At 38.1% G+C, this 110,204-nt stretch overlaps 7 protein-coding genes, 1 long non-coding RNA gene and 1 other non-coding gene across 10 annotated transcripts; 8 read left to right on the plus strand and 1 right to left on the minus strand.

Moving 5' to 3' along the window:
- Window positions 1-278: 278 nt before the first annotated feature.
- Window positions 279-9,118, plus strand: LOC127941493 (interleukin-6 receptor subunit beta). The gene is made up of 15 exons (XM_052536574.1): window positions 279-666; window positions 1,028-1,309; window positions 2,274-2,409; window positions 2,526-2,677; window positions 2,912-3,054; window positions 3,483-3,627; window positions 4,029-4,105; window positions 4,210-4,444; window positions 4,743-4,931; window positions 5,025-5,126; window positions 5,567-5,698; window positions 6,986-7,129; window positions 7,286-7,364; window positions 8,025-8,100; window positions 8,181-9,118. Exons 1-15 carry the CDS (start codon window positions 603-605, stop codon window positions 8,550-8,552), a joined length of 2,328 nt encoding a protein of 775 aa, XP_052392534.1. The 5' UTR covers window positions 279-602; the 3' UTR covers window positions 8,553-9,118.
- An 11,680-nt stretch (window positions 9,119-20,798) lies between these two features.
- On the plus strand, window positions 20,799-41,372 carry LOC127941499 (transcription activator BRG1). Of its 2 annotated transcripts, XM_052536591.1 has the most exons (35): window positions 21,104-21,233; window positions 21,367-21,441; window positions 23,432-23,718; window positions 24,388-24,520; window positions 25,734-26,192; window positions 26,451-26,549; window positions 26,688-26,940; window positions 27,057-27,183; window positions 27,476-27,649; window positions 27,779-27,952; window positions 28,036-28,203; window positions 28,317-28,367; window positions 29,508-29,638; window positions 29,722-29,776; window positions 30,469-30,581; window positions 30,712-30,859; window positions 30,978-31,141; window positions 31,894-31,960; window positions 32,146-32,256; window positions 33,733-33,975; window positions 34,097-34,210; window positions 34,789-34,896; window positions 34,990-35,076; window positions 35,159-35,205; window positions 35,285-35,451; window positions 35,586-35,749; window positions 37,759-37,986; window positions 38,088-38,165; window positions 38,239-38,457; window positions 38,545-38,807; window positions 39,170-39,275; window positions 39,489-39,590; window positions 39,838-39,970; window positions 40,117-40,253; window positions 40,727-41,372. In XM_052536591.1, the coding sequence occupies exons 3-35, from the start codon at window positions 23,497-23,499 to the stop codon at window positions 40,757-40,759; spliced, it is 4,878 nt and encodes a 1,625-aa protein (XP_052392551.1). In that variant the 5' UTR covers window positions 21,104-21,233; window positions 21,367-21,441; window positions 23,432-23,496; the 3' UTR covers window positions 40,760-41,372. The 2 variants fall into 2 exon arrangements, with proteins under 2 accessions (XP_052392544.1, XP_052392551.1); XM_052536584.1 differs by lacking the exons at window positions 21,104-21,233; window positions 21,367-21,441 and adding an exon at window positions 20,799-20,965.
- Window positions 41,373-48,723: 7,351 nt separating this feature from the next.
- Window positions 48,724-57,472, plus strand: LOC127945080 (low-density lipoprotein receptor). The gene is made up of 18 exons (XM_052541645.1): window positions 48,724-48,927; window positions 50,745-50,867; window positions 51,361-51,483; window positions 51,567-51,944; window positions 52,557-52,679; window positions 52,786-52,908; window positions 52,999-53,118; window positions 53,373-53,498; window positions 53,579-53,750; window positions 53,859-54,086; window positions 54,176-54,294; window positions 54,377-54,516; window positions 54,607-54,748; window positions 54,868-55,011; window positions 55,106-55,321; window positions 55,509-55,589; window positions 55,935-56,095; window positions 56,274-57,472. Exons 1-18 carry the CDS (start codon window positions 48,870-48,872, stop codon window positions 56,304-56,306), a joined length of 2,610 nt encoding a protein of 869 aa, XP_052397605.1. The 5' UTR covers window positions 48,724-48,869; the 3' UTR covers window positions 56,307-57,472.
- Window positions 57,473-60,271: 2,799 nt separating this feature from the next.
- kri1 (KRI1 homolog) lies at window positions 60,272-67,334 on the plus strand. The gene is made up of 19 exons (XM_052541657.1): window positions 60,272-60,461; window positions 61,014-61,090; window positions 61,179-61,284; window positions 61,372-61,474; window positions 61,558-61,618; window positions 62,137-62,186; window positions 62,453-62,543; window positions 62,669-62,746; window positions 62,837-62,943; window positions 63,105-63,237; window positions 63,334-63,429; window positions 64,101-64,271; window positions 64,409-64,484; window positions 64,681-64,799; window positions 64,881-65,052; window positions 65,184-65,314; window positions 66,221-66,285; window positions 66,406-66,501; window positions 66,645-67,334. The coding sequence occupies exons 1-19, from the start codon at window positions 60,386-60,388 to the stop codon at window positions 67,132-67,134; spliced, it is 2,298 nt and encodes a 765-aa protein (XP_052397617.1). The 5' UTR covers window positions 60,272-60,385; the 3' UTR covers window positions 67,135-67,334.
- On the plus strand, window positions 65,368-65,463 carry LOC127966363 (Z30 small nucleolar RNA). The gene has a single exon (XR_008155602.1). It is a non-coding gene; the product is annotated as a Z30 small nucleolar RNA (small nucleolar RNA).
- Window positions 67,335-68,214: 880 nt separating the features above from the next.
- On the plus strand, window positions 68,215-72,040 carry LOC127945100 (kinetochore protein Spc24). The gene is made up of 6 exons (XM_052541678.1): window positions 68,215-68,363; window positions 69,818-70,011; window positions 70,106-70,250; window positions 70,555-70,659; window positions 71,645-71,721; window positions 71,818-72,040. The coding sequence occupies exons 1-6, from the start codon at window positions 68,239-68,241 to the stop codon at window positions 71,922-71,924; spliced, it is 753 nt and encodes a 250-aa protein (XP_052397638.1). The 5' UTR covers window positions 68,215-68,238; the 3' UTR covers window positions 71,925-72,040.
- Window positions 72,041-73,429: 1,389 nt separating this feature from the next.
- Window positions 73,430-77,321, minus strand: LOC127945092 (sphingosine 1-phosphate receptor 1-like). Its single transcript, XM_052541670.1, has 2 exons — window positions 77,154-77,321; window positions 73,430-75,829 (listed from the first exon to the last, which is right to left on the minus strand). Exon 2 carries the CDS (start codon window positions 75,626-75,628, stop codon window positions 74,429-74,431), a length of 1,200 nt encoding a protein of 399 aa, XP_052397630.1. The 5' UTR covers window positions 75,629-75,829; window positions 77,154-77,321; the 3' UTR covers window positions 73,430-74,428.
- A 4,351-nt stretch (window positions 77,322-81,672) lies between these two features.
- On the plus strand, window positions 81,673-103,761 carry LOC127945111 (uncharacterized). The gene is made up of 3 exons (XR_008150527.1): window positions 81,673-81,949; window positions 86,358-86,477; window positions 100,352-103,761. It is a non-coding gene; the product is annotated as an uncharacterized LOC127945111 (long non-coding RNA).
- Window positions 103,762-107,768: 4,007 nt separating this feature from the next.
- On the plus strand, window positions 107,769-109,410 carry LOC127945115 (forkhead box protein D1-like). The gene has a single exon (XM_052541693.1). The coding sequence runs from the start codon at window positions 108,179-108,181 to the stop codon at window positions 109,100-109,102; it is 924 nt and encodes a 307-aa protein (XP_052397653.1). The 5' UTR covers window positions 107,769-108,178; the 3' UTR covers window positions 109,103-109,410.
- Window positions 109,411-110,204: the final 794 nt, after the last annotated feature.

The raw sequence follows: 110,204 nt of genomic DNA on the forward strand, positions 1-110,204 counted from the left end.
GTAGTCTCTATAACAGATGACACAATTTGAGTGGTGCTTAAATAGTTAATTCTTGTTGCGTGCACGCGCTCTCAGGAGACCAAGACCTCAACTTGTGGGTATTTGACAAGCTCTAAATAATCAGTTTCCCCTAAAGGTCATTGCATTTACAGAATGCATTTATAGTTTTTTTTTTTTTTTTTTTTTGATGGTTGGTTGGTTAAGCGCAGGCGGGGTATGGGCGGAGTCTTGTGATGCGCTTTCTGTGAAACAGGCGTGACTCGAGCTACTGTATGTTTACACGTGAAGAGAGATGAACTGTGTGTCATTTGAAGAGGTTTGTGCACGCTGACTGCAACTTAATCTACGAAAATTAAACAAAAAAGGAACAAGATCACAGCAAATGGAAAATGCTCGTTCCAGGATGTAAAGACGAATAGTAGCCTACTGTTTTTCATTGATTCGTGAAAATAAGTTTGACGACAGAGAAAAACGCGGATGTGGGTCAACGATGTGACTCTGGAGCGAAACAATCAAGTCTCTGAGCGAGGACTTTCCGTGACTCTGTAATTCGGACGTTGCGTCACACTGGACTTTTTTTGCTTGCCCGAGTGCCATGAGCGATGGCATGGAGGAAGGTCAAAGTGCATTTTATTATAATACTTTACCTGTGGATATGCTCTCAAGGTGAGCAAAAGTATTTCGTTTTCAATATTTCATTCTATCATATACATGTAAGTGACAATATATTGTTATTTATGCAATAAAGTGGTTGTTTCATACTTTAAACCTACTTTTTGTAAAACTATGTTGTTTCAATTATATATATATATATATATATATATATATATATATATATATATATATATATATATATATATATATATATATATATATATATATTATGAAAGAATGTCACAATCCATTGAGACTCATTATGAGCCCCAAAACTCTTTTGGTCACTTTTCTCTGCATTTTTGTATGTATCTGAGTTCATCATAGCTCTGTTGCCTCAACTTGCTATTCTTGTCTTTTTTTATTTGTTCAGCCTCTTGTGAAGTGGTTTTAAACTGTTGGTGGAATCAAGCTCTTCCTGTGGCACGTAATGTGTCTGTCGTGTGCCACACGAGTTCACTGGCAAGAGCAAACAGTTGTGATGTCTGCCAGCTTAATGTTATCACCCAGGACCACAGACATCAGTTTCCCAGCACATGTGCCAGTACCAATGAAACTATCAGCTTATCTATAGCAACAGAAGACATAGAGAATATTCGCTGCACGTGCAATGGAAATACAGCAGAGACCTGCAACGTTACAGTGAGAGGAGGCTGTGAGTATGACAGAATTGACCATTCATCTGGAATGACCTCATTACTAGCTCTGGAAATGTTTCGTTCACTAGATGAACACAATGAAGGGATTTGTTTGATCCCAATCACTACAGCATTTGGGTGTTCATAAACAATTAAGATGAATGAACAAGTTAGGGGGAAAAGTACCCAAAAAGTAGTCGGATTATGTTACATAAAATGTATAATGTAGCAGATTATGTTACTACAGTTTCATAATGTAATTATAATCCGTGTTCAGAAATGGACTACAGCAAACTCAGGTTAGACACTATATTGAAATGAACTCGGATGAAAACGAGGCTGTGAAGGATAGACTTGCAGTCAATGGCACGCAATGTGGAAAGGTCCCACAGCATGCAATTTTCACAACTTTCGAAACTCTTTTATGACGTTTTCGACTACCAAAGGCTTTTATCCGAGAGACATTTCGTCAGCTAAACAATTGGTTTGTTGTTAAACAACAGTATATTTCACTGAATGCACTGTACTTCTATCCCTCACATCCGAGTCACGCTGACTAAGGTCTATTTATAAGTAATCCACTTAGCACTGTAAGCGCAAGACTGAAAGTTGTGTTGCTGTAGCTCAAACAGTAGAGCATGGGTTGATTGCAAGGAAATGCACGAATTGATAAAATGCATACTTTAATGCAATGTGAATCATTTTGATGAAAGGCAACTGCTGAATAGGGAACTCTTATTTGGTAACAGAGCTTAATTTGTTTTGTCTTTGAGAAATGCTTTTGTGATGAGATGGTGTCCCAAAATAGCCAAGGATGTAATGTGTGCGACACTCTGGTGGCTTTCTTTTGCAGATTTCCCCACATGACTTCTGTTTTCTCAGTTTAAACAGTAATGGGGCTCTTGCAGCACACTGTCTTGGTTTTTGTTTCTTTTGGATGGCTTCCCTCAACAAAGTTTGACAATCTTGCATCTTTTAAAGATCCACCTTCTCCCCCGTCCCGCCCCGTTTGTGCTGTTGAAGACTTGGAAGTAGAAGACATTTCCTGCTCTTGGACCAAATCCAATGAGCCAATGATTCCTACTGTTTACACCCTTCACTGGAAAGATTATGATGGGTGTGTGTTTTCTTATTAACACCACCATTGCATTATACATGGACTTTGTGTTTGAGCATCTGACAATGTTTTTTGTTGTTGTTGTTGTTGTTGTTGTTGTCTGTGTTTATATAAAGGAAAATTAAATCCCGGGAAAGCAGTAGTGAGAGTGCAGTCATAAAGCGGACTGAGTATATGAAAAGCACTTCCACCACAGCATGGGTCACTGCCAAAAACGTGCTGGGTTCTGCACAGTCCGAAAAGTCTGACTTCAACACGGGTCATATCAGTAAGTCATGTTTAATATATTATAAACCATCACTTGCTTTCTTGAAGCACTGTAAATTAGCCAGTGTACACATTGTTCTGATGATTATTATTAATAAATGTAAAGAAAGAGTGTGTGCGACACCTCCAGAGTCTCTGATATTCTACTCCATAGATATATACAAGAGTTCAGAGGTTTGGTAACTTTGTGCCAGCTTATATATTAAAAAAAATGTTCTTTCCAATTTTTTCTTAGAACGGCCAGACCCCCCATACAATATTAAGCTCACCTCTGTGCCGCTGGAGTTGATCTGGGACATGTACTGTGATGGATTGGGGCCCTTAGACAAGAGCTGTCAAGTGCAGTACCATGAGAACAGTCACATGGACTGGATAGAGGTGAGAGGAGATCGATCTGACTCTATTCTGATTTGGAAGAATATTTCTTCATTTTCCTTTAAGCTTTGAAGTCACTGGCTTCAGGGGTGCAGTTCACGTGTTCAAAAGTGCTTTTGTAAACTGAGTTTCTATAGTGAAGAAAATCCATCTGCAATTTAATGGCATCCATCAAAATGTTGGGGATTCAAGAATCAAAATCGGATTGTTTTCAAACATGGAAGTCTCAATAAGATACAGATTATAAACTAGTTCCAGGAGAAGAAGCACAACAGCGTTTTGTATTTACTACTAACTTTTTTAACAATGTTTGCTTCTTTAATGTAAATGTGTTCTTGTTCAAGACTACCATCAAAGATGACTCATTCATTTTACAGTGTCAGAGGTTAGTTCCAAGCAAATTGTGTCTCTGTTGAATTCTCATTGTGCAGGTGGGTGATCGCCAGGTCACGTATGTGTTGGACGACCCCCAGCCATTCACAGAGTACAGTTTTCGTGTTCGATGCCACTGTGGACATGAAGAGAAAGTCATGAGTTCCTGGAGTTCAGTGTATTCAGTCAGGACGCCTCCTGCAGGTCAGAGAACGACCCCTCATTATGGAAGACGCTGATGCACTCATTAATCGTTTTATTGAAGATGTTCTTGATGCACATTCACACAGCAGGAGAATATGGATGTGTCTCCTGTTTTCGAGTTCTATATACAAAAGCAGTTTGGATTAAAACAAGAGCCACCACCATGTTGTGTATCCAGAATGACTCCCTCTAATGTTTTGGATCATTTGGCTCTCTCCAAGGCTACATTTATTAGATCAAAAATACAGTAACAACAGTGAAATGTTACTACAGTTTATAATAACTGAATATATATTTAAAATGACATTTATTCAGTACATTTAGTCTGCACGTTTCAGTCATTTATATAACAAAATCAGTGATAATGACTCTGATGTGTCTGTAATATTGTCTCTTTTCAGCACCAGTTGGACAGCTGGATGTTTGGAGTGACTGTGCCCCTAATTCTGACAAATCTTCCTGTAACGTCTATTGGAAGGTAGACTGTACTCCCATAATGCATCAGTACGTTTAGTGGTACAGTAGATCATGCATGAGCAGTCAACATTTGACTGTGTCTCGCTGTCGTTTTCTGTCGCTCAGGAGATGCCTCTGTCTCAGGCTAGAGGGGACGTTATCAGCTATATTGTCACGCTGCAGCTTGAAAATGGCACGCAGTTCACCAGGCAGCGGAGAGACACTGAAAGTCAACATCCTGCTGAACAGAGCTGCCTGCGGTTGAGTGTCCCACTCAAGCCGGGTGTTATGGGAGTTTTTGTGTCAGCCAACACCTCAATGGGCACATCAGACCCCACATTCATGCCGTTTGCTGTGAGGGGTATGTCAATGCCAAATTCTGATCGAAAGCAGCACATCAGTATCTTAATATGATTTCTGAAGGATCATGTGACACTGAAGACTGGAGTAATGATGCTGGAAATTCAGCTTTGATATCACATGAATTTTTTAAAAATACAATAAAATACTGAATTTGGAATTGTCTCACAGTAGTACTGTTTTTACACTATTTGTGATCAAATGAATGCAGCCTTAACATTCAAATCTTACCGACCACAAACATTTTGAAAGGTAGTGTAGAATTATATCTTCTGTTATATGATGTTTATGCCCTGTAGGACAGACGACGCCTGAGGTGAATCTGAGTGTAATAGGTGAGAACCAGATGCTGCTGGTCTCATGGGCCGTACACCCACAGTTCTCTGAGAGCGTCCTGGAGTATGTGGTACAGCACGTGTCTGTGGTACCTCCCTCGTGCCTGAACTGGGTCAGAGTAAACCGAACCCAGAGATCTGTCACACTCAAAGGTGTGTGTGTGTGTGCCGGTGTGTGAGAGAGAGAGTGAAAGCTGTAGTGCGGCCTGATGCTGACAGTGATTTTGTGTTTGCCTCCATCCACAGGTGACCTCAGGAACTACACAGCGTATAATGTGTCACTGTTCGCTGTCTTCAACAACCACAGCACCTTCCTCAGTTCAGAGATTGCATACACACTTGAAGGAGGTATGCCATTTCTTAAATCACTGAATGCACTTTTATTTAATTGACAATAGTCCACAAGATAGCACATAAAATGGGGCTTTTCCAGTTTTATTTGCAAATGGTACAATACAGCACAAGGTCAAAATTCTTTCAATTATCATTACCAGGAATTAATACTGGCATCCTTTTACAACCGCTCTGACAAAAGGTTACATCAGCTATCTTATTTGTTAAAAGATGCATTCATTTTAAAAGTGTATTGCATTGTAAATAATTAGCTTGTGAATTGCGACAGTACCATTCACTTGGATTTAGAAAAATTGTAATGCATTCCATTCATAAGACATTTTCTCACACTGAGCATGTTTTAGGGCTCAAAGAACTTGGCTAGTAAATGTGAGATCCCATAATCAGGTTTTCTAGCCTTCATGTTTGTGTCATCTCTTCATCTCCCCCGCCAGTTCCTCCTGAAGTCCCAGAGATCAGTGTGAATAACATCTCTCACTCCTCTGCCACTTTGACATGGAGCCCCATCCCTGTAAATGAGAGCAAAGGTGTCATCCTGCATTACTTAGTGGGCATCAAAGAAACAGGTAACCCATGGTCACTCCTTTAAAGGGGAGATCTAATGCAATTTCATGCATTCTGACTTATGTACACTGTTAAAAAGTTTGATTCTCATGCTAAACATGGCACAGGTATTTCTGTGCCAAATACACTCCTTTGGGGTAGGGGTGTGTGATATGACGATTTTTGATCGTGGACGATAAAAATGTTTCCACAATCTATTTTTGAAAAAATATTGTGCTACACTGTAGTTCTGGAGCCTCCGTCATATACTGTACAACACCACATGCATTCACAGCAGTGTTAACTCAGTGGTAGAGTTACTCTCTCATTATTTGCATGTGCTTTTAATTGTTTCATTTGCGCATTGATCTGTCTCTGCACCCGAAGCACGCACGCTAAAGCCTGTCAGACAGCGCCTGACTATTGAACTAAGTTATCTTTTGTGCTAATACTGTAAAAACACACAAGTTTTACATGTAGACCCAGTTGGTTATGTCTAAAATGAAAGTAAACAGTTGAGAGAAAAACATATAAGTGCCTGTATATTAGATGTGTGCAGGTCTTAAAGGGACAGTAGGACTATTTTAACATGTAGCTTACTGTCATTACTGTCAAGGGATTGATCATCCTAAAATGTCATTTCTGTCATTATTTACTCCCAAACCTGTATTAATTTATTTTTTGTACTGAACACAAAGTAAGATATTTTAAAGAATGTGTGTAATCACATTTGAATTTAATAGTAGCAAAAAAAATACTATGTAAGTCATTGTAGACCAGCAACTGTTTGATTTTCCACATAGCATTTATGTTTAGAAGAAGAAAGAAACTCATTCATGTTTAAAACCACTTTTGAGTGAGTAAATGGTGGTATAAATATAAAACACTATAACAGAATTGACGGACAGCTGACAGAATTTTTATTTTTGGGTGAACTATTTAACGTTAATAAAACAACAAAACACAAAGAGAAAAATCACTGACCCTGTATGATCACATAAAGGCCGGAATTCCTTGTATGGGCACTTCTCCCAGAAGATCGCGGGCATTAAGTCAGCATATCAGAATGATTTCTGAAGGATCATGTGACACTGAAGACTAGAGTGATGGATAATGCTGAAAATACAGCTTTGCATCACAGGAATAAATGACATTTGAAAACATATTCAAATAGAAAAGGATTTAAAAAAAAATTATAATTTTGCACAATATTGATGTTTTTACTATATTTTTGGTGAGCATAAGAAGATTGTACTGACTATAAACTTTGAATAGTAGTGTATATCTGTGTCCTATGGCCTGTGTAACAGGGTCTAAGATTAGCAGTGACAGAACCAGTGTGCTGTTGTCAGAACTGCAGCCGGCCCAACAGTACCAGGTCTGGGTGAGCGCTGTGAGCGCTGCTGGGGAAGGCAACAGGAGATACACCACTTTCTCCACCAATGAGAAAGACCGTAAGTATGAGGAAGACTGGCCGTTTCTCTCTTCCTTTGGGATTTACATTGCATGCATTATCCAGAATACTAGTAGGTCCTTGTTTTGCATAAATTATGTAGATTAATTTAGCTTTAGGTAGTAAACCAATCATTTCTATCCATCTCATCTCCTAGGTGATGTTAACACAATACTGTTTGCTGTATTCATACCATTATTGATGTTCCTGGTATTAGTTTGGGTTTTTACATTGGTGTAAGTATTGCCTTTCATCATAATTCCATCTATATGGTCGAAAGTTCATGGACACCCCCTTCTAAAAGCTGGTTCACACAGAATGCGTTTTTTTTCCATTACGCTGTGCTCTATAGTTTTTCTACATAAATACGTGTTAGATGTACACATTCCACCATCCACGTCTCACTTTTTTCAAAGGCATTCTGTGTGAGTGTCCCAGAAACAATGAGCTTGGCTAGTCCAGTGAAGATAAATCCTAATTCTACCACAGTGGTTCCCAACCTGGGGAACTAGAATGCTTTGAGGTCAAATATGGATGCAAAAACTTTAGTTTCTATGAATGCTTCAAAAGATCAGCCACTGATTTGGATCCAGCTGATGTTCAATTCCATTAATTCCATACGTGGTCATCATGCCGTCACACCACATTGTTATGACACAGAAGATGTGAGTGTGTGTGTGGCGAATATAAATAGCTCAATGGCAGCTGTCAGATTTTACAAAAAGTCCACCTATTTTAAGATATGCAGATCCATTATTAGTTATTATGAGTAGGTGATAGTATTCTGAAAACAAGCATTGTATGCATAGGATTATCATCTTGCATACGGTGTACAAAATTAGTGGAACTGATGAACTCAACATTTTGTGATAAATGAATTAATATCTGCTCTCTAGGTGCAAAGCAACTCTGTGTTTTGTGAAGATCCCAGATCCAATAAACAGTAAAACGTTTAAACATATGAACATTCAGGTGAGAATCTAAAGTCTTTTGAGTGTTCCTTATGAAAGAGAGATCACGTATATTTGTTCACGTCTTGGCTTTTCTTCCAGCATGTGTGGCCACGGCTCTGTTCTCCTTCTGAGTTGACCCTAAAGATCTCGGAGCTGGAGATTGTGGAGAACCTGGATCCTAACACACCTACTCCTCCATCAGAGACTGAATCAGAGAATATTTTAATTGATGTGGAACCCCAAAATTTTCAGGTGCCAGATGAACTGGGCAAAACAAGTGAAGGTGGAGATCAGCCTGAGGAATCTAACAGAGGAAACATTTCAAAGCCTGACACTTGGGCAAAGGAGTATAGCGAGATGGTCGACACTGATGAAGAGAAGGATGATGATGGTGATGATGATGAGTGGTGGCACCAGCAATGTGTCTCGGACTACGAAAGACATTTTTTGCCTTCTGTTAAAGCAAATTAACTTTTCACACCTCAGGATGTTTAATCTGTACTGTAGTGCCTTCAATGTAACCATCAGAAAAGGACAGTTTTACTGAAGAACCATGTGTACTTTTTAATAACATGGAAAAGAGTTATAAGACAAGTGTAATTCATGAAATGACACAAATGTATCCATGAGAGGTCTTGCAGAACTACGCACAGATTTTAACATTTACAGTCCTTCACACTAGCTGCAACTTTTAAAGTTGACACATATTTTTTGTGTCACTAGCCTCATCAAAGGACTATACAGGTCTCCAGAATACTTTCCTCTTTTGCCATTGGTCGGCAAAATGAATGTTCCTGCCACAAACTCCAGCCATTGGTTGAGCTAATGCTAGGCAGGTCAGAATGCTCAGATAAACGAGAGCACAGTTTTGATAGATCCTCAGTGACACGTGGCTTACACTTTTCAGGGATTTCAGCCTACAAATGTATTATAGGCATCTCTGCACATTAAACCTTATAATTTAACATGGAAAACCTTGCACATGTTGACACAAATGAGATAGTATTACTAATAAATACACAACTGAATGTACATAATTTTATATAAGAATATGCTTCTTATTTGTGTCCATTATATCTGTAAGATTAAATTCAATTTAAGTTTATTTATATTGCCCTTTTTACAATGTAATCTGGTAGGAACGCTGTATTTTGGACTACCTGTAGCTTGTTTATTGAAGATGCAGGACAACCACCTACTGTAGCAGTGCATTACAATAGTCCAGTCTAGAGGTCATGAATGCATGAACTAGCTTTTCTGCATCAGAAACAGGTAAGGTTTCGTATATTGGCAACGTTTCTAAGATAGAAGAATGCTGTTTTTTTAACATGGGACATATGGTTTACAAAAGACAAGTTGCTGTCTAATATAACACCCAGATTTTTGACAGTAGAGGAAGTAACAGTACATCTGTCACAGTGTCTGGGTTGTGTTCCCTGGGGTTCCACTAGATGTCCCCCTTTCTCACGGTGTCTGTCACCTTATCACTTCCTGTTCCCTTATTTGGTCACCTTCCTCCTTGTTGTGTAATTGATTGTTCCCCACCTGTCTCCTGTTCCCTCATTATCCTTCTGTGTATTTATACCCAGTCTGTCTGAGTCTGTGTTACGGAGTCCTTGTTTAATGTCTGAGTATTATTCACGTCCGCCTTGCCTTGCCTTGCCTTGCCTTGCCTTGCCTTGCCTTGCCTTGCCTTGCCTTGCCTTGCCTTGCCTTGCCTTGCCTTGCCTTGCCTTGCCTTTCTGGTTTTGACCCTGCCTGGACTGTTTACCCCTTTGGATTATCCCTTAATAAATGACTTACCTGCAATTGGTTCCCTCTCTGTGTTTCCTGTACACCGATCGTGACAGAAAACACAGAGTGGGAACCAATTGCAGGTAAGTCATTTTTTTTAAATGGTAAATGGACTGCATTTATATAGCGCTTTCAACAGACCACATGGCCATCCAAAGCGCTTTACAATTTGCCTCACATTCACCCATCCACCCACTCATTCACACACCAACTGCGGTGTCTGCCATTCAAGGCACCATCCAGCTCGTCAGGAGCAGCTGGGGTTAGGTGTCTTGCTCAAGGACACCTCGACATTTGGTCAGGTGGAGCCAGGGATCGAACCACCAACCTTCCGGTTTGTAGACAACCTACATGAACCACTGAGCCAGTGCCGCCTTTAAGTCATTTTACATATAATTTTTACACATTTTATATATAACTGAGTATCATTTGCATAACAGGAACTAATCCCGTATTTTCTAATAATATTACCAAGGGGCAACATGTATATTGAAAATAGAAGGGGAACTAGTACAGATCCTTGTGGCACTCCATATTTACTGGTGATAAATGAGATGACTCCCCATTTAAATAAACAAAATGGTAGCGATCGGACAGGTAGGATCTAAACCATCTTAGAGCCTGTCCTTGAATACCTGTATAGTTTTGTAATCGATCTATGAGTATGTCATGATCTATAGTGACGAATGCAGCACTAAGATCTAGTAAAACTAGCAATGAGATGCAGCCTTTATCTGATGCAAGTAATTTGTCATTTTAAAAAAGTGCAGTTTCTGTGCTATGTTGGGGCCTGAAACCTGACTGAAATTCATCAAGAGATCTTTTTTTTTGCAGGAAGGAGCACAATTGATCAGATTTAGTTGATCTAGTAGTTGTGGTTTAGTAAGAGGCTTAATAACTGCCAACTTGAATGGCTTTGCGACGTGACCTAAAGATAACAGCGAGTAAACAATATTGAGAAGCGTTTTTTCTGCTACAACTGTTTCAGTAATTTAGTGGGTACAGGATCTAATAAACATGTTGTTGGTGTAGACTATTTATGGGGTAGACAATTTTCTCATACATTTTTTACATTTTAAATAAAGATTTCAAGTCAAATTTATTTGTTTTGCTCATTGTACTGCTGCATTATAAGTTAGAGTGCTCTGTTACCAGAAGTGAATGTGTCCAAGTAATGTTCATTTCACAAATGAACAGTTTAAGATAATATAATTTTTTAGAAGGTTTTTTTTTATGTTTTTGAAAGAAGCTTGCCATGGCTGCGTATTTGGTCAAAAATACAGTAATATTGTGATTGTTTTATATGCCGCAAAAATGTGGTTTGATGGTAAAGCTGAATTTTTAGCATCAGTGTCACATGATCTTTCAGACATTATTCTAATATACTGATTTGCTGCTCAAGAAACTGTGTACAGTGGAGAACAAAATTAGAAAACAATCTAAAAATTCTTGATATTTTTCCGAAAAATGTATAATCTTCATTGCTCAGAATTTGAAGGAATATTAGCTGTGAATAAACCACTAACATGTTAGATGAAATGAAATTAGAAAATAAGAGAACAGTAACCACTGAAAGGAAGATTACAACTAAAATCCGGGAAGGTTACGGCTGTCAGAAATGTGTAGAGGCCCTCACTTTGAGTGACTTCAGCACATCTGCGGCCGTAGGACAGCATTCGTTTCTCACACTGCACTGCTGTGATCTTGCTCCATTCTTCTTCCACTCTCTTCCATAGTTCAGTAACTATGGTGGGTTTCTTAGCCATCTGTCACCAAAATTTCCCAGAGATTTTCAATCAGGTTTTGATCAGGATTCTGGGTTTTCAACTGAAAGGAACTGCTTTTCCTGTTTTGCAGTGTGACTTGAACATTGGTTTGCATGAAAATTGCACACTGATTGTGAGAAGCTTGAACTGCATGTTACTGTCTGATAAACATTTGCATTCATCTGCCATGCATCTGTACCAGAGGCCCAACTCCTGCTCCTCCAAACCATCACACTTCCTCTTCCGCATTTTACTGACTTCTTTACACACTTGGGCTTCAGTCTTTCCTCTGTGTGATGGCGAAAAAAACGTTTCCCATCAGACCCAAGTAAATTAAACTTTCTCTCATCATTAAAGTGAACTTTGGACCAGATCTCCTCTCTCCACACAACATAAACCTCAGCAAACTGAGGTGACTCTAGCCTTTTGATTCTTTCTGCTGATGAGAGGCTTGGTCACTTTCAGTCCGACTTCTCTTAAGCTTGTCGAGACAGATCCTAAGCTTGATCAATGCTGAACTGGTGAGCAGTTCCAGCTGCAGTGTTGAACCGATTCCCCATTGAGAGTCTCATTATTATCCTGTCCTCTCATGCATTTGTCTTACGTTGAAGACCAGCCGTTTTGGGGGACTTGAATGAATTAAGATGCAATACTTGAGAAGTCACAGATTTGGAATGACAAACCTCTTGTAAAGTATGTTACTTGAACTGGTTTGGTTTAGATTGGATCGTCAAAGGGCATCAGTAAGAATCCACATAAGTCCATGAGTCCAATCACTCCTTTTAATAAAGTTTCAAGCCAGCTGACATACTGTATTTATGATTGTGTATGGGTTTACAAACGTGTGTGTGGTTTTTCTATAATTAAAACAGAAATATAATAATCAATTCACAGCACTGTGAGACACCATTGTGTCCCTTAGCAAGACATTCAACCCCTAGTTGCTCTAGAGGCGTGCGACCTCTGAAATTGAGAATGAGAAGTTGTCGTCATAGCACAAAGCCCCTCCCTCAATATCACAGTCTCCGCCATGTTGGCAGGATACCGGCGGCAAAACAGGATTGTTTACATGTGTTGTTAACTCTGTAGTAGAGGAGGTTCTCGCAATTCTCCACTGTTTTACCATGCCTGGAAGTTACTGCTGCGTTAAAAACTGCTCCAGTACCTCTCACGATACATATGGAAAACATAGGAACAATGGAATACAGTTTTTTTTTTTAGGTTACACCAAGCGCAAAACAGTGGTATTTGGAGAAGCGCTCTAGCATCCAAAATATCGACCCATACGAGCTCCCTGCAGCAGCACAGAGACCTGGACCATTTACCTCCATGCACACATATGGACATTGGGAATTATATTATTTTTGGTTTAAGTTACTACACTATGCAGGAGTTTAAAAGCCACAAGTCTTTGGAAAGTTACAAGGCTTTCTGCTGTGGCTGGGTCCATCTACAGCAGGTGATGAAAACAGTGTTGTACTGGCCAAAGTAAGTTTGTTCACATGCGTTTTAGTGTATTGTAATTACATTGCATTTAGAATGCACTTCTTGACCAAAATGACAAAGTTATTAACTGCGACTGTTTCATAAACACTAGATTGTAACGAGATGTTCAATGTATACGTACGTTTCCAACATGATTTGATGTAGGCTAAAGCTGTCTATGTTTAGTTGACATATGACCCGATGACATATACTGTACCAGGTTTTTGTGTTGGGGGCTGTAAAGTGGACAAACCAGTTCTGGGTTTGCTAGGGCAGTTAAATGTGTGATTGCAAGTTGTAAATCTCCTGGTTAGATTAAAGCTATTAACACTGTGAATGCGAGGTGACTTACATCATAAAAAATATAATTTTCCAATGTCCATATGTGTGCATGGAGGTAAATGGTTCAGGTCTCTGTGCCGCTGCAGGGAGCTCGCATATGGGTCGATTTTTTTGATGCCTGAGAGCTTCTCCAAACACCGCTGTTTTGCGCTTGGTGTGAGCTTGTTCCTGTAAGGTCCCCTTTCTTTCGCCTTGTGTTTTTGCATTGCTTTACTTTCTTCCTTTTCTTTCTCGTATTCGTAGATCCGTCTCGATCTGTCCCGCCGACAAAATAAATGCGCAAAAATTAAAGATCTCTGAAATGTTTAGTCACGCCTCTGTGAAGTTCTGAAGGCATTGCCCCTGGCAACCGATAGCGTATCCTGCCATCATGGTCAATTGGCTCAGACCCCTCCCAAATCAACCCAAATCGGCACGTGACTCCTCACTCTCAATATGTAGCAATTGTAAGTCGCTTTGGATAAAAGCGTCAGCTAAATGAATAAATGTAAATGTAATGTAAACGTCACAGCAATAAATTACAAATATACACCCATTTCAAATGTACAAACACGTGTGGACACCTGACTACACGTGCCTATGTATACATAATCGATTAGTGATGCATGCGATCATCGCCTTGTAAAGGCTTCTCAGTTATAATTTGTCTTATCAATCCACATATTATGGGTCACTGACATTTCTACTATGTATACATTAGAGTAAAATGTAAATTATTATTCGTCATCACACTTATACGGCGCACATTGGAGCGCACATGCAGAGGCAGTGAACATTTACACTAGCATTAACTTCATGGAGAAATGTATACAATATATATCAGCACAGTTAAATACAGCATACTGTAATATAAACAAGCTTAAAGGTGCTGTAGGGAACTTATGTAAAAAAATATTTTTTACATATTTATTAAACCTGTCATTATGTCCTGACAGTAGAATATGAGACAGATAATCTGTGAAAAAAATCAAGCTCCTCTGGCTCCTCCCAGTGGTCCTATTGCCATTTGCAGAAACTCCATCGCTCCCGGTAAAAAATAACCAATCAGAGCTGCGGTCCGTAACTTTGTTTGTGTTCAAAATGTAGAAAAATGTATATAATAAGTGAGTACACCATGAATCAATTTTCCAAACCTTGTTTTTGGCTTGTCCTGAATCACTAGGGTGCACCTATAATAAGTGTTTATATTCGGACTATTTTAGATTGCTTCGAGGATACCGCGGCGGAGTAACCCAGTACATTTGTGATTCTTCATAGACATAAACAGAGAGAAGTAGTTCCGGCTACGATGTTCTTCCGCAAGACGCAAGCAGTTCTGTTTATTAACCGCTAGAGCGTCAAAAGTTCCCTACCGCAGCTATATATGTATAAATATATATAGGAAATAAACTTACTTTCAAAGTTAAGTACACTCATCTATGGCTTGAATACACACAAGCCTTTCATCGCATTAAAGCGGAACATGAAATGTTGCGTCAAACTCTGGGGGCGGGACTTAGACTACACTGTCAATAATTCACAGTCCCCCAATAAGAATAAAACAAACCAGTAAACATAATAAGCCTTTTCAACAGCCGCCCCAATTTAGTAAATTATACTTTAGAAAAGGCTTACTGGTCCTTGTCATCATCAAGTAATGGCGGCAAACAGACCAGTTTACTCACTGGTTGGATATATTTCCGACCCTGTACTTGCATTTCAGGAGTTTGGATTTTGGTACTGTGGCTGAGACCTTACCCACTGGCCAGAGGGCTCGAGGCAACTGGTGATCCACTATCATCACTACTGTCCCAGTCTTTAGGTCTTTGTCAGTTTCAGTCATCCTCTTGTTCTGAGTTTGAAGCTCAGGTAAGTATCTCCTGATTCTGATAGTGTGCCCAAAAATTGTCGGCAATGACCTGACTGTGTCTCCAGCATTTTCTGCTAAGTAATTCTGACTCAGGGTATACAAATTTGGGGTAAATCAGGGTCTAGCCCCCCCAATAAAAGACTGTTTGGGGTAATGGGATCCATATCTGCTTTATCTGATGACACATAGCCCAAGAGTTTAGAATCCTCTCCTCTGGTTGTCATACATACAACAATTCCCCAGTCAAAACAATCAACACCAGTTGAATAAAATGCTGGGCCATAGAGACGAAGTCGGGCTGGTGGCAAATCTGCCATCTTTGGCACTTCAGGCTTGCCTCGCCATTTTCTGCATTCCTGACATTGATGTTGGTGCCGTCGTACTGCCTCACGGACTCTAATGATGCAGTATTTGCGGCATAATTCAGCAAATACCCTTTCTGGGCCAGAATGACAAAGTTTCTCATCGTAATACTGGATTAGGAGTCTACTGACTGGGTGTTTGGGATCATGTACAATTGGATAGGCTGTATCTGGTTTGAGTATCTCACTATGTCGCAGATGGCCAGCAACTCTTATGAGCCCAGTAGACTGATCAAGCTCTGGTGCAAGGTATATTAATTTGCTGTTGGAATGCAAGGATTGACCACCTGTTAATAATTTAAGATCAATTGGGAAACACTTAGATTGGGCCTTCTTTAGGAGTGAGATCTCAGCAGCTACATAGTCTTGGGCAGATCTTTTGTCTGATTTGCTTGTATTAACAGTTCTTGGGCTTTATGTTCTACCAATTGATTAAAACTGTGTGTGACGAGTGGGGTGGGGCAGAGGGACGTGGGAACAAGGAGTGAGGCCGGTGGAGTGATTGGAGATGAGCTACACCTGCGACCCACCACCGGTCTGGAGTCCCACATAGGAGATGGAAGGATATAAAACTGGAGCGACGACAGTGAAGGACGAGAGAGGACCAGGCCTGGGCTTTATTTTTATGTTTTGGTTTTTATTTGTGCGCATCAGTCGTCCGTGAGGGGCTGATGCGCTGTTTTGTGTTTATTTTGAATTATTAAAGTTTCAGTTGATTGTCCGCCGGTTCCCGCCTCCTTCTTCTGGATCAATATGGAGATTTTATTATTACACTTTGGTGGGGCAAGAATCCTTGTGTTAGGTCAGAGAAGTCTACTATGGTTAGACTGCAGAAGGTTAGCTTTTTCTCTTCTTCTGTACTGTCTGGGACCGATTTCTCAGAGTCATCAGGCCAGGTACTTGACACAACAAATGTGGTCCTTGATTCCACTGACTTGGCATTGCTAGTTGCTTAAGTGTCTTGCCATGGGTAATGGCAGCTGCAGGATTATTCTCAGACTTCAGATAATGCCATGCTTGAGGAGAAGTCAATTCCTGAATTTCTGAATGTGCCCACAAACACTTTATATCTGCATGAATATGACTGGATCCACGCTAAGACTGTCTTTGAGTCACTCCACAAAGTCAAACTTTGAATGTGCAAGGTGAGTTCCTTTTTAAAGAACTCTTGCCAGTTGAGCTCCACTAAGTGCTGCACAAAGTTCTAACCTGGGTATAGATAAAGTTTTGGTGCCACCCTATATCTTGCAGTAACAAATGCAACCTTAACATGGCCTTGAAGACTCTGTGTTCTCCGGTATACCACCGACCCATAAGCATGATCTGAAGCATCACAAAATATGTGGATGTCTCTTATGCAGGACTCAGAATCTAATTCTGTGCTAGTGTAGCACCGGGGTATGGCAATACGATTTATGTACTGCAGTCCCTCTTCTCATTCATGCCAGGCTTGCGAGAGATCATTTGGTATTAATGGGTCATCCCACTCACGTTTTTTTTATCCCACAGCCTTTGAATCAGTACCTTAGCTCTTGTTGTGTAGGGGATAATAAAGCTCAGTTGGTAGTACTGACTAGCTAAGACCTGGTAAACATAACTCATTGTTTTGAACTTGTGGTTCCCTCTGTCGAGTTTTATAGCCAAGTGTGTCTGCTTGGCAAGTCCAACGGAGACCCAGTGTAGACTCAGAGATATACCATTTCCTTTCTGAAAGCCAAAGCTAATTTTTCTCTGATCTGGCTTCCACAGGAAGGTGAGAAACAACAGAAGGATTGTTACTAGCCCATTGTCTTAACTCGAACCCATCAGAATCCAGAAGAACTTTCAGCTTGTTCACTAGTTCTGTCGCCATGTCAGCAGAACTCACACTCTGCAGATAATTGTCCACATAGAAATGTTTCTCTACAGTCACACTTGTTTCTTCTCCTGGATCAGAGTTCTCTTGGACATGTTTGAGTACAGCAAATGTTGTGCAGCATGCTGCACGTAGTCCCAAACTGCAAAACCTGCCACTCATAAACACTGACTGGAGTATCACGCTGCATGTTGCGCCATAGAAACCTGAGAAGTGGCTTGTCCTCTGGGGCCAGACGAATCTGATGAAACATGCCTTTGATATCACTCATGATTGCAATAGCATGCTCTCTAAAGCGAAGCAAAACTCCTAGTAAGATGGAAGTAAGAGAAGGCCCAAGCAACAGGTAATCATTAAGGTTGTGGCCTTGATATAGAAAGGAACAGTTGTACACTACTCTATGCTTATTATTATGGTGTACCATGTGGTGTGGTATGTACCATGATTCAGCAGTTTGATCAACTGCTTCAGCTGCCAGTTTAATGACATACCCACATTGCTCCAGCCTTTTAATTTCTTGGTTAGACACCTGTGGGAGTTCTGGACTCTTACTGAGATGTCTTTCCAATGCTTTGAGTTGAGGAAGGACAGATTCTTTAGGCGCTTTCCGTTGAGGCATTTCTGATTTTCTCAATCTCCAATCTCTCCATTTTCTTCACTCCATCTATATTAAACCTTGCTGTCTTTGTGTCAGGAAGAGTTATAGCATCTTGATCGCAACGTGAGCATGTCACCTCTTTCTCATTGCAGTATGGTTATACATCAAGCTGCCAAAGCCTTTCCACGTGTTGTCATAGCTCTGATGAAGCAGAAGTCACAGATGTAAGAAAGCATTGTTGTTCTGGGATTTGATCCTGGACTACATTAGCTGGCCCTTGGAGTATCCAGCCTAATCTGGTCCTGATAGCAGCTGGCCCGCCTGGTGGACCAAAACGCACTGGCTCCATGGGGGTAATCAAGTGGTGATGATCAGAGCCTATAAGCAGCAATGGCTGGACCTGAGAAAAGGTGTGAAGGGGTAGTCCTCTGAGAGGTTGCATCATGAAGCAGGATGGTACATTCTGAGCCATCATCCAAAACTGCATAAGCCATCAATGAATGCTTGCCATTATGCAACAGGACTTTACTTATTTTCAGAAGAAAATACGGCTGCGTGCCGGTGGAACAAGGCGGCGCAGTGGGATCGATTCCTGCATGGGCTGGCCGACGTGTTCAAAAGGAGATCCACCTCCTCGAGCTGCCCCCCACACTGAACGGTCTTATTGACTTAGCCTTACGAGTTGATCCCCGGATTAATCGCCTGGGTCATCAGACCAGTCCTACGCACCATACCATCTCTCCGGACAGGGGGCGCTCGAGTCAAGAGAACGCGGCCGGTCCCTTCGACGACCACAAACCCATGCAGGTGGGTAGAGCTCGGCTGTCCCAGAGGGAGAGAGAACGGCGGAGGTCCCAAGGACTATGCCTGTACTTTGGAGGCTCAGGACATACCATCTTCTCCTGCCCGGTAAAAGAGCCAGCCCCGTAGTAAACTTGAGGCTACTATCGGGTGGGATCTCCACTGGGAAGTCCTCAACAATATCAAATGTACAAACACGTGAGGACACATGACTACACGTGCCTATATATGTATACATAATCGATTAGAGATGCATACGATCATCGCCTTGTAAAGGCTTCTCAGTTATAAATTGTCTTATATTAATATACACATATTATGGGTCACTGACATTTCTACTATGTATACATTAAAGTAAAATGTAAATTATTATTCATCATCACGCTTATACGGCGCACATTGGAGCGCATGTGCAGAGACAGTGAACTTTTGTGGTAGCATTCACTTCACAGAGATATGTATATATATCAGCACAGTTAAATACAGCATACAGCAATATAAACAAGCTTAAAGAACATGTATAAATATATATATAGGAAATAAACTTTCTTTCAAAGTTACGTACACTCATCTATGGCTTGAACACATGTGAGCCCTTCATCCCGTTAAAGCCAGGGGGGCAGGGTTTCATATTTCATTGAAGCTTCCCTGGGCGCCGCCATTGATTAGCGGACCTCCACCTGCTGTTAGCATTCCATTGACTCCCATTCATTTTGGCTTCACTTTGACAGTGAATAACATTACATCTGAGGTGTTTAAAGACTCCAGTTGTCCATTAATTATTTCTTAAGAAACACGAAAATGTATAAAAGGCCCAATTACCTTGTATATTATGGCCCCGTAGAAGCAGTTTTTGTAAAAATAGCCTATAATTGTGTCATAACCTGCGACTCTCTGTCGCACAGTAGAGAAATTACGGTATGGACAGGAGGAGAAGCTCGCAGGCAATCTTTTACTGTCTATGGGGCTATCGGAGGGAAGTGGAGGCATAAAGTCAAGGGAGAAGCCCATTGAGACTCCATAAAAGCAACGGGACAAATTTTTAACAATGTCTCCAAGACAGGTTGCTCACGTCACATCTATGTCATCAAGCTCAGTTTGAGTCTGCGCAGTACGCTCGACCCTCAGGAAGTGAGTACTTCTAATTGACTTCATTTGTCTCCGTTGAATCCAATGGGGTCGCTGTCTCCATTTCTTTTACTGTCTATGGTTAAAATGGAAAATGAAAAGTTGCGCCAAACTCTGGGGGCGGGACTAGACTACGCTGTCGATAATTCACAGTCCACCAATAAGAAAAAAACAAACCAGTAAATATAATAAGCCTTTTCAACAAATAATAAAATGGGTCTGCAAATAATTTCAGGATTCACAAAGACCTAATAGGATTAAATTGTTTTATTTAACCTTAAACTGAATTCCCCATTCAAAAAGCCATATTACTGAAACATTCTAATTCAGAATCTGAAGCTGTTTAAAAGACATGGCAATTTCAGCTGGCTTTCATATAGAACATAAATTAAGTTTCTTGAGGAAACTTTTCTGTAAAAAAAGGTGCCTGGCTGCTTGTTTTCTACCTGATCTAAAATGAAAACCTGAAAATATGTCTATAAAACAAACACACACACACAGATACATATATGTATGTATATATGTATGTATGTATATATATGTATATGTATGTATGTATGTATATGTATATATATATATATATATATATATATATATATATATATATATATATATATATATATATATGTAGAAAGTAGGTTTCCAAAGGCATCCAGCAACACCCATCCCCCATTCAGCCAAGCAGCCTACAGAACATTCCGCTCTGCGTGACGCTCAAACCAGCTTCCGGTCGTTGATGTTAGGGGGCGCTCGCGAGCCGCTGACTGATGAGTTTAGGCCGCTCTACAGATACAATCAGACCAGAAGGGAGGGGGAAGTGAGAGGGAAAAGGAACTAGTCGAGCTGCCCTTTGTTTCTAGGTTTGCCGAGGAGTACGGGGAAGAGACCGGCTCGAATCTATACTGTAAGTCATGCTTTAAACACGCCACAATGAATGTAGAACGCATGACGTCATGGCGGGCTTTTAAACGGACACATTTAGTTACCGTTACAGAACGCGGTTGAGTTGTTTATTTCGCCGGTTTGCTGTGCTCGGATCAGTCCGACGTCGCACGACACAACATCAGCGGCACAATGAATGAATAAGTTTTGGGGATGTAACTCGAGCGGGGGACCGGGGTCAAGCGTACGGGAGGCGGGGAGGATCAATCATCTTTAAAAAGATGCTCGCGGTATTTACTTCGCTTTATAACTCAGATTATTCGGTTTTAAAAAGCACACACGGACACGGAAACACAGCATGGCCGACAGTAATCATACATTCAGACAACCGGGTCCTTTACCGTTCTTTGTCTTCCCATTTAGGTCTTGTTTGTGGTTTTTAAACTGATTTAAATAGCTTAAATACCGTTTGGACTCTCGGCCAACACAAGCAGACAGGTAAAAAAACACATCGGGAATGTTTTAACCGGTTAAAAGTCGTTATTTTTTTGTCTTTGGCTTTAATGGAGCTCTAATCTAGCTCTTGTTTCCTAGTTAGGTCACGTCCTTAAAAATCACTCAAATAATTTTAGCTTTGCTATAAATTCGTATACATTACACAAATGACCTGCACCATTATTTTGTGTTTTATTATAATGTTGAAAAAAAAAGGTTTAATGAATGTGGGATATTTTTAGCTATTCAATTGCTAGCTGGCTGCTAATTCACGTTAGCCTTGGATGTGTTTTTTTTTTTTTTTTTTTTTTGACGTTTATTCTTTTATCAATGCTCATTGAAACATTTATTTATTAATTTTATGAAAGATTGTTTTACACCATAACTAATTATACGTGTTTGTAAATATTTGGTTGTTATGATAAATAAACTCGTAAACAGTTTGTTAACCGGAATATGCATTTTTAGGAAGAAATTACATCCTTAAAGTTGATTATTTTGTAATAATTAGAGTTTACATTCAGCAGCTGAATGAAACATTACGTATGTTTGTGACCTATTGTTAAAAACAGTTACTTAGACTCATTATAGCTGCAATATATAATTGGCACCAGGGATATTTGTCACTTCTTTATATATATTTCTCATGGTGATTTTGTTTGTGTCAGTGTTTTATATACTTTTTCTTGTGTATAAAAGTTTTCCATTGGTATTGGTTGGTAGTGCAGTAACCTTTCAATTTATAGTTCACACTTCATATATACATGTATATATGTGTATATATGTATATATATATGTATATGTGTATATATATGTATGTATGTATATATTTTACATAATGTGGTGGTTAATCTAATTAATCGCACATCAAATTTGGAGAAATTACTCTGAAAAGATAATTTAAAGTCATTGTTGTGCAAAGTATCAAACAAAGATTAAAAACCTACATTCAGCAATAAATATTTTGTTTGATAAAATTTATTACATATACAAATATATTGTCACTTTTGGTTGGGTGAACTATAGCTTTAATAATTTATTTTCTTAATTTTATTATCACTATGAAAATATAAAAATGTATTTAATGAAACCATACTCTAAATAATAAACTAAAACTGCCAGTAGGTGGTGGTAAATGACTCAATGACTTAATCATGAAGACATTTATTCATTTTTGATTCTTTCAAATGGCTGATTCATTCAGGAGTGAAGTAAATGGTTCTTTATGAATGGTTCATTGAATCATTAGGCTTGTTCGACTTAAAGTGGATTATCACCATCAGGCTGATCGTTGTGTGATATCAAAGTGCCACAAGATCTTAGAGCATAAGGCTGCTTATGATTTTGAATCGCTCTCGCGGTACTCTGATGTCATACACCGATCGGTCTGTGCAGCGCTACTTCAAAGGCGACGCATATGCCAATAGTTCAACGTGCCATAATGGTTCACTAAATTCGTTCAAAACGTGGATTAAAAAAATGAAATGCCACTGTGGGTTGTTTGGAGATTAACAGTTCTGCTTTGTCTTTATCTTCTGGTTAGCAAAATTGAGCAAAACGGACAACATTGTGTCTAAAATAACTCAATAATATCTTCTTAATGAACTGTTGTATAAGATGAGTATCATTTTTGCACTTAGCCTACGTCTCGTGATATTGCTTAACTGTTAAAAATTATATATATTTAAAATATTAGAAATAATTTTAATAATAATTATTTTAGGCTTTTTTTTCCTCTTTTTTTATTAAAGCATGTTTCCTGTGTCTGTTAGCATAATATTGAATTAAATGTAAAATTTCATTAAATTTTTGCATTTAGGAGACGCTTTTATCCAAAGCTTCTTACAGTGCATTTAGGCTATACGTTTTTACCTATCATGTGTTCCCGGGGGAATCGAACCCCCAACCTTGATAAACGCAATGCTCTACCACTTGAGCTATAGGAACACAATATATATAAATGGATTAAAATACATTTTCTTTTCTTTTACAGCCTTTCTGAAAGCAGATACAGAACACTGTTTTTCTGCCTCTCACTTCTTCCGGCCCTGCTGAGAGATGTCCACTCCTGACCCACCTATGGGCGGGACCCCTCGGCCGGGCCCTTCCCCAGGCCCCGGGCCTTCTCCAGGGTCCATGTTAGGGCCTAGTCCTGGACCCTCACCTGGCTCTGCCCATGGAATGATGGGCCCCAGCCCTGGGCCCCCCTCCTCAGGACATCCACTACCTCCTCAGGGCCCCTCAGGTTACCCCCAGGACAACATGCTCCAGTTGCACAAGGTACTTTCTCTAGGCGATAAAACGGTATCGATATTTATCGACAGTACACCATCATCGACAACGATAACAAATGTCTGATATATCGCACGGTAGTTTCACACTTTTTTTTATTTAAAGGTAGATTATGAGCACAAGCAGACAGCCGCTGTTTTGTTCATAATTGTTTATGCAATTGCCAAAATTACATTTGATTTATAAATATTAGTTAGACAGTATACACTTTTTGTTTTTAAGACTGTTATTTCATAGCTTTGAATAAATAATTGCATTATTTTGCTCAGTGCGCCCTCCTGTGGCATCGGCAGACAGGCCAAATGTTTCCTTAACGCTTATGTAATCTGCATATCAAGTGTAAGAGAGGAGATATGTTTCAATTTGAATTTATGTTTGACTGTTAATGTTAATAATGAATTGGGTGAATACGAAATACAGTGGATAAATGTAAAAAGTTTTTCTTCTGCTCTTGGTTAAGGAAAGTTATATATATAAAAAAAAAAATTCGATACCGAATGATATGAAGCATTTTATCCTGATAATTTTTTAGCTATATTGCCCAGCCCTAGTTTTGTGAGTATGTGTTGGATTCATTGCGGTCTTGTGGCATGTGTTTCGTTTTGTGTTGTTTGGAGGGTTTTATTGAGTCATTCTTTATTTTGTATTGTTTTGAAGCCCATGGAAGGCATGCATGAGAAAGTCATTCCTGAAGATCAGCGCTATGCTCAGATGAAGGCTATGGGCATGAGACCGGGTGGGCACAGTGGCATGGGCCCTCCACCCAGTCCTTTGGACCAACACTCCCAAGGTATCTGTCCGTCTATCTGTTTGTGTCTGTCTGTGGCTCTATCCTTCTTTCTATCTATCTTCGAAAGCATAGTTAGCACTAAAGTGGTACGTTCCTATCTTACGTGTCTATCTTCCTACCTCTTTGAATCTTTCTGTCTTTCTTTGTTTCTCTGTAGCTCTTTCTGTCGTTTTATTGTTTTTTTTTCTCTGTCTGTTGTTCTGTCATTCTGCCTGTCCATGTTTCTTAGTATCTGTCTGTTGATCGCACACTCTCTTTCTATCTATACCTTTCTTCTTGTCTGTCTATCGCTCTTCCTATTTATTGTTCTTTGTATCTGTCTGTCTTTCTGTTGTTCTGTCTATCATTCTTTTATCAATCTTGCTCTTTTTGTCTGGTGCTCTCTATGTTCTATCGCTTTCTGTCGTTTCTGTCATCTATGTCCTTCTCCTCTTCTAGCTGTATTTTATCATGAACACGTGTGAAATCTAAGATAAGCTGATGTTTTGTGAGCTCTGTGTCTGTTTTAATGGAGCACAGATTGCACGCTCACTGCTAAACGGTTTACACTGAGTATAGAGAAGCCATCCAACCTGTTTGCTCACATTTAACTTCGACGTGCATGGCTTTGTTCCTCTGCCGGGGCCGCTCGCACACTTGTTTTCCGTACAGAGAGAAGTGTTGGGTGAACAGGGTTACCCTTTTGAAACAGAAAGACCCACAGCTGTTGTAAAACCACAAAGTCATGACAGAAATAGAAACAAATATAAAAGTACTATGGGTTTAAAGAGATGGAAACAACAGAAATGACTGTTTGTGTTTTGTGCAGTTCTGTAAAACAACAGGAACAACTAGTGCATTTTCACTTTCAATCATAAAATTAGACCTTGTTTTGTAGGAATGGGTATTATATAAGATTTTTTTTATTGGATATATTAATCATATTTATAAGAATTTTTTTTTAAATTCATGATTTAGTTTTTTTTTCCCCCTCTGATTTTCCTGCAACCCTTGCCTCCACTAAGTCTGTAGATCATGCTCTAAGTATCAGACCCCAAGAATTACATTTTGCTGTGTAAACAATCCTGCATCATTCCTCCAACATAAATGACACCTTATATTCAGAACACATTAGCAGTCACATTAACAATGCATTGGATAGCAATCAGTGCTTGGCAGAATTTTTTTTCTTTTTTATGTACAAATCAAATGTTCTGTGTCATAATTTTTATAGGTTACCCCTCTCCCCTGGGTGGTTCTGACCATGCCCCTAGTCCGGTACCTTCTAACGGCCCTCCCTCTGGCCCCATGATGCCTGCTGGTTCTGGTGCCATGGAGGGCGGTGACCCACAGGCCATGGGTCAGCAGAACCGGAGCGTTGGTGCCGGTGGTGTTGCAGGTCCAGGACCCAGCGGAGGACCTCCAAATGCTGGCGGACCTGGTGGACCCGGCGGGGCCACTCCTTTTAACCAAAACCAGCTTCACCAACTGCGGGCACAGATCATGGCCTATAAGATGCTGGCACGCGGGCAAGCTCTACCTGACCACCTACAGATGGCGGTGCAGGGAAAACGGCCCATGCCAGGCATGCAGCAGGGGATGCCCAACATGCCCCCTGGCTCAGGACAAGGAGCAGGACCACCTGGACCAGGAGGACCCGTACCTGGGGGACCCAACTACAATAGACCACACGGTGAGTAATAAATTCAAAGCTCTCCCAAATAAGCACCATATTAAATTAAGTTAAAGCTTTTTTTCTATTACTCTGTTTTTAAATGTACAGTGACCGTATAACAAGTACACCATAAAATCTAAAGTCTAACCAAATATTTTAATATAGTATTTTAATCATTTTAAATTGGCATACATATTTCAAAATGTAGAAAATCTCCTAAACCGTCCTAAAATATAACTATAATTTCTATTAATAAAAATATCTTCCATGTTTTAGGAATGGTTGGACCAAATATGCCGCTTCCAGGACCTTCTGGTGTTCCCCCAGGCTTGCAGGGGCAACCCATCAACGGACCACCTAAATCCTGGCCTGAAGGTGTGTAAACTGTGAAAATTAGCCACAGGCACTAACAATTATCAATTCAAAAAATTTAGCCTTCATATTGCATTCTATAAACCTGAAGAGACAGTCGTATCTCAGAGTTACATATTTACCATTTCTTTGTAATCCTAGGGCCCATGGTGAACGCTGCCGCCCCTGCAAGTGCCCCGCAGAAGCTGATACCTCCTCAGCCCACGGGCCGCCCGTCTCCAGCACCACCTTCAGTTCCTCCCGCTGCCTCGCCCGTCATGCCCCCTCAGACCCAATCTCCAGGACAACCCACCCAGCCGCCCATGGTGCTTCATCAGAAACAGAACCGCATCACTCCCATCCAGAAACCCCGGGGTCTGGACCCAGTGGAGATCCTCCAGGAGAGAGAGTACAGGTGAGATGAGGAAAAGAAATGGCAAATATTGATGTTTTACAGTAAACGCGCACTTCATATCCTGGAAACACTACATTTTTAACTGGCTTCACCAACATTTGATGATGTTGTTACAGGTTACAGGCTCGTATTGTTCATCGTATTCAAGAGCTGGAAAACCTTCCAGGATCTCTGGCTGGAGACTTGAGAACCAAAGCTAATATCGAGCTCAAGGCACTTAGGCTCCTGAACTTTCAGAGACAGGTATGACTTGCATCTACTTAATACACTGAAAAGGTCACTTTCTTTTTTTGCAGAACATTTTCACCCAGTTCAAATTGATTCCACACAAAACGAGACATTTTCACAAGTTCTGACATGTTTTTCCACCTCCTTTTGGAGGAGAGGTGTCATCACCAGCCGTTTTTAAACAATCGTGGATTATGGATCATTGCTTATAACAAATTATAATGCAGAATGCTCTGGATGGTGGTTGTAATTGACAGTCCTGTTACGTTTTAGTGGTTTTTGACCCATGTTGTCCATCTAAACACAGCTCCGGCAGGAGGTTGTAGTGTGTATGAGGCGTGACACCGCCCTGGAGACAGCGCTCAACGGCAAGGCCTACAAGCGCAGCAAGAGACAGTCCCTGCGTGAGGCTCGTATCACAGAGAAGCTGGAGAAACAGCAGAAGATCGAGCAGGAACGCAAGCGGCGTCAGAAACACCAGGTACTGGACCGTTCTTGCTGCTGCTTGTATGAAATCATGCTGAATGTGTGCTTCACCCCCTAAACCTGATTCAGAAATGACAGAAGATTGTTTGTGACGGAACCGCCTGCTCTGTCTTTGCATCTGTAGGAGTATCTCAACAGCATTCTGCAGCATGCAAAGGACTTCAAGGAATTTCATCGCTCCATCACCGCAAAGATCCAGAAGGTGACCAAAGCCATAGCCACGTACCACGCCAACACTGAGAGAGAGCAGAAGAAGGAGAACGAGCGTATCGAGAAGGAGAGAATGAGGAGGCTGATGGTGAGACTTGCTTGTTTTACCTGAGAAATAAAGACGATTTAATATGGTGGACTGAATGTTCAACTTTTGTGTGTTTCTTCCAGGCTGAAGATGAAGAGGGTTACAGGAAGCTGATCGATCAGAAGAAGGACAAACGTCTGGCTTACTTGCTGCAGCAGACTGATGAGTATGTGGCCAACCTCACCGAGCTCGTCAGAGCTCACAAAGCTGTACAGGCCCTCAAAGACAAGAAGAAGAAGAAGAAAAAGAAGGTGGCTGAGGTTTCCTGGATTAGAAAGCGTTTCTGTAATGGAATTGAATTGGGGTTGTTCTCAGTTGTTTATCCAGTAGTGTGAGATCTTTCTGTCTGCTTTTCTCCTCACAGAAGCCAGAGAATCCTGAGAGTGGAGCTCTTGCTCTGGGTCCAGATGGAGAGGTCAGATCTTAAACTATATTTAGCTCTGTTAGCATTTTTGCGGTCAGCTTAGTTTATTATTTGTGCTAATTAATCTCTTGTGGCATGTCATGCTTTAGTTTATTCAAAATATTTTATTTTATTTTGGTAAGGGAGTTTTAAGTACAATTTCAGCAATTTTGGGTACATCCCATAACCAGTTGCAGATATTTTTGACACTTTATAATAATTTTCATTAACAGGCATTATATAATGTTTAACAAATCATTAGTTTTTAATATATAAAAACTATATAACATAACTATATAACTATACATTAGATGTTATATAATGATTAAAAGCTTTTGTTAATGCACAACTCTTTTGCTTCTACTGAGGAGTGGGTTAGTTTAGGGATGGGTAGGTTTAATGGTTGATTACGGTTAATAAATGATAAGTAAACATTTACAAATAATGAATAGTTTCAACAATAGATTGGGTGATTCATTAGATGATTCATTAATTATTTGTTAAATGATGTTTATATAGTCTACACAACAAAGACCAAATATATGACCTTTATAGACCTGATTATTAACGAATAATTTATTAACATAAATAGTTTGTTACCCAGATATTATCTTGAACATGGTGGTATTGTATTTGAGAATCGCTGTTAAGTGTATGCATATTCCAATATTAGGGCTTCAACTTCAATATATTTTGTTCGTATTAGATTAGATTCAGCTTTGTCACTGCACATGTAAGGTACAAGGCAACAGAATGCAGTTAGCACATAAGCAGTAAGTACAGGATATACAGATATACAGTGTCTACAATACCATAAGTAACAAATGTACAGTAAATATACAGATCAGGCTATGGATCTAATTTACAGATTCTTAAATACTATCAGCATGATATACAGATAGGTGTACTATGAACATACTATACACATGGATTGTGTAATAAGTGTATGTACACTATTAGCAGAAACTATGAACATAATTTACACTAGTGCAATCGACAGTAAAAAAGTGCATAGAAAAATATTCCAGTGTATGTATAAATATGTATATGTTTACATCAATATATAATTGACAAATCAAGGGCATTTATTAGCCAAAGCACAGTGGCGACTAATCTAATCTAATCCAGCTCTGTTTTTGTGATCTACTGTAGCCTCTGGACGAGACCAGTCAAATGAGTGACCTGCCAGTGAAAGTGATTCACATAGACAGTGGGAAGATCCTCACCGGCATGGACGCTCCTAAAGCTGGACAACTGGATGCCTGGCTGGAGGTCAATCCAGGGTGAGAGAACAAGCTCTGCTGTACATATGTGTAAAGCAGCACAATAGGAAGTGTTTGAATGCTGTTTTGTTCATTCACTGTAGGTACGAGGTGGCCCCGCGATCTGATAGTGAAGATAGCGGCTCAGAGGAGGATGAAGTATGGCTGCTCTTCCGCTCTCATATCTGTAGTCTTGTTCAACATCTTTTGAGGTTCACTCGGTGCTCTCTGCAAGGGCTTTACATGCACTTGAAGAGAAAACTCTTGTGTGTGTGTTCATGGCCATGATGTCAGAATGTAGGCCATCATCTGAATAAGGTTCTTAACATGTTTTCTCATCATGCACATGTTAAGAATCTTGTTCTTGTGTCAAATACAGTAGCCCGATATCAGAAAGCCATTTTAACCATTCATGATTTGAAATGTATACTTAATGAACCATGTAGTGTATGCAGGCTACATTTAATCACATTAGATAGAATTATACAAATGTCTAGTAGTTGTACGTTTATACATTTCATAACTTCCATTTGTTATTGTTAAACTATTAATGTGCTTGTTTAGTAGTTTTACATTTATACATAACCTCTCTTTTTTATGTAATTATAGAATGACTTTTTATTACATTTTTACTTATTGTTTAGATAATTTTATAATTACCAAATCTGAGAAATGTATTGTTATTGTGCTTGTCTGCTAGTTTTACTTTTATACATGTTTCATAACCTCTGTTTGAATTTGATTTAATTTTTTTTTGTGGTTGTCTGGTAGTTGTCTGCATTTATACATTTCATAACTTCAATTAATTTTATGTATTAATAAATTAATTGTATTAATTATTTTTGGTAAAGGATGAGGAGGATGATCAGTCTCAGCCCTCTCAGTCTTCGTCAGAGGAGAAGAAGATCATTCCAGATCCAGACAGTGAGGATGTGTCCGAGGTGGACGTCCGTCACATCATTGAGTACGTTACTGAATCAGAGCTGTGCTTTCTACTCCATTCAGATGAGATTGTATTCTGCTTTTCAAGCTCTTTTTGGAATGCTACTCTGTTGTTATGGTGTTTGTAATAATATCCACAATGTCTTTCATAGACATGCCAAGCAGGATGTTGACGATGAATACGGTAATGCCGCGTTCGTAAGGGGCCTGCAGTCGTACTACGCCGTGGCCCACGCAGTCACAGAGAGGGTGGAGAAACAGTCAAGCCTGCTGATAAATGGACAGCTCAAACAGTACCAGGTACAGATGCACCTTACAGACCAAACACATTGCAAATAGAGCTCAAAGTCTTTAGTGAACTGATCGGTGTGTTAAATGGTATGCGTATGGTAAGTTATTGCATCTGTCCCATCTGCAGATCAAAGGTCTGGAGTGGCTGGTGTCTCTGTATAACAATAACTTGAATGGCATTCTGGCTGATGAAATGGGTTTGGGAAAAACCATCCAGACCATTGCACTCATCACCTACCTCATGGAGTACAAACGCATCAACGGACCCTTCCTCATCATCGTCCCCCTCTCGTGAGTCACTTTTCACTCTCTCTACACGAGAGCTGCATGATACTGGAAAAACTGACTTTGTGGTATTTTGCTTTCTGCGTTTTATACATACAGTGCGAAAATCTACAGACTTTTTTAAGTAGATTAGGCTTATAATAGCAATATTTGCAAAGAATTAATCATTCCCCAGTGATTGGGGTGATTTTTGTTGGTGAGTACAACTGCATTTTCTTTTTTTCTTTTTTGTGAATAAACCTTTTTGGGCTGAAACATTACTAGACAACCCATTTCAGTAACCATAAAGTAAACAAAAAAAAGGCCATATACCTACACAGGCCATATTTCCACTGTTTTTGACCCATTCAATTTGAGACAAAGATAATGATGAAATAGCTATTTTGATTATTATTAAATACAAATATTAAAATAATAACTTCGTTCATTTACTGTCAACAGAGACACCGAAACACTGTATCATGAGCTTCAAGCATGCAGATAAACACTGTGCCATACTTCAGTCTGAGACACACGATGCTTATTACAGTCGCAGCCTTCATGATTTGATACACTCTCTAAACCATATTGAGATTATTATCGGTTTTATTTGGATATATCATGAAGCCTTACTCTACAGTGGATATCTGCCAGTAGCTTATGGATGGTTAAACCATCTTCCTTTTGTCATTTCGTATTATTGTTCTATTACACTTGGTAATATTTCAAAACACATAAATACAGCGAGATGTACTTGTAATGATTTGTTTTGCTTACAGGACTCTGTCGAACTGGGTGTACGAGTTTGATAAGTGGGCTCCATCTGTGGTGAAAGTTTCTTATAAGGTGATTATCGGATTCATTTATGTAGTAAACAAAGTAATGAAATAATGTCCTAAAACGGGTTTGGCAAATTCAACAAGTTTTCCATAAACGAATGCTTAATAATACAAAATAAAAGTCTTTGATGCAAGTAACTGAAGGATATTACAGGATTAATAACTCCTTTTCTTTGCTCGTTTTCATCTCAGGGCTCTCCTGCTGCTCGCCGTGCATTTCTTCCCATTTTGCGCAGCGGCAAGTTCAACGTGCTGATCACCACTTACGAGTACATCATCAAAGACAAGCAAGTGCTGGCCAAGGTACAAGCCTGCTCAGGCCGCTTTAGATTTACAAGGGCTCGCCACGCTGACTCTAGATTGAGGGCTACAGTTTGACGAAAAAAATAAACATTTAGATTTTAATTATCATTAAAAGCACTATTTGAAAACCTAAACGCTGTCCAATGTGAAGCAAAGTTAGCAACACTTTCACGTAGGTTTTGTTTTGTGTGTAAATCCCAAGGCAGTGAAAGATTATACAGATGGAAATTAGAATTATTTTAATGTTATTTCTGATGAAAACTGACTGTCTTCACAAAAGTTTCGATGGCATTTTCTTTTCATCTCTTCCTCTATGTAATGCCTAGTATATCAGTGTTTTATAAGGGCAGCGCTGCTGTGTGTTCCTTAAGCGCCACCTGCTGTCAGAAAGTGGATTTATGTTTTTTTTTCCGTTTTGGTTCACACCAATGCAAACATTTTACTGGTTGATTGAAAATAAGCTAATGTGTGTTCAAAAAATCGAAACAATTTGGAAAATAAAGTATCTAGAATTATTAACCGAGCAGATAAAATACCTACCATTCATTTTGACTTATAAAAAATGGTTCAAAGCCTTAAAGCTGCGGTAGGGAACTTTTGACGCTCTAGCGGTTAATAAACAGAACTGATTGCGTCTTGCGGAAGAACATCGTAGCCGGAACTACTTCTCTCTGTTTATGTCTATGAAGAATCCCAAAGGTACTGGGTTACTCCGCCGCGGTACCCCCGAAGCAATCTAAAATAGTCTGAATATAAACACTTATTATAGGTGCACCCTAGTGATTCAGGACAAGCTAAAAACATGGTTTGGAAAATGGATTCATGGTGTACTCTCTTTTTATGTTCATTTTTCTACATTTTGAACACAAACAAAGTTACGGACCGCAGCTCTGATTGGTTATTTCTTACCGGGAGCGATGGAGTTTCTGCAAATGGCAATAGGACACTGGGAGGAGCCGGAGGAGCCGGAGGAGCTTGATTTTTTCACAGATTATCTGTCTCATATTCTACTGTCAGGACATAATGACAGGTTTAATTAATATGTAAAAAATATTTTTTTTACAAAAGTTCCCTACAGCACCTTTAAATGTAAGGTTTATCATTGTAAAGTACTTTTTTTTTTTTTTGTCAACTTTATTTTAACATGTAATGCGTTATTAGATAACATGTTATGTTGTAATAACCCAACCATTTTTTTAAATATAAATCTGGCCATTATTGCTAATGTCATTATTTTAATGTTTCTGCTGTTGTTGTATTTATTAAAAACTAAACTGTTGTCTATTTGTTTATTTATTATTAAATGGATGTGGATACAAATTTTTAATTTTAAAATGGGAATAAAGTCACTAAAAAGCTGTCACACTTGGTTCACTGTGATCTCACAACGTTCTCATTATACATGTTAAAAAATAATTTTTGATACGCTTTTTGACTATGAACTTGTTCAGTTTCTGATGCTTCTGTCTCTTTCAGCTCCGTTGGAAGTACATGATAGTGGATGAAGGTCACCGTATGAAGAATCACCACTGTAAACTGACTCAGGTGTTGAACACACACTACCTGGCACCTCGGCGTCTGCTGCTCACCGGCACGCCGCTGCAGAACAAGCTGCCTGAACTGTGGGCGCTGCTCAACTTCCTGCTGCCCACCATCTTCAAGAGCTGCAGCACCTTTGAGCAGTGGTTCAACGCTCCATTCGCCATGACCGGAGAAAAGGTAGAAAAACTTTTAGTGGCTGTACTCGAACATTTAGACAGGATACAATCGATTTAAATTCAGTTTTTGTGTAATCTGGCTCTATAAACTTGTTTAAACTACTTCCTGTCGTGTTCTAAAGGTGGACCTGAACGAAGAGGAGACCATTCTGATCATCCGTCGTCTGCACAAAGTGCTCCGCCCCTTCCTGCTCAGGAGACTCAAGAAGGAAGTGGAGGCCCAACTCCCAGAGAAGGTTTGTTTTATGCTCGAAACTATTCAACCCAAAAAAGTATTATTGGTAATACAGCATATATAACCATTGTTTTGAATGTTTATATGCACCAATATGAAAATACAGTAATATGTATCTACATAACCTACTGGTCAGATGCTTGTGGTGCATTTATTTGATCAAAAATACATTAAGACAGTAATATTTCTAAATATGATTACTATAATTAAGCATTTTCTATTTGATTCTGCAAAAATCATTCTAATATGCAGATTTGTTGCTCAAGAAAACATTTGTACTGCTTAATTTTTTTTCTTTTAAATGTGAAGTTCAAAAGCTTTTGTGTAACGGTGTAATATTTTATGACTCTTACTTCTTCCTTTCCCAAATTTATTGACCCCAAACAAACGTTTAAATGGTATTGTAGAATTTTTAGTAAATACCTTTTGATACATGTGAAATTGCCACAGCGACTTGCCACAAACCAAGTCAGTTATGCATTGGTTCATTGAAGAATAACTGATTGCGATTGCCTTTTTCTTCTTTTTTTTTTTTACGTTGAAAAGTAAATCTGTCTCTCTCTGTTTTCTTGCGTCCAGGTTGAATATGTGATCAAGTGTGACATGTCGGCCCTGCAGAGAGTGCTGTACAGACACATGCAGGCTAAAGGAGTGCTGCTCACTGATGGCTCTGAGAAAGACAAGAAGGTGAGAGAAGACATGATTCACATCAAGAATATGTGCGGACGTTGTGTGTGTGTTTCTGAATACCTCTAATATCTATTTTCATGTATGTTACAGGGTAAAGGAGGCACTAAGACTCTCATGAACACTATCATGCAGCTGAGGAAGATTTGCAACCACCCTTACATGTTCCAGCACATTGAGGTGATCATTTGCTTTATATATTCCTCAAACAAGGTCATTTATATCTTTGCATTTATCTTGTTTGATGGGCTGTGTTTTGCAGGAATCTTTCTCTGAGCACTTGGGCTTCACTGGAGGCGTTGTTCAGGGGTACGTAGAACACTGCCTGGTAATGGAAAACATTTCAACTTTGTCTGTGCTTTATCGTATACTGTATCCTTCTCTTTAGACTTGATTTGTACCGTGCCTCTGGGAAGTTTGAGCTGCTGGACCGTATCCTGCCCAAGCTCCGCGCCACCAACCACAAAGTGCTGCTCTTCTGTCAGATGACCACGCTCATGACCATCATGGAAGACTACTTCGCCTACCGCAACTTCAAGTACCTGCGCTTGGACGGTGAGTCACTTCAACCAGAGGTCAAGGAGCTTTAGGAAGAAGCAATCTATGACTTTCTTTGTCATTTTTTGTTTTTATTTGAAAGTTCTCAGATAAATAGTTCATTAAAATCAGTTTTTTGTGTGTCTTTGTAGGAACCACTAAAGCTGAGGATCGTGGCACGTTGCTGAAGAACTTTAACGATCCATCCTTTGAGTACTTCATCTTCTTGCTGAGCACCAGAGCTGGAGGTCTGGGGCTGAACCTGCAGTCTGCTGACACTGTTATCATCTTTGACAGCGACTGGAACCCTCACCAGGTACAACACTGTCCCTTTAAATAAAGCGCTGTTTAACAATAGGGGAAACTCTTGAGGTGGCAAAAGTTATAGTAGCTTAATGTTGTGTAGACAGAATAGTTTTTGTTCTAGCATCATTAATAAAGAATTTTTTTAATAGATTCATTATCGATTAGAAGCTTTAGTACAGAATGATTGTGGAAAATAATCTTTCGAATCATTATTCAATTGAATATATAATTTAATGTTCATTTAAAAGTCATTTTTAGAACTGATTCATTGCAGAATTGAGTCTTTGGTATAGAATCATTTTGCAACAGAATATTTAGAATAATATGAATATTATCAGTGTACAGTAGAATCTTTAGAATTATTTTAAATGGAATCGTACAATAGAATCTTTGAATCACTCTAGAATAAAATATATAATTGAATGTTTTATAAACTTGATGTTTATTCATCATATATGAATGCTTATTTTCCAACTTGAAATTTAAAGATTAAAAATAAACTGGATTAGTATATGTAGAATTAACATCTTCTAAATTCTAATATTTTTCATTGCTAGTTTTAGAAATTCTTTTCATTGTTAGCTTTTACAAATTGAACCTTATTAGGATGCTAATTTTAACCGGTTAACCGTTAACTAACTTAATTCATTTAGTTAAACGATTTAAAAAGTCATTTATTATAATTTTTTTTTATCCCAGTAATGTATAAATATTTTAAAAGGTTTGTTACACTGTTAAAATAGCCTACGCTATGCGTCTACATAAGCAGCATTTTATTAGGCCTAATGTCGACACAAAATGTTTACAAACATTATAATAAACACAGTAAACATAGCTAGGCTAATTAAGTTCTCCTTACTCCTTTCAAATCCTCAACAAATTTAACAATTTAACAACATTTAGAAAAGAACAAGAATTAAAGATATTAGAAGCTATAGCTATTCATTTAGGCTAAAATGAAAACGAAACCAACATTGGGTCTAACAAAATCTAATGATTTTGTATTCACAATGTGTTTGAAAGCCGACATATTATTTAATATTTAATTCACTCGCATTCCAATATCCATGTAAAACTAAATGTTTTGCATAACATCACGGCGGTACGGTGATAACACTTAATACTCAACACTTGATAAACGGTGACTCAACACTTGATAAACAGGCTGCATTGATTGTCAATGTAGCAATGCGGCTCTGACGGAAACACTTGAATTTGTTCCTTCTTACAGTGGAAGCAACTTCCCATTTTAGTCAAAGTAATCGGATATGTAAATGGATTGCTTTTATTTGGTTACATTCATAATAAAAGCAAATCTTTTTGCTTTTGTAAAAGTATAGGATGTTGCTTTCTGCCGTCTTGGGTTTCCTTTCGTGCAGCTCACAAATGAACTGAAACTGCGCATACTAGGCTATTTGTTGCACCGTTTTTTTTTTTTCTCGCATCCTTCATTTATTACATATATATTTCTCGTATAGGCCTATTTAGTTGTTATATATGTATATGTGTATATATATATATATATGTATATGTATGTGTATGTATATATATGTATATGTAAGAAGAGCTGTAGGTGCATGATGTGATTTATGATATGGATACTCATGTTCTGTTCGCTACGTTTTGCACATGTAAAATTAAACCCTGGGGAACAAATGTTAGTATTTTTAACGGGTCACAGACACTTATCCTTTAAAAAATGTAATTCAATTCTAATTTGAAATAATCTTGTCAGATAAGTTAATAATTGATTAACGAGCATCGGTTGTCGTTAGGAAATATTATCAAAATGAACATCCCTAAACCTTATTGTAAAGTGTTACCATGTAAGCTTTAGTACAGTAGAATAGTAGATAACTAGAATAGAACATGCAGCAATTTCAGGATTATAAAGCAGCGGTTTTCCTCTCTGTGATTGTCCTGATTCTGATTGGTTTGGTATAATATCTCATTACTTGTTTCCTTCTTAATGTTCTCACAGTATTTTGTCACTGAACACTTCTTTCTTGTGTCTCACAGGATCTGCAGGCCCAGGATCGCGCCCATCGTATCGGGCAGCAGAACGAGGTGCGAGTGCTGCGTCTGTGCACCGTGAACAGCGTGGAGGAGAAGATCCTGGCCGCTGCCAAATACAAGCTGAATGTGGACCAGAAGGTCATCCAGGCCGGTATGTTCGATCAGAAGTCGTCCAGCCACGAGCGCAAAGCTTTCCTGCAGGCCATCCTGGAGCACGAAGAGCAGGATGAGGTACGGACACTCGTTTATGATCGACAATTTCAGTGCACTGTCAACAGCCTCCGTTTTCTATAGTTAACACTGGCTCTCTTTTGTTTTCTCTCGTATCTCAGGAGGAAGATGAAGTGCCAGACGACGAGACTGTTAATCAGATGATCGCTAGAAGCGAGGAAGAGTTTGAGCAGTTCATGGTTAGTAGCACTTTTTGTTTGACTCCTGATTTTCACTAAATGAGTTCCTAATTTCTCCTTTCCTTTCATCCAGCGCATGGATCTTGACCGCCGCCGTGAAGATGCACGTAACCCGAAACGCAAACCCCGGCTGATGGAGGAGGATGAGCTGCCCACCTGGATCATGAAAGACGACGCAGAGGTGGAAAGGCTCACCTGCGAAGAAGAGGAGGAGAAGATGTTCGGCCGTGGCTCACGTCAAAGAAAAGAAGTGGACTACAGTGACTCCCTCACGGAGAAACAGTGGCTAAAGGTGAAGGAGAAATCACAACTGCTTTATATTAAACCTTTGGCATATTAAAAAGCAAGGCATATATTGATGCATTTTGCTGGTTCTCAGGCCATCGAGGAAGGCACTCTTGATGAGATTGAAGAAGAGGTGCGCTATAAGAAAACGACCCGGAAGAGGAAGCGCGACCGTGACCTCGACCTTCCCGGCCCGGCCACGCCCAGCTCCAGTGGGCGGAGCAGAGATAAAGATGACGACAGTAAGAAGCAAAAGAAACGAGGTCGTCCTCCGGCTGAAAAACTCTCGCCCAACCCTCCCACACTCACCAAGAAGATGAAGAAGATTGTGGATACAGTGATTAAATACAAGGATGGGTGAGTCACTCTGTCGCTTTTAAGTTGCAGGTCAATTTGATCCACAGCAACGTTTTTGTTTTTCTAGTGAAAAGAAAAGTGAAATGCATTCTTGCAGGGTTACAACTGTTAATGTTAAAGGTTAACTGTTTTTCACCAAACTTTTATAATGTGATTTGTGAATACATTTAGGGTTATTTTGACCAACACACAATGATCGTACACAGATTTTGAACATAATACAAGGGCTAGACAAGCACCACCTTACCAAAATGGTCCCAGGCTCTTAGTGATATTTTCTGCTTTAATGTAGATTAGATTAACGTTTGGGAGTCGTATGTTTTTATAATCTCTTTTCTTTGTGTCATTGTATTTCATAACAGCAATGAAAGACAACTGAGTGAGGTGTTTATTCAGTTGCCGTCTCGTAAAGACCTACCAGAATATTACGAACTCATTCGCAGACCTGTGGACTTCAGGAAGATCAAGGTTTGTCAAACATACATTTTTCTTTTCATTAATTGTTCTCTTTTTTTTTTCTTTTTTCTCGTGAATGTTTTAGTTGGTTCACAAACACCCACTGAAATACACACTAATGATAATAAAGGTGTAACCCTGAGCTGTTTTCGTTATTATTATTATTATTATTGGGTCTATTATCAATCTGATATTAATATGAATCATGTCCTCTGTTCTGTGCAGGAACGCATCAGAAGTCATAAGTACCGCACTCTGAATGACCTGGAGAAAGATGTGATGCTTCTCTGTCAGAACGCTCAGACCTTCAACCTGGAGGGATCAGTGGTCAGATTTGTTTTATTAATATTTTATTAATTTCTTAATTGGTATACGTTTTTATATTTTCAGTATAAGTATTTTTTTTTTTTGTCGTTTTTATTTTAGCTTATGTTATTTTAGTGCTTTCACTTAAACTAAATGAATGATTTAGTTTGAAGTAACAAAATACATTTGAATAGTTTTTCTGTTGACAACAACACTGGTAGGTCGTACTTCATTTGGCTGATTCAGACAAGATGATCTTGTATTTCAGATCTACGAGGACTCTATCGTGCTGCAGTCTGTGTTCACCAGTGTGCGGCAGAAGATCGAGAAAGAGGAAGAGAGCGAGGGAGAAGAGAGTGAGGAGGAAGAGGACGAGGCAGATGAAGGATCAGAGTCTGAATGTGAGCACTGATGATGATACGGACACTGCAAAGACAGTGTTTTGTGAAATGCAGTTATAATCGGAGCAGAGTATCTGGCATGTGCAACTCCAATTTAAATCGAGTCCAACATATGCATATACATGTATGATGTCTATGTGTTTTAGCTCGTTCAGTGAAGGTGAAGATAAAGCTGAGTCGAAAGGAAAAGGTGGAGAGAGGAAAGGGAAAACGCCGAACCGGACGCAGCTGGCGCCCTAAACCTGTTGTTAGTGATGACGAAAGTGAGGAGGACCAGGAAGAGGTACACATGAATAATTAATGTGCAACTTGAAGGAAAAGTACATTATTATAAAAGAAATAAAATAAAGTTAATTTAAACAGCCCTGCATCTTAAATAAAATTGTGCTTATTGTGTTACCTAATTTTAATGCTGAGTTTAGTTTTTTTTGTAATCCATCGCACACTAAAAATTGTCTGAGAATTGAATAATAGTGGTAATCTGGCTAAGTGGAAGATATGAGTCATGTCATTGTGGCAATTTTTCTGATGATTAAGGGGATATAAGATAGCATCATATAGAAATTGAGAGCAAAAATTACATTATGTGAGAAAATGACATGCTTGAGCAAAGCAGGCAATATTTTTGGAATCAGCCGCACAAAATTAGTAAGAAACAAGTATTGGATTTCATTCAGTAAATATGATTTAGGCTGGTGTTATTCACCCTCATGTTGTCGCTGCTTACACTTATACTTTTTCTCATGTTTTTAATAGGAGCATTCTGCTAGTGGCAGCGAGGAAGATTAAACCACCTTCTGGACCAATCACAACCCTTGTTCACTTCTGCTGCAGATACGACATTTTACATGAGATCTGACAAACAGCTGCTCCTGACGGGCCTAGTTTTACCATAGAACAGCACATTTTTTAGAGAGAGGACATGTATACGAAAAGGATTAAATGAGGAAAATTACACTGTAAAATGCAGAAGAAAGCCTTTCCATTTATGTATAGCAAGACAGTTGAGCATATTGAGCATTTGTTTCTTTCCATATTTGTTTTTATGATTTTTCTCAAAGACATGACATAAGATGGACAGATATCAGACATACTGACTCTGTGAACCAATAAGACAGGATCATGTTTCAGTGTCCTCTTATTGTTTTTAACCGTGTGAACATCACCCCTTCTTCCCCCCAAGAACCCAGAATGCATGTTGTTTGTGTAAAACGGAGCCAAACAATTTCTCTTTCCATTTTTCTCTTGATCTCTGTTTAAATTAAGATTGCCAACAGGATTAAGGTACTTCTTCCTTTATAGACTTGCTGTCAGGAGAAATGGGGGACAATAGGGTGTAGGATTCTGTACTGTGTCCGTGTCACTGGATTTCCAAAATGCACAATAAAGCGTCTTAGAAATACACTGCTTTAGACATTTATTTATTTATTAATGCATACAAATGTCAACTTTTGGTTGAGTAGAGATTGATAATGTTTGATTAAATACTTCTCCATTTAGGTATCTAATAATCTATATGCATTAGAGATTTTGAGACGATACTGTGGAGTCAAATTATTATATTTTTTTTTTATATATCAGTTTGAAATTCATTCTGATGGTACACACTTTTATAATAAGGTGAATGACTCCTACCCAGATGTCTGTTCTGTTCTGATACAGCTGACCACTGTAATTATGACTGTGAATTGCATTTACTTGCCTGTAGGGGGCTTCAAAGACGCAGAAATACACACAACTACATACAGCTGCTATAAGATAAAATTAAGATGCTTAATGTAAAGATAAACTCCATTCTATTAATGCTATGTAAGTTTTCTGGATTTAAAAGGAATAGTTAACTCTAAAGTTAAATTTAGCTAAAAAATTTACTCCCCATCAGGCCACCCAAAATGAAGAGGAGTTTGTTTCTTCATGGGAACAGATTTGGAGAAATTTAGCATTACATCACTTGCTCACCAGTGGATCCTCTGCAGTGAATGGGTGCCGTCAGAATGAGAGTCCAAACGGCTGATTAAAAACATCACAATCCACACCACAACCACAAGAAGAAGAATACCCCTGGAGTCTGCAATAGCGGGGGCGCAATTTGACTTCTGGAGAGACCACAAGGTAACAGACTTAGGAGCGGACATGACAATGAGGCAAGAGAACAGAATTACAGAGGCTGGAACAATAGTACTGACCAGACAAAAACTACAGAGATGCATCTACACCTGTGAGGCACAAAGGTTTGGAGTGAATAACAAGAGGCTGTGGTCACAGAAGGAGCTGGGAGGAACACCTAAGGAAGACCTATTTTGACAATCAGAGGCTCATGCCAATCTCCATTCCAGAAGAGATTCCACCAATTCAGCTGCCAGAGCACCAGATGGACATAAGGCCCCCTAAATGGAGTGAAGTGGGATAAAGCGGTCAAGCTCTTCATCAGCATGTACTAAAACAGGGGTAGACAACATCAGTCCTGGAGTGCTGATGTCCTGCAGAGTTTAGCTCCAACCCTAATCAAACACACCTGAACAAGCTAATCAAGTCTTCATGATTCCTAAGGCTACAGAGAAGTGAGGGGTTTTTTTCAGGGTTGGAGCTAAATTTCAGGGAAGTTGAAGCTGTGGTGCGTCCAATTTGGTTTGCTGCCATGGCTTATGTGGCTAATTTCCATATACGAGCTGATGGTGAGTGATATGGTGGCAAGTACACAATTGAGGAAATGGATTTGACTACCAAGATGCCTTAGCGCTGTACGGCAATGGAGCTCTCTCCAATCCAGGGAGGAAATTGAATCCAGTCACAGCAGATGCTGATGCAAAGGCAGCTCTCAGGGGGATTGGGGTTTGAAGGCAGGACAAATTAGATGCTGTTCAAGGGCAACCAGTGAAGTTGTTATGTGGGGATTGTGCAAATTTGTTCCAAACTTAGGTTCATGCAAATAGTGAGAGTGGAATTTATGATGACTCATTTCTGGCAGTTCAGTATCAGGTCTTTCATTTGGGAGATTTTAATTAACTGTGAGGTGTTTTTTTTTTTTTGTTTTTTTATCTTTGGAACTTTGCAACCTTTTACCTTCATGAAAAGCGTGAACACTGCATGAATTGTAATAAAAAAAAACAATAAAAAAAAAAAAACAATGGGGCACTTTAGGTAGCTAAGTTTCCCTGATTTCTCTAAGACTCATGTATGCTTAATGAGTTGCTTACTGTTAATCTGTAGCAACAGCGCCAGTGTTCAGAAAACAAAGAAAAAATACCAGCCTGAAGAACAGCTATGGGAAGGTCTTTTAAAAAATATCATAAATAAATGACTGAATTAATAAAACAGACAAAGGAAAGTACTGGTAGCCAGTTTAAAGTCAATTTAATTGTGCTACTTTTGGAGCATGCCATGACATTCTGTTGAACATATACTTGCCAACACATCATTCATTGTCTATTACAGAAACTAACTAGCATCTCTTTTTATCTACGTGGAGTACAGGGATTCACAAGCACTTGTATTTCTGCCACTTCCTGATGATTGCAGATGCCATCGAGCAAGGTTCTGTTTGGTCTCTCATGTTGTGTAAATGCTATGGTGTATGAGTCTAATAGTGGCATGCTATATATGTATATATAAAAGCCCAAAAGGCTGTGAGAATTGTCTTCTGAGGCTAAGAGGTCGATGACTGCACTCCTGAAGATCTCCCAGATCATCTGAACCTTTTGGGGATGGACTCTCCATTCTCCGGTAGACATTGCCCCGGGACAGCATATCTGCTCCCTGGTTCAGTTTCTGCGGCATATGAACTGTCCTCGGTGAGCACAGGTTGAACCGTGCCTATAAGAGGTGAATCAAATTACCTCAAAACAGAAATGTATATAAATAATTTTAATTATTTAAATTAATTGTAATAATTTTTATCAGCTGCCAGTAATAACTGTAGTAGAATTAATTTTACTATTAATCTGTTCGTCCTGCCAACATTCAGTGTAAAAATTCATATCAACAAGAAAATAACTTTCTTTCACTATTAATGAATTTAGAGCATGTAAAAAGTTGGATTTGAAGAGTAACACACTCCAAAGATTTGTTATCCTGACTCGGTGGTGGGCGGGATAGTTTTTACACCAAGACATTTTACACCTTTTTTTGAGATGTTCTTTGGGATGGGGGTTTGCTGGATTGTCCATAAAATATAATAACTTGATCGTGTCTGATTGGTCCAAGTGCTACAGAGGAGGTTTCTTGCCATTTTGTAGAGGGACCTGAGGTGATTTATACAGGCTGTATGTACTGAGTCTTAATTTCACACAAACACTGCAAACAGTTCAGCTGTGGAGACCAACACAAATAGTGTATATATGACATGGAGGTGTGATGGTGAGAGTGACTGTCATATATATATATATATATATATATATATGTAATATATATATATATATATATATATGTAATATATGTAATATATATATATATGTAATATATATATATATATATATATTATTGACTTTATTTCTCAGAATTGGTTATATCTCACAATCGCCAGTATTTCTTGACAATTGTATCAGTCACAGATGTGTGCGTGTACATAGATAATAGTGGTTTACTAATTTATTAATAATTAGTAATTACAATGCAAATAATTTACAAACACAAGGCTTGGACCTTGATATCAGAGAAAGTTGTCAGGTAACATTCTCCTCTCTCTTGATAACATTAGTCAATCACAAGAACCGAACAGCGAAGTAAAGGTAAAGCTCATGATTACAATTTCAAGGAAGACGTGGAAAGACCCTCCAAGCAAAATGACTGTAAAGCATAGATATGGAGCGTAGATCTCGCTGACCGTTGTCCAAGAATTAATTCATCAGTTAATATATGTTGAGTGAGGGAGTATTCTTCATTTCTTTCAGTTTTACAGTGTTACTGTAACATTTCTACATGCTAATCTGAATTAAACTCTCTGCTATTACAGTATTTTTACAGAGTTGGGTTTGCCAAAAAAGAAACCTTGTTGCAAATGAGCTATTTTATTGTTTTTGACCTCTGTGTGTCACTAAAACAAATATGAACTTAATTAAGCTTTTGTTTTGACTCTTTCTCATTGACAGTGAAAGGAGACATAAAAAACTACTAACTGTTCAAATTGAGCTAGTTTTGAAAAGTAATTGGACAGTTAAGATGATGGTTGCTTACTGGAAAGGCAGAAATAGAAGGCACTGGAAGTGTGTTATTAGCATTGATTGTGCAATGTTTCTTTTGAACACAAGGAGGTGGTGTTAGTGTTAGTCAAAGCTAAACATTAACTGAACTACTGAGAACCTGAGTGTTTATAGTGCCAGTGTTTCAGTGTCTAGAGAAGCAGAGTTACCGGTAGATATATAGAGGAGTGTAAGTACCATTTTTAAAAAGGAGAAATTGGCACAGGGAAGCCCTTTCTTGATTGAATGGGTTGTATGGTCTACCACAGATTTTCCTTTGGCTGATACCTTAGAAATTAACTTTTTTTAGGTTAGTATTGCATTAGTAACTGATTTTTCTCCTTATATATTTAAGTAATTTTTCATGTACTTCAAGCCCTAAATATAATGGCCTGCGCTCATATGAACACTCTTAATTAAATCATCTTTATGCTTTGACACACCTTCATTTCTCTCATTGTTAAGTCACAAAATTACACGGTTAGCCAGTTTAATTATGATGTCGGATACTTTGTGAACATTTCCAGTGAAATGCTACTGTTCACTACGAAGACTTGGAAACATTCCATTCAAATCTGTAATATGCCTTGGAGCGAAGCGAAGACCAACATTCACAGAATGAGAAGATATGAAAAAAGTAACTCAACCAAAAACTGGCCGAACTCCAAAAATAAGTGGCCAGACAGGAAGATCCATAATGGAAACAGTTGAGAGGCCAATGGAAACCCTAAAAGAGTTACAGAAGCTTAGTTTATCCATCTAACGTTCTTTCTGTTCTTTCTATTGTTGGTTCTGTTTTATGTTCTGTATATCTGTCTATCGATCTATCATTTATCTGTCGTCATTCAGGAACACTATTTCTCACACTACAGCTGGATTTGCTCATGGGTGTTTCGGAGAAACTGACAACAAAAGGCTCATTTTGTGTTCAGTTATACACTCTTGTTTGACTGTAATTGATTTCGTAATATCTGTATTTTATTCATTATAGAGGGCTCTGTGTTCAAAAATGTGAACGTATCTTAGTCAAATACATGAATTTGTGCTGTAACACAATAGTGTGCGCTAAAACCAAAGAAGGTCATTGTATTTGTACTGTATATGCAACTGATGGAGGACTAAGTTGATGTTTGAACACACTAACTAAATAGCCTGACTTGCTCAAAGGCCATCTGTTACTCGTAGCGCGAGGTCTGGTGATAATGTAAGGTGTGGCAAATGAGCTTATCACTTCAACATTTCCCGCCGAACACCAATGACACACAAAAAACATGCCCAGGTCACATTTCATCCCGAAATTAAAAGCATTTTTGCTTTGACCCACTGTGCTGAAAACATTCTAGACTGTGATCGGTGGACCTTTATATTCAGTATGACTGTATCGTATCAGGTGATGGGGGAGGCCTTCACACTCTTAGGACATCAGGACCCTGAGAACATAGAGAGCTTATTGTTAACCCCCCACCCCCTTGGACAGGACGTTATAATCAGCAGTTAGGGCGAGAGGTTTCGACCAGTGTACTGTGCTAGTTTGCTAACAAAATATGTTCGCTCAGTTATCAAAGACTTGCTCATTTTGAGTTTGTTCCAAGAGACTCTGTAAAATCGTTTTGTCAGGCAGCTTAAACAAGTGTGTTTTGCACAAGTCAAACATTTTAGATCAATGTGTCTGTATCAACCTGACTACATTAAATAGCAGCCAAACACATTTTTGAGGGGTACCTGATTGTTTTTTGCTTTTGATGAATTAGAAATGATGAAAATGTAACATATTCAGTCATTTTAATTTCTTTATATTCACTGTGAGCAGGCAAAACAGAGAATAACACTCAACATCTTTTAGAAAAGCAGTGCTGTTACTATAAACAATATTGTGTATATACAATAATGTGTATAGTGACACAAGCATGAAGGACACATTATACTCTCAAACAGGTGTAAAAACACAACTTATACTTTCTATTTTAGGATATCGCTTCTGAAGCAGAGTTGTTTTCCATTCATTTTTCTTGCTTGAACATTGATTTTTGTTTAGAGTTTGGAACCTATAGGAAACACAAAACATCTGAAAAAAAAACACTTATACTCCCAACTGAGTACAAATGGCCTGTTTTGTTCAATGAATGTCTGTTTCTGTGTTTTGACAAGCTGATAAGCTTTCCGGTAGATGCTGTTGAGATGAGTGATGGATGGCAGATCTGGTTTGTGATTGGGGTGCAGGTTTTTCACTTTTTTTTTTCTTCTTCTTCTTTTTTTTTCTGAGGTAAAATGAAAGAGTGTTCAGTGTTCACCTCACCTGCACCTCCACAAAAACAGTATTTGCACATGCGTGTTGTTTCCCTAAAATAGGTGCTTGTGTACCTCAATAATTCTGGCTGAAAGTTATTTTTACGTCTCAGTTTTTTCCCAGAACAAGCAGTTTTTACACTATACATCTACATTACCTGTGAGGTTTGTATTGCTTTGATCTGAATGACCACATGTGATTCCCATGAAAGAGCGACACAGAATTTAGCAGAACTGGTTCAAGGGGCCACCAGCTCCAACTTGCAAATATTTCCCCCCTTGTAATAAAGTCAGGGAAAGTCTGTTTATGTTTTATGATCTGCTTTCAGGAACTTAACATTATTTCTGGCATTCCAGGGCCAAACCTGCTTCTGTAGTGGAGAACTTGACCTCAATTACTATCTAAACATTGAGCTAGAGCTTCATGAAATCTATTAAAGACAGGACAGGAAAAATGACAGGACAACAGTGAATTGTTTTGTAGCCAGCGCTGGTTTAAGAAGGCTACACATCGAGTCCTTTGTCCAGTGTTTTTACATCACTGCTAATTCAGTTAACCATTAGATAATGTGTCCACAGTATTTATAAACCATAAGATAAATAATAATTTAATATTTTTCTATTCATTTTTTTTTAAATTGTTCATAAAAAAAAAAAACTATATTAATTTAACAATGCACCCATGGTTTTTTTATAGAATCTAAATAAAAGGTGTCTAAATGTTTGTTTTATTTTATATTTTAAGCTATGCATCTGTATAATAATCATAAATAGTGTCTTGAACTCTCTAACACAGATAACTGAGGAAGAAAACTGACAAGGAAATAATGTATAATGTGTTTATGACTGCGGCTTTCCTTTACTTTTAATTCTACACATATGACCTTTAACTTAGTCTTTATATTCCATATGTGTCACAGTCATAGAAATACGGATGTAATTTAGATTTATGATATATTATTTAGTTTTATGACTGTCATCCTTGAGAGGTAGGCCTAGTTTGGCAGGATAGAGCAGATCTGCATGTTTACAATGGCTCAACAGTTTATCAGTTTATCAGTCATGCCTTTTTGTCTCATTATTATTGTTTCCCCACATGAATTATAAGCAGGTAATTGCTTTTTCTAAACGTGTGGTGCAAAACGGTTTGCAATGGGCGTGGACTGCGCTTGACCACGCCCCGGATTGTGCAATTCTTAAATCACACCACCGAATTCCGAACACGTCACGAAACCCCGCCCATTCTACACATCCATTCAAAACAACACAAATACCTGGGTTCACCACTTCTAAAGTATACATTTCCCCTCAACGTCAAATGAACACGAGTCCATCTGCTTTTAAAGACCTATTTATTTAAATCAAACATCCACAATAAAAGCCTGACCTTCACAACAAACAGAAAAGTGAGGGGCTTTAAGCAGCTCATAGAGACTATGGAGAGCTCATTAACATTTTTACTGGCTGTTACTTTCTTCTGTTCTGTTCAAACAGGTGAGTAAACCACTTGACGTCTCTTTAGGAATCTTTAATGATCATAATTATTTTAATCATCATTAAAATAATATATAAATCAATTTTAACCCATACAGAGATTGTTTTCAGTATCCTGCACGTGTTAAGTGACATTCAGATAACATCTTACGCTTACTTTATATGAGATTTGAGCGATTAATAGTGGCTAATCTGGTCTATAAAATTGAAGAAACCGAAAACAAATGTTATGTTTATGTAGTCAGTGAATGTATATGTATAGTCTGCATTAATTAATCCATTACACAATACAATATTTCCCTTCATGCATGACATTAACTTAATTCCTTCCTGCTTTTGGGCTCCTATAATGTTTATAGAAATATATCATGATTGTTTTATTAAGCCTATGTGTTATTATGACGCTAAAATGTTGTATTTCAAAGTTGTTATCGCTTTCATAATGCAAACCACTACATCGTTCGCTTCTTTTTTGCTCAACTCGAATTAATTCTCCAACTTCACTAAGCAGGACAAAACATAGGAATGCCTTACAGTAACCACACGTGTCTATACTGTCCATGTCTGCTATAGGGGCCTCATTCCATAGTATCTTCGCACACATGCCTTTCCCATCATTTGCAGTGTATGATGTCACAAAAATAGTAGTAGTAGATTCATGGCATGAGGAACTGACTGGCGTCCCATGCAAACCTATTTTCTACCAAAAAGATGCATAACTCAAATTAATCTGATAGTTCAGTATAAAAATAACCGCAATTTGACTTTAGGCTGAGTAAAGTGAAACAGGTTTTACTTTGTGGGAAAATATGTGCCAGGACATGTTTCACCCCAAAATATATGCATTATAATAACTGCTGTTATTATACCTCTAAGTTAGGCTTTTTCATTGTGCCAACTTAAATTTTTAATTTCTATCAAAATGTTTATTTACTTATTTCATTTTAGTGTGAAATGTAATCTATTCCTGGTAAAACATCCTATTCAAGGCAAAACATTGTATTTGAATTAATCGATGAAACCAGAAAAAAATATATATATATATATTGCCCAGGCATAAGAGATGTATGATGTCAACCCAAGGTCACAAACAGTTTTATATGAATGGAAGGATTGTCTTTAAATACTGATAAGACCTGTCGACATTTACATTGAGTAATCATTAATCATTTTATGTTCACATTTGCATTATAAGATCGAATGATCCAACTCTGGATTCTGATTGGATGCTCCAAACTGCAAGGTGTTGTAAAACGTTCGTCCACTTCTGCTTGAATAACACTGGATGGTTAGGGAGAATGTCTTTAGGTATCTGTAATTGATGAACAATTTAAAGGTTTTTTAATTAAATTTCGGCCATTGCTGCTTCCACCCAGTGTTAAGAGCATGTTTCTTTTTGATTGTGTATGACGTGCCATCATTTTAAAATGGTGATGGGGCTGACTTTAAGATCGTTGGAGTCATGTTTCTCAGAGCTAGAAGACCTCCCCTTACTGGCACTGACACCCATACAGGCTCTTTTAGATTACAAAAGCAGGAAAAACTTGACGGCATCTTTGTCCATATACGTCACAGTCAGTTAATCATACCTAGTTGGACCAGGATAACATAGTTACCAGTGTTAGCACTAGATTGTGTACAGTGATATGCTACGATGTTAAGCCTAAGTAAGATTACAAGGTGAAAAGCAAAAGTAATTCAATCAGTTCTCGATCTCTGCTTTAGCTTGTTATCTCTGTGACCTTCACTGACTAAAATAACACGTGTTGGATAATGTGTCACTTATGTGAAGCACTACTTATGTCTCCCTCTGACAGGTGTTTTCACTTGTGAACCACGGCAATATCAGTGTGGCAATGGAAAGTGTATCCCATCAAGATGGGTATGTGATGAAACTGATGACTGTGGTGACGGCACTGATGAACTTCCTGCAGCCTGCTGTAAGTGTCCGATAAGTCAGCTGTCCCGAAGAGAAAGGATGTTGCTGTAACATTGATGATGCTAGGTGCAAATGATTGAATCCATAGCGGAAAAATCTACAATCTTATTGGAAGCTGAAAGAAATGTATACCTTTTTCCTTTTTGTGGTCACGGGTTAAAAAAAATGTGTTCCCTAAACTGCCATAAAGGAGTTGCTGTGAGTTTTAAATGAGCTATCACTGATATTAAAATTCAGTATTTTGAGCATTTGAATTTTTTTTTTTGAGATGCATTTTACATTTAAGAGTGTTATTACATTTTTAGCAGTGTTAACTGAATGTAAAAAGGAAATATACATGTAAAACTATGCATGCACAATTAAATATCCAATATTAGCCAGCATCAAAAAACATTTGCTCCTAATTGATGTGGTTATATTGTACACCCCTAGCTATGCACCACTCATATTCTCTTCAGAAAATGATCAAATCTTATTTTCCCCTCTCTTTTCAGTGGCCAAGACCTGCAGACCCAGTGAATTCAGCTGTGGGGGGCGACTCAACCAGTGTGTGCCGAAGAGCTGGAAGTGTGATGGCAAAGCAGACTGTGAGAACGGAGCAGATGAGGAAGGCTGTGGTGAGTGACACCTTGAAGTCATGTGTATCTTCATGATGCTGCCAGTGTGCATGTATGTTTAAAATCTCCATCACCACGTATAGCTCCTCGGCGGTGTCGGGACGGCGAGTTCAGCTGCACCAACAGCCAGTGTGTGAGCGCTGCGTTTGTGTGTGATGATGAGAGAGACTGTGATGACGGCAGTGATGAAGTCTCCTGTCCACCAATCACGTGTGGCTCCAGGTTCTTCAAGTGCAATAACACACAGTGTGTTCCTCGACTGTGGGTCTGTGATGGTGATGCCGACTGTGCCGATGGCTCAGACGAATCGCCTCAGGAATGTGGTGCAGGGACGACTACACCTACCAAAAACCCATGCTCCCCTATGGAATTCCACTGCGGCAGTGGGGAATGCATACACAGTAGCTGGAAATGTGACGGGGGAGAAGATTGCTTGGATCACTCGGATGAGAAAAACTGCTGTAAGAAATAAGACTTGTTGATGTTACATACATTTGCCAGTTTATTCTGCTGTTCTTAAGGGAATGTTCCAGGTTCAGTACAATACGAGTCGAACTCAATACAGATAATCTTTGCAAGGTACACACAAGGATACCAGGAAGACTCATTCTTTGCATAGCAGTTCTACGATTGAAAGATGATGAAGGCAACTTCACAGTTCACATTTAATATAGAAGGATACATGTACACATGTAAATAGAAAAAACTAAATTCACATTACTACTTTTAAGCCATCAGAAATGTCTTGCCCCTTAAGGGTTCCATTATAAATGCATAACTGGACATTTTTCCCCAGTGATAATCTTTGTTTGTCCACACTGAATGCAAAATCAAAAAATGCTATTTTTAATGTACAGTTAGTGGGAGCAGGATTGTGGACCAATGAGCTTTCTAGTGGGCGGGGCTACACAGCAGAAATAGAAACGACGCAATTAATCAATTGGAAGCTGGTCGCGGTCACAGCAGACCAGACTGTTTTGCTTCTCACTTTGTTACAATGTAGCCTTAAAAGCTTCAGTTGCCATTTTATCCTCAAGTAATAATGAACTATTGTTTTTTTCCCATATGAACAGCCTTGCCCACATGCCGACCGGATGAGTTCCAATGTGGTGACGGATCTTGCATCCACGGCAGCCGGCAGTGCAACCACGTATATGACTGCAGAGATTTGAGTGATGAGCTGGGTTGTGTTAATGGTGAACCATACAAATTATGCTTTTTACACAAAACTGATATGCAAAATATATGCTTTAGGTGTTATTCTGATGTGTCTTACTTATATTTCTCCTTTCTGATTTTCAGCAACCCATTGTGAGCCACCACACAGGTTTAAGTGCCGCAGTGGTGAATGCATCAGCGTGGAAAAAGTTTGCAACAAGCAACGGGACTGTAGGGATTGGTCCGACGAGCCATTACGAGAATGTGGTAAGCAAAAATAGCATTCGAGGAGGTGCATTGCCTAGAAATTCATCTGAAGCCAACCTGTGGTACAGTATGTGATTTTCAAATTCACAGATTCTAACGAGTGTGTTTACAACAACGGGGGTTGCTCTCATGTCTGTAATGACCTGAAGATTGGTTACGAGTGCCTGTGTCCTACTGGCTTCCGATTGGTGGATAAAAGACGATGTGAAGGTAAGAAACTGACATTGGTTCCCATACTGAATCATCAGAAAATCTGGTCATAGTACGCTTCGCAGACCTTGATGCAGATCCAGTTCAGAGAATGATTTCATTTGGACCTTAAACTCATTTGCTTTTTTTGAGCTGGAAATAAGTTTAGAGTTGGTTAAGTCAGTCCATGCTGTTTCTGTCAGTCAACTGAGTGGTGTTACAGACACCATTGATCATTTTACAACAAACCCACTTTTTTTATTTGACTTCTTCAGACATTGATGAGTGCGCCAACCCAGACACCTGCAGCCAAATATGTGTCAACCAGTTGGGAAGTTACAAGTGTGAGTGTGAAGATGGCTACCAGATGGACCCAGCCAGCAAGGCTTGCAAAGCTATTGGTACAACTTTTAAACGTCCAAATAGTCATTTCCCATAGTTGCATACTGACAAATTCATACTTACAAACATGGTTCTACAGGAACCATCGCCTACCTATTTTTCACCAATCACAATGAGGTAAGGAAGATGACCCTGGATCGTAGCGAGTATACACGTGTCATTCCCAACTTAAAGAACGCTGTGGCACTGGATATAGATGTTGCTTCCAGGGAGATCTACTGGTCAGATTTATCCCTCAAAAAGATATACAGGTAAAGAATGGATCTTTGGACTCATTGTCAGTCTTGGGTCTCTGACGATCATTTGCTTGTTACCCAACAGACAAGTGCCTGGTGTCATATTTTGCCTTTCTTTCCCAGAGCACCAATGGATACAGCAGATAACGCCTCCCAACACAGTGTTGTGATTGGCAGTGATTTACATGCACCTGAGGGCATCGCTGTCGACTGGATCCATGGAAACATCTACTGGACGGACAGTATCAAAAAGACCATCTCTGTAGCAACAGCGGACGGAAGCAGACGCAAGACTCTCTTCAAAGAAAACCTAGCCAAGCCGCGTGCTATTGTGGTCGATCCAATTAAGAAGTATGTCAAGTCCCAGAAACTCTAAAAAATCGAGATAAACTATGTAAGCAAGTGGTTTCCTATATCAAATCTTCTCCAATTTGTTGTAGCTTCATGTTCTGGACTGATTGGGGCACACCAGCTAAGATCGAGAAAGGTGGTCTTAATGGAGGGGACCGTCATGCCCTAGTTACAGATAACATTATCTGGCCCAACGGAATAACCCTTGGTAAGAACTTTTTTATTTCCACTTACATGTACAAGCTGTAAACTTTGGTCTGACCCATTTTCTTGTCTTGGCCCATGCCTAGACCTTTTAAACGGGCGTCTGTACTGGGTTGACTCCAAACTACACACTCTCTCCAGCATCAGCGTGCAGGGAGACGGTCGGCGTACTCTGATCATTGACCAGGGCAAGCTTGCCCACCCTGTGGGTCTCACTGTTTTTGAGGTAACACTTTCATACTCCTTTCAAACATGCTGACCTTGTTTAGGAGGTTGCCTGAATTCTCACTCAAGAATTCTCCATTGTCATTTTTAGGAGACCGTGTTTTGGACAGATGTGAGCAATAGTGCAATTCTAAGTGCAAATCGTATGACCGGAAAAGACATCACGAAAGTTGCCGAACACCTCTCATCCCCAGAGGACATAGTCTTGTATCACAACCTCAAGCAACCGAGTGGTATGTTGACCATTATATAGCCTTCCATTCAGCGATACCTTCCCAGTCACCATTCAGCAAATTGATTTTCCATCCAAAATGTGTAGTTCTGAACATATCCTGAATGTTTTTTTTTCTAGGAATCAACTGGTGCCGGGTCAACAACGGTGGCTGTGATTTCCTGTGCCTGGCTGCCCCTCAAATCAATAGATTCTCACCCAAGTACACTTGTGCCTGTCCAGACAACATGATGTTGGCCAGAGACATGCGAAAATGTGTTAAAGGCAAGTCAGATTTAGTACTTGTTGTCAGGACATGGACATTAATGTAATTCCTGCCGATTTCTACATCTAGTGTTTGTGTTTTTCTTTTGAACAGCTGTAGTCACACCAGCACCTCCTGCCAAGCCTGAAATAGTTACAACTGGTCGTCCTCAAGTACCTTCAAAGACAACACCAAAACCTGCTGGCCTTTCCACAACCAATGTACAACCTTCATCTACTCCTGCTCCGGTGATCCCTAACCGACCCACTCAAGCTGCTCCAATAAAGCCTTCCCAAACCACAATTAAACTCCCTTTATCCAACCAGACAGGTATGTCTTGCCTTATTCACCCAGACATCTTCATCTCTCTCACTCTTCTCCTTTTCTCAAACAAACTAAACAAACCCAAGCCCCAACCCTAATCTCAAGACCAATCTCCTGAAACCTTAAAGATGATCTTACAGTTTTACTGAAATGTGTGAAATCCGTTTTACAAGTTATCTTGATTTCTCCTTAGATGACCACTACAGTATCGTTAAAGCTGTGTCTGAATCATCATCTTCCACACCGTTGGCCTTGTACATTTTGCTTCCTCTCGGTGAGTGCCTCAATGCTCATGCTTAAAAATATCAATGTAAAAGCTAGGGAGCGTTTTAAGGCATTATTTAGATGCACACAAAGGCTATTCAAAGAGATCACCAACATAATAAAGTCACAATCTAACATAAGTAGCAACAGATCTTTTTTCTCTCTACATTTTATGATGTACATCCAACTACGGTAAAGGATCAAATGTAGTCTGGCTCTGTTTATTAGTTGTTGTTTGTAGCTTAGCAACATGCTAACAGCAAGCTCTATTAAAATCAGTTATCACTTCTGTTCAATTTTCTATTCGGTTGCTACAAAAGACCCATTCTAATTTGAATGTTTCATCTTTTTAAAGCAATCCTATGTTTGGCTGTGGGTGCTGTGCTGTTCTGGAGAAAATGGCGTCAGAAAAATACTAACAGCATCCACTTTGAAAACCCAGTTTATCAAAAGACTACAGAGGACCAGGTGCATCTATGCAGAAACGGCAGTTCTGATGGCTTTTTTTACCCACCGGTACATTATGCTTTATAAATAAATATACATACAACAATATATTCATGTTATCCATATTAGCCTCAGCTAATGTCTTAAAGCACTTTATAGGTTTATTAATTAAGGCTTCTTAGACTCCTGTCTGGTATATTAAGTAATTACCATGTCTAATAATTATTGTCTTATTTTGCTTTCACAGAGACAGATTGTGAGTGTAAATGATGAAATATGATGACATTGCAGTCCATGCCAAAACTGACAAAGTTTCAAGAGAAGAGCCATATTTGAAGTCTTCCGTACTTTAAAGTCAGCTCTGGAGTAAAACAACATCTGGGGAACAGTGGAGATACAAACCGCCCTTTTACACGAGGCAGTTCATGCAAAAAAAAATAAAAAATAAAAAACTATCTAGAACTGACGGTTGACGCGGCAAAAAACAACAACAACAACAACAACCTCAGCTTATCAAGGCTGCTTAGCATTTCACTTTAGAAAAATAATGAATATAGACCTATTTTAACAGCACTTAAAAGTCAAGGTACATGGATAAGTTAATGTACATATTGTATGTATTTAAAAGAATATTATTCTATTTTTTATGTTTTTTTGTTTTTTGTTTTTTTGCAGGGATCAAAAAACATTGCATGCTATTTTTCCAAAACATTTGTGTAATTTAATTCATAGGTTAATTAAAGATTCTGTCCATTTAAATTTAGACAAAAACGGATCATTTACTGTGCAGAGTTGGTTTCGCGGATGTTTTATGCCATTGTTTACATCATTTGCTGTCATCAAGTTCTTATTTCTGTGCCAAAATGGTCAATGTAACTTCTGAAACTGGAAGTTCATGATAAAAACACTTTGTCCGACAGCAGCTTGATACGTGGCTGCTTTCTCATATGCAGTATTGATATTGAGGTTACTTATTTTTTCACTATTATAAAGTTCATTATTATATCAGCCGATGATTCCAGTGGTTTTTCTGTGATTTCACTGCTGTGTAAATGTGGGTGATTCATGCCAAAAACTATTGAGGGAGTCCAATGTCCTTCATTTTTTTTTTTTTTTTACAAACTTACTGTAATCAAGGTTTTACATTCTCGATCTGAATGTGTAAATAATGTATGTAAATATGTTTATTATGGCATATTTTGCTTTTGTATTTTTTTACGTATGCAGTATTGTATATAAAGAAAGGTTTATTTATTTATTTTAATCTAAGTCTTCGGTTGATAATTGGTTCATTGTGTCAGTTGTTCATTTGTTAATAATTGAAAATATGTTTCTGTACACTCTGATTAATTAATCAATCTAGTAATGCATTTCCTGAAAAGCCGTTCACAACTGTTCTTGACCTGTGTGTAACCCTAACTTGAAATAAACTCTCTGAAGATTTCACTTGACTGTAGTTATGTCTGTCATGACACAAACATCATTAGCTTTTCCAGGGCTATTCTTTAATATTAATACAAACAAAATCCAACAGTCAAGTATAGTTTCGAGCTGCAACGAATGAAACCACTCATAGCTTCAGTAAAATGAAGTTAGAATAAAAAACACCAGCCCTATGAGGCTCAGTTTCAGCAGATGAGAAGATCAGTGGTTTATTTCTTTTCCCAGAGATCTGCTTAATGTATTCCTTCATATGGCGCACATGAGGCCCAGGCTGAAAATGACTTCTGAAAAATACCAGCATCACAAAGCAGCTGTAAATGTAAACCTTAAAGCCTTATATTATATGTGACTGTGCTTATAAATAAGACCACTTTCCTACTGGAGTGGCCCATAAAACCACAAAGGAACGTCAGTAAAGCCATGACTTCTGGAATTCTAGGAAAAGGGGTGATTTCCAGGAAAGTGAATTCTAGGAAAAGCTCACATATCAGTTTTCAAAACACTCTTGTCCCACAGGATGACTCCATGATGTACCGCCATCCTGGGAAAAGTGGGCCATGGATTATTTGGGGTCTGTGGGTGGGTGGACCTCTGTGACCTGTACATGTTTTTGACTAAGGCGACTGGGAAAACAGCTCTGCCTCCAGCATGTTTTGTTATCACTCACGTTTCTGGCACTTCTTTGGGTGTTGTGATTTCATGGGAGTGCATGGCAGTTTTATTTTGCAGGCAAAGCTCAAAGTGTGCATCATTGGTGGTTATGCTAGAAAAAAACACATACATTTGTGTTAAACTTGTGTTAAACATTTTTAACACATTTGTGACCCTGGATCACAAAACCAGTCTTAAGTGTCAATTTCTCTAAATTGAGATTTATAAGTCATATGAAAGCTGAATAAGTAAGCTTTCCATTGATTTATGGTTTAGGACAGGACAATACTTGGCCGAGATACAACTATTTGAAAATCTGGAATCTGAGGGAGCAAACAAAAAAACCTAAATACTGAGAAAATCATCTTTAAAGTTGTCCAAATGAAGTTCTTGGCAATGGATATTACTATCCATGAAGAAAATATCTTCATGGAACATGATCTTTACTCAATATCCGAATGATTTTTGGCATAAAAGAATATATGTTACATATATGTGACTTGCTTTTTCTGCTCCAGGGTCACATTGAGTCTTATATGCTGATTCACTCAAGAAGCATTTCTTATTTTTATCAAAGCCAAAAGCAATTGTGCTGCCTAATATTTGTGAGGAAAATATAAGGACTTTTTTTTTTTAAGGAACCTTTGCTAAATAAAAAGAGAGAGAAAAAACAGCATTTATTTGAAGCTGAGATATTTAGCAAAATTATTATTTATGAATACAAGCAGCAATTTCTTAATGTCTATAAATGTTTGTTTTCACTTTAGTGTATTACTTTAGTGCTGTTTTTGACCTTAATTATGTATGGGCATTAAATTCAAGTGTTTTAGGATCTGTCTATTATTTGGCTTTAATTATTGCTAAAAAATAAAATAAAAAATACACACACACACACACACACACACACACACAAAACAGTTGTACATCACAGTTTGTCCTGTAATTGTTGTTTTCCTTCTCATGATCTCCTGGAAAGCCCATTCTCTGACACTCTGTCACTGCACAATGTTTGTGTGGCCTGTTTGTTGTGTAACATTGCTTTGCCAAGAAAAAAAATCCTCATATGGAATACTGCTTGATATCTTTATATTCTTAACTGGGTAATTCCTTTTAAATTTTTCTGTCAAAGTCAAGATTATTTCAAACAGGTCACTGAACAACATGTTGTTTGTTTTAAGTGTGCAGTGGACATAGTGATGACTGGCCATTCACTGAACACAATATATAAAATACACTCAGCTTTCTGTCATCATTCTGTCATTTACAGAGATTATCACTGAGTAAGAGGACAGGGAAATACAATTATCTACAATTATCAGGCACACAACTGTGTGATTGGAGACTTGACTGCAAATATTAAATCACATTTCAAGGCCTATTAAACATCAACTTGATCTATAACTATGAAAAAGTTATCCTACTCTTTATTTATATTAAACAGGTTTATTCTTACTTCTATGTTGATATTTTCTTCCTCTCAGCCATAACTACAAGTTAAACAAAGGTAGTCAGAGCCGAATCAACAGTGAACTGTGACAGAGTACATCAAAGCAGTAAATAATAAGTAAAAACTTAATTGTGTACTTCTACTTATGTTTTTTTACTGTACCTTGGCCTCGTGCCATGCCGATGTGTAGAAAACAGAACTGTTTATCTTTCTCTGTAATCAGAGCTGGGGCCCTCTGATGATATGACAGATGTTTGTGTGCTTTTATAAATAATATTATTTGTATCGGATTAACAGTAACATTAGGATTAACATTAATTAACATTATTTATAATTAATTAATTATAAATCAATATTATAATATTTTTGTTGACACAATTATTAGAATATTTCAAAATAATAATAATAATAATATTAATAATAGTTATTGTTTTTATTATTATTCATTATAACGAGTTCAAAATACCAAATTTCAGACCAACTTTTTTTTATTTCCATGATATTCTGCCCTCTAGAGGTCTGACTGAACGAGGACCCCGCATTTCCACGACGAGGTCACGTGGACGAACAAAGACGCACGTTTTTATCCCAAAAATATTACAATAAACCATATAAATCTGAGAAAATTGGACAGTTTTAATTTCTACAAAGAAAAAAAATGTTAACTTTGTTGAAAAGAGCTATTTGAACTACGAACTCTATGACGTAGGAGGGTCATAGGTCACTTGCCCATGCGGCGCTGCAAAGCAGTATGTCCGACATGAGAGTTTGAATTATTGAGATATTAATTTGATTGCAAATCATCGTTGAAATCGATCATGTCGGACTTCAAGATTAATACGAAGTTCGCAGAAAAATATGAGAAATATCGTCAGAAAGAAGAACTACAGAGACGTAAGTTAACATTAGAAACACAAGCACGAGCTGTTTACTACAGACTTAAATATGAATAATCCGCCTTTTAATAACACAATGTGTATGTTTTATATGTTAAATTAACGTTACTCCTATATCGATCTTAAACATCAAACGTGCTATGATTTACTTTTGTATGTGTGTTGTCCAAGGGTCCAAGTTATTTTTATAAAGATTAACATCAAGTAATGTTGCATATATTTAATATTTTTAAAGTTAATTAGATAAAAAAAAAAATCAACATGGTAATCATAATTACGGTCAAATTGTCATATTTACTAACAGTAAAGCTTTTCTTAATATCCACAAATGTTAATAAACTAATACGCTTGTTTTATATATCTGTCTATATTTTACAGTATCAAAGAACAATGTAGGTAGCACTTTCACTGACAGTGTGTTTTGAGGCAGTGAACAAAACATGACGTCCCACAAACCTCTTAATTGTGTCATACAGGCAATCATGCATTTGTTTTTTGTTAAATCTGCCAAATTAAAGCTAAATCATCGTGTTTATGCCACATGTTCCAGTGAAGGACCGCTTCGGAGACCAGGAGAAGGAGAACTCATCGGACTCCTCCGACTCTGACTCTGATGAGAGTGAAGTGGTAACATATTCTCTTTCCAGTTTCTAAACCATTAGCCAACTTTACACCCAGATTTCCATGTTTAATACTTTGATGAATGAATTTATAGGAGCTGGACCCGAAGCTGGACAGGGATTTTTACAGAACGCTGTCACTGCTGAAGAAGAAAGATCCGAAGATTTATCAGAAAGATGCCACATTCTACACAGAAGACCGTATGAATCATGCTTTCTACTCCTATTAAAAACATGTCAGGTTGAGACAGTACTCTTTTCATACTCTGTGAAATGTCTTGATAACAGCTTCTGGATCAGGCAGCGATGATCAGCCGTCCACTTCCAGAAAGGCAGAGAAACCCATGTTCCTGAAGGACTATGAGAGGAAAGTGGTCCTGGAGAGAGGAGGGTAAGAGGAAATCATCTGTTTAGAAACGATCAAATTTGTGATCAGATTGTTTGTGTAATTTAACCGAATGCAATCAATTTTAGAAAATATGATGATGATGAGGATGACAGTGCTGATGAAGAAGTCTCCAGAAAGATGCAGGAGGTAATTACACCCAAAATGTCAAATTTGTCACTGAAAAGTGACTCTTTTTATTTCATATATCTTTCATAAACGTATTGTGTACAATTCATGTGTGCACTTATGTATTCCAAATTAAAAATACCTTTCAATATTATTTAATTAAATTTCTCAAGTTATAGTTTTTGAGTGGATTTTAAGAGTTAATAAAATGTGTGTAAGTGCACTGGCCAACATGTTTTAATATGCATTACTTCAGAACTGTTTTTGTTGTTGTTGAATATTGTTTTATGTTGAAATGTTATATTGCAGAAGTAAAATGGGTTGTGAATGCAGTTTGGTGTTTCGTTTAAGTTAGTATTTGGATGTCAAAGGGTCTGTGAAGAAGTGTTTTCAGGATCTTGACATTTTAGGAATGACACTCAAATGGAAATGGGTTTTATTTCAGATGTTTCTCCACTCATCAAAGTGGCTTCTTCAGTATCTGAAATGGCTTTACAACTAACATATAACTTGACAATATGTTTGGCTTTGTATTACAGAGAGCTGCATCTCCCACTTATATCCAGGAACAGAAGGAACTACAGGAAAGGTAGGATGTTTAACGCTAGGTTGGAGCTTGAGAAGTCCATTATCCATTCATAACTTATACTATACAATAACTTAGCTGGCTCTGTGTGATTTATCTGTTGATTTTAAAGGAATAGTTCAGACAAAATGAAAATCAGGCATCATTTACTCTCCATCACGTAGTTTTCCAAATCTGTATGACTTCTCTCCTGTATGGAAAGACAGGCATATTTTGGTGAACAGTTCCTTTTTAAGGATAGCTTTACAATGTTTCTCTTGATTTGGCAGTTTCCGAAAGTTTGTGCGAGACAGTGATGACGGTGACAGTGATGATGATGAACAGCTGCTGACACGGAGAACCAAAACACAAGAGGAGAAGGTGCTGGGGTTGATATCGTCTTCTGTACAAATGCAGTCAAGAAGGAGAACAGCTAACCGTGTAGATTAAAACAGTATCCGATCATAAACCTTGTCTTTGTGCTTGTCTTTTCCTGCTTTCTGAAGGACAAAGAAGAAGCGGACTATGTGGAGTGGCTGAAGGGACAGGCGGAGCTGGACGGGGAGGAGGACGTTAAGGACATGGTCAGTGTTTTGCATCGTTTTTAAGGTGTTTTATTGACGGAACGGTGCATAACTAAATGTATTCCTCATTCTTGCTCTTTTCTGATCCAGAAATACCTGCGCGACTACTGGAACAACCCTGAGCTGGACGAGAAAGAGTCTTTCCTGCGAGATTACATGCTCAACAAGGGCTACCTGGAGGAGGATGAAGAGCATAGGTGGGTTTAGATGAGCGTGCATGAATAAATAGCCTTTTAAATGTGAGCTCGGTTTTTTACAGGATCATTTGATCAATAGAAAGTTCAAAAGAGGGGCATTTAATGCATTCTTGCATCTTAATCTTACTCTCTTGTGTCTCTGTTTGTGTGCATGTCTTTAGGATCCCCACCTATAACGAGATGATGCAGGATGATGTGGATGACTCGGAGGAAGAAGGAGAATCATTCCTGCATAAACAGGAAGACTTCGAGAGGCATTACAACTTCCGCTTTGAGGAGCCCGATGCCGGAAAGGTAAAAGGACGTCAACATCGGCCTGATTTGTCATTAACGGCTTTGCTTTATGGCCACAAGGGCTACATTACCCATCAAACCACTGTTCCTCCACAGATCAAAACATATCCTCGCAATATCGCCACGTCTGTCCGAAGCAAAGACGACCGAAGAAAGAGGAAGAGAGAGGAGGTGAAAGAGAGGAAGGAAAAGGTAAACTAACCATACTACTTTTTTCAGGATTCCTTATTTAACAGAAATCGGAAAAGAACACATTTGAAATAGAAATCGGTCGTAACAAAGTAAAAGTCACGTCACTTTTGATCAGTTTAATGTGTCCTTGCTGAATAAAGGTATACATTTCCTTAAAAAAAACTAACTTTAAACAACAAATTATTCAACAGCTACTGTACATCTGTACATGTGACCAAACAGCATCAGTACTTTTTCATTTTTTGGGGTGAACCAAGGAGCCGTCAAGAGGATTGAGAACCAGAATTGTTTAACGTATTTTTCTGACTATAAGTCGCACCCGAGAATATAAGTCGCATCAGTCCAAAAATACGTCATGATGAAGAAAAAAACATATAAGTCGCATTTATTTAGACCCAAGAACCAAGAGAAAACATTACCGTCTCCAGCCTCGAGAGGGCGCTCTATGTCTTCAGTGTAGACTACAGTGAGCAGCATAGAGCGCCCTCTGGTGGCTGGAGACGGTAATGTTTTCTCTTGGTTCATTTCTCTTAGTTCATGTCAAATAAATTTTGATAAGTCGCACCTGACTATAAGTCGCAGGACCAGCCAAACTATGAAAAAAAAGTGCGACTTATAGTCCGGAAAATACGGTAATTCCTTACCATTCGTATCCCTAACGTGTCCTGTAGGAGAAGGAGCAGAAGCAGCAGCAGCTGAAGGAGCTGAAGAACCTGAAGCGAGCAGAGATCATGGACAAACTGAAGAAACTGCAGGAGCTGACGGGAAATGAGAAGCTGGCCTTCAATGACGTCGACCTGGAGGGAGACTTTAACCCTCAGCAACACGACCAACTCATGCAGGTGAGTCTGATCAGTGACTGGAGCGAAACCTCCTGACAGGAGCGGTCCGTGATGAGCCTCGGAGGAAATAATTGCTTTATACCTGTTGAGCTGCACGTGCTAGCTTGCATTTGAATAGTCTTCATTCTCATGTGCAGAAGTTCTTTGGGGATGAATATTATGGCGAGAACGAGGAAGAGAAACCGCAGTTTGATGATGACGATGATTTAGCAGGTAACATCGTGTCTCTTCGATGGATGTGCGCACATGCTAGCCTTATAATATTCAGCTTCACAATTACATTTTAAAATACATTAAAGTAGAAAACACAAATGCAGCCTTGGTCAGCGAAAGAGACTTCTTTCAGAAACGTCCTACTGATCCCAAAGTGTTGGGAGCTTTTGTGATTTGAACATGTTGTGTTTTGTAGACAACTGGAACTGGGACACGTGGGGCGGTAAAGAGGAAAACGAGGACGAGTATGGAGATGAGGAAGATTATGCTGCAGAGGAAGACTGTGAGCCCAACTGTGCAGATCCTGACTTTATAGTAAGACCGTTTCTTATACGTAATGCACAAGACCAATGCAGCACTGAACCCCTGTTCACACACCTGAAATCTCTTGGGTAGATGGATGCCGACTATGACCCGAGTCAACAGCCCGTTTCTAAAAAGAAGAGAAAGAAAGAGAGAGAGCAGAGGAAAAAGAAGACCAAAGAGGATGCCCCTCTAATGGGAAAGAAGAGGAAGAAGTCCCACTTTGCAGAGATCATCACCAAAAACAAGCCAGTTTTTGATCCAAGTGAGTGTTAGGTGTATATTCGGGGCCTTTGTCTGTCATTGGTCAGACAGAGAGAAAACTCCGCCCACATTTACACTTCTGTGATCATGTATAACCAATGGTGTCGTCCTGAACTCATGTCGTGTTTCCAGAGGAGAAAACCTTCGAGCAGTATCTGGACGAGTACTATAAACTGGATTATGAGGACATCATTGATGACTTGCCCTGCAGGTTTCGCTATAGAGAGGTTGTGCAGAATGACTTCGGGCTGACCACGGATGAGGTGAGGAGCTACGAGCAGCACTCGCGCCCCTGGATGCTGATCATCTCCTGAATCTGTGCTGATGAGTGATTGTGTCTGACCTGGTATTGCTGTTCCTCTGGGAATAACTCTGACCAGGGTCTGAGGACAGAAATCTTCTCTCTGAGCAGACCTGCACTGAATGTGATTTAGATTAGAGAGGATTTGAGAGCGGTGTGTTTGAGCTCCACGTCCACTCTGGCATTTTAACTTAATCTTTCATTAGTAGTGCATGAGGAACATATGTGCCAATATTTTTATATGCTTATCAATCAGCTACCTACTTTTGTCATTAGTATTATTTTAGTAATAATAACTGTGTTGCATTATTATTTTATATATATTTATAAACTACTTATTAAACGTTTGGGGTCAATATGATTTTTTTTTTTTTTGCCGCAAGGATGCATTAAATTGATCAAAAGTTAAATTTGTTACAAAAAAATTAAAATATCAAATAAATACTGTTTTTTTAAAACTTTCTATTCAACAAAGAATTCTGAAAAAATATATATATTATAGTTTCCACAGAAATATTAAGCAGCACAACTGTTTTCAACATTGATAATAATCAGAAATGTATCTTGAGCATCATATCAGACTGATTTCTGAAGATCATGTGACACTGAAGACTGGGGTAATGATGCTGGAAATACAGCTTTAATATCACTAGAATAAATGATATTTCAAAATATATAAACATAGAAAACTGTTCTTTTAAATTGTAATAATATTGCACAATATTACAGTTTAGAATTTTGCATGAATTCATTTAAATAGTCTGTGTGGCCATTTATTTAATGGTATCTTATTTAGAAAAAAAAGACCTTCTCAAAAATCATCTGGCTAATATTTCCTTGTTATTCTCAACTGAACCTCGTCCCATAGATCCTGAAAGCAGACGAAAGTGAGTTGAACCGCTGGTGCTCGCTGAGGAAGACCTGCATGTACAGGTATCACACAGTAGTTTTGTGAGGGATACAAATCAGCCTGGAGCTATAGTCAAGTTCTGGAAGATATATGATACTGATAGGCTGATAGTGAAAGGTTTTGCAACATTTCTCCTTGTTTAGGTCAGAGAGGGAGGAGCTATGTGATGTGAAGAACTTCCAGATCAAAGCACGGAATAACAAGAAGAAAGAGCAAGTGTTTGTGTCTTTGTATAACAAGTGAGTGTTGCTTTATTAAACATCATATTCATGAAACTATCTGTGCATGAACCTCACACAAATTAAACCTTAGCTTCGCATTTGCAAATCTTTTCTATGAATCGTATTCACCCTCATACGAGTGTTTGTACTTCTTCACACAGGAACGAAGGTGAGGAGGAGCTGACGGAGCCCAAGGGGAAGGTAGGTAAGAAGAGAAGGGATCGTCTAAAGATGTCAGAGGTCGAGATGGAGAAGCAGGATCTGACAGAAGATGCATCTGAAAGCGTCAAAGACAAAACAGATGTCCAGGACCTCAGAGAAGTCACTGGACAGAATGAAGGGGAGGATGAGGAGTTCCTGGTTCCTAAGAAAAAGATTAAGCAGGAGGAGGAGTCTGCCGTAACCAAGAAAGAGAAGGTGGCCAAGGAAAGGACTGGAAAACCTCAATGGCCTAAAAAGAAAATGAGGAACAGGGGCGGGCGCTTACTTTCCAGGTCCATGACGGTGAAGATGGCCGGAAGAGAGTTCAGCAGACAGAGACTCAAAGCCTACGGGCTGAATCCAAAGAGACTGCACTTCAGAGAGCTGTACAGACAGAAGAGGAAAGAGCGGGAGAAGAAGGAGAAGCAGCAGAAGAAGAGCAAACAGTGAACCGTTTTGAGTTTGTGTTTGGCATATTGATTTTTTTTTTTTTTCGTTTTTCACGAGGGACCAGAAACCATGAAATAATAGGCTTTCTAATTGTGATACATTGCTTGAATGTTGAAAGTATCTGGTCCGTCATTGTTTCATGAATGATTTTTAGCTTTGTTCTTAAAAAAAAATCTAAATAAAAAGTTGTAATAAAAATACATATATTTCTTTCACGTTACTTTTCATTTTATGTGTTACACGGAAAGTTGAAAAACATTACATTATAGTTGTCAAGACTTAATTACTGAGTTTTGATGGAGATAGCCTGGACTTTATCTAAATTTTCAATTGCAATCATAGAAACATTACAATCTATGAAACTCTTGTTGATTCAAAGAGAAAACATGTTCTTTTCAAATCAATAAAGACGTTTCAGATTAAAAGGCATTTACCTCTTAACTGTCACTCACATTTTTGAACATAGACTTGAAAGTGCATGATCCAAACCTACATTTTTATAATTCATGACTGAAAACATTTCGTAACATGATTTTGATGGACCATTTTCATGATAATGCAATTTTGATTTTAAAATGGGTTTCAAACGATTTGATGATTTTTGATATGTTAATTTTTCAAGTTATATATAATCTCTGATGATGAGAAAAAGGCAACAAAGAATAACTTTTTTTTAACAAAGGACAGAACTTCTGTTTATTTTTAACAACAAAAACTGCTAAAACATCTATTTAGGAGTCTTAGACCTTTCCAACGATATGTAGTTTGTCATAATTAGATTAGGATTTAATTGTAATATAGTGAAGTAAATGTAGGGGGCCGGTGGCAGTTAACAGGTTAATTATAAACTTGATGTTCATGTATTACTGGTTAATTCATTATTTTATTTATTTTTAAGTCATAATAAAAAATAAACGCAATTTGATTAGGGATGATAAACTTAAAATTTATATCGCTTTGGACTTTTGTTTTTGACAAGCGCTATTTAGGTATCTCAGACAGTTGCCTGATCGCAATTCTAACGTCTATAATATATAAAATGATTTTTAAATAGTTTAGAAGAGAACATTGTTGATTTTATATATAATTAAACGTATTAAAATAATGATCACGATTAAGTGGAAACAAAAGCTTGAATTACTCAAGCTGGTTTCTTATTCAGGCGCGTTTCTGGAAAGCGCGCCAAGCAGCCGCCAGTTTGAAATCCGGATAAACAACGCGTGTGTTGGGTGAGACTATTTACTCTTAAATATATCACAATAAAGCTCTATATTCTATATATTCTTAATAAGTGTTATTTGTTAGTGTTCTGAAGCGCGACATCGACTAAATCCATAAATAATGTATTTGTGGAGGCGTTATCGTTTGCTTGTTTTAGGCAGTTTTATTTTGAGATCATGTTATGTTTGTTACAGCCTGTAACGTTATTTTTAATATTTGTTATAATAAACCTTTTATATCAGACTATATACTTTAACAGCTAATACAGCTACTGATTCGCAGTTGTTTTCGGTTTAAAAGAGGTTTTGTTGAATGTGTAATGTGATGTGTCCTGTCCTGGGTTTTAGAGATGTCAACTGTTTGGAGCTTTGATCATAAACACTCACAGTGTTTAAACTTCAATGATTCTGACAGAATGATCAAAGTTAGCACTATTAGGGAAATATGATCATGTTTTGAAATTATCATTTAAATGTGGCTAATTTAAAAGTTGTTTTTCATAAACAAACATCTGTTTGTTATGGGGTTTCAAATAGGGATATGTCTTTTTTTTACGAAACCACTCATCAATTTCATGTGTTTTCTGTAGAGGACACCAGGACAAGCATCAGCATGTTAATCAGACATCTTGGGAGAGACACAAGTCAATAGGAAAAGAAATTATAGATCAATATTCCTATGAAAAATGTTATGAAAATGCCAAGTTATTACTCTCATAATTACACTTCTTTATCATTATGGTTTGCCCCAAGAACATAGTAATATGCAAATTAGATGCAATGTATAGATACATTGTATAGACTGGGAAAAACAATTTATGGACATTTTATGCACATATTCCATACAGCAGTATATAATATCATTCTGTTATTTATTTCATAACATAGTTGAGAATCATCTTTGTACAAAGTCTGGCTAAAAATAGCCTGAAATCTAAAAACTGACTGGTGAATGAAAAATAAAAAAGGTTATAGCTATAGATGAATGAGACTTTTAATAAAAAATATTAATATTTCTGAAAAAAGAAAAGAAAAAAAAAAGCATTGCTGAAAATAAAAACTGGTAGTTTGGTGCCAGTGAAAATGCTGGCATGAACTCTTAATGTTGGTTTAAAAATAAAAATATCATTGTTTAGCACAGAAGAATACCTTAAATATACAGCAAAACTGTTAAATAACTGTGAAATATTTCAGTTTTTGACGTCCAGTTAAAATGCATTGACTAAATATTTATCCTTTTTTTTATTCATATCTATATTTTCAGTATTTCACCACTGCTTTAGATTGTTTACTAATCTTTTTTTAATGTGGCATTAGCTGTACACTATGAATTCGGATAAATATGCCATTGCTTGCGTTGTTCCTCATTTGTAAGGCGCTTTTGGTGAAAGTATCTGCAAAATGAACAAATGCTCTGTCGTGGCATACAGCTTCACCTCCGTATGTGCTGCATTCTTCTGCAGAGGCGTTATTAATGCAGACATGTCCCAGAACGATGCGATGCATGACGATGACCTTGAGAAGTCAGGGGAAGCACTGATCGAGTTCATCAAGAGCAGTAAGGCAGAGAGCGTGCTTCGAGGAGCGAGAGAGAAGCTGCAGGAGTTCTTCGACCACCACATCAAGACCAAGAAGACCACAACCGAGCTCTTAAACGGTATTACTTTACCACTCGTTCTAACTTCTAGATTACTACTTTATATTAACTTACAAAATACAATAATTAAACGTAACATTTCTTCTTTTTAAAGATCTCGTGCATGCAGAGGAAGTGGTGGGCCAGAAGCTTCTGGATTTGGAGCGGCAGAAGAGTCAGATGGCGCAGGAGATCGAGAGGATGGAGCAGGAGGTACAGCGGAGCCTCTCCAAAAGCCAAATCCTGGACTCAGAGCAGGAGTATCCTTCAGTATGATGTTTCCCCTGAGACCTCTCATTATACAAGTGCGCAAACACACAAGGAATTTGTTGTGGTTTTCTGGGTACATGCATACAACACAAGAGAACAGAAAGAACATTTACATTAAAACTAACTATCCCTAATATAAAATTAAAACAATAAAGTAATATACGTCAGGATCAGTAGGTTAATGTACAGATGTGTGCATTTATGTGCTGTATATAAAACTCATATTTCAGTGTGAGGTACACACATTTGCCGATTTTTGGTGGTTTACTGTTCTTTCCTTAACACATGGGTCAGATTCTTGCAGAAGGAGTTGGAAAGACTCCGAGAAACTGAGCAGGAAATTCAAACTCTGCAACAGGAAGTGGATGAGGACACAACTGAGGTCATTCCTTCAGCCATGTAAGCAAGCACTGAGCTGGATTTATTTATTAATGCTCAATAAGACTGCATTTATTTGATCTAAACACAGTAAAAACAGTAATTTTGTAAAATATGATTTCCATTTAAAGAACCTGTTTTCCGTTTTATTATATTTAAAAATATATTTATAGATATTTCTGTGATCAAAGCTGTATTTCCATATCATAACTCCAGTCTTCAGTGTCACATGATCATTCAGAAATCATTCTGATGTGCCAATTTGTTGCTCAACAAACATTTCTTATTATTATGCATGTTGGAAAAAAAAAACTGAGATGCTTTTTCAGCATTCAGGAATAAAAAAGTTCAAAAAGAACAGCATTTATTGGTAACACGTTAGAATAGGGGAACACTTATTGACTATTAACTACAACTTTCCCCTCAATAAATCCCTAATTTGCTGCTTATCAATAGTTAGTAAGATAGTTGTTAAGTTTAGGTATTGGGTTGGATAAGCGATGTAGAACAAGACATTAACATGTGTTTCATTAGTACTGATAAATGGCTAATATTCTAGTAATATGCATGCTAATAATCAACTAGTTAAAAAACTCTAAAATAAAGTGTTTCCCATTCATTTAAAAATAGAGATCTTTTGGAACACTACTAATGTCTTTACTGTCACTTCTGATCAATTTAATTCATTCTTGATGAAAGTACTGATTTCTTTGACCCCCTGATAATTTTTGAACAGAAGAGTGTATCACGAGGTTCATTGAAAACTGAAAATACCTGGAATTGTTGCACAGAGTATATAAGATATGTCATAGTTATAAATTGCTTATTAAGTGCAATCTTTATGATTTTTTAAATGGAAAAACTTTAACAAGTCAGAAGTGAATGCAGAAGTCATGAAGTTAGTAATACGTTGATGACTATAAGTCAATGTTTTGCCAGATTGCTTTGAAATCATGTCCCCTCAAAAAAGTCTGTTTTGTGTTGTTGTGCTGCTCGCTTGATTTAGATACGTCGCTCAGCTCTACTTTAAAGTAACCAAGATCAAGCTGGAGGTGGACACAGAGCCACACATCCTGAGGGGAGGTAATCCTGACACATTTACTGTAGATGATGATGATGATGATGAACATAAGAGTTTCATATTCTAGACCGTATGAAATGCCTTTTGTCTCTTGACAGTTCACTACGGTGCGGATGTGGCAACCCCCATCAACATAGACACATCCACCCGCTCGCCCTGTGAGATCAGCGATGACCTGTGGAGCCTGGTTAATACTGAATGGTAGAGCTGGTGCACATGCACACTGTTAGCTCAATTGTTTTTATGCCTATGTATATATATATATGCATGTGTCTTGTTATTCTGTTAATAAAGTTGCCCCCTTTGCATCACACACCACAAGATGTCACTGTGCATTCACAAAGTTCCCCTCACAGCCTGAAAATGCATGTTTTGCGTTACTAGAATTGCATTTGGTGTTATAATTTGCTCTTTGTTAAACGGCTCACCTGCTGTTTCCATAGAGCAGGGAATTTCCTACGAAATTTAAAATCAGTTTTTGAAAATGTTGTAATGAGATTAAGTACTCGTTTTGAATACTAATTTAGAGGGAGATTTCTCAGGACTTCTGAAAAAAGGGCAAAGAAAAATTGTTTCTGTAAAAAGGACATGCAAAATATTTCAGAAGATAGGAGTAGATGGGTTGTAACTTGCATTAACATGAAAGCGAGCTTCTCTTTCTGTTTTTCTTTTTTTGTTTGTTCGTACTGCTTTTTTGTTTCAGTCTTGGTTTTCTTAATCCTTCAAAGTTGCTTTTATTGTACTTTTTTTTTTTTTGCTGGCAGACAAAATCCTAATAGGATTTATTGACATTAAAAAAAAAGAAAAACCTTTTAACTGAAACCATGGAGAGACGGTAGTGATATGTTTGTTCATTGTTGTTGTTGTTTTTTAAGATGTGCATATATTTGGATAGATAATTAATAAATCAGATTATGACTCCTGCCTAAGGTTAATTTTAATTATTTAATAGATGTTTTTAAAAATAAAGTGTGATGATGTTTCATATAGCATATATATTAAGATATGATTTAATTTTCCTCCAGAATGATTTTTATTTAATTTCCCACAGGTTTTTACAAGTCACCTCTTCCCCCGCTCATTTTTTCTTTCTGTACTTTCACTACAATACTTTCACTATTTCTAATTTGACTGTTTAATATCTGTCAGTGTAGAAGCTTGGGTATTCCTTCAGAAGCCTAGTCATCTTACTCTGTGTGCGTGACCAGTTTAACCTTTGGTCGTTTAACTTCACAAATGAGTCACATCATGCCCTTGAGGTGCAGACATGCCATTTCAGCTTTGATAAACATCCGGACTGGCACGAGCTTATGATCTTTTTTTCTGCAGGGGTTTTTTGCAAAAACAGAATGGTGAGAAAAAATTCTGTGTGTGGCTCATGTGAAAGGATGAAACCACAATATAGTTTAGTTTATGCTTGGTTAACATGTGGTTGAGTGTGATTGAAGCAACTGGAAATCAGCTAGACTCACTCTGAGAGCATTGTTTTCAAATTCTCGGATGCATCTTAACCATTTAGGTTCATGCATTTGCTGTTTAATAACTATTCTTATGATATAACAGTGGATGGATTTATGTATATATATATATATATATATATATATATATATATATATATATATGTGTATATTTGTTTCAGTCTCTATTATCTGTATTGGGAAACAAAGGGCAGAGCTGAAATGTGATCTATAGAAGCAAACTACACAAAACTAAACAAATAGCAAACACTTTTAATTAATGCACTTAATAAAAGATTTGTTTTTAAGGCTCATAATTTAGGATCAACGAAATACATGTAAACACATACAAATGCATCTTTTTCCGTACACAGTTTTACAGAAATGCAATATTGCTTGAATGTCAGTGCTGTTTTCATCACTGCAGACTGCTACAGATAAATGATGCCACTCCGTAAAACAACATAAAAACTGTTACAATATTTATAAAATGTACAATATATAGCTTGTGCCACCTTATGTCAGTTGAAACTATATTTACTGAATAAGCAAATAAAGACAAGTATAGCATACTTGGTTAAATGGTTAAGGGGAGCTTAAACATGAAAACAGTACTTCCCGAAATACCAATATAAGAGGAAACATCTTACAAATTAAAAATAGTCACTTGCCTTGTAGTTTTTATTTGCATGCACATGTGCTCTTAAAATGCCTGAGGACTAGCATGCTTGTGTGTGGAGGCATCAACCTGTCATTTTCTTTGTCTTTTTTTTAACCACAAATTCTGAAAAAAAGTTCATACGAGTCTCGTATAACATCAGAAGAGTTCTTTTCAAAGCATATTTGCACAATCCATTACACTTGCTCACTTCAGCTGCAAAACTGCTTGTTTTTTGCTGCTTAAAATCCTATTTTTAAAAAGCCACCATAATTCTTGCAAGCCTGACCCTCAGACAATCCATTTTAAACACTGGTTTTTATCACAGTAAAATAAAGAGACGATCCTCTTGTCTGGTCTACCTTGTTCTCTGGTAGCCTCGTGGTTTGCTTCAATGCATGTGGAGGAAACCAAGTCTTCGGCTCTAAAGTCCAAAACAACATTTATGAGTTCCATCTCATCCAACGTCTCCTGGATTCATTTCCAAGCTCCTCATACTTGTCCATTTGGCGGTTTTATAAATATTCAACCTGACCCAGGAGAAGCTGAACTGTCCATTAAGACTTGCATTGTCAGCTTGTACTTGATGCATACTCAGCTCTTCAATATCCTCGGGTAGATCGCTTTAATTGTGGCTTGTGTGAAGTGCCCCGAGGAGACCGTCGTCTCCAGGTTCTCCAGCCTTTGTGACGGCACCTCAGCCTTACTAGTGCTACAGTCCAGGAAAGACATGCCAAACTTCTTCACCTCTCCATCTTTTGATATCAGACAGTAGCTGCAGACCAGTCTCAGAATGGCTCTCCGCATATCTTTACTAGTTAGGGTGTAAATGATGGGGTTTAGGAGCGAGTTAATCATGGCGATACCCAAGAAGTAGTCTGCCTTGAACAGCACCTCGCAGCTTTGAGCGGGGCAGCCGAAGTCCAGCAGAAGGAGCACAAAGAGAGGCGACCAGCAGGCGATGAAGACCCCGAGAACGATGGTGACCGTCTTCAGCAGAGCCAGATACTTCTGGGACTTCCTGGCCAGACCTTTGCGCTGAGGGCTGCAGCCTGGCCGCTGGGTGTTGGACTTGACTATGCGGAAGATGCGCACGTACAGCACCACGATGGACATCAGAACCAAGCTGAACACGGTAATGCAGAAGAGGATGAAGCTCTTGGAGTAAAGAGGCAAGACGGTGGAGCATTCGGTCAGGTTTCCTATGCAATTCCAGCCCATGATTGGGAGAATGCCGAGGAGCACCGAAAGAACCCAACTCGCAACAATCAAACCGAACATTCGGCCACGCTTGGCCCCTTGATACGGCTTCATCCGGACCATCGTGACATGCCGCTCGATAGCTATAGCGAGGAGACTGATGACAGATGCAGAAAGTGTGATGAACACGCCGCCTTCTCGAAGAAACCACAGCACTGGAGTCATTTTGAGAGTGTTTGCGCCCGAAGTCAGGATGTTCACCATGTAGGTGAAGCCCGCCAGCAAGTCAGAGAGCGTCAAGCTGCCCAGCAGGTAGTACATAGGCATGTGGAATTTTTTGTTCTTCCATATTGCCACCAAAACAATGGCATTTTCCGCCACGATGAGAAGACAGATGATGAGAAACACAATGGCCTCGGGTTTCAGTCCGTCCCGGTATTTGTTCTCTTTCAGCTTTCCGGTGAAGTTGTAATGGGCCACGATGACGGCGTTGCTTTGATACTCCCGAAACATTCTGAGCAGGTAACCTGGGGACGAGGTGATCGCTGGCAGTGTTGGGGCGACGGCGGCGCTAGCAGCGTATGAGGCGTCCATTCTTCCCACTTCTTTTGCGATCCTTTAACAACTTTCCTCTGTTGTCCCTCTTATTGCCATATTCCAACAAAGCACATAAAACAACTCTTAAGAGGATTCAACACTGTTGTGTTTTAGGATCATTTATACTGAAATATTCACTTCTGTCTTTGTTGCTCAAGTCACTCGCTTTGCTATATCCTCAAAGGCCACCAGAGGGAACTGAAATAAAGCAGTAGAACTCATGTTAAATAATTAGGGTAAACATAATTTAATAATAAACAGAATATATTAAAAAATACACATATAAAGTAAAACAACAAAAGATAAAAACATGCATATTCAATTGAATATTTTGCATTTATCATGTTCCATTTCAATTGTTTAATTAGACTTTCATGGTCAATATTTTATTTTAGTGTAGACAGACGCACGATTTTTATCTAAATGAATGGAAATTTTGATTTGACTGTATTTGATTAGGAATTCTGAGAAAACAACGGAGTGCTTGTGCAAAAAGTGGTCAAGTAAATTGTGTTTGAGTATCAGGATTAGAATTAGTCTGTACAGTGTAAAAAAAATACAGTACTGTTAAAAAACAAAAATAGCTCTAGCTGTCAAATTTAACTAAACAAATGGAGATTTTAATTAGTACTCTACAACTGAAGGAAAACAGAAATACTTTGCAATAAAGTAAACTGTGTTTGAGTATCAGTATTAGATTTAGTGCTAAACTGTAAAAAAACTAAAATAAAAAATACAGTACTGTTAAAAAAAAACTAGCAACTGCTGTTAAGAATTTTACCAACAAATAAAACAGTGATGAAGTATTTATCTAAAGTACATTTGACAGACATCAGATGCATGTGACATTAAAAAAAAATGTTAATATATCAACCTGTTTGAACTATTGAATTTTATCTGTTAGTGTAAAATGTTGGCCTACTGATAATACTAAAGCTATTACATATAGAACATTATTATTGTAAAAATACTTAGCCAAATACCGTGGTAAATACACATTTCCTTCGTAATCACGATTGTCGTGATTTTTTGCTTTATAAAACGTTTTCTAAAAATAAATTACAGTTAATTTCCAGTAATCGTTTATTGCAATTTAAACTGTTTATAGTTGCATAGTTAATTTGCTATGACAGGAAAATCCTGGTTATAAAATTAAGGTTAACTTTAGCGTTTTTAGATTTTTTCAACGATTTATTATCGTTTAATAATTAACCGTTATTTAAAAGTTTTGCAGCGTGATCGGACAATCACACGACTCGAGCATTTTCTGCGTAATTACGTCGGTCAATAATCAGTGTAGTGTCGCGCGCCTCGTGAACAGATCACCGTTTACTCACTCACCCCACAGGCTGAATTAAGAGAAATGGACGAACCAAACCTGAACCAGTCCGTGACTGAAACGAAAAGTCCGCATCCATGCAAAACCACGCAGTTTACATACTGCACACTCAGTTCTCCAAAACTGGCTTTAATCTGTATTCAAATGTGACCACGCGCATTCGTGTAAACAAGCGCAGCTTACCTTTTAAGTTCAAAACACTGAGCTGAGTCTGGAAATGACAAATCCTTCTCTCTCTCCCTCATGTCCTCGCACAACCGGCCGACAGCTGATGTGAGAGCTGAGCCCTGGATCAAGACTCGTCCTGAAGTGGGCTGGTCTTGGCATTCGTCTGAGGCTGCTGATGCATCACTTATAGGTTTAATGAACTGCTTTGCAGAAGGTGCTTTGACATTGCTACACAGGTCATTAACGTGACGCAATTTTTCTATTAGGTTAGCTACATAACAATACACAATTCAAGACACCAGCACTACTTCTGTGAAGAACTATTTCTTTCTTTTTATGAGTTAGAAGCATTTTGATATGGTTTTATATATTTGGGGCTTATAATTAAAAATGTGAAGTTAATAAAACAAACAAAAATAAAGGTTTTACTGTGAACTTACTGTAAAAATCTTTATTGAAAACAGTATTTCAAAATAATTTTTTTACTCCACCACTTATTTGAAACATCAATTTTGTTTAGATCACAGTTCTAAGATTCATTTTTTTTTTATATATATTCTTGTAATCTGAGACCAGTATCCTTAACCATATCTTCATTAATTCTTGTTTTATTTTAAGAGCTGCATTTTTATTCTACCATTTCTCATCCTGATACGCAAACACGAGATAAATAATTGTAATGCATGATGTTTTGAGAGTGAGATTGTCTTTTACAGTGTTCTCTTCTTTCATTCTGACGTGCAAACAGGCACATAAACAAGTATGACTAAATAAATAACCCTGAGTATGTGATGCACAAGTAAGTAAAACATGAGCAGTCATAGAATTGCATTGGAATTACATAAGGCAGCGGAGAATGTGTGTAAGTCAGAAGCCGGATCCTGCTTTCTTAAACAGGAAACTCTGTCATTGTACCTCGAAGGGAGAGGGATTTCCTTGAGAAACACCTATGAGGTCATACCGGGCCATGCCGAATAAAGCTCTCCAGAGGAACACTGTGTCCGCTCTGTCTGGATGGGGAACAGAATAGCCACTACTTAAGTACTACTAAAAAAGACATCTTAAAATATTTATTAGGCAACTATAAAAAACAGCTCTTGAAAAAAATGTTGCATTCTACGACATACGAAACAGGACAAAGTACCGAGCATTGCATTGCATGCTTCCTGGCAGAAGTTAAACACATGGGAGAGGAACAGGTTTCCTTCACCTGTTTACAGGGCAATGAGGGCCCTCATTTTCAGTGCTCTGCACATTCTGGTGCTTTCCAGTGGGTGGCCAGGGTCCCAAGTTGCTTTATCAGTATTTTCTGTTTTCTTGCGCTAAGGGTGCCTTAATGACAATATCAGAAGGACTCCACCTCCTCAGGAGAAGCTCCAGCCAGCAGACAGACTCATAGCTCCTGCTGTGTCTGGATATCTGACTCTGCATGTTACCTACATTTACACACAAAGGCCTGATAATCAAGATACTCCCCACAGAGACTGTTGTCTCACCCTGATGCCTGGCTCCTGTTTCAGATACTTGTATGTCTGGTGCTCCTGTGATACAGATGTGACAGTTCCCGAGAAGAAGAAGAAGATGCAATTCCAGATGGAAGTTTATATGTGGTATTTTTTTTCCATACAGTGGTCATTTCACCAATGGTACTTGAGGCTAACAATGCATTTCCAAAACCATTTGTTTCAAAATATTAATAAGGTAATGAAATTAAAACATTTATTTTAACATTTTAAAATGCTTTATTAAAATAAACAAAATCCCCCTGTACTGTGGAGGAAATGTTATTTTATATTTGAAATATTATTATTATCAGTATTTTTACTGTATTATCTTTATTTATATTATTATCTGTATTTTTACTGTACTTTAGACTGTCTCTGAGTGCTTCAGTTTGCCTCAATATGCTTGAGTTTTTCATGAGCTGGGAGACAGAAAATGTCCGCTTCCAAGAAAAATGATTTGCATTAAATACTTCGAAACACATCTAGGGGAAACAGATAGCTACCTTAAATGGACACATATGTTGAATGTGCAAAAATAAAGCAAAGAGTGTGCGTTTTACAAGAAAATACAATTTCAGTCTTTCCACTTCAAAATATCCTGTTTAATGCAATGTTACTTGACATTTCTTTGTTATTTTAATTATGAATTGCTAGATTGTTATCAATCAATTCAATCAATTTTAACTTCATTCTCTCTGGGAAAATTGCATTAGCCGAATGCACAAACTTTAAACAGCTCGGCCTTCTCTTTCAATTAATTTAACTGTTGTTCTTTGTGGTTGAGAGTGATGGAAAGAAACTCCCTTTGAATGCTGCTCTGGCGTTGTGGGAAAATACAGTAATTAAACTGTACGGTTTTGTCGCACAAAGAGTCTCATTGGCCACTGGAATTAATGAACTTGCGTCAAACCAACAAACTTTTAGATGACTATTAAATAAATGCATTAATCCAGTTACAGAGATCTTATTTAACTCATGTCAGATCTTTTTTTAACTTCGCTGTTGACATCTGAGAAGCATTTTATATATTTGATACTCCCTACCAATCCACATGTAGTGGATTCTTATCAAGGTTTCAATGAAAAGTGTTTCCTTAGGTTCGAGCGAGTTCAGCATTGACAGTTCAGAACAGAAGTTATATTGGTGTTTTGTTATCCTTGGCTTGGTGGAAAGGCTGGACCTGTGAGGTCATGAGACTTCCTGAGTTCTGTGAGGGGGTGGGTTTGATCCTTCCCAACTGTCTTAAAGCCTTAACTACTGGAAATAATGACAGACCTGCTCTAAATAAATAAATATAGCAAATATAACTTACATTTGGTGCTTTTAAACCAATAAATATCTGGCTGAAACATTTAACTGCTTAGATGGCATTTAAAAAGTTGCAAAGTGAATGGACTGTAGTACTATGGAAGTCTGTCCTATCTTTATTTGTTGAGAAAATCAGAGCGAGAGTCGGAAGAGAGCGCTTCGTGGCAGTGGATGTTATTGTGGTCAGCAGCAGGGATTTCTGGTACAAATAAACACCGGAAGAAATCCTCATTTTGGGACCATTTTGATTATACTATAAGCTTCCATGAATATTATAGACTTTATATAGTTCTTCTAGTCTCCTCATTTCCTGCTTGAACTTCTTGACTAATTCTTCCCACTCAAGATTTGAAGAGGAACAGCATAAACCTCCCATTGTTGGTTATAATTTATTGTGCATTCTTGCTCAATTCACAATACTGACTTTCATTCTGACGTTTTGAGGACATTATTTCTTTCAGATACAGTCTCAGACCCAACATCTAAAAGGAACAGTTCAGCCAAAAATGAAAATCCTGTTGTGATTAGCTTCCTCAACTTCACAATGAACTCTGAAATAGACTACAGAAGTCACATGGAAGTCAAAAAATGGGACACACATGCCATTTAACGGCACACACCATTCTGACATTTCCCACCATTCTCATGTCGTCTAAAATTACGTTTGATTTAAGATACAAATGGTCAGTGAAAAACTCATTTGGGGTTTATTTCTCTAAAACCATGTCTCCCGTTTTTCACTCACCATTTGACAAACATGATTTGAGAACATTTGGTCGTGAGAAATGTCAGAACGGTGTGCTGTTAATACTTGAAAAGTAGTGAGGAAAGTCAGATGGATTACTTATATGGTGTTTTTGTGTCAGTTTAAAACTTGGTAGCCAAAATGACCATTACTTGTATGGAATAGAGTGAGAGTAAATGCTGACAAGTTTTTTTTTTGGGGTGGGGGGGGGGGGGGGTTGAACTATACCCTTTAACACCTTCCCCCGTTCATTGTCTTCCACATCTGCCCTGCTTTGTTCTCTATCAAACACATTCTCTGATAAGCCCTGGAAGTCACCAGAGATAATGTGTCATTCCTTTCTCATACACACACAATGTCGGCCTTCTCCATTGACAAAATAGTTTCACATTCTCTATTATTTATTCATCATTTGTCACTTTAGATTCACACACTTGTTGACTAATACCACGCTAACGCAGTGGTCTGTGACATTGTGGCGTCCAGCAACTCCGCAGCTCCACATATCTGGGGGCTGATATACAAAAGGCTGTTTTTTTGTATTAGTCATTAATCTGGGATTCAGTCCTATGAACAAAAGACGGAGGGATTATTGGGGAAATTTCGCTTTCCCACATTCAAAGCAGAGGATTACATGAGCGGATGGCTGTGACTCATGAGAATGCCTTTTTTAAGAAGTTTATAAACCCCTCTTAAAAACACTTGAGGTTTATGAATTGTGTTTTTATAGTTGAATTGACTAGGCTATTTGTTCATTCGATGCTTGCTGTCAATCTACTCACCCGGACTGTATTTGTGTCTGTATATTTAACTTATTATAGTATTATAGTCTTATTATACTTATTATAGTCTCATAGAGTCGATTAATCGTCACATTAGGATATCAAATTATAAAATACTTAAAAACTGTTTTGAATGTGTATCATTCAATTACTCTCGTGGGAAGAATCAGTCACGAATCTGAAGTCATAGTCGTTTCTAAGAAAAATGACTCACGGTTCGGTCAGGAGTCAGTTCAAGAGTCCGCTCTGAACGCTCTGAAGTCTGATTCAAACCGCCTCACTCACGAGTCACGAGCGAGATCGAGGCTGCCTTGTAAATCTTTGACTGACTCATTAAAAAGAACCGGTTTCAAAGAGTCATTTGTTCGCCAGTCGGACATCGCGGCTCGCTCTGTGTTCGTTGTTGCGCACAGGAAACTCTGACACGTGTTCTAACGAGATGACATCTGATGAAAACGCGCGTGGATGCAGGTTGGTAAAGCTAGTATTCTAAAGAGTTACCGACATTTATATTTTTTTGAGTGTCTCATTTGCAGTTTAGTCATAGTCTATAGTCTTTGAATTCATCTTAATGGCCCGTATGTCGCTTTTGGAATGAGAAAAGTCACGAACTATGGGAAAAATGCAGTGTAGGCCTACAATGTTTTTCTAAGATGCTGAAGGCATCCATCCCCATGTTTACACATGGCCCTTCTCATTTTCTTTCTTTCTTTTTTTGGTAGTTTCCCCATAATCAGATCCAGACGCCAATGATTTGGCACTAAAGGCTGTTTCAGCTCCAATGACCAAAGATATTTCTGACAAATATTTGTGCTTAGTTCGGGGAGACAACTAAGGGCATCTGGCATATAGAGAGAGCAAGTGTAAACATTCTGTAGAGGAATGGCATATACACATTTTGATCTAGAGTTTATTTGCTCAGAGAAACAAGAAATCAATCAAAACAAAGATCCAAAGTGACATAGAAAGTGAATATAAATCCACACTACATTAGGGGTCATAGATGGAGCAGACAATGTCCACAGGCTATGCTAAATGGCTGATAAAGAACCGACAAAAGTCTCTCTGTTGGTAAGTTTTGAAGTGTCTAGATGGTTAAAGAAGAGGTGTTTTACGAAACCAGATGAGCGAGTCTTACACAAGACTTTTCATATTTGCCCTAAACCCCTTTAAAGCCTTTCAGGGCCATTTGTAGGGTTCAAACAAGTTACATTTATTGGGTTTCATGAAAGAAAGGTTGCAGACTTGAGGGATATGTGGCTTGATATTCCTAAACAACATTAACACCGATTGAAACATTGTTTTCCAGTGGATTCCGCATCTGATGGATCTTAGAAAATATGTGATATTGTGTAAGAGTTGAGCCTTAAAAAATATTTTCAAAACTAAGCAGTCAAGCCCACAATAATGCATAAGTAAGTACAGACTTTTCTCGAATAACAGTTGGCGTTCCAAACGAAAGTTTGGGAGGTCCGTGTTCATGTATTCCTGCCTTCATGTAAACAGCTGCTTACCTCATATTTTTCCAGAATCGCTCCATTACCCAGCTCCACCTTTAATTAATATTAGGTGAGGGAGTGGATCTATTCATTGCTTATGTCTCACTGTTATGCACAACGAGTCTTCACCCTTTATATGAACACAAACCGTGTGATCGCCCATGGACTATGGACCAGCGCTCTATCCGGTCACAACGGCACTGCAGCAACAGGAAGTGAATTACTCTTCCTTTGATGGCTTTGTTGTTATTGGCTGACTCAAAGAGTCCTCTGGAAATCATTAAAGCTCATGTAGTCCGAGTGAACTGTTCATTAACAAAGAAAAAAATGACTTGGTTGGTTTATTTTTTGGCAAATCTCTGAGGCGAGGATAATGTGGGGAATTTCTATAAAACACTCGAGCGGCGTACTCTTTCTGAACTCTTTTACAGGACTTATTTGGCTTTAAAACGGGAATATTTCCCCTCCCTAGTGAGAGTGCACACACAGCAGTGCGTAACTGACAATGCACACTTTTAAAGTTAAACCCATTCAAATGCTTAATTTAGCTGTTTGTAACTATTTCTAGTGGTGACAGACAGTGGTTTTTTAACTAAACTTAAAAATTACATACATCATAGGAGGATAAATGTAGATCGTGGTCCATAGCCACAGCGAGCTAATGCATGCTAGCAGCTTATAACATAGAGACTAAATACATAAGCCCAAAAATAATGACCAAATTTAATCACACGCTAAATTAACATGCTTGAGTCATAACCAACAGTTTCATCGTCACCAATAAAGACAAAAGGAATATATGAAGATATCATTTCACAGTTCATTGGGAGCAGATGTGCTTTCCTGTGACTGCTGTCGAAAGTGTTTACATTTGTGAAGAGGCGAATTAGGAAATATACTCAGCTGGCAGACAGAACTGGAATGCTGATGTCATTCACATAATGTCTTTGTCAAACATGCTTTAAGATGGAATATAAACAGATTCCATTAGCCTGAGAATTACATTTCCTTTCAGTAAATACCATACCACAATAGACTCCGTTTATCACTGATGCTGTGACAAAGGAAAGCAACAGAACCAGTTGAACACACTGTTGAATCGACCGGGGCAAGTTGTCACATGTGAAAGTAGGACTAAATGTCAGAAACTCAGGGTTTTGAGTCAAAAGAATGGGTTTTATTTCTTTTTTTTTTTTGCTTGTAAATGTCAGGTTGGGGCAAGTTGTCATATTCTTTAATAACAGTATTGATAATTTAGCATTTTAGCATACATATTTTTTGCCTTTTCATTAATCGTTTTCTGGTTTGATCTGTTATGAAAGCAAAAAACGAAACATTAAATAGCCTATAAATGTTCATTTCTTAACAGATAATTACCAAAATGTTAAATTTGCCAATATTTTATGATAAGCCTACAGAAATGTAACATATAGTGCAGTTCCCATCAAAAAGTCTGGCCACATGCCATGTTTATCTTTCAACATTTTTTTGTGTATCTTCTAGTGGTTTTCAAGCTGATCTGGACTGTGTTAAGTTAACTGACCAGCTGGCCTCTGCTTATGTGCACATGTGAATGGTGATGACGGGGCTCCTTATACAAAATATGAGCCCAAGACTTTGGTCTTACCCTCTCATCTTCCTCCAGACTCCAAAAAAGTCTCTAAATAGATGACCTATTTTTCCTATGAGCCACATCACTCAAGCTCACTCTATATCTCCATATCAGTGGTCCTCAACTGGCGGATCCGCTCTCATGGGATTGGAGGAAGAAGCATAAAAACAATGCCGAATGCAAAACAATAAAATGCATTTAGCTATACAGCAACACATTGGGTTGCCACATTGTAACATGGACAGTACTGAAGCAAAACCATTCGGGAGTCACTGATCTAGTGCATCCTCACCTTAAAATTTCCCTTTTCTATATTACCCATTAGTCCTTTCCCAGCATGTCTGCTTTGTCTTTGGGGATTTAAATGGCAGCCAGACATGTTTAAATAAGCAGACAAAAGTGACCCTGTAGGATTTCCTGAGGAAAAAGAAAGAAATAGGGTCACTGAGTTTGCTGTTTTCCATTTGCGTGGACTGGCATCTGTTGACCAAGTCTGTTTGTTGCTGAAAAAAGACACACTTTGCCTGAACCTGAACTCTCACCCTACACACTAACCACTTTTTTTCTCAGATGTAAGCTCGGTTGCGCCGACACACCAACTCTATACATTATGAACGTTTGCCAACTGAAAGAGTCTCCATCCAAATATCCACTCACCCATGGAAAACTCATTTTTCAGATGGTGCCTCATTATATACATCAAAAACAATAAGATTTTTGTTCTCTTATCTACAAGTTGCCAGTGGCTGTTGAATCATTTGTATTCAAATCATTGTTGGGCAGTAATCGGTGAGCTCCTGTTTGAAACACAATGCACAGGTGTAACAGATGAACTTAGCAGAGAAGATGTGAAATATGTCACGTATGTGAAAGTTAACTTCTGTGAGCATGTAAGTGCTTCTCACCTCCGGTTCACGCTGAAGAACTGAAAAGCAATATTGTCCATGATCCAACGCATATGGTGTGATCTAAACATCCAGCTCAACTACATTTTGTTTGCATTTTGTGTGTAATATTGACCAGTAAAATGGACATGATTTGGATTTTATATCGTGGGAAGATTGATTTGAGACATGGAACTAGCACAGCTATATATGAAATCTTTGAAAATCTAAACTGTTACAATTATTAAGAGGATATTCTGTGGCTAAAGCATTTCTTACTCTATAGCGATTTTCGGAGAAATCATGATGGAAAAAGATTGCGTGCTGGTTAACAACTTCTGCAAAAGCACAACGCAATGTTTATAAGGTGTCACAGACCCTTAGTTAGATGCTAAGTGCGATCACGTTCCACTAAACGCAACCTGTTACCGAGCGCAGTTCACACATTTGTGTTTGTGACATTGTTTCAAGCAAACATGAAGAACTGTTGAAACTGTGGTTTTGAGAGTGGAGAAGCTGTGACTTTCAGCACCCTTTCTGTGGCGAACCTTTTAAGATGCTAAAGTCACAATTCTCAGGAACTATGACCGTGTTAACTATAGCAAAAAAACAAAAGCATAAGAAATTTTTATGCCATTTAACAAAACAATGTCACAAAAACATTCATGACAGTATTACAAATATACTAATCAGCATTTGGGAAATGCATTGGGGGGGGGGGGGGGGTGTCAGAGGCTATCAGTGTCTGACCCGATAGCACTAACAGTGATGATCTCCATTCACTGATGTTATCGAGGCTGTTATCAAGAACATCCTGTTATTCATCAGATTTGTTGTATTTCTATTTTAAGCTGTTGCTGATTTTGTTTCGACCTCTTGTTTAGGCTCCTGCGCATGCAAGGCTATTTCCTCAAGACTCATTGGATGCTGCCCCATGCATTTCTACCAGAAGTAGGCAGTTTTGCTTGGATTTTTTTTTTTTTATGATGGGGGCTTTCACACAGGTAAGCGGCACTCAGATTTTCTTCACATAATGTACAAATCTCAAATAAAAGAATGTTTCCTCATTTGAAGTGCTTGTACATGTGCCTATGCGTGGAGTTATTTATAAATATAGAATGCACTTTTAAGCAGATGTGTTAGAGAGGTGTCAATGCTTTCACTACATATACTAAAGGCTAAATGTTGAAATTGCAGTGAGAACCTCACAGGTTCATTTCCTCTCAGCGTTGGTCTGGCATTAACCAGCCAGTAATTTAGTAGACCCGGGGATCCACCAGAGATTCATCTCTGTCTTTAACAGGGCAATTTCCCAAACCTCTCCACCCTTTCCATCCTTCTCACCCCTCTTTTGTTCTCTTCCCTTTTCTCGGCCCCTTGTGCTCTCCTCCTTTTTCTTGGCCTTGCGTCTGTTCTGTTGGTTTTGGGGGTTGGAGAGTGAGGCCTGTCATTACATCTCTAATGGTCCCGAGGAAACCAATCCCTGCGGCATCCTTTATATTTGAGATGACTCTGAAACATATGGAGGCCTGGATAGGGAACAGGAAGCTCTCTTGAAAATGTAAAAAAAAAATATATATATATTTATATATATGTATGTCTTAAGAACTAGTCTGACTAACTATCAATTAACCAAGTGCTTATCACTCTTACTTTTTAGATTCAAATTAGATCAGTCAATGTTTTTATGTAGCTGACTTTTAAAAAGTTATGACCATAGTCTTGCAGAAAAATTAGGTGTCTAACTTTTAAGACTAACAAAGGTACAATTACAAGTACAAGTACAATTACAGTTGTCTCTGCATGTTAAGCAGGTAAATTAAATTTAAAAATGTTTTAAAATGCACAAGCTAGCAACATTTTTAATTATTTCACTTAATTCATTTTTCTGATCTGGCCATATCTGAATATATGCTTCATAAGGGACATTACATTTTTGTCTGTTCATTAACTATTATATGGCTTCTGAAGATTTGTAGGAATTAGTCAATCTCTTATCTCAAGATTGCAGCTGGTTCAAAACGCTGCAGCGAGGCTCCTGACTGGTATTAAGAAAAGGGAGCATATTACACCTGTTTTGAAAAGGCTTCATTGGGCCCCTGTGAAATATCGGATACGGTTTTGTTATATGTTATATAAATAAACAAGACTTGAGACTCTGAAGATTTGCTGTATATAGCACATGATATCATTATAATTACGGATGCAAATTATCAGATTTTTGCAGATACTGATATGCCGATATTTTTAAGTCTCTCCTGTGCAAAAATTGTAACTTATTTTTCAGTTAGGTAAGTTTTTAACAAAAACTTTGAATTAAATAAACAACAATGAAGTTCTTTTATAATGAAAGGGCATTGAAAATAAATATAAATCAACTATAAATCAATCACTGCATTTGTCTGAAAATTCGTAGAGGTCTAAAGCTAAATACTAGTAAAAATGCAGAAAATCTTTTAGAGCCCCTTATTTTTACATTAACATAATACGTTTGAAGAAAAAAAACCCATTACGCATTAAAGAACAAATCTGTATATATAAAATTCTTTAATGTATGTAAACTATAGCTTCTGACCTTTTAAATCAAAGCATACTTTTGATTTTATGACATCAATTACTGTTTCATTTATTCAGAAACACCATCTTAATATTGTTTGTGTATTAGTAGGTGCCCCTTACGTAAATAACACGCCTTACCAGAGGGGCATTAGGACCTGGGACCCTTTCGAGCCATTATCGGTTGATTCCGATATCATTCTGATTATATTGTGCATTCCTAATTTTTACGTTTTTTTTTTTCTTTACCTTGACAGCATCCATCCCCATTCACTTTCAATTTTTTAAAAACCTTTGACTCCCTTCAAAGCATTGAGAATTTCAGAGAATTTTCTCATCCTTTTGTTACTCAGAAACAACGCTTTAAATATCAGATACTCCAGAACTACTTCAGAAAACCCTTTCAAAGGCCTTTGCCTGTTTCCACAGATCCTGAGATGCTCCTATCTAAATTGTGCCTTATCCTCAATTGACAAAGCAGAAATCTAGAATCTATTGTGCCGTAGACAAGATGAGTTTGCAGACTGATAAAATTCTTGTTTTGGACATGAGCTGTGCAATCGTACTTCCACAGGATACCGTGGGCCACATGGGTTGATCTTGACTTGGGTTTACTTCTTTTGATCTGAAGTGGAATGCAGCTGTCGTACCTTTGATCAGGTATTACAGGTCTGTGAATTCAGTTGGCTTTTTGTAATTGGTATAAAAAAAAAAAAACGGTCTTTACCGGTTACATAATTTAGAGAAAGCAGTTATACTGTGTATATGTGTGTGTGTGTGTGTGTGTGTGTGTGTGCTCTTGTTTTTGTGACATATCGGGACACAACTCTGTATAAAGACATGGGTATGACACCGGTATTACAAGGAGAGGGTGACATATGAGGACATAACCCATGTCCCCATTTTTTCAAAACGCTTATAAATCATACAGAAAGTAAAAATGCACAAAGTTTCCTGTGAGGGTTAGGGTTAGGTGTAGGGTTGGTGAAGGGACATAGAATATACAGTTTGTAAAGTATAAAAACCATTACGCCTATGGGATGTCCCCACTTTTCACAAAAACAAACGTGTGTGTGTGTGTGTGTGTAAATAATATCTAATGTTAGACAACTATAGTGAAGAATCTTACAGTTAGTATCAGATACTGAGGGAAATCAGTGATCCAGGAATATTATCTGTTGACATAATAATGTAGGCCACATTATTATGTTGCATTATGCTCTGAAATCGTGTCCGGACAGTTCTCCGCTATCATAAATGGCCTCAGGCATGTCACAACATAAAGTGATAGCCATAGTTGGGATTTTAATATTTAAACACCCTTCGTCTTCCACCGTATCTTATCAAGTCTTGCAATCAAATACACTTATCTTCACATTTTCTCTGAAGGAAAGTTGGAAACAAACCAACCATAGCCCCTTTGTTATTTTCCCACACTTACAGATGAACAAAAGATAGGCGTTTTTTTTTTTTTTTGGTAATTGTTTTGTTGTTATGTATATCAGTCCAGGCTCCACCCTATAGGCAAAATAAAACATGACCTACATTGACTCGGATGATTTTTTTTCCTCTCTCTGTGAAATTTATGTATATATATATATATATATTATACACACACAGTATATATTTACGGTATTTAGTATAATGTAACTTTAAATCTGTCTGGAAACATCATTTGTATGATGCCTCAGGATGTTAAGATGTTATTTTACTTTGTTTTCTCTTTCGTTTTGTGCACTCTGTGCCCTGAGTAATTCAGCTTGTGATGGGCTGTAGGTAAAAAAAGAAAGGTACTGTTCTGCCTTCTCCACAAACATACAGTCTCCTCCAGTCTGTGGGGAGCAGCTGTGATTGTAGGCGAGTGGTGTGGAGGTCATAAGGTCAGAGGTTGTGTGGTTAAGGGGTGTTTTGGCCTGTGTTGGAGGAGCATGGTGGATGCTCAATTGCGTGTGGAGAGGCAAGATCTGACACAGCTGCTTTTCTGGAAATGAGCAGCACACTCATTGTTTCCCCATCACGTACTCCGCCTGCCAGTTTGACATCACAGACCTTGTGCAACTTTAACAGCAGTTTATATTTTTATATTACACCGTATGAATATGACCCTTTAGAATCAAACTCTCAGAAAAAGGCCAACAAGGGAAATTGGTGCACTGCATCCCGCATTCAGTGCAGCGACTGTAATCTGGCCATTGTTATACTGTAGTTAGTGCTGGTTAATTAGCAGTGGTGAACAACCAGCACACACAACCAATGGACATTATAATTAAACACAGTAGGAAGTTGTGGTATTAAAATCACACAAGAATGACTCTCACAAGACTTTTCTAACAGTCTTTAATAATAAAGTTGCTGCCACAATCAGACCACTGGTTAAAGCATTGTGGTTTACACTTTTACATTACACAATATTTCTACTCTGTTTCTTTGTTTATTCTATTTCTGTCTGTATTAAGACTACTGTTTAAAAGTTTGGGGTCGGCAAAGTCTCTTATACTCACCAAAGCTGCAATTATTGGATCAAAAATACAGTACAAACAGTAATAGAGAAGAAAATGATTAACAAAAATATGACGAGTCAATATGTATGAAAAGATCTGAGATGTGCAGTGACTGAAAACGCTGTAAGTAAGAGTAAAATTCCCTTGCCAGTAAAACTGAAACTGATGCTGATAGTGGACACAGATTGGAGATTAATATTGTTGATTAATACCCTATACAAGGTTAGTTCTGTTCTATCTTATCATAATTGTGGCTGGTTGCTTTGGAGTGTGTTCTCAGCTTATTACTATGAGTTTGTAAGGGCATCCTGGGTGATCGATAAGTGCTAAATCACAACTGTTTGTGGCCTAATGCTCAGCTCAAAATTTAGAAATGTTTAAAAGACCACAAACCCTAGATAGGATGTCTACTATGTGTTACTATAAAGAAATTTGCACTCATGTGAAGAACTGATCTTACCTCTTGCTTTCTCTGTAGTGGGAATGGGAAAGTTTGCGCCCACCTCTGCAGTGTCATTTTTAATGCCTTGGATTGGCCCTTTGACACTGTTGTGGTCAGCTGTTGGCTTCTGGGTTTGCTATGAGCAGAGCTGAGGGGAAGCAGCAGGATTTAACCACGTGTGGTCAGGAGGAATGTAGTGCAGCGCCTGGGGCCCCGCTCAGGAATGCTGACCACTAAGAAGGACACTTAAAGAATAACTGTGGGGAAAAAAAGAGCTGTGTTTAAAATCTCATTCTTACACCTTTTATGTTCAAAGGGGCGGTAAAGACATTTATAATGTTACAAAAGATCTCCAATTCAAAGAAATGGATTTTGAATTACTTGAATTATTCTTTTTTTTTTTTGAATCCTGAGAAAGAGAGAGAGAAACATATCACATCATATTTAAAGATCATTATTTGGTGTAACAGAATGTGCTGACATGCTTTAATGTTAAAAAACACATTATCTTTCATATATTATACATTATTGTAGGTCCTCCTATGCCCTGTCTCTCTCAAACTGTCTTTTATTTTATACAAAGTCCCTCCTTCAGACAAGCGCAGTCTGCTCTGATTGGCCAGCTGACCCAGTGCATTGTGATTGGCCGAACTCTGCAAGCACTCATCGGAAATGTAACGTCCCTTTCCATAATCGAGAGTTTCATCTTTCAAAATACACGTAAAGACAGTTATTAATGTCCTTAGTTTTACCATCAGTTCAAGCCTGAAAGAGGAACAGAGTCGCGTGACAGACACAGTGATGAAGCTCGTGTGTGTTTGTAGTACACAAGCCACGGAGAGTTAAGACAGCTGACAACACTGTGTGACCATCTCTCTCTCTCTCTCTCTCTCTCTCTTTCTCTCTCTGTGCATTAAGGTAGTTTCTTATATGTACATTGTATTGTAATAAAATGGAATTGAAAATATTAAAAAAACTGAAATCACTCTCTCTCTCTCACACACACACACACACACACGTGTGTGTGATGCGCAAAACTCAGCATTTGAACATTCAGTAGCAAATACTTAAACTAATAACATACTGAAGGAGCTGATTTAGAAGCGCCAGAATGACCTCCTCTCCTAGATTCATGACACGAATGTCCATAAAATGCGTTTCTGTTGTGTTGTAAGTAATCGTAAAGATATATAATGCTTCTGCTTTCGTCTAGATACACACAGCTTCTCCCTGACATGACTGCTTCAACACTTCACTGCGGTTACTGAAACCACACTTTCTTTCTTTGCGTGAACATTTGGGTGACATTACGCAAATATTTCCACATAGTATCGTCGACGTGGGTGGGGGTGTGTTAGAACGAGCCGTTTTAGGGGGCCGTGGCACTTTGATAAAGAACATCTCTTTGAGTTTGACTTGAGACTTTAGTCTTTGCAACTTTACAGGTCTTCTTTATGCGCCAAGAGCTTGTAACACCCCAAAGAGAAATATTTTTTTTTTAAATTGCATCATATGACCCCTTTAAGCAGCAGTGTTTTCAGCTATGATAATAATAAAAAATGTTTCTTGAGCAGCAAATCAGCATGATTACTGAGGGATTGTGTGACACTGAAGACTGGAGTAATGATGCTGAAAATTCAATAAAATAAATTACATTTTACAATATATTACAATAGAAAACTATTATTTTAGTGGTGTGTTACATTTCACTCTGTTATTTTTACTGTATTTTTGACCAAATAAATTAACTTTTTCACTACCAATTTCATTATGAAAAAAAAAAAATCCCTGCAGGATAAAATTTGACATTGCATAATTTATGTTTTATTAACAAGGTTCAGGAGGAGCATGTTCAGATTATCATTTTTTATATACAATATAGTGATTCGAATGTGAGCTTGTTAAAACAGTGCAAATTAGATATTTAATTAAATTATTAATATGCTTTTGTGTATTTCTGTCCCCATTAATGACAAGGACAGAGTCTAGCCAAACTGCTTTATTTGTGCTTCATGCATGAGAGAAAGTCATGAAGGAAGTGAGTAAATGACAAAACTTTCATTTTTGTGTGAACTGTTACTTATATTTCTTGTCATGCAGGTTCAGGAATCTTCTCAGATTTCTGAAACCGACGGATCCAAACATAGATAACTCAAATCCACAGCGCTCAAATAATATGTATCTACTATAATAACTAGACCACCATCACTGTGCTCTACAGCACACTTTACCACCAGCCAACCCTGGAGCAAAGGCTCACCCATATTTAAAATATTTTTGCAGCTCTTGAAAGAAATGGCCCTGAAACTCAGACTTTCAACACAATAGGAGTGAGTGTTTGTGTATCCGAGGCAGTTTTTCATTCTGGCAGGCAAACAGGCCCAGGCTGCTAGTTTTGCTGCGGTTGCTTTTTGCCAAGGCCTGGGAAGCCCATGGAAGGATGTGTGGGCGGATGGAGAGGGAAGAAAGAAAGAGTAATAGTGCAATAGAGAAAGGGAATGAGACAAAAAGAGAGCAGTGCTGCCAAGGAAAGCTTCCAAACTCATTGGTCATTTTTCTCAAGACTTTGATGTAATTCCTCCATGTTTTCAGGGTTTTAGACATGCGCCCATGTCTACATGAATCAGGCTTGGCCAAGTAAAACAATCCTCAAATCATTTCTCATCTCAATCCCAATGAGTGTTTTCCAAGACCGAATGATAAAGCACCAGCAGCAACAACAGTAGTAAAGAGCTACTAGCTGCCATCTACAAGTTAAACTGACATCTTAGTTTTACATTTTGTGTTTTGCAACCCTTTCAAAGTGAAATGTCCAGTAAGTGGAGATGAAAGGACTTCGGTTTTATCCAAAACAGATGAACTTGAATCTGGTGATGTTTTATTACAATGGTTGTTGTACCTATCGCGGCAGTTTGGAAGTGAAATGTCTGGGTGAGTGCGACTGAAAGGTTAATGCACTATCGTTACAACCTACAGTACACTAAACCCTACCGAAAACCTGACCGAAAGTGTTAAACAAAAGTAAATGTGAGAGTCCTTAAGCAACCATGCAATTTCTGCATTCTGCATCACAAGTGCAAAACCGGGTGAGCTACCGAGTGAATTTACTTCAGAAATGCCATAGAGTAGTATTGTGCAAGGGGGCATGCAGAAAAAAGTTTTAATCTGTCCCTGAATTCATAATTTGTGTCAAAGAATAAATGTTTTTAGTTTTTAATGGCTACAATGTGTTCATTTCAGCTGAAAAATGAAGTGAACTGTTCTTAAAGTAATGGCTCAGATCCCTCCTTCAATAGAAGTTTATGGAAACCTTTTTTCATTTTATCATCTGCTTATCACATAAATATTGTAACTGTGATCTCTTAGAAAGAAAACTATTACACTGCTCAGTAAGCGGAGTGATTTGCATGTGCATTGCACTTATGGTGCAAGACGAGATGCTTAGCAACACAAGTTACAAATTGTTGAAAATTGCATCATCCGTATCAGAGTTTCCTTAGACTAAATCCCTATTGCCTTAAATTCACAGTTATTCTCCTTATTCAGAGATTATTCACATTTCCAGTATTTCATTGGAAATCAAGTGATTCATATGGTGCCATAAAAGTGTGCAATAATAATACATTTAGTTCAAAACCTAGTGTACCTTAAATACTAATATTCCCTTTGTGATATTTTGAAGATGGTTTAGTGTAGCTATGACTTGAACTGTCTACAAATAATGCAGGATGAGTAACTTTAATAATGCTAAACTTTATTTACTCCCTAAGGTTAGGGGAATGTGCCAATGATGAAAACCATATCCTTAAGAGGAGTTGTGGTCGCATTTGCATGTTTTTCAACAATCGTGTGAAAGTTGTGGGTTTCATTTGTTCTTGTGGGGTGAACATGATGAAATTCCCATCTAATCTGCAGCTACCCAGAATGCTTCAGATCATGTTCAAAACACAATGAAGACACTGTGTGGTATACCACTTCATAAATCTGCCATGTGGAACAGAGAAAAGCTGCTGTGGACAATTTAAGCCCTACTAAACACTTCAAAACAAACTTTCTTTTTCTACCTCCCTGCCAAATCAAGCCACACAGATCGCTATCTGAAGCTACTGCGCAACAGTCATTTCGACATAAGCGGGAATACTTGGGAGTGAGGCATTTTGGCATATGCCCACTCGTCATAATTTACTTCTAGAGAGACTGCCAACTCTTTCATATTTTCCCATTCTTCCCATATTCCTCTTCCAGGTAAATGTTTACTGTAAAGTGCATGTCCTCAAGGAAATCATTTTACCTAATTCAACCTTTAAAAACTGCTAATCTTGTATGTGATGTTTTATTCGGTCAATTAGAATAAATATCTTTAACTGAATTATATCTTTGAAATTAAAGTTGCATGATTATTGTATAAAAAGAAAAGTATATAGAGTATATATATATATATATATATATATATATATATATATATATATATATGTATAGAGAGAGTATATATAGTATATTATATACAGAAGCCTATGTAATCCTGTGGCTCTTGCAGGTTTACAGCTGTATGCACCGTGTGTAGGCCTATAATGAGCGCTCTGACTGTCCTGAGAAACATTTTCCCATTTTCCCTGTAAATAAACTATTCATTATTTAATAATTCTTTTGAATCAGTTCTCTCTTTTCTGTGAATTGGCCAAGAGCAATTACAAAATGGTGGATTGGCATTTGTTTTCATTCTGAATCACATCGATGGAGTGTGTGTAGGCTGGGCAAGCCTAGGAAAATGCCAATGAATTGGACAAAAATGCCCTTGCACCATTAAACAATCTATGGCTGTCGCAAATTAAGTGAAAATTAAATGAAAAGTGTTAAGTCATTAAATTTAGATGTGCTCATATCGCATTCTTTTAATGCTTTTTTACAGTGTTGCACATTGTAACCAAAAACACACAATTCTGTTGAGTTTCTGAATGCAGTGGCCAATTGGAGTCATTCAGATGAGTCATCGCTGAAACGCTGAAGCTTTTTTTAGTGCGCACACTCGCTGACTGAATTCTGCTCTCTGATGAATTTTCTCATCAGAGACAACAAAGTGCAGATGTGCATATTATCTAAGAGCTATATTTCACAGTGTAGAGAGCTTCATTGATTTTTGAGAGTGCTTCAACGGTCCATGTACGTTTTGGATAATTTAATTTCCTATTTTGAATGAATGGAATAACGAGAAATTAAAAGACAGCACGTTTATTTGTTTTTCAGTTTAACCAGTCCGATGACGACTTCAACACTCCTGAAGTGTTTCCACTTTTGTGTCCCATATGCATCAGACGTTTAGCAAGCAGTTCGTGGACATGACATCTGAGTCTGAGACTTAGTGTGGTGTGAATATTGCTCTTCACACTACAGTCTGAAACCCTCACTGCGCATAACATTTGAAGCAGGAATATGTTGCAAAGTTAAGACTTGCCCACACCCTCCTAAAACCTCTCATTCTAACACGCCCCCACATCTCTACGTCACTGTGTGGGAATATTTGCATAATGCCGCCCTAATGTTCACGCAAAGAAAGAAGGCGTAATGTTTATTCTCTCTGTTGCCGCCGCTGCCATGTTGTGGAGACGCTGTGTGTTTCGTTGTGAAAGTGAAACTACTTCGTTTGGTCTTCCAAAAGAGGACACAACTAGAAATCAGTGGTTAAGTTGTATTTACAACACTGTTCCAGAACAGTTCAACCCAAATATTCAGATATGTGCAGCGCATTTTGTGGAGGATGAGGACGGTTTCCTGAACCAGTAGCCTACAATGTATCTGTGGCATAATGGCTGTTTCTTTCAAGTTGGGCAGTTCAAACAGTCTGGCGCTTCTGACTCACAGCCTGTAAGTACATTATTTAGATTTAAATCATTTCCCACTGATTGTTCAAATGAGAGTTTTCAGTAGTGTAGAATAGTGCTTGTTGTTTGTTGTTTCTATGATCACAAATGCAGACATGGTTTTAAGTTTACGCAGCACAATATGCAACGCAACGCATAAAAAGACAGTTTAAGTCATTATAATCAGTAATTATGTCCCCACTGGAAGCAAAAAATGCCAATGAGCTTGGTAAAAATCGATGCATTTCAGAAGGCAGGGCATAGAGGAGGAACAATAATGTGCGTTATATGGAAAATAATGTGTTTTTTTAAACTTAAGCAACATTAACACATTGCATTACACCAAATACACCAAATAATGTTCTTTTTAGCAGCATCATTATATGACCCCTTTAAACTACAGTGATAATTCTATAATGTTAAAGGGGGGGTGAAATGCTATTTCATGCATACTGAGTTTTTTACACTGTTAAAGAGTTGGATTCCCATGCTAAACATGGACAAAGTTTCAAAAATTAAGTTGTACGTTTGAAGGAGTATTTCTGTTCCCAAAATACTCCTTCCGGTTTGTCACAAGTTTCGGAAAGTTTTTTTCGAGTATGGCTCTGTGTGACGTTAGATGGAGCGGAATTTCCTTATATGGGTCCTGACGCACTTCTGCCGGAACAGCGCGCGCTCCAGTATAGCGAGGCTGAGCAGCACAGACATTTCACTGATCAGAGCGAGAGCGTCGCGAAATGTCACAAAAGAAGTGTGTTTTTAGTTGCCAGGGCAAGACAACCCTGCACAGATTACCATAGAAAAAACAGCATTAAGGGACCAGTGGATGGAGTTTATTTTTACAGAGCATCAATGGAGTTGTACAAGTGTTTTTGTTTGTTCCCTGCATTTCGAAGATGCTTGTTCACAAGGCCCAGTTTGTCGACGGATTTGCGTATCGTTTATTTCTTAAGGATGATGCAATCCCAAGGAAAAAGGGTCACGATCGTGTGTTGGAACCGCAGGCGGTGAGTAAAACTGCTTAAAATATCTCTGCCTCCTTGTTAGTGCGTCCCCTCCCATGCGGAGGCCCGGGTTCGAGCCCCGCTCAGAGCGAGTCGTTGCTGCTGCTGATCTCGTTCAGTTTCAGCCTCTGGATCTGATTCTGGATCATAAATAAACCATGTAAGCCATGGTTTGTTTTGGATGATGGTTTTTTCCTCACGGTAATGTCACAGCTTCCACATGCTCTCGACGCAAAAGCCTACTGGCGCTCGTGATTCTTTAGCTCCGCCCACACGTCACGCCTCCAGCCGGTCGTGTTTTTCCGGGAAAAATCGTTACAGACTATCTTTCTCTTATGAATATAATAAAACTAAAGACTTTTTGGAGTTATGAAGGATGCAGTACTACTCTATAGGTACTCAAGATTAACAGGAGATTGAGTGAAAACGAGCATTTCACCCCCCCTTTAATATTCTTTGCTTGATTCTATAGCCTAATTTATTTGCTGTTTGAACAACCTTGGAAATTAAATTATATATATAGCCTATTGTGATCATGTAAAAAAAAAAAGAATTTAGTCGCCTTATTAGAAATATTTAATGACATGATACACAAAGACCTGGGCTATGTGGAAATTATATCTGTATAAACATTTTGAAAGTAGCTTCAAAAGCTTCTGCTGTTGCTGAGTCATGGGAATAAGCAGCCATTCACACAACGAAACGGTTTGTGTCCACCTGCGTTCATTTTTTATTTTTTTTCCAGGGTTAAAATCATTATATACGTATCTGAGACGCATTAATTCCTTCATTAATTTAAAAAAAATGTCTAAATACACACAGCTGAATTCCTGCAGGTGCCCCTGTATATACTGATCTCATGAATGTGTGTATCAGTACCACGAGTTTCCATTTCCATTTGGCATAGCTATTTATACGCAGAAAATTTAGGGGTTTGGGGGCTGGGGGCTGGGGGCTGGGTGGGCCTCATATATAATCACACACACAAACAAACGTAAAGAAGAATATAATTCATTTATTTGTACATCATTTATACATACATATTATGTACAATAACAACAACCCAACCCAACCCAATCCATTCAGTTAGGAATTTGCAGGCATATTTTCTCTTTTTATTCGCCATGTCTCTTCCATAGACAGTAAAAGAAATGGACACAGCGACCCCATTGGAACTCAATTGAGACGAATGAAGCCCAGTTTTAGCGTTTTTTAGCACTTCCGTTTCTGACGCGCAGACTCAAACGAAGCTTGACGACGTCAGCAACCTGTCTGACCGATGTAAATCTTCTAGTAGCTGTGCGTGTAAACTGCCATCGTTAATCTTGCAGAGATGGCGAGCTTGAGCGGGGAGTTCTTTGTCGTGAGTGAGCAGGAGTAAGTATTCTGATTAATTATTTTGTATAGTATTTTAAAATGTTACGCCATATTAAGTTAATTGCCTGCGAGCTTATCATCCTGTCTGTACGGTAATGCGACAGAGAGTCGAGTGGCTATGACGCAATCGTTAGCCTATTTTTACAAAACTGTTTATACGGGGCCATAATGTAACATAGAAGGTAATGGAGCCCTTTATACATTGTCGTGTATCTTTGGAAATAAATAATGGACAAACGGAGTCTTTAAACGCCTCAGATGTAAAGTTATTCGCTGTCAAAGTGACGCCAAAATGAATGGGAGTCAATGGGAATGCTAACGCAAGTGAAGTTCTGCTACAAGATGGCAGCCCCCACCCGACTTCAACTTCCGGTCGACTTTCTTGTCCGCCTGGTCTATTCTTTTGTTCCTTTCCCCCTTCTTCTTCTGCTTCTTTTTCCGTTCTGAATTTGCCGCGCTTGACTTCAAGGTGTAACCTTTATTATTGTTCGGTCTGAAACGGCACCCAGTGACAGATGGTGTAGCAATATTGTTGTCCGGTTGGAAATCTGGAGAAATTCGGGAAAAAGGTCGGCCCGGGAGATTTTCGGGAGGGGCTTTGAAATCCAGGAGTCTCCCGGAAAAAAACGGGAGGGTTGGCATGTATGGACGCAAGTGCCGTTATGTACCGAAGCTTTATCAACAAAACGAACAGTTCAAAAACATAATGCATAAAAGTGCAGAGAGTAACGTTATGTATTTGCCGCCTTCTCCTGTGCTGTCTTTACCAAGCAACAGGGTGAACAGCTGCTGGCTTGATGACGCAAGCGAACCGTGGTTAGGACTCGCATATTATAATATGAACACAGTCCAGCGGGGGCAGGGGGAGGGGGGAGCAAATGAACTCTGGTTCGGAGCAGGCAAGGGAACCAAGTGTGAAAGCACCAGATGCATTCAAATTACATGTTGTATAGATATGATGTAGTAGACTTATAGGGATGTAACTTGATTAAAGAATTATAAGATAAAAAACGGCCTTGACATGAAGTAGGTTTTCTAAAAAAAAACGACAGTAAAGATTTAATTGTTTTTGAACATGATTTGTTTGCTATCTGAAGTTCACTATATTGTTAACTTGTCACAGCTGTCATTAAATTACAGGCTGGTGAAAATGCAACCATAAACTCCACATCTCCGCGCAGTTTCTCCTTCGCTGGAAGGCATGAATCCAGAGAAATACTGAGATGAGACACACTGGTCCAATGTAGCAGTTTTTTGCCAGTGCTTATTGAGAAGCATCATGCACTGAAAATGAATCGTGGTTGGAACAGTGACGTTCAGTCAGTGCTACACAGTTGATTCAGCTTACGTGGGCGTGATGCCGCTTTCCCACATGCAGATATCAGCTGTGTCATTTCAAACCTGTTTTTAATCAGCATAACCACGAGCTGCTGCCAGGAGGCGGGACACAAGCTGCAGTTTGTGTGAATTTCCGTGAATAGCTCGAGTCGCTTGGCAGGTTGATTAACAAAGCCTTCGGGTTGAGAGGGAGCTTGTTCTGACCTGTCACAGGATTCTTGGGCAAAGATAAGATTATTCCTCATCTGTTACCTATTGTGGTTTAGATGACAAGTGAATTAAAAGTTAATTCCACTTTCTAAAGAAACTTGATTCTTCAAGGTGCAAAGCAGGCTGTAAGAGATGTTCAGCCATTCTTTAATGTCAAGTGTGCTATTCAACACGGCAGGAAAACTCCATCCATTCACTCTTAATAGCTGTCTAATTGTGAATGATTCATTGGTGCATGTTATTCAAAAGAAAAACTGTTTGCCTTTCTAATCTTTTATCAGAATGTAACAACTTGCTCCACCTTGACCTGTCTTTCCAATTTGGCTGACATCATTTAGGATGCCAAGCTGTTGGACAATGTTAACCAACAGCCAAATAATAAAACCATGTCTTGACCTAGATTTTTTTTTTTTTACTTAATAAATATCCCTTTCACTTGGAAATGCATTACATTATGAAAGTAAATAGTTTGCAAACAAGCTTGTTCTTGTCTTATTGCCTTTTAGTTACAAGAGCAAATACATTTTTTTTCTATAAAAACTTTTTTTCAAATTTTTTAGCCTGATTTGCAAAATGTAGCATACCATTGTTGTCCTATTTAATTGCTGAAGTGAAGACATAATTGTGAAAAATTAATACTGTTAATAAATGAATACACACATACATACATACAATTTTTCTATTAGATTTCAGCTTTTCAAAATTTTCAGAAAATGTGCTTCAAAATGTACACCCCCTCAGGCCATACAAGATGTAGATGAGATATACCCTGTATATTATTTTTGGTCAGATCAGATTTAAAGAAATTTTTGCACTTCATCACTTGCTTGCTTTAAGATATTAACTGATGGTCTGGAGTCATACGGATTATTTGTGATTTATAGTGATGTTTTTATCAGATGTTTGGACTCTGATTCTGACGGCACCCATTCACTGCAGAGGATCCTTTGGTGAGCAATCCATATCTTTTATGGCTTGAGGGTAAGTTTTAAGCAAAAAAAAAAAGGAAAAAAAAAACAGACCCCCAAACATGGCTCAGATGTGTTTTCACCCGTTTTGTTGTTCACCAAGAAAAATGTATTCAAGTTGCATGATTAAAGGTATGATTCATGTTTGTGGTGAATTATATGCAAACCTTTAATACTTACAGTTAGAAGTTTGTTCAAACACCAACCCTATTATGAGCAATCGTAACGCTTGCCTTAGCAAGTAAATGTAAAGGTCAATTTAGTTCGATTTTTTTTCAAGCCCTTTCTACTTTGTTCCCAGGCAGCACTTGAGAACAACTGTGCTGACTCATAAAGAAAAGCAGAAAAGCTAACTCTAATTAATCACACACAAGTCAAACAAATTCACTTTCTCACACTGCAGAAGTGCCAGAAGCCCTCAAGACAAATTAATGAAGGCATTATCAAATCATTTCAAGAGTTTGTCACCTGTTTCTTCCTTCCCAGAATCAGAGCGTTTAAGTTTAATATGTGATTCGCCTGACTGCACAGATTCAATGATGCAAATCATAAACAGAGCTCACGTGCGATCAGTGATTCAGAGCGAAGACCTGAAGTGAACTGCTGAGTAGATCTTCTCACAGGATAACAGTTGTGGGAACCTAATGAACACACAGGTGAACGGGGGTCAGCAGCAGTTGTTTTTGCCGCATGGATCTATGCTGAGCTAAGGAGAGAAACAACCTGACTCCTGTATGGGATACTGACCTCTGCACATCCGTCCTGCCCTGGGGGTCGTGACCTTTGGCACACACTGACAGCAGCTGACACTTGTCCATGTCTTAGTCTTCCACAATGACAAGACAATGATTGTCATAGATAAAAACCAAAGGAGGTTAATGTTTCCTAATGCACTTTAAGATGTTGTTTTCAAATATTCAATGACATCAATACTTCATTATGCAATACTCTGGAATACTCAATTCTGATTGGTCATTTGATGCATTCTACAGTCAAATATATTTTTATATAATAATGCTAATGCTATTATATTACAGTTATATTATATTATTGTACTGAATATCCCATGAACAGCCAGATGTTGTCACGAAATAAATCTCTTCGGGATCATACAGGACACCTCCATCCGGGTCCTGATTGCCCCGTCTGGGTTTATTTTGCAATAAAATGTGGTTCATTGCCATATCTTTGTTGTTCATCAACATTTGAAAAAACATCTGAGTGTGTGTGCAGTAAACGTACCCACAACAAAGGCAGACAACTGTGTGTAGGACATTAAAATCTGATTTTCCGTCACATCCCTGATGTTTCAGTACTGCTCCATCAACGCTTCTCTGAAGGTTTTAACAGATCGTGATTTTATTTTCATGATCCCAGACTCCACATGAACGAGACGGCAGCTCAAGCCTCGCCGTCAGTGTTTGTTAACTGGAATGATGAATATGATTCTGTTGGATTTAGATTAAAGATATGAGCAAAACTACACTATAAGAAAAAAAAAATCTAATTTTCTTATAAGCTTATGGGTATTATCTCTAAGCCTAAACGGAAAAGCGATACTATCCATATTTCAAAATACCAGTGAAAAATCAATGTTGAAAAATCATATTAAAAAAGTACATTGGGCCATGTTTTTACAGCATTTTAGATATGGGTTTAAAGTAGAATAACTTCTCTAAAGACAAGACATATGTAGCACAGAAGTCTTCATTAAAGGTTTCTGAATGATTCAGCCTCGCAGTTCAGGATGAAAGATGTCAGAGGATGTTCAGAAAAACATTGAACATTTTTAGTATTAGTATTGTGTATTTATTGCAAAAAAAAAAAGTATTATTTTTTAACACTTAAATAATGAGGTATTAATTTCTTTGATTAATTGAAAGGTCAATCGTTGAGCCTAGTTTCACAGAAACCACCCATCCATCTTACCCTCCAATCATCGTTGCCCTGGACCTTTCTTTCTCTTCCAGGATCACAGTTACACTTTGTATCAAAAATCTACCATTGTATCTCATTGCTCTCATTGTCTTTTCACAAAATACAACTTTTAACAATAAAAGTCTTATTGGCTGCATTTGTGAAGCTCAAGAATTTTTTATTGACTATATATATATATATATATATATATATATATATATATATTCACACACGCGCATCTCAATAAATTAGAATGACGTGGAAAAGGGGGGGATTGTTAACAGATGTCAGGTTAATGAGGAAAGCATGAGGCAGCAAATCAAAAAGTGTACAAGGAGTTAAAGAAGAGTTGGTGTTAAAAATCCATCAGAAACTGTCACCTGTCTCTTGTTCGGGTGTGAGAGTAACAATGCATGTGTGGGAGTAGTGCCATCCCTACAAATTTGAAAGTGCACAGCTCTATAACAGGGTTTCTTATTGCTCTTGCCCCCCAGCACTGCAAATTTTTGACGTCTTCCTTATATAACACAAGAATTTCAGCTTATCACTTCATCAGCAAAGATGTGTCATGAATTGGGTGGGTCCTCCAAGAGCAGAATGTAGAAAATGCTAGTCATTTTTTATAAAGATTGAGGACAGGGGAACTGCTGCTCTAAAACTGTTTAAGACTAAGTTCAAGGTTTGGCTCTCTCTCATGGTAGAACCCAGTTTGCCTCTGCTGGTAGATGCCGAAAGTGCACCATCTGGATCCCCCAAAAAACATCTCTCTTCGTTGACATTTTTTCAGATTTCAGAGGTATACATGTAATTGTGTATTTCATTCAAAGTTTTTTCCAACATAGAATGATTTTTAATGTTTTTTAACAAGTCCATATTATGCTCATCAAGGCTGCATTTATTTTATAAAAAAAGAAAAAACAGTTAAAACAGAGTCATATTGTGTAATATTATTAAAATGTTAAATAATGGATTTCTGTTTTAATATACATTAAAATGTATTTATAAATTTTATTCCTGTGACCTAAAGCTGATTTTTCAGCATCATTCCTCCAGTCTTCAGTGTCACATGATCTTCAGAAATCACTCTGATATACTGATTTATTATCAATGCTGAAAGCAGTTGTGCTGCATAATATTGTTTTAGAACCTGTTTTTATTTTATTTTATTAGTTTATGAATTTATAACATATTTTTTTCCCCTATTTTAATCAAAGATATGTCATAAAAGAAACATGTAGCCTATAGGTTTAAAAATGGAAAGTGAAGATGTCTGACATGTACTTCTAATTCATAGAAATACTGAAAGATATCCTTAATTACATTAAGTATTAAATAAAAAAATAACAGCATGCCACTTGGTGCCTTCTGTGTCAATTCTGGCGGGGCATCTTACCCCAAAGGTCTAATTTTATATTTTTACTTCAAAATATCAACTATATATTTTTACTCTACAAATGGAAAAACATGAATCTGTCATTCAAAAATAGAGACACAAAAAAAAATTTTGGTACTCAAAGAAATCTTTGATATTCAAAAATCTTTGATATTCAATTCAACATAATAAAATGTCATAGATCACTACTGTTTCCACTGACTACATCTCACAGATGTTGATATTCAGCTGCGCGTGCTCTTGTACAGCCATCAGACGCTAGCCAAAAGTTTTAACAGTGGTGTTTTGCTGACACCTATGGACAAAGTATTGATCAACATGAAAGTCGAGATATTTTCAACTACAATGGCCATTTTCTTAAGGAAATGAATGAATGAATAAAGCAAAATATTTTCTTTATTCAAATGATCCAGAAATCGAGACGAAAATACTATAGGCTACTTAAACTTTAGCTTTATATAGGCTAAGTTTAAAATAGCTTGCGTTGTTGACATCATTTTTTCTATACCAACATGATTTTCTTTAAAAGCTGTAAGCTGAACAGGTTTGTCTGCTGTTGAACAGAATAACACATAACATAAAGCACAACAAGTAAGCAGTGGCTACAAGCCTGCACCTGTAATGTGGCATTTCTTTAAGAACTCTATTTAAAAGACCTTTGTCTCGATATTATACAGATGCAAAGTTTTTCTAAAAGCTATTTCCATAGTATATTTGACAAACGTGTTTGAGGTAGGTTGACATATTTAAGAAGAATAGCTGTCTTTTATAGACTAGATACAGGCCTATGTGAAATATTATAGTAGCCTATATTTAAGTCCTCTTCCACAGCCGAAAACTTTTGTCACAAGATGACGCTGTGTATTTAGTCTAAGGCTGCAGACATGCCACCAGTGCACGTGCTCAAACACCGACACGTGCAGCCTTTTCAGTTTGAGTCTACAGTCGACTCATTTATTCATACCATCTGCACAAGACAACATCTCTATGAGGACCAGCATGAGCAACTTGACCTCAAGATAGTAAGCTGTTTTGAACACAAGAACAAAAGACTAAAGACAATCAATTCACTGTGAACTGGTAGCCATCTATTAGTTCTGGAATCAGAAATAGAGCCTAAGTTAAATGAATCCGCGAATCTAACAGACTTTGTCAGCAGGTTTTAGTTTTTGTAAAGATGTGTTTTCAATGTTTAAGACAGCAAGGTCTCTCTCGACACCCAATTACGCTACATTTATCTATAGACCCTACAAAGTCCCTGTCGATGGTGCACCCCCTGAATAAAGACGGAAAGACAAATATTTTAATAGGATCTAAAAAATAAAATAAAAAAAACGTATAGCAGATATCTACTGTAATTAAATCTCATTTTATAATATATAACCTAGACCTACTTAAAATTATAACGTGGTGACCGTTATACCTGAATTTAAGACAAAAATGTAAGCTACTGAGAACTTTTGTAGCTTTATTGCGTTTACCCAATTAGATATTGCAAAAAAAAAAAAAAAAAAAAAAAAAAAGAAAGAAAAGGAGAGAGAGAGAAAATAACATTTTATATAGCAAGTCGCATTTGTAACCTATTGTCCTCTCCATTTGTAGAGTATGTTGTCTTTAAACATCACCCATACCACATTAAAGCACATTATCTGTGGAACTGTTGCGTCGGGTTTGTATTATTATGCCCCTTTTCGCTTCCAAACCCATCCTTCATTAATTTCTGTCGTTGGGCCTGTTTCCAATCTGAGGACATGCGTGATAGATTTGTGAAATCATGCCCACCCACGTCATGTCCACGGGCTCCGGTATCAATAAGATTAAATGTGCAGGAAATGTAGAAATCATCAACAGAGAGCTGCTGCATTAAAACAAACACCCCACAGTCTTCAGCAGCCAAATGCAAGCGAATATGGTTCACTTTCATCTCAACGACCCGACAATTTTATGATTTTCACCATATCATTAAAGAAAACTACTTTAGGTGCCATGGAAAATGCAAGATATTAATACGGCACTTTATGATAAATATTATAAATCTGTTTCTTGTTTTAGCCACTTTGCATCAAAGCTGAACGACATTGAGGCTATTTTATATTCTGAAAAAAAAAAAATCTGCAAGAATTTGCAGCCATTTTACTTTATTATTATTTATTTTATTATTATTATTATTATTATTTTTGCTTTAATTGTCTATTATTTTTACTTTCAGTATACACTTAATTTTTTATGTTATTGTTGTTATTTAATTTCTTAACAATTACTAAAATAATAAAAACATTTATACTGCTATAAAATTATATTTCAGATCTTAATGCTGTTCAGTATTCATCAGTCATTATTATTGTTATTATTTCAGAATTTGTTATTTATTATTTAAAATATAAAACATCGCAGAAACAAGTAAAAAATAATATTAAACATTAATTAATAACAATATGATGACAATACCCCAAACAATATATGCCTTTTGTGCAAAATGAATACTGTTAACTGATTTGCTAAATTTGCTGCATTTCTAAACTTGTGTCCTGATTACAATAAACTTAGTCGATTTGAAACGCTATGTGAATAGATAAATAAATGTAACTATAATCTTTTGGTGTTGTTCGATTAATTACAGTAATAATATTTATATGCTGAGATGAGAGAAGGGCTTTTATTAGTGCATGCTAATTTCACCTTTAAAAATATTTAAAGGATTAAAAAAGGAGCAGGTAGTTTGTCTTTTTAATTCCTAAAGTTATGCAACGTAATACCCTGGTGACTTGAGTGCCATGATATCAATCACGGGTCCTTCAGAGGACTGTCTGCGGGCAGAAGCTGGTAGAGTCGCCCTGTTTTCATTGGAGTGGAGCTTCTTCCTGAGAACTCCGTCATGACATCATCGTCATCCGATTCCCGAACAGCTGCAGGAAGTTAGTTGCGTTGGAGTGGACGATGGACACTGTTGCATACGCAGCTCTCCAGTCTTCCTGCGCTCGAATCCTGTGTGGCCAAATTAAATCTCGTGTTGTTAGCGCGTTCGTCTCTTTATAATCCATCTTCCAGGGTGTTCTGGGGAAACAGGGACAGCCCTTTTCAAGTGAAGGAGAGGTTAAGACTCCTGCGCGTTGCCCGTTTCGCGCCTCCAATTTGTGGATCATGACCCTGGACACTGATTTAATGGATGACCTTGTTGTGGACGTGGTTGGAGAAGGAGGCAAGGAGTCTGGAGACGAACATCTTTCGACCTCAACCCTTTCTGTATCCGACCAGGTACATAACAAGCGGGATAAGGACCGCGTCCCATCTTCCATATGTCCCTCAAGCTCGAGCAAAAGCACTTCGGTGAAGCCGCCCTATTCCTACATCGCTTTGATCACCATGGCCATCCTCCAGAGCCCGAAGAAGCGTCTCACCCTCAGCGAGATATGCGACTTCATCAGCCACCAGTTCGTGTACTATCGAGAGAAGTTTCCAGCCTGGCAGAACTCCATCCGGCACAACCTCTCCCTAAACGACTGCTTCGTGAAGATGCCACGCGAGCCCGGTAATCCCGGGAAAGGGAATTACTGGACGCTGGATCCCAATTCATCGGATATGTTTGAGAACGGGAGTTTCTTGAGGAGAAGGAAGCGATTTAAGCGGCAGCATTTCAAGTTTGGTGTGTTTAAAGATCGGGCTCTGCAGCCGAGTGGCTTTCCGAGTCTGTGCCACGGCGCGTGCGGGCTCGGCGCGTCCTGCGCTCATTTACCGGGGCTGGATATCTACCCGTTTTGCTTGCATCAACCCATCGGTGTAGCACCTGTTGGGAGTATTTTACCTGCTCTGTCCACGCTTTTCTCGAGGAACTCTGTCACATCCAAGTCTTTCCCACAGTCCCAAACAATGGCCATCGAGTCGGTCACCCCGGGTCTCGCCTGCGCAATGGACCCGACCTTTCCATACGCGTCCTCAGCATTGTTCAATCCAGTGGGCTTCCCTCGGGTCGTCAGTTTTCAGTACGAGTACCAGAAGCTGCAAGATGTGCACAGCCACGTGGATTTATCCACTAAACACAGACACCTGGCCAGTGTCAGTGACTAGCATCGCGTATTTGGACACTATTTTTGTTTGTTTGTTGGTTGTTGTTTTTTTCTCAGGAACTATTTCATTTATCCCGAGGTATAACATGTGTAGAGCACCGCGTCGAATGTTTGCAAACATTTGATCGAACTTTTGAGTTTAGCTTCTATCAGGAATTAATCTAGTGACGTGTTTCTGTTTCATGCTGAAATTGTTCATTGATGCATGTTATTTTATTGGAATGATTCGATATCGAACGGATCAACTATTTAAACGACGCATTTTCTGATCGTGTTTTGACGGAAATAAAATTGACTTAATTGATTAAATGGAGAAGAAATGTCGTGATTTGTTTATGATTTGGCATGTACACTATTTCCTTTCTTAATACAACCAGAACACGGTTATAAGAACAAACTGTTTTACTTGCAAAAATTATCTTTAAATGTGCTGTATGTGCAGCTGTTAATTTTGCAGTTATTTTCCAGACGCATCTCACTCATTTCACAACAAGGATAAATAGTTAAATAAGCAACAACCCCGCAAAAAGTGAGATCAGGGAAGATATCGATTGCTAACATTTTAAAGTAGGCCTACATTCGTTTTAATTATTCATCATAATATTTTAATACTGTGAATTATTCGCATTAATATGAATGGAAAAACACAGGAATGATAACTTTTTATCATAATTCCTGATTTTATAATTTTTTTATCATAACTCCTGATTGTATGACCATTTTTATATTTATAGGCATAAATCTAAATAAAACGTGTGTGTAGCTGTATATAAGTCAGAAATAAATCAGGCCATAGAAAGTTACAATAATGTCCCACATATTAAAAATGTGAGGGCAAAAATGTGCTTTCCTAAGTTCGATATATCTATTATAACATTTGATAAAAAAAATCTAATCTAGGCCTTAATTGTTAGTATTAATTATAGGAGTGGTTTTAAATTTTAGCTTGTGCATTTTATGTAATTTTATAACAGCCATGATCATGCTTATTAATATTCAGAATTTATTGAACTGATTCAATTATACATGAATTGATGTTATGTGTTTTACATGGCTAAAATAATGCCTTGATAAACTTAAAAAGTCCTGTATCATTTACAGGA

This window comes from Carassius gibelio, chromosome A3 (assembly GCF_023724105.1).
Source record: "Carassius gibelio isolate Cgi1373 ecotype wild population from Czech Republic chromosome A3, carGib1.2-hapl.c, whole genome shotgun sequence".
NCBI classification, from domain to species: domain Eukaryota; kingdom Metazoa; phylum Chordata; class Actinopteri; order Cypriniformes; family Cyprinidae; genus Carassius; species Carassius gibelio.

Excerpts from the sequence above, each read along its gene's own strand:
- LOC127941493 (XM_052536574.1), top strand. The coding sequence starts at position 603 with ATGGCATGGAGGAAGGTCAAAGTGCATTTTATTATAATACTTTACCTG. Across the intron at positions 4,445-4,742 it reads CATGCCGTTTGCTGTGAGGG|GACAGACGACGCCTGAGGTG; the intron begins GTATGTCAATGC and ends TATGCCCTGTAG. Across the intron at positions 5,699-6,985 it reads AGTGGGCATCAAAGAAACAG|GGTCTAAGATTAGCAGTGAC; the intron begins GTAACCCATGGT and ends CCTGTGTAACAG.
- LOC127941499 (XM_052536584.1), top strand. The coding sequence starts at position 23,497 with ATGTCCACTCCTGACCCACCTATGGGCGGGACCCCTCGGCCGGGCCCT. Across the intron at positions 37,987-38,087 it reads AGCACGAAGAGCAGGATGAG|GAGGAAGATGAAGTGCCAGA; the intron begins GTACGGACACTC and ends CTCGTATCTCAG. Across the intron at positions 38,458-38,544 it reads CGGAGAAACAGTGGCTAAAG|GCCATCGAGGAAGGCACTCT; the intron begins GTGAAGGAGAAA and ends GCTGGTTCTCAG.
- LOC127945080 (XM_052541645.1), top strand. The coding sequence starts at position 48,870 with ATGGAGAGCTCATTAACATTTTTACTGGCTGTTACTTTCTTCTGTTCT. Across the intron at positions 51,484-51,566 it reads AGCAGATGAGGAAGGCTGTG|CTCCTCGGCGGTGTCGGGAC; the intron begins GTGAGTGACACC and ends CACCACGTATAG. Across the intron at positions 54,295-54,376 it reads GCCCAACGGAATAACCCTTG|ACCTTTTAAACGGGCGTCTG; the intron begins GTAAGAACTTTT and ends GCCCATGCCTAG.
- kri1 (XM_052541657.1), top strand. The coding sequence starts at position 60,386 with ATGTCGGACTTCAAGATTAATACGAAGTTCGCAGAAAAATATGAGAAA. Across the intron at positions 63,430-64,100 it reads TGAAAGAGAGGAAGGAAAAG|GAGAAGGAGCAGAAGCAGCA; the intron begins GTAAACTAACCA and ends CGTGTCCTGTAG. Across the intron at positions 66,286-66,405 it reads AGGAAGACCTGCATGTACAG|GTCAGAGAGGGAGGAGCTAT; the intron begins GTATCACACAGT and ends CTCCTTGTTTAG.
- LOC127945100 (XM_052541678.1), top strand. The coding sequence starts at position 68,239 with ATGATCACGATTAAGTGGAAACAAAAGCTTGAATTACTCAAGCTGGTT. Across the intron at positions 70,012-70,105 it reads CACAACCGAGCTCTTAAACG|ATCTCGTGCATGCAGAGGAA; the intron begins GTATTACTTTAC and ends TTCTTTTTAAAG. Across the intron at positions 70,251-70,554 it reads ATCCTGGACTCAGAGCAGGA|ATTCTTGCAGAAGGAGTTGG; the intron begins GTATCCTTCAGT and ends CACATGGGTCAG.
- LOC127945092 (XM_052541670.1), bottom strand. The coding sequence starts at position 75,628 with ATGGACGCCTCATACGCTGCTAGCGCCGCCGTCGCCCCAACACTGCCA.
- LOC127945115 (XM_052541693.1), top strand. The coding sequence starts at position 108,179 with ATGACCCTGGACACTGATTTAATGGATGACCTTGTTGTGGACGTGGTT.